The 144,179-nt window shown below is 37.7% G+C and overlaps 1 protein-coding gene across 1 annotated transcript; it reads right to left on the bottom strand.

Moving 5' to 3' along the window:
• Positions 1-43,388: 43,388 nt before the first annotated feature.
• Positions 43,389-133,275, bottom strand: gfra2a (GDNF family receptor alpha 2a). Its single transcript, XM_065247393.1, has 9 exons — positions 132,803-133,275; positions 130,451-130,756; positions 95,922-96,008; positions 81,496-81,907; positions 63,072-63,181; positions 62,523-62,663; positions 58,804-58,967; positions 47,227-47,277; positions 43,389-46,048 (listed from the first exon to the last, which is right to left on the bottom strand). Exons 1-9 carry the CDS (start codon positions 132,876-132,878, stop codon positions 45,923-45,925), a joined length of 1,473 nt encoding a protein of 490 aa, XP_065103465.1. The 5' UTR covers positions 132,879-133,275; the 3' UTR covers positions 43,389-45,922.
• Between the last annotated feature and the right edge of the window lie 10,904 nt (positions 133,276-144,179).

Raw genomic sequence — 144,179 nt, 5'->3', positions numbered from 1 at the left:
AATTCTATTTGTATCACTGGTAAAAAGTGGTCAGTTATGATGTATTGGTTAATGTCAAGTTGAAATCTCAAACAATGTCATCTTTGCATTAAAAATGACAATTGAACGAATGACAATTAATGACATTAATATGCATAAAATCTCCTTCATGTTTATAGAATGTGTCATATCATGATTATGAATGTGTCATGTCAGTCTTATGAACACCCCTTCAAGTGTTACCCAACATTCTGTGAAAATATAACCTTTATATAGGTTAAATTGCAAATAGGTTGTTTAATTTCCAAAGGGTTGCCTCAGGGGGGTTGGTTCTTTTAACTTCGGCCAGTCTGAAAATTTCTACAAACCACCTAGAAAGCCCAAGCAACAATATAATAAAACTCTGGCAAACACCAAAAACAGTCATATATCATATAGACAAGGGGTGTATTTTTGACCCAAAGGCCCCTGGGGTTCCCTGGGGTCCCCAGCCCTATTCTGGCATAAGATTATGATAGAGACGTGCAGGCCTTATTTGAGTCATAGCCCCATACAGAAGTAGATCGTTGTGAAAGAAAAATGGACAACCAAACAGTAAAAATGCACATGACATTCTATTGAACTGGATTTTAGTTTACGCTTAAATTCAGCTTTACACTCATACAGATTCACAGATACAGCACTAAACCGAACGCTGCTCCGTGCGAGCCCCTTTGTGAGAAGGGTTACAGCAAGCACATCAATCATCAGCTCAGTGCACAGCTACTGTTGTCTCAGCGGGGCCAGACATCTCCACACATCTTACACACCCAAACACATACTCAAACTCAAGCGGTTTGAGGTCAGAGGTAAGGAAGAAAGATGTTTTAATAAGTCAGCTTGTATCATACCTGATGGGGAAAATAACACAGTGAAACATACATAGTACATACTGTACTGTAGTCACCATTCAACAAACCTCGTTCTTTGCTATATCCCATTCAGTTTTTCAAAAACTCCATCATACTTCACCTAGTAAAATACACATGCACCTTATTAAAGATTAAAGTGACACATTTTTCTTTTCATGGCACCTGTCTGCACATTTTACCTGTTTTTTACATGTGTTTCTGTGCAAAGATGCTCTAAACAGACATTGATGTTTTTGAATGCATCCTGCTTGCTAGTGCGCTTATCTTGTTTATTCTTCTAAAATATTATTATTTTTTGTGCACTGTATGTAATTATGTGACTTTCCAAACATGAATACTTAATACTTGTGTTGTCTTATTAAATAAGCTGCATAATTGACTTTATCTTTAATGTTCAGCAATAAATATTACATACTCTGCACCTTCCCAAGGTCTTTGCGAGCAGGAAACCTTCACGGTCTATAAATGTGATAAACAAAGGCCACCAGCCAAGACAAAACTCGTCCTCAATCTGAGATCAAAATAATGCGCTTTTACTTAAGGCATTCTTTGTGGTTTGGTAACAACAACGCACTTACTGACGCACATTTTATTGATGGCCGTCTGGTGAGGTGGAATAGGTCAGAACAGCCATGCATTTAAACTGAAGTCATTAATCTAGTTCTTTGATGGAAAGGATTGCTGGACAGTTTGTCATCTGAAGCCTTCGATGAATGCTAAATAGATTCTATATGGTCTACCTAAGCAGTGGCATAACAATGAGTTTGGGGTTCAGGAAATGGTGGAAAGCAACAATTGTGACTGCATAAGTACAGTCACTCCTGCGGAACGGTTAAGGGTTGGCACACCAAAGCTTTTACGTCGGGGGCCGGCATATGTTCTCAATTGTTGCTGTCTAAAAAGCCAGCGACTGGTGTGTTTATTTTTGCCAGCGCTCGACGTTTTTCTGCGCTTAGCATCCGCCTGGCATTTTCAGGCGTGTTTTAAGGCTTTGGTGTGTACACCCGCTTACAACTGATCTGGATTCACTACATTATTTGTTTTTGCACAATGTAATTCTCTGTTTAAATATTATTGCCCGATTATCAGTGTTAGGAAGTAGCGTCGCTACAGTAAAGCTACTTGTTTAATTACATTTTCAGTAGCTTGGTGATAGCGTCGCTGCCCTGCATGGGCTTGTGCCCAATATGCCTGAGCGTTAATCTGTCCCTGGGTTATCTGTACCGCCAGAGAAATTTAGTATCGGTGCATCTCTACTATTTGAGATTACAAACCAGGCAGCACTAGAAAATTGAAGCACACTGGAATCAAGATTGGTTTTGATGAATTGAATAATACAGGTCAGTACCGGACACACTCTAGTCCATTGTGCATATACACCTTCAAATCTCTTTTGGATTTAGATGAAATATCCCAAACAGTTTTTCTGTCAATGGTCAGTGTTACTGTATATCTGCTGACACCATTGCTTGGCAAACCAAATGAGGTAGTCCACTTTTCACAAACAGATTTCACCGTTTCACATTTTATTTATTCATTTCAAACTTTAAAAGCATTTTGTCCAGTTCAGTTCTGAAAAGTATACGCTTTGCTTTTTCAACTTTTTCTGTGACAAATTATAGAAGCTGCCGGTTTTCAGAGCCATGTGCATTCACATGATAACAGACACTTTCAAAAATAGCCTTTTTTATCCCAAGACTTGAGTTTCGGCACATCTCCGACATCGTTTTCTCTTACTTTTTTAATTGAATTTCATCGCACGAACAAATCATTACCTTGTCAGCACTTCAAATGATGTGAATTTTTAAACAGGAGATTTCATGCGCCTGCAATTGTACATGCTATCATTCATTGTGTGCGGTTTATTCACTGTATACACACTATATTGCACATCTGTGATCATACTGTGTCTATTTCTGATCTGTTTTGGATCACATTCTTTATATTTATTATTAATAGTGGCTAGAAAAATGAGTCGGGTAAAATGCACGTCACAGCACGTTGAATAGCTGATGGACTCTCCAGCACTTCTTTGTAAAATTAAAGGTGTAATTTAAGTGTAAATTGAACCCCTGAAGGAACCGTGTTTCCAGGCTCCATTGTCACACTGTTCCCATGTCACCAGGAAACGCCGGAATGAAAAGCCCCCCCACTCCGTTTAATCCGTGTGATCCCATTTGGGAAACGGTCTAGGAACCTGGTGAGAGTCTTTGGATAGAACATTGTGTAACTAATTACATGCTTATAAGAGCAGGGGTTTAACATTTTATAATTGTGAAGTTCAACAAGAAATAACAGCCAATAAGAGACAGACCTGCCTTGGTGGTATGAGAGTATGCTAATTCTCTTATAATTGGGATCTGTCGCTTGTCTCGTGTATAATGCTGTTGACTGGAATAAATGCACGGTGAAAGGTTTATTATAAATAATGCACATTATGCAAAGCATTTTAATTACAATTTAGTTTTAGACCCTGGCTATTTTCATCATTACTGTTTTAATCTGCATCTTCACTTGTAATTTATCATATTCTCTCATTTAAATGCTTTTAAACAGCCACTCTCTGATGTTTGAAAGGATTCATGTTAGTGAGAATTTCATTAGCATGATCCTTTATCCTGTCAACTTTTTTCTGCTTATTTGATGTTGACCTTTCCCGGCACATTACATGAAACGATTTGCTAAATCATTAAAGGAAGTTCTTCAGGTAACATTTGTGGTGCTCTCTAGTTGAAAAATTAGTAAAAAAAAGATTTGATTAAAAGAAACAGATTTGTTCTTCTTTGTAACGGCTCATTTTCTTTGGCTGTTCTTTGAAAAAGTATAGCTGTCTGAAAAAATTCTCATCAGAGCGGTAAGTTGCCTTAGGGTGATGGACTTTACCTTTAATTCACTGGCATTTGAAGAGAACTTTGAGGTACATTTATTCAGATGAGATTTTTCTTTTTAACTAGAGGCAGTCTTCATTTTCCTTTTCTCTTTTTTATTTTCCTTTATACATTGCTGTTTAAAAAAATGCCCAGAGTGAAAACCTAAAGGTATGCAAACTAAAATGAAGTTAGCTACCGCTTGACTTTGACTGAATTTGCAGCAGTTCCTCATTCTGCCATGTAGCTCAGTTGGTAGACGTTGTGCTAATAAAACCAAGATTGCACACCCAGATAACATTAATTTGGTTAAAATGTTTAAGTTGTGTTTACCAAAAGCCTAAATTATTATAAATCAGAACAAACAGCTAAATATTAAAGTTTGATTTTCTAATATGATGGTAAAAACATTAGCATGTATTTAGCTAGCATGCTTTAGTATAATGCTAGGATGTTCGATGTTAGCATGTTTTCCATGATCAATGCTACCATTTTTAGCATCATTTAACATGATTTATTGTACCACTATCCACCATGATTAGCATGAACACTAGCATGTATATCTACCATGATGCTAGTTTGACATTTGTGAACCTGGACCACAAAACATCGGTCAAAATAATCGATTTTTCTTTTATGCAAAAAATCATAGTAAATTATGTAAAGATCATGTAAATTTCCTTCTGTAAATATATCAAAATGTTAATTTCAAGAGTGGATGCAGCAAAATCGCAAACGAAATTGGCCAAAAAACGCACCTACAAACTTTACTGTTGCCTGCTCTTTAGGGATTTCCCATTCACTTTCTCATTCAGTCCACAATGTTATTACAGTGGTAAGCCAGTAGAGACTGTAAAATAAAATTTTCATAAGTAATATGCAGTCCTAAGGACTTCATTTGGCCTTTGCACTTTGCACAGCAGTGGCGTCATGTGCCTGTTACAGATGCTTCATAAGGGTTTATGATAAAAGAGATGCTCGCACTTGCTAGACACTCGCTCTTGCTAGCTTAATCTCACTTGTAATTAGAGTTTAGTGTTGACTAAGTGTCTTTTATCATGAGCCATTTCGACACGTATGCAGCAGGCACGTATTTTGACATGACACGTGATGCACATGGTTCACATGATGCACCGAACACATATTTTGACCACATGAGCCACACCAAGGGGCAACCTTCCGATCTCTCTGATGAAGCCAATATGTAAGTGACTTAAACTGCAATTCATCGTCAATTCCAATAGACTCCCATGTTAAAAATGCCCAACTTTACAGTAGAAAATTATATGTTTACAGCCTGGTACAAAAAGTGTTTTTGGTCCATATAGCTAATTTTGCCCTTCTTGACAACTGTGAGGGGGTAAATTTTTTCTCATCCGTTTAAATTATATTAAGGCTTAAACTTCTGCATAATTAAGGGTGTGGGCGCTTGAGTGATGGTTAAACAGCCACTGCTGTCACTAGATTCGAGCAAGGTGGGCGTGGTTTCAGCAACCAGCCACCTCAGCTTCACCCATGTCCTGCCTCTTTACCCATTTTCGTTTTTCCTTGAGTAATTCGCGGTGACGCGCGGCCAAGATGGCGCCGGCAGCCAACGGGTACTTTAAGCTTCAAAAACGATCTTCACAAACCAATAGGTGACGCCACGGACACAACGTCCATATTTTTTTACAGTCTATGAGCCAGACACATAACACCCCAAACATATTTTTTTCTTGAGGAGGCACCGGTCGCCACTGCCTTAAATGCGATCTCCTCAATATTAAATTTTTTTGGACCCTCAGATGCCAGATTTTTTAAATGGTTGTATCTCGGGCAAATACTGTTCTATCCTAAAAAATGGAATGTTTTTGGTTGATGTATAAATCACAATTTCAAGAAATTTACCCTTACGACTCATTTTGTGGTCCAGGGTCACATTGAGCATGCTAGTTTTATCATATTTTAGTTACTGTTGGTGCTGTGTACCAGGGTAACTGAGCTTTATAATTATGCATGAGTTTTCTGATTGTGTCATTGTTAAGAAAGTTTAAAAGTCTTGTAATTGGTTTTGACATGAGTGTAATCAATAAGCGGTGCTGAGAGGGGATTAGCACTTGGACATGCATGAAGACCACAGCCATTTATCAGCTATTAATGACTGGGATGAAAGAGTCTTCTCACTGAACTAGAGCAGAAACATTCAGCCTGCAGCTATTCATTCTCATTAGTACAATCAGACACATCAGTAGAACTACCTTCACCTGTTTCATTTACATGCATTTTACCTTAGCATATCACAAGGGTATAATGAAGTCAAGTTTATCAGAGAAATCAAGTTCTGGGGGTGAGAGGTGCCTGGACAGTGACATATAATAAAAAAAGGTTTGTTTGAGGTGAATACTAGCCAGAGCATCTGCCCATAACCTGAACATTGGCCATTACCTGACATGTGGTGAACAGACTGTGTGGGTGAGAGTATCAGCTAAAAATGAGACCGTCTCCTACGAACTGATTCACAAGCTTATAGCTATACAATAATAACTGTGTAGCTTACTCTTATTTACTTACAGATTAACTGACTAGAAAGATCAATGATTCAACTTTTCAGTTTGAAAACAATGATAAAATAAATAAACAATTATTTACTGAAACAGTGTTGTAGGGTAATAGCAACATTAAAGGGCTCCTTTTATGCAAAATCCACTTTTTCAAGATGTTTGGATGTAATGTGTGTTGGCAGTGTGTGAACACAACCACCCTACAGTGAAAAAATCCACATACTCCTTGTTTTTTAATCCCCTATAAACCAAAGCAGTCTCATTAGACATGCCATTTTGATTATCTTATCAATTTGAGGTCACATTGATAAAGCCCCACCCACTTACAGTCCTGCATTAACATGGTTTCCACCCTCAGCAAGTTGTACTCTGTCCACTAGATACTATTGTCTCAGACTGTATTAATCAGATGTATTTTAACTGAAAGCACGCACTGTCTGTTTGTAAGGAAGTGAGGTCAGTAGCTAATTTGCATTTAAAGGTACACACATTAAACAGCACGTTTTAGCACCCACCCAAATAGGGGCATTTTAGACATGCTATAATAAATAATCTGTGGGGTATTTGAGCTTAAACTTCACAGACACATTCTGGATACAACTGAGACTTATATTACATCTTGTAAAAAGGCCATAATAGATGCTTCTTAAGTAAATGACACCTGCTGAATATTGGAGAGTAACACTGCAGATAAGGATTTTACTCGTTGTAAGTACAATATGTGGGAAATGACCTGCAGCCAGTTGCAAAAATAGGTTCTTGGAAATCACAAATACAAATATTCATCTTCACATATTTATGAAAATAAAATAAATTACTATATATTTATATGGAAATTAAGAATAATTTAAAGAGTTTGGTTCCAGAACACTATAAATCCATTTGGACTAATTTGGGTAAAAATGTGTTTTCTATACCAAGAAAGTGACAAGATAAAAACAACTATTTTCTGTTACAAACTTTCACATAGCATTTTTTTCAAAATGCTATACCGTAAATCTATTGAATCAATATAAAAGTTATGTTTAAGTAACAAAGTAAGTTGATCAACATATGACAGCCTCTGAACTTGGTCAATATTAACACTAAAGCACTGGAACAAAAATAAATTAACAACAAAAGAAAATGTCATCATGGACAAAAACATGAACAACAATATCACATTACATCACAGAATGTCCAAAATGTCATTTCCTTTATATTAAACTTCCAAATGTGCATTCATCTTTGCCATGTTCTATTTATTTAGTTTGCTACACTGATTAAAAATATAAACATCAATGGCATTAATCAAAACATGTACTTTGTCATATTAAGAACATTGTCATTGCTGTCATCCTTGGGACGTCATCGCTGAACGTTTTTGACAGCGATCAGCTGTAAAATGTTTTGGTCCGAAATTCATTGACTTCGAGTAAAATAATGGAAAGTTTTTCAAAAGATCCCTTGGGGTCAAAGTGTGTTAGCATGACAGAAGCTTGATGCTGTTGCGTGAGAACAAGCAACAGCCGGCATTTTTCCATCTCCGTCTAATTTTCCCAAGTGCCTCTCACGTAAATTATTTGATTTTGATGGCTTACGTTTTTTCCCCGTCACAGAAAACTACCACAGGTTTATCAATGCCATTAAAAGTATTATTTTGTTTTTATTTGTTTGTTGATCATGAAGTACAAAGTGAATGAGCAAACTAGGATTCTGTGTGTATTCAACGCGCCACCATTGTTGTTAACAATGCATGGAATGGTGCGCTGTGATTGGTTAAGCGTATTTATTGCATTCTGCAGAGAAGCATATCGGATTTTGCGTAAAATTAGGAATTTACTTGTTAATACACTGACCAGAAACAATACTGATTTTAGTAACTTTTTTTTTAAATCATTAAACGTTTATCACATTTTGGAACCATTCTTTTAATTTACTATATATCATTTGGGAATTAGTAGACAAAGATTTACTTTCACATTGTAGAGTTGTGTACTTCAGTTTAATTCTCAAATGCACAGACTATATTATTACCTGCTAAGATGACTGATCCACAGAGTTGGTGACCACTGCTTTAGACCATAGTCACGAGCATGATTTACTGCAGGGAGTAAAAGTGATGAACTGTAACCTGCTTTTAATAGAAATCTCTAGTAAATGCACAATTAGCGTGCTGATTTGTTCTGGACCAGCAATACATTCTTTAAAGCCACAATGAGAATCATTTGCATGTACTATTGTTGGTATAATTTGGGTTTGTGTTGTAATCACGATGAAGCAGCCCTCAAAAATGCATTATAGTCCATAATTTGAAAGTGAGACACTGGCACTCTCTATCTCAAAGAGAGAGACATTCAGAATTGAAATCAGTTCTTCTGCCCGGTCTACCACCTGTGCAGTACTGTTGCCAAGAGGCTATCTGTTTCCTGGGAAAGAGGCCAGAATAGTGAATCGCTGGGTAGCAGCCACCAGGTTAGACCAGGGAAGCATGTAGTTCCTGAAACTCATTCTTAAAGTGCCACTGACAGGTCAGGCAGAAGCAGAAGCTAAGACCTGGAGAAAAATTCAAAGCACGAGTTGCTGGTCCTGCCATCAAACAAGACCATCTCAGCACACACAGAATTGTATATTGCAAAATAAAAATGTGGTATCTGCTTTTTCTTCACAATACAAAGTGCAGTAGCTTTTGCAACAGTTTTATACTACAAACTTCAATTGGCTTTAATTGGTGTTCCTGTGGCTCAGTGGTACAGCATTACATTACTAACGCAAGCGGTTGTGGGTTTGATCCCTGTGAACTCAAATACAATATTGTATGTTTACATTGTACAGCTTTTGGTCAGAATTGTTTTTATACCTGTGGACAAGCTTTTTTACAACAGAACATAATTGCACAGTTATTCATGATATGTAAAAAAATACAGCTGGTTTTAAAATATATAACCTATGATTACCACAATATTTTTTGTTTAGACTGTAAGCAGATATCAGACCTAATATGAGCACTGGACATCAGTAATACTCCTTAATATATATGAGACTTACATATGCATGACTTTATGCTGCGGTATAATATTACACATTGATTGCACACGCATGTTTAGTGCAGTGCGTGTAATGCAAAGTCATTTAAGTGTACTCCAGTATAGCAGCAGGCAGCAAATAAACCAGAATCATGGCTAGCACCTCAACATTTATCATTAGGCCCCAGGAAGTAATTATAGCTGTGTAGATTGGCTTGACGGCAAGGCAGGATATTCAATAAAGCCAGTCTAGAGCCAGTAGAGATGATTGTGCTATGAAAGAGCTTGAAGAACATACATGCTCTTGTGCCACTGCACTGAGGAATTGAGGCATAGATTTAATTCATGGAGAGGCTCTTGATGAAGCATCATGGCAAGCTGCATTTAAACTACCACATTGCCTCCCCCATCTTCAGCGTCTCAGTTGAAGGTTGGAGCTGGAAAGCAGTTTGTTGAGGCAAAAGAGATTGAAACAGGACATAACAGAAAAATGTGAGGGAATTATGCTGCATAGGATGTCACTGAAGGTTGGAGAGAGGTTGTATACAAACACACACAGTTACCTATACTGTATACGTCAGGCTCTCATGTTTAGGTTCAGTAATTTCTCTTTTTAATGAAAATGAGAAGGTTATTAGTCGGAAACCAAAATGCCTACAAATATCACTTAAGTGCTTCATTGGTTTGTCACTGCAGAACCCTCTAAGTGCATGCAAGATTTTTGGCAAAATCCACTTCTTTGGAAAATACATAGTAAACAGTTGCAAAATCACTAAAGATGCTAAAGAAACATTGCATATAATAAAAGTCAGAATTTAAAATGAAGAAACTGAACCACAGATTAGGGGGCGCCGTGACTGCCAGATTCTGGTTGGTCTCACAAGGGACACAAGTTTGAATGCCATCCATGACCATTTTGCTTGCTGTCGTTCATCCAATTCATCTTCCATGCACTTAGAGGACTTTGCTAAAAATGGTGTCATTTATTGGATGATGTCAACAAACCTGTATTTCTGAATGACCTGAGGCTGAGATTAAGTGGATTATCATTATTAAATTCTTGACGGAGGTGGCGTTTATATGTGAAATACGCAAGGAATAATTGACAGCGGGCCATTGAATTATTCGAAAATAATGGACACCCAAGGTGTCGTTACACTGTGAGTGTGCATTATTTTCGAATAATTCAAAGGACCGTAGTCAATTATTCTGCATATATCACGGTTACCCCAAACATTGCTCGGGTGGTTATTTTAAGACATCTGACAGGTTAGGTGTGCATTTACAGAAAAATAATCAACAACACCTGTGGTATAATATTATATAATGATTATAATAATGTATAATCAGGGCTTGACACCCGTCAACCCGCCAAATCCAATGCCACTAGCCACTTTGGCAGGTTGAATATATTTTGTTATTTGTAGTTTTCTTAGTTATGCGAAATTATAAACAATGCGCAATGCGACACTGGGAAACTACAACTCCCATGAGCACTCCCTGCACCCAGCGCAATACTGAGATAGTTTGTCGAGACGCGCCCGCATTCAGCGGAGGCTCGCGTTGCGGACCAAAGCGCCACCTTTTTACCAGAGAGAGCGTGAGAGCTGATGGATTTGCGAATGCACGGGACGCAGTCTGAGCGCACACACGTACACTTCGGGAAAGATAAAACAATTGCATGGAAGTGATTGAAGAGATTTAAAGTGCATGCACACTCTCTGGGCAAGAGCGGAGATGAATTCATAGCGCATACCTGAATGCACACATCCCAGTTTTGTCCGAAATCAAAGGAAACCCACAAGTGGAGAGGTTTGCGCGTCATTTAAATTTACGCTACTTTGTGCAACAATAATTCCCTCTAGACATTTGCCATTAAAAGTCTTAATTAACTTTTAACAGAAACCACAATCAAGCATATCAATTTTACTGCTGTTGTTAATAAATATTTAAAGTGTTTGTCTAGGGTATCTTTTCAGTTAATCGTCTACACTTCTGCTCCACTTTTTATGGATTCCGTTCACACGCCAAAGCTTCTCTGTAAATACGGTCGTGAAACCCGAAAAGTTACGGGTGTGAGGTCGGTTATAGAATGCGGTTGTCAAACCCGTAAATAACCGAACTGCGTGTGAACGGAACCGTCTTAAGGACTCAAATACAGGTTTGACAACCGTATTATGGTACCGTGTGAACGCAGCCATATATTCCTCAGAAGTTAATCTATTGATGCCCTAGCATGTTTTCCATGCACTTAATGTAGTCTTAATTTGGGTGGTCAGTCTGCATTTCAAAGTCAATCTGCATCTAATCTAGCTAAATCGAGTAAAATTACTCAAATTAAAGTCATTTTAGGATGCCAAAGTTAGGTTTATTCATATAAAATGTATATTACTAGCAACAAAATTGTGGCCAGTGAAAATGCTGAGTGGCTAGTAACTTTGGAAAACAACTAGCCACTTTGGCCAGTGAGCAAAAAAGTAAATGTCAAGCTCTGTCTATAATGTATAATACATATATAATTTGACCTAATTTTTAAGATGTTTTTTTTTAAGCGAATGCATTTTTTTTCTAAAGTTTGCATCAGAAATTGCCTTGGTGAGTCAGAGCACACCATCTTGTTTTGTTTGTGTGTAATTGGGACATATGATTGACTGGAACACTTTGAGGTCGGAAATGGCGAGTTTCATTTGAAACGTTCCCACCAACTTCATCTTTAACACAGCAAAACGCAATAAGACAGACTGTTAACCTCACTCAGATGTGTGATCTGTTGTCTGTGTTGTGCTATTAGAGATAATTAGTGCTATGGGAGTGATTATTGTTTATTACGCTTATGTAAACCTTCCGCCATTTGCATGACGGCAAGATTTTCTAAGCCTCTCAGCAAAACATGCTGGAGTTTGTGATTTAGTGACAGCTTTATTCATTCATTTGTTTGTTTTTAAGAGAAAAACTCTGGATAAACTTGAACCAGCATTCTATTTATTCCTAGTGCAATTGGGATTTATTTCTAAGAAAAGGGGATAAAAAGCTCATTCCTTAAATGTTTGTATCAGCATACAAATGGCCTGATTCTTAAGTCATTTTCTGTTGTTATCTCTTCATTTGTTTCCCTTGGGTGTGATTGTGACATTTTGATTTGTTGGATGTGCGAGATTCTTGACACTCTCTTACATCAGTTGTCTCATTTATATTGCATGCCCTCAAACAGCAAGACTTCTCAAATACTTAAACATGAAAGTATTTTTAGAGTCTGGAGTCGGGCGAACTTAAATAAGGCACGTTTCATTAGTCTCTTAATGGGAATCTGGCATTTTTCCACAAAATCATTAACCGAATGCAGTAGAATCTGAATAAAACATTGACACCCTAATTGCTAGATATTGAACTTTGTCTTTGAAAATCACATCCTATTGTGTGAAGCATATTTCTGTTTAGGCCCTACACCATCATCTCTAGAGTACACTTCAATCAAAAATCGCATTTTCATATGAATCTGTTAATTTAATGTTTATGTCCAAAGATGTTGAAATGTATTAGAGCCCTCAAGGACGTTTTGCATTAGTCTGAAATATTTCTAGCTGTTTTGCACAAACATAGCACAGGTAATGTATTCCACCTACCTGTCTGTCATTTTTGTTTTGTACGTGTAAAAAAATACAGACCCTTTGTGGGTGGCAAACGTTGTACGGCATCTTGTACGAGTAGCTATTTCTCAGTATTGTGTTGTCACCTGTTGACATGAGTGTTTCTCTTTTCTTTCTCCTGTCATTTGTCAGAGCCATTGATGATTGTGTCTTTTTATATCCCATATCCCCCCTTTAAATTAGTTTAATTGCAGTATGCTCTTCTTTCTTAAGCGTTAATCAATGTTTCTTTCTTCTTTCTCATTTAATAACAGATCTAAGCAAAAGAAATGTAGAGGTATAATGATGCAATTATTATATCAGAAGATAATACTGTGGTACTGAATGTTCATACACTGTCTATAAATAGTCCCTAGCAGTCACAGGGACAGTACCCTTTTAAAAAGTACACTACTGAAACTCATTGATTTTGTACAAAGCTCATCGTTCTGAAAAGTGCTTGGCCAGTACGTTGGCCTGAATACCTCAGACATCAGCCGGAAATGTGACGCTCCTTATCGTATTTGGAAGATTAGCTCACAATGCAATACTGACAAAAGTTATTATTGTCTTTACTACCTTATCGATATGAGCCAAATCTGATCCAGAAAATTCAAATGACCGAGCTGATCGATCAACTTTACTGGCTTGAGCAGACTGTAACAGATTGGTAAGGTAAGGATGCTAAACATAAAACCATGTCCGCATTTGTGATCGTAGAAACGACAAAACTCTGCACTGCACAAAACTCATGTTTGAGTCATGGTTTAAATAGACAGTAGAAGGGGAAAGCAGGGGCGAAAGTACAATTTTTCAGAAAAACTTAATTTGTAAAGATATGTAATAGACAGATATATATTTCTGCTGTGGTCAATAATTCACAAGTGTGGTCTATCAATACCAGGTGGAATTTAAAAAAAAAAGTAAAACGACTTCAGTATAATTTAAATTTAAAAATAAGTAGTGAATTGTTACTTTCGACCCACCCTGCAGAGACGAAGGTAACACACAGGTGGGTGAAAAGTAACACAACAAAACAAGATAAATTTTTGTGTTACACGTGTTTTTATTAAATACTGTATATGTGACTATGACCTCATTAATATGTAATTGCAAACATATTTTGTAATTTATCTTTGTAAAAAAATATGGAATTACATTTTCATTAAAAATTTTAGTTTTATCAAATGTTTCAAAAGCAACCAACAGTATAAACTTAAATTGTTTAGAATAAAACATGTTTTCAATAATTTAAACTCTATGAAAATGAAATTAAATCAAATTAGAATAATATCAATTTTCAACATATACAACAATATTAGCAGCAGGACAAAAGTAACAAGTGTTACTTTTGTCCTGACAGGATCTCCTCACATTTAAACTCGATTTACTTTTATTTGGAAAAACCCAGAGAAGTGAAACTTCAGGATGTGTTAGGTCACTAAATAACATAGATTGATCAGTATTTTAACACATGAAACCAGAAACACAACGCGTTATAAGAAAAAAAATGACCGCTTTAGGAATTTTCTTGTCATGGTTCACTGTAAAAAATTGCTGTAATTATGCAGCTGGTTGCCAGTAACTTACTGTAGAAGATAAAGACTGAAAATGTTTCACATTTATTTAACTTTGAACAAACTGTTGCCAGTAAATAACATAAATGTAAAATCTACAGTAAGTTACTGGCAGCTAGTTGCCAGTAATACCCAGTAATACTGTAATTTCTACAGACATTTTTTACAGTGTTGAAAACACCTTTCTGAATCTTCACCAGGAAAACGGTGAGTAAATAACTCAATATTTGTCAGGTCTGTGAAATGTTGCGTGCTAAATATGCCGTCATAGTTTGGGATGCAAATACTTTGTTACTTTCGTCCTGCGTTACTTTTGCCTCGGTTCTCCCCTACATTCTTTAAATATGAAAACATAGACTACTTACATAGAAGTGAAATTATGATAATTGACCACGTCAACTGGCCCAGGAAGAAAACTGTTGCCTACAATCTGTGTGTTTGTTGTAGTCCAAGAAAAGAGATGATTCTGGAGACGATAACTCGCATCATTGTTTACTTTCAGGTTTGTATCCTCTGCATATCATTAACATGCCATTTGAATTTAGGAATTCAGGAAAACTCAAAACGAGAAAATAGAGACTGAAAGTTAACACTTTTCACTGCCTGGAGAAACAATAGGGCTCATTTACATCTCATTTAGCTAAGCCCCCCTGTAAAGCCCTTTTGAGATAAAGATGTTCTAGCATCATATGTAGTATTTTGTAAAAGAAGTCCTGATGACAACATGCAAAAATAAACAAGACTTTTTAGTTTTGTGTTGATCACAAGTCGAATCCAGTCTGTTTCAGATGTGTGAATCATCCAATGACCATTTTTGTCCACAAATGCGTATAATCCGTGAAATATAGATATATAGTCTATTGTTTACATCAGATTTTGCATGAACGTCTGGTAATAGAATATATAACACTGTATATGATATTACACTTTACTTTAGTCGAAATTAAACTACTCCGTAAGATTTCTTGAATAGCTCTTGCAGTACTTTGAGGTAATCCGACAGCGTCGCCGCATAAAGTCAAACAAGCCAGTGAAGTGGCTGACGTACGAGGCAGCTGACTGTTATCTGTTGCGCCCCAGCTTTTTTTGTGTGCCCGAGCTTTGTTTACAGTCTGAGGAGACACACGCTGTAAGTTTGAAAAAAAAACTTAGCAAACATGTCTGAGGAACAGGTCAGCCGCGTCACTACAGTCACGTGACTTCACGCGGTTCACAACAGAAAAACTCATGGACTAAATCTAACATTAAAACATCTTAAACTGTGTTCCGAAGATGAACGGAGGTCTTCTGAGTTTAGAACGACATAAGGGTGAGTCATTAATTACATTATTTTTATTTTTGGGCGAAATATCCCTATTAAGTAACCACGCTGTTCCCTTTGGGGGCGTGGGCAAAAACAAAAGCCGCTTATAAGTATGTAAATATACACAGACAATGACGCCCCCTGCTGCACGCTAGAATCTCCGGAAAAACAAGCCGATTTCAACCACAAAATGTACGCTTTTAAATATACATAAACTGCTATCTCAAACATGGAGAGGCTTCTTCGTGATCTCAACTAACAGATTTTGCAAAAAAACAAAAACCACAAATTTCTCATTATCTCGAAAGTTGTGCTGCCGACTTGTGTCACTGGTTTCCATGAAAGGTCACAAATGTAAAATCATGAATCGGAAAATATGTGCTCTTTAAAACTTTCATTGTTTTTGAGATATTTTAGATTGGTGTTCCCCTTTAAATTACCAAGCACTCCCTTACTGTAACTCCATCACTACTGCACTGTACATCAATCAGCTGATAACCAAAGCTCAGGTGCTGTATTTCACTGCAGAAGTCCTTTACCTTAAATGTACTCACATGGAAAAAGCTGACACATACTTTAGAGCAGAACTTTGTATGAAGGGAATTAAAGTTTTCTTTAGAAGTACTTTGCTTCCATCACAACTTTCTGAAAGAGAAGTGCAGAGTATTAAATGAAATAATTTCTTTTAAATCTTCTATTCATTTCATCATTCTTTCTTATGGTCTCTTTTATTCATTTATTTTTCTAGTAATTATATACACCCAGCTATTGGCATTGACCTGTTGGATGTTAATTGCACTGATAAAGGAAGTGTCTTTTGAAAGCGATCTACAGGGTGTACAGTAGGTATATTAAAGAAAGGATGAATAAACCATAGATCTTCAAGGACAACAGGAACCTTGAACATGCAAGGAAAAACAATTGTGAGACAATGTACTCCAGTTTTCAAACTGATCTGCAGTTGGTTAAACAACACACATAATCACACATAATAATGACATCCAATGAGATGATTTGCAGACTATTAACATATCAGGCCCTATCTTAAGATCTTCAACTCATATAAGATCATTACTGTATCTTATCACACTCTGCGACATGGATTGTTTAAACTTGGCAAGCATGTAGACTGTACAATGATGACACCTACACATTAGCGCAATATCACCAGCATGCACTACTGTTAAACAAGTAATGGTATGCAGGTCACACACTGTGTGTCGATCATGACGAATTTCTGACACTGTCAGAAAACTATCGTAGGCTATCTTTGGATGCGTCTTTGAACCTCTCTCACTGTAAGACATAGGACCATTGATGAAGAGCCACGATCACAGAAATCACCACAATTGTTTCATGATGTTAATCTGTCATGTGACAGCCAAAAATCATGCAGTTTATCCCGCGCTTTACACCCGGCGCAATGAGACGCTAGGCATGATGCAGGTGTTTCTTGATCATTTCAGCCTGATGCAGTTATCATTTTAACATCTAGTGCCATGTTGTTTAATAGCAAATGCTCTTGCGCCCATCTGTTCAACCATGGGTGTGCTGGTCTGAAACATATATTATTTATTTAAAGGGTGCGTTAGTAATATGCAGCAGCAACAAACATGCCAAATACTAAAAAGTAAAGGAATTATTATTGTGTACATAAAGATGCTTACATGTCATAATGGTTTCCTCTCCACAGAAGCATTCAGTATTTGTCCATGTAAATAACAAATCCGCCGAGGTGCAACTGGCTTATTGCTTGTTATGCTCAAAACACACCTATGACTCATTAAAAAAATAGGTACAACCCATTGGTCCCATCATTTGTCCGCCATTAAAATAGCAGTGAATATGTGCACTTGTGCCAAGCGATTAGCTTGTTAAAATAGGGCCCATAATATCCACAGTGTTTCAGCAGTACCCAATACTTAACACTTTTAGTTTGCATCATCAAGTGCTTCCTGTGAGCTTAGATTAAGAACAAAGGCATGAAGTAACATTAGTTTGAATTCGGCCTTTAGTGGTGCCGTACCCCAAAGCTATTCCCCGCATACTGAGCGTGCAGAGAAAGCCCTAAGGGTCTTGACTTAAAGTACGGGAGGTGGTTTCGGTCGTAGCAAACCTCTAACCCAGAGTTAATGAGCACCCTCCGGGCTTTTCCCTTCATTGGTGTGAGGTGAAGTTTCTTTGAAAAACACAGAGGAACGGCTCCGTCTCACCCACAGGGAGGAGAGTATTGAAGCGTAACGTAGGTTTTATGTTCTTGCATGGTTCATGAGGTCATTATTATGAGGAGCATGTTGATGTGGTTGGTGAGAATATAAACATATGCTTGTTAACATTCCAGGAATACAATAGTGGAAATAGTGGCAAACAAGTGAAGAACTAGATAAAGGGGATTAAAGCACCAAGAATTAAGTTTTTTTGTTTATTAAATATTGACTCTGCATGGCTTTTCAGTGTTTCATTTGCCTGAGATGTAGAAGCAGTGGATTAGTTCAAGCAATTACTCACGGTAGGCAGCGTCTGAGCTTTGCTCATTAATTTAGCCTAATTACCTAAACATATTTAATAGAGGGATGAGTAAGTGAAAGATGAACTTACTGACTTGAGATCAAATGGGTCTCATTAATTGGTCCTTCCTGTGCCTCCTGTTGCATTGAGGGGTCTGCTGAGTCAAACATAGGCATCTTTCTTAAAGACTTAATTACACCAAAAGGACAGTGTTTATTCCACTGCTATGCCTCTGTGAGATACATGAACGTGGGAAAATCATAGACAAATAAATAAACAGAACATAACATAATTAGATTTTTTTGCAGTTTTATTTCTACCCTTACAAAAATGTTTATTTTAGCACCAGCAGTGACTTGCCATACAGCACCAAACAAGCACCAATAAAAATAATATTTATTTCCCCTAAAAATATATTTATGGCAAGTGTTTTGCAGTTTCCTTAATTAAAAATTTTCAAAAATCATCCCATTGTAAAAAAATATTTGTTGGTTCAACTTAAAAAAGTTAGTTGTCTGGTTGACTTAATTTTTTTGTTATTTCAACTTATATAGTTATTAGTTACACAATACAAGTTAAAATTATTGTATCAACTTAAAAAAAAAAAAAAATACATCTTCACATTGGCACCAATTATGCAAAATCCACTTTTATAAGTTGTTTAGACATAGACATGTTTAGACATGTGTGTTGGAAGTGTGTGAACACAACCACCCTACGATGAATAAAATCCACCACCTACTTGTTTTTGAATCTCCAATAAACCAAAGCAGTTTCATTAGACATACCATTTTGATTCTCTTATCAATGTGAGGTCACACTGATAAAGCCCTGTCCACTTACAGTCTTACATTACCATAGTTTCCACCCTGATCGAGTTATTGTCAACTCATGTGATTCATTTTAGGTAGGCAATAAGTGTATTATCTACTGTATGATTATCTGTCTAATATCCAATACAAACAGATGAATCAATGGCATTTTGATTAATTTCATTTATAGCATATCAGTAGTAAAAGTAAGAAATTTCATTATCCATTTACACAGATACATTTTTGCAAAATAGTAAAGCAATCAAAGTGATTAAAATATGCTCCTTTTCTAATATTTTCACATAATATTAAAAGTAAAATATAATAAATGGTGCTGACCTATTAAGTATATTTTCTGTATTCAATTTGCATTGTAATATCCTTTGGAATGGTGTAATATAATGTACATCTATTTGTAAAATGTATATCTAACTATGTACCCTTTTTCTTTTTCCATCTTGTTGAGGCATGTGAATTGTTTCTGTTATATATGGCACTGTACATTGTTGTTAATAAAGCATCTAAAAAAAGATAAATTTTTGCATCAACGTGTTAGCTTGTTGTTTACTTCCTCCAGCAATCCAATCATACTGTCAATCAGTCTTAGGTAGACTTTACACAAGAAGGGTGTTGTTTATGCACTTTCTTTGCTATTTTTGTTTGTCTATACGTACACATGCAGATGGATGCCCTTGGCCGTGATGTGGCATCTCAATGTTGCTTCAACGTCTGTTGACATTGTCTGTACTAGCAGATGGGGCTTAGCTGACTCCAGACTATTGCTCCGAATTGAATCACTCTGATGGATCATTATTCTCGAATTTACATACAGGTCAGATGGCACAATTGTTTTTCTTAATGTTTTGGCCTTTATTATACGTCAGACAAAATAAAAAAAATGTGCAGAAGCTATCACTCGGGTAGTACAGTTTAAAAAAAAGTACACATTTCCCCTTAAAGAGTTAACCATAGTACTTCAGATGTACATATCAGTGCATGTGTGCATGTTAGTACATTAAATGTACATATTGGTACAGAATGTGTATATACTGTATATACACCAAATATTAATTTGACATGTTTAAAAAGTCTTGTGAAATGTCCCATTTAAAGGGTACTGCCCCAATGACAGCTATGGCCATTTTTGAAGCTTTTCAAAACAATGTCAGAGTCACACATAGCTATGTTTCCACCTAATATTTGAATTGTGTACAGTACATTTTATGAATAGCTGTTTTACCAAGCCATCATGTTACAGTTCTGTTTGACTTACTGTAGGCATCATCTTGATTCAATTTGTCATCATCAATTTAAGCCTCATCTTGATTCAGTTTTTTAAAGCAACAATGTCTTATGTAAATGTGTTACTTTCATAAGAGCAAGGCAGGCAGCAGTGTTGTGTGAGGAAGAGCAATATTGTGACTGTAATCATGAAAATGTGCTGACAGGTGTGATTAATGCTGTGGCATTCTGGGTAGTGAATGATGCGGAGTAGGCATGTTTTTTCCAGCGCATATCTGAAGTGAACACTAAGCACTTCATCTGCCCTATGAAAACACCATGAGTGACACACACACACAGACACGCGCGTATGCGTACAAACACACACACACACACACACACACACACACACACACACACACACACACACACACACACACACACACACACACACACACACACACACACACACACACAAACAAATCTTAATACAGCGTGTGCTTTCAAAACCGATAAAGCAGTTCAGGGCAGATCAGCCCCTCTGCTGCTCAGAACTTGGGTTTCTTGCATAAGAAAAAAAATGAAATAACGATCAAAATAATACTTTTTCGTAGGAATCAAGCGCTCATGGGTGAATTGAACCACACGCTTTTTGTTTTAAATGAGGCTGGCGACTATTCTCTAAACTGGTGGGCTGGCTTAGAGTAAGTTTATGTAATGGAGGCCAGCTAGTGTATAAAAGCTGTTTGGTAAAGTTGACTTTCGATCTCAAGAGGTCATTTGGCGACCGACACTAGAGGCACCTTACTTCCATACTGGACCATTCCAAGGTTTGCCACCCGTTCTGTGCAGGTGCAAGTATGTACAGTGGTGCCGTGACCCGGATAGAAAGTGAGGTGTGAGTGTAATGTAGGTCAGCTAGCGTGTGAAAGGTGTGCGGTAAGCCTCACTTCTCAATCTCAAGAGGTCCTCTAGGTACAGACCCTGGCAGGGCTGGACTGGGACAAAAATTCGGCCCTGGCATTTTGGCCCAAACCGGCCCACACTACATACACTGCAAAAAATGATTTTCAAGAAAAAAAAATCTTAGTATTTTTGTCTTGTTTTCAGTAAAAATATCTAAAAATTCAAAAATTAAAATGCTTTTTCTTGATGAACAAAAAGACCCAAGAAAATAAGTCTAGTTTTTAGACAAAAATATCAAATTTCAGTGATTTTGTGCATAAAACAAGCAAAAAATCTGCCATTGGGGTAAGCAAAAATTTCTTGAACATTTTTCTTAAACACTAAATTCAAGAAAAATTTGCTTACCCCATTGGCAGATTTTTTTGCTTGTTTTATGCACAAAATCACTTAAATGTAAAATGTTTGGTCTAAAAACTAGACTTATTTTCTTGGGTCATTTTGCTAATCAAGAAAACCATCTTATTTTAAGAATGTTTAGATATTTTTAGTGAAAACAAGACAAAAATACTAAGAATTTTTTTTCTTGAAAATAATTTTTGCAGTATAAACCACCAATCTTTGCACGCCTTTAAATATGTATAGCAATAGCAACTCCAATTCCACAAAAGCACTAAAACCAATTAATAGCAGGTAGAAAAGGGTTGACACAACAAACACTTTTAGAACGTGTTATTTATTAATGCAATAAAACTGTATAATCCACACTTATGAATCCTAAAACAAGCTTCATGCAATTGGCAAAATTTGCCATTCAATTGCTGACTTTGTACAAAATACAAGTGCTGCTTACATTAATATTGAAAACTGATTATTACTTCCAGTACTTACAGGAAAGTATTCACTACATTCACTGAACTAAACAGTAATAGAGATTTTTAACATTATCTGTCAAGTGTGTTGTTATACAATAAACATATATTTTTCTGTAAGCAGATCTCCTCGATTGTTTGATTTAGCTTGAAGAGAAATGATACGTTTTGAAACAGACAATCAACGAAAAATCTACGAATCAGATACACTCGTAGCGACAGAGCAAAGAGTGCAATTATTTTATTGCAGCTTTATCACCATAATTTTGTGTTTTTGACTCAATTGCTCAATTTTATTGCAGCTTTATCAAGAGGTATCCATCTAAACTTGTGTTTTGAAAGCAGTTCTGCTTACCGCAGGCACTACACTCACTTCTCCCTCGTCTCTCTCCCTCTCCTCACTGACCCTTTGCGTGCTGGTGCTGACAGTGCCACCACCGCCACCATCATCATCATCATCACCAGCGACGCGAGTTGAAGGTCCTGCTGCCGGAGAAAACATTTGTGTTTTTTAACATATTTTGCGGCGAAGAGCCTGCTTCTTTTTGTCGCGCAGTTTTTCTGCGCCTCCCTTGCGTTTTTTTTCTCTCTCTCTCTCTCTCTGTTTTGAAACGTGAACTGACCGACGATGCACGCTCGCTTGCACAGAGACCAAAGCGGTGATTGGGCCAGCTTAATGTCATTCAAAAAAAATAACCAATGGGCTGCTGCTTAAATGTGAGTGGGCCGGTCTATCTAGGAAAAGAAAGGATGATGACTGTGCTGGTCAGTCATTGGGCCAGCTTAATGTCGTTTAAAAAAAATAACCAATGGGCTGCTGCTTAAATGTCAGTGGGCCGGTCTATCTAGGAAAAGAAAGGATGATGACTGTGCTGGTCAGTCATTGGGCCAGCTTAATGTCGTTTAAAAAAAATAACCAATGGGCTGCTGCTTAAATGTCAGTGGGCCGGTCTGTCTAGAAAAAAAGACGCTAACTGGGCTGCTCAGACAAATATAGTATGAGATGTATCGGCCCAAAAAGTACGTCGGCCCACCGGGAAACTGCCCGGTTTGCCAGATGGCCAGTCCGCCCCTGGACCCTGGAGGCTGTGGCCTTTACCACCCTTGTTAGAGCAGCTGACTCTTTTGCCAAATAGATCACCGGTTCAAATCTCGCTTGGGGCAGGTGTGAGTAGGGCCGGTAACATTTACATGATAACGGATTACTAAAAACTTAAAATTTGTTGAAAAGTTTGACAAAGTCATAAAAACGATAGATCACCATTTCCATGTAACTGCAAAAATGACTAAATACACTGTATTATGCCTTATTATGCTGTATTATGACAGGTTAGTAGTTGAAAATGGAAAATGTTTGAACATGTAATACACATGACATTAAAGGCGGGGTGCATGATTAAAAAAAAAACACTGGAAAAGGAAGCCGGGCCGAATATCAAAACACACTTGGAGCCAATCAGCAGTAAGGGGCGTGCCTACTAACCTAGGTTGCGTATGTGTGGGGCGGGTCTATCAAAAGAAGGTCCAGATTCTATTGGGGTAGGGGTGTCTTTGTGTAGGTGATTTTTAAATGAGCATTTAAATTATATACGAGCACGGGCGGTGCGTTAAATTACACGCTAGTGTTTTCCTTTTATAAAACTATTATGAAGAAATGCTTAACGTAGCCTAATGTATACGTCAATGATATGAAAAGATCAGATTTAGTATATAACGTTACCTGAGAGAATAATTTATTAATATAAAATAATACTTTAAAAAGTACCCTAAATTACATTATGCTGGGAGGAAAACTCTTAATGTGTAACCACGTTGTGTTTATATTCTCATCCGCTTGGCTTTACCTATTACATTAGTTATGCGTTATTAATAAGGTGTATAACTAAATTTTATCTTTCAAATTCGTTAAACTACGTTAAGCATTTTAGAAAGTCCCATGTGAACATAATAAGAGTTTGCTTAACATTTAGTTTTACAAACGACTTCAATGTATGAGCGTATGTTATGTGTGTGTGGTGGCCAATCGGAAAAACATTATATTTTAAATGTGAATATGTTTAAACATAAAGGCTGAAACCTAATTTGCATAAAATAAAGTTTTAAAATATGTTTTTGTTTTGTATTAAATTGCTTTTGAGGACAAGGTAGCTGTACAGTAAATATTCAGCCAAATATTTTTTCCCTGCATTTATTCTGCTGTCTAAATTTCTTTGGGAGGATAAATTAAGGAGGATGTAACAAAATATACTGCAAGAACTGAAATGAGAGACAAGTGAGGATGAAGAGGACAACAGAATATCCATCCTTTCTTCACCACCTCACAGAGTTTGAGTGAAACAACTTGTATTAGGTGAGACACTTATCAATAAGATACAGTATGTGCTGCATATATGGGTTAGTTAGGTCTCCCTAATTAACTATCAGCTGTAACAAACAGTACTGTAATAAACTGTGGTTCAAAATAATTATGACCATCTTTCTTTTGCTTACAGGATTCACAGGATTATTTTATAACAAGACAGATTTTTTTATACCAGAAGTAGGGTATTTTTTTGAAGCTACTGTATTATTTCTTATGACAATTCATTTTGATGTGCATTCAGAACTGTAAGTTGGTAAGTCATTTACTGTATTTACTGTAAGTAAAGGCTAAGAGTATATCTTCTCTAGTTCTAAGTTCTAGTTCTTAGTTCTAACAACGTTCCCAAAGGTCCCAATAATGTTAAGCCAACATAAAAGTGTCCAGTTTTTAAATTGTTTAGTAGGGATGCACCGATACCACTTTTTTGGAATACGAGTACGAGTACTTGCATTTCAGTACTTGCCGATACCGAGTACTTAATAAAAAAACATGATTTAAATGTACAGGTAACAGCTTTAGTCATATAATTTAACAAAAAAACAAAGGATTAGTTTTCCAGTTTGTTGTAAACTCTGCGTCTTTGGACAACACAAGAGGCATTAACCCCTTACACGCCGCTCAAACATAGACATTTCTCAGACCTTGGTATCGATTCCAGGTATCGGGGGACTTTTAACGAGTACGAGTACTTTAGAAAATGTGGTATCGAGGCCGATACCAGTATCGGTATCGGTGCATCCCAATTGCTTAGGAATGTTTCTTGATTGTGCGAATGTTAGAGGAATGTTACATTTTATTTTCAGACATGTCATGTTTAAATGTACTCACAATGTTTAAAACACATGTTTAGTATATTTTATGAATGTTTATATGCAATATTTTAACAGAACATTAAGAAATAATGTTCCCTTTCAGTCGGTCACTACGACGTCACGTCGTGACCGACGAATTGGGAACCGCTTCGCGGGTGACCTATCTGCTTCGAGAAACCTTTAAAACGCCAATGAACTTGGCATGCAGATAATTGCATCTGCCGGCGCCGCCCCGCCGCACAGGTATTTAATGAGCGGCAGGTGCAGTTATCAAATCAGCTTTTTAGCTTCGAAAGCTGGCAGACAAACACTGCTCACGAGAAGCTGCTCTTACCTCTCTGGATAGATCTCTGCGTGCTTAGTTGATTGGGCGAAGGCACCACAGCGAGGTTCGCGGAGTGTTCCACCTTTTTCACTCTCTTTTATTTGAGTGTGTGCGTTCTCCTCCCTGTGTGCTTCATCAACTACACAGCTAAAAGAGTGATTTCCCCTAAAAGAGCTGCAGTTGAACTTGTGTCTTTTTAAAGACAGCCGTTCACTGCTCACGGGCGTTAAAGCGTCTTTTTAAAGATGTCTTTTCGTCCGTGTTCGACTTCTGGATGCGGCAAATACATGGGTCCTCGCGATGGACACGATCGCTGTCTCTCATGTCTGGGTCTCCAGCATGCTGAGGCTGCTTTCGTGGGAGGGACATGCTCCGCATGCGAGAGCCTGACTCTTGCGGATCTGCGGGGTCGTGTGGCGTTTCTCCGGGAACGCCGCCCTCCGTTGCTGATCACCGCTAAGAAGGCGGCTGTGAAGCTACGGAGAGACGACCTCCGCCTCACGGTGCTGAATCGGCAAGCTGGTTCGTCCAGCGGCTCTCAGCCACCGGATCCGCAACCATCTGAGGTTCCGATGGAGACGGAGAGCGCGCGTTCTGCGTCGCTTTCTGCCTCTGTCGGACCTCCCGAGGATTCGGTATCGGTCGTAACATCGGAGGGGGGGCCGTCATTTTCGGACGTGGATCCGGATCCTCTCCCTCCTTCGGGAAGGGCTGCGGTTCCCGATCTCGACCCGGAGATGACGGCCATGCTCGCTCGGGCTGCGGAGGCGGTCGGGTTGGAGTGGAGAGCTCCTCCCCCTCCCGTACCGTCCCGCCTAGACGATTGGTACTTTGGGGCTGCACGGGCTTCACAGTCTTCCCCACCAGTGCCTTTCTTTCCCGAGGTGCATGATGAGCTGACTCGGACGTGGAAAACCCCGTTTTCCTCCCGGAACCGTCCGCATCAGCCATCACCCCTCACCTCCCTCGATGGGGGGGCCGCTAAAGGGTATGCCGGCATCCCGACAGTGGAGCGTTCGGTAGCGATGCAGTTGTGTCCTGCCGGCGTCTCCTACTGGAAGGACCGTCCTACCCTTCCCTCACAGGCCTGCAGGCATTCGTCAGCTCTGACGGAGTCTGCATACCGGGCTTGTGGGGAGGCGGCCTCAGCCATACATGCCATGGCTTTGTTGCAGGTCCATCAGGCTAAGGCTCTGAAGGACCTGCACGAGGGAGGTCACGATTCGGCGGTCTTTAAAGACCTACGTGCGGCTACGGATCTGGCGCTACGTGCGACCAAGACCACCGCACAAGCCGTCGGTCGTGCTATGTCCACCTTGGTGGTCCAGGAGCGCCACCTCTGGCTGTGCCTTGCGGACATGCGGGATGCCAATAAAACCCGGCTTTTAAATGCCCCGGTGTCCCAGGCCGGCCTGTTCGGCGAGGCGGTGGAAGACTTCGCACAACAGGTCTCCGCCACCCAGAAACAGACTGAGGCCCTTGCCAACATCATGCCACGTCGAAAGAAACCAACACCTGCCCCGTCGACGTCGGCACCTCAGTCTGCCCCTCGCCGAGGGCGTCCTGCGGCGACGGCCGCCTCCGTTCCTCATCGGGGCCGTCCTAGGAAGCGAGGAACCGGCCGTCAGCAGCCCGCCCCGCCCGCTCAGCCCGCTAAGCCTGGTGGAAAGCATAAATCTAAGCGGCCCTGAGACGGGCGACCTGGAGGTGGAGGGGATCGCTCTTCGGGAGATGGTGAACGCACCACTCCCCCTCCCGGAGGAGGACCGGGTGGGGAATCCTTGGTTTTCTTTAATTTCCGTTCCGCCGGCTTTTCAGCCGGCACCCACAGAACCACAAAAAGAGCGAATTCCTTTTCCTCCTCCAGGTCTTCAGAGGCAGCCGGGTGTGACGGATGGGCTCATAACCCTACGTCCTCCCTCTCCTCTCTCGCCAGCGGATGTGTCGAGCGCACCGAGACATCTTCATCAGAGTCTTCCCCGCGCAGCCATCCGTCAGCGGACTCAGGTGAGTGCTCACTCACACAATACACATATCAACGCAGCCCAAGAGAGCGCGTCATCGAGCACCGCTGTTCCGCTCGCCGCGGGTACTACGATTGTGCCGTTAGTTCCCCTCGCTCGGTATCTGGAAGCTTGGCAGCAACTTCCCAGTCCGTCGCGTTGGCTTTTACGCACGATCCGTCTCGGCTATGCGATACAATTCGCCCGGCGACCTCCCAAATTTACGAGCATTCGTTTCACTGTAGTGAAACCCGCAGATGCGCACGTATTACGTGCAGAGATTGCTGTCTTATTGGCGAAAGACGCGATCGAGCCGGTTCCTCCAGCCGAGATGAGGGCAGGTTTTTACAGCCCTTACTTTATTGTACCCAAGAAAAGCGGCGGGTTGCGACCGATCCTGGATCTGCGCGTTCTGAATCGAGCACTTCACAAGATGCCGTTCAAAATGCTTACGCAGAAGAGTATATTTCAATGCATTCGCCCACAGGATTGGTTTGCAGCCATCGACCTGAAGGACGCGTACTTTCATGTCTCAATACTTCCCCGACACAGGCCGTTTCTCCGCTTTGCGTTCGAGGGTCGAGCATATCAGTACAAAGTCTTACCGTTCGGGCTCTCTCTCTCTCCCCGCGTCTTCACGAAAGTCGCAGAGGGGGCTTTGAAGCCCCTCAGAGAGAGCGGTGTTCGCATTTTGGCATATCTCGACGATTGGCTCATTATAGCACAGTCGCGTCAAATGCTTTGCACTCATCTAGATCGGGTGCTCAAACACCTCGTCCGTCTTGGTCTTCAGGTCAACCGAGAAAAGAGCAAACTGTGCCCTACACAGAAGATTTCTTTTCTCGGCATGGAATTGGATTCGGTCAATCTTACAGCACGTCTCACGGAGGCGCGCGTCCAGTCGATTCTGGCTTGCTTGAATACGTTCTCGGGCAAGACTGCGGTCCCTCTGAAACAATTTCAGAAATTACTGGGGCATATGGCAGCAGCCGCGGCTGTAACACCGCTCGGTTTGCTACATATGAGACCGCTTCAGCATTGGCTTCACGACCGAGTCCCGAGGAGAGCGTGGCTCACCGGCTTTCACCGTGTCACGATCACACCGAAATGCCGTCTCACTTTCTCCCCGTGGTCAGACCCAACTTTTCTCAGGGCGGGGGTGCCACTGAGACAGGTCTCCAGACATGCAATAGTATGCACAGATGCCTCCAACACGGGGTGGGGAGCCACGTACGGCGAGCTTGCAGCTTCAGGAGTGTGGACATCACCCCAGCTGCACTGGCACATAAATTGCCGAGAACTGTGGGCTGTATATCTTGCGCTCGTCCGCTTCAGCAGCGAGTTGAGAGGCAAAGATGTGTTAGTTCGCACAGACAACATTGCGACTGTTGCGTATATCAATCGCCAAGGCGGAGTGCGCTCTCGTCACATGTCGCATCTCGCCCGCCATCTCCTCTTTTGGAGTCAGAAGAATCTGAGGTCTCTTCGTGCCATTCACATCCCGGGGTCGCTCAACGCAGCGGCAGACGCGCTTTCTCGAGCAGCGCGCCCCGGCGAGTGGCGACTCCACCCTCAGTCGGTCCAGCTGATTTGGAGATGTTTCGGCAGAGCGCAGATAGATCTGTTTGCATCTCCAGAAACAACCCACTGTCGCCTATTCTATTCACTGAACGAGGGAACACTCGGCGTGGATGCATTGGCACACAGCTGGCCGAGAGGTCTTCGCAAATACGCATTTCCCCCAGTGAGCCTCATTGCGCAAACATTGTGCAAAGTCAGGGAGGACGAGGAGAAAATTATTTTAGTTGCTCCATATTGGGCCACCAGGAGTTGGTTTCCAGAGCTCACTCTCCTCGCGACAGCCCCTCCCTGGAGGATTCCCCTGAAGAGGGACCTTCTGTCTCAAGAAGGGGGCACATTATGGCACCCCCGTCCCGATCTGTGGAACCTCCATGTGTGGTCTCTGGACGGGGCGCGGAGGTCCTAGGTGATTTACCCCAGGCGGTATCTAACACCATAGCTGCAGCGCGAGCGCCGTCTACGAGACAGGCGTATATGCTGAAATGGAACCTGTTTGTTGTGTGGTGTACCTCTCAACGAGAGGACCCCCGAGAATGCTCGATCAGTATTGTGCTTTCATATCTCCAGCACCGCTTGGAGAAGAGGCTGTCACCATCTACTATTAAAGTAGATATCGCGGCAATATCCGCGCATCACGCACCCATAGACAGTAGATCTGTAGGTCAGCACGATCTGGTCATTAGGTTTTTAAGAGGTGCGCGGAGGCTGAATCCTTCGCGCCCTCCCTCTATTCCTCCGTGGGACTTGTCCATGGTGCTGAAAGCCCTTCAGCACTGCCCTTTCGAGCCTCTGCTGACGGTGAGCGTCAAGTTTCTCACTATGAAAACTTTGACGCTCCTCGCACTGGCTTCTATTAAAAGGGTAGGGGATCTTCATGCATTTTCGGTCAACGATTCGTGCCTTCAGTTCGGGCCGGCTGAATCCAGCGTTACACTGAGACCCCGGCCGGGCTACGTGCCTAAAATTCCCACCACTCCCTTTAGAGATCAGGTGGTGAATTTACAAGCGCTGCCTTCGCAGGCAGACCCAGCCATGGCTTTGTTATGTCCTGTTCGTGCACTACGTGTGTATGTGGATCGTACTCAAAGCTTTCGGACCTCAGAACAGCTCTTTGTCTGCTATGGTGGTCAGCAGAAAGGGGAAGCTGTCACTAAACAGAGGATGTCTCATTGGATTGTAGACACAATCGCCCTGGCGTATGAGAAACAGGGCATTTCTTGCCCTTTTAGTTTGAGAGCCCATTCAACCAGAAGCGTGGCTTCATCTTGGGCTTTGGCTCGTGGTTCCTCACTTTCAGATATTTGTAGAGCTGCTGGCTGGGCGACACCTAATACGTTCACTAGATTTTACAGTGTTCGTGTTGAGCCGGTATCCTCTCGAGTTCTCTCGTCAGATCAGTGAGAACATCGAGGAACGGCTCCTGTGTCGGCTTGGTGCCTTTCTTTTTGGTGCTGCGCAAAAACCGCACCATTATGGAAGGCCATCAAGGCAAAAACGTTACAAAAAATGTTTTTTGTCTTCTCCACCGCTTGGTGGCCGATGTTGCGGAGCATCGGCTGCCAGCCTCTCACTAGATGTATCCTTGACTATCTGGGTGAGGCTAGCGCCCACATTGCGCCCCCTAGTGGTTTCTTTGTGAAGTATTTCCGTGGAAAGTTTCTGATTTACCATGTTTCCCTTAGCGGAGTTCGTCCCGCGCCTCTCTAGTGTTGCTAAGAGAGTGTATTTTTTATAGACCTCGTGTCTTTTTGTCCATCACCTTAGTGGTAGACCCCTAGAGGGTTTTCTTTCCGCAGCGATCTTAGTCCCGCCTGACGAGTTCGCTTCCCAGTTCGCCTAGTCACTATCGTGGGTTAAGGAACAAGTAGTGACCGGCCTCTGCTTCAACCCCTTTTCCGTTCCCTTAAAGAGGAGAGTCGGAGGGTTTACGCAGGCACTGGAAGGGTCAGCTTCAGTGGCGCTTTGGTAGGGATTCCCAATTTGTCGGTCACGACGTGACGTCGTAGTGACCGACTGAAAGGGAACGTCTCGGTTACATATGTAACCCTCGTTCCCTGAAGGAAGGGAACGGAGACGTCACGTCCCGTCGCCACAGTTTGCTGTTCCACTGCTGATATCGGCCGGACATTTTTCCTTCTGGCCAGCTTTCTCAGCAAAAAATAGCTGATTTGATAACTGCACCTGCCGCTCATTAAATACCTGTGCGGCGGGGCGGCGCCGGCAGATGCAATTATATGCATGCCAAGTTCATTGGCGTTTTAAAGGTTTCTCGAAGCAGATAGGTCACCCGCGAAGCGGTTCCCAATTCGTCTGTCACGACGTGACGTCTCCGTTCCCTTCCTTCAGGGAACGAGGGTTACATATGTAACCGAGACGTTTTACAACAGTTTGTAAATAATAGAATGTAATGTTTTTTTATCATTAGAAGCAAAAACATTCATAACGTTATTGGGAACTTTGGGAACTTTCAAGGAACGTTCTTAGAACCTTTCTCTGTGGTTGAGCATTGTGTTAGCATCATAAAACGCCATGGGTTCGAACAAGGTAATGCACTTGCTGATAAAAAATGTATACTTTGCATTGCACTGTATGTTAATTGCCTTTTTCTGTAAATGTGAAGATAAATGTAAAGACAGACAGTCATTGTTTCATTTTAAACCAGTTCTATTTTAAGAGAACTTAACTAGACTAAATAAAAGGGTCACAAAAATTTTTAATTTTGCTATTATGATGCTGATTTTGTGGTGTTGTGGGTTTTCTGGTTACAGTGGTAGTGGATCATGATCACCTCTCCAGCTTCAAAAGTAGGATTCAAAATGTATAACACCAAATCATTATAGCATAACTCCATGTAACTTGACATAATTTAAAGTCGTCTAAAGGCAGACATGATTGCGTGTGAAGTCCTATGCCAAAGACTCTCCAAATACTGCATCTACACATTCTTCCTGATGTGTATATTTTGTTGGTATATCCTGGTTGTTGCAGACCTGACAGTAAACTTGACTGTGAGCATCCTATCCATCAGGTATAGCTGTTTACTTGCATTACTCATTTAGAGAAATGACGGGTCAAAATTGATTATATGGATTATATTTTAGTCTACTCCCATTGTAACTGGAAAACCAACGAAAATCATTGTTTAAATTATAAAATTATAATTTTTGGATTAACTAAACCTGTAATCAGTGTTATACGTATGTATGTTTATAATTTGTGTTATTTTAAATGTATTACTGCAAATGATTTGAAATGTGTATTTTTTAAATGTAATTTCACACAACTTTTTAAAGTATTTGTATTGTTTTAAATAAAGGCTTCAATATTTGAAATTGTCTCTTTGAATTAAATGTTAGCAGTATCTGTAGGTTAAAATGTAAAAATTAATTTTATCTAAAAATTATAGCTAATTTAAATATAATAAAAATGAATGTATAAAAAAATAAAAAGAATAGTAGTATAGTATACAGTAGTATACTGTAAACCTGGGTTTTTTACGGTAACACACTGTATCACATATTTACAGTAGAATTTAAATACTGTAAAATGGAAATACAGTTTAGAACTGTAAATCTTATTTACAGTAGCCTACTGGCAACAGTGTTGCCAGTAGGTTACTGTAAAAATCCTTGAAAATGTCTAACAGTGTATACTTACTTAACTCCTCATGTTACAGTCTTTAAATAGGGAAAACACGGAAGTGTTTGGTGGCTTCCCTGTTTGGTACCATAGGAATGAATGGGGCTAGGCTAAATACTAACACATTCACAATGCGCTGTACAGTGCACGCATTGAAAAAAGATAGATATGTATTAATTCGTCTAAGTTGAGGTAATAACATAGTTTAATATGGCAAAAGGGTAGACTATTCCTTTAATGTTTTGACAAATTTACATCGTTTTCAAAGAGACAATAATTGTTACATTATTAAAAACTTGCACTTTGAAGTAAAATTCAAAAGTTTAAAATTTTGGTTGCTATGTATGTTTATGCTGTCATGCATTTTTAGTTGGCCCCCCTTTTTGTGTTCACGGCCCCTTAGTTTACCGTGAAATAATTTTTACTTTTTTTGGCGATGAATATGCATTCTGATTACAATGTGTACCGACATTTCAACACTTTTAATGTCATAAACATCATGAAACCGATTGTTTTTTGTCCTCAAAGTACTTGATTATTGCATATTTATATCTAACCTCTGGCAAACTTTCTGAAGTGATTCCGTAGCTAAAACTACAATTAAATCTAATATAGAAAAATGTCCAATAGTTTCAAAATGCACAACTATAATAGCTTTGCTAGTCACATGAAATGTTAGAAGCTTTGTCTTTGAAGGTCTGACACGTAATTCATATAACAGAGGTGAATGGATCAATGCTGTGCTGTCACCTCTGTTCCACACTGACAGGAAGTGGGCGGCACCACTTAGGAATTTGACTTCACTGAAATGTCTTACCATCTAAGCCAAGCTTTTTCCTTCGCTGCTTTGTGCAGTCTAATAGACTTCAGAAGGCCTTTTTGTGCTTCGCCTCTATAATTTGCATGTCTTCTGCTTTCAGCTGTGTGCTGACACATACATCCAGCACAGCTTCCTGTGTTGTCAGGGCTAAGCACTCTGGCATGACGCCCCCACCCAAATGCCATTAATGCCGGTATCCAATTCACATAATGGATAACTGTAGACATGACGTGACTTCATAAGTGAGTTACAGCTAAACTAAGGGGGAAAGTCAACAGTGACTGTGTTTTCGGAAGCACTATAAGTAGACCGTTAGTAGCTTGTTTGTAAGTTGAACTTGAAGTTGAATTTCTTTCATTATTTTCCAACCCTGGTGTATATGATTTTTTTTTAAATAGAAATGTCTTTTATTTTTATAATGTATTGGTCCCAAAATGTTTTAGCTTCAAAAACGCATACATTATAAAATTACTCCATAGATTTATTAGAATTTCTGTCTTCTACAGTATAGCAAACCATTGGGTTTGTGTAAGGAAATTATTACTTTTTTAGTTTATTTAGCAAAACTAAAATCAAAACAATCCAATCTGGGCACTAACTTTAAGAAAAGGTGACATTTAAATTCAATTTAAACTCATTTCACTTCAAACTCATTGGTGTAGCTCATCTAGTTGCTGGTTGTCATACTTCATCACAAGGCATGCAAGAACCAATGAGATTTGAATTTATTGACATGTTGCCATATTTGAATTTAAAATTTTTTTAACTTAAATTTTCTCACTTTAAGTGAAAAAGGTGACAAAACCTTAGCGTTACCAAGTGCTACCAATTGAAATCATTTGTTTAAGTAGATCCAACGTTTACTTTTTAGAGTGTAATGGGTTGTTCACATTATAACGTTAACTTTAATGATAACTATATTAGCATCCACACCACCAGACACACAGTGCCATTGACTAATATTGCATATTTCCGTTAATAAAAATGTTTGTAATTGTCATTAAATGTATAAATATATGGCTCTTGTTGCATTTACAGTGTCTATAACCAGCAGATATCCTTAACACCTGCATTTCACGTTTCTCTAAACCAGGGGCGAGGCCAGATATTTTAAACTAAGTAAAATATACTTGACTAATTGATACTGATTCTAAAACACACCTTTTTCCCTCTCTCAACATGTATAGTCCAGGATTTATAAAAACTTGTAACTCTGTCTAAGCACCTATTGCATTATTGACTCCCTATGACAAATCACTTGATTGATCTTGATTGATAAAAGTCTGCAAAATGCATAAATGCAATTGTACTGTTAAGTGGACCTTGAAATAGGGTGGACCTACTCTTCACTTACATCATTTTACAATATGGTGATCAAATGGATTACATTTTTTTTTTTAAATCATGGATCGGAAAATTTTTGGAAAGCAAAAAAAAAATGATATAAGAATGGAATATATATGGAATATATGGAATGAATCAAAAAATTATTAGCATATGGAAATAAAAAAGAACAAAAGTTGAACAGTAGTATTTAGGAAACAAAATATAATCAAATAATATAATACACTGTCTTCTTCATTCTATAAATTAAATATAATTTATATTAAAAAAATGCAATAGTAATTTTCCTTCTGTCTTCTGTTGTTTAATTAACATAATGACACAAACATAAGCAGACTGCATAACCTTGAGGGTAATCTGCCACTTTAAGACCAGATGAGCATGGATCCATCTACTGTTTGCGTTCACTTTAAAGGTGCAGTGTGTAAATTTTAGCGACATCTAGTGGTGAGGTTGCGAATTGCAACCAATGGCTCAGTTCACTGCTCACCTCTTGCTTTTGAAACACATAGGGAAGCTACAGTATGGTAGCCACCAACGGACAAACATGTCATCGCCAGAGACAACTTAGTAAAAAAGTTTGTCCGTTAAGAGCTTCTGTAAAAACATGGTGGCACAAAATGGCAACTTCCGTTTAAGGGGACCCTCGGTGTATGTAGATAAAAATGTCTCATTCTAATGTAATAAACACATAACGGTTTATTATGAAAGGTCTTTATACACCCCTGATAATATAGTTTTGTATATTATTTTGCATTTCTGTCAAGAGATCCTTCTAAAATTACACAATGCACCTTTAACACATAACTGACTGTTTTCTTGATAAAACTTGCCAAGACAATTCGAGATAATTTGGGGTGTATGTGTCCTTTCAAGCGCAGAGATTCTGTTTGCATGATTTTTGAAACGCGCGTCTCCGTCTGTGTGCGTATGAGTGTGTGCGTCTTTGCGCACAGAAAATAGCTCACTTTAACATCTTGCGCTCTAAGGGGGCATGCACACCAAAGCTTCCACGCCCGCGGTCAGCGCATGTTTTCAATTGTTTCTAATGGAATCTCTGTGTTTTTTAAATAAGCCAGCAGCTAGTGGGGGGGGGTTTCGCGCTGAAAACCAGTGTTCTGCATTTTTCCACGCTCGACGCTCGAAGAGATTCAACTTTGGGTGAAAAGCACAAGTATCACAGCTACCAAAGCGCTCGCCTGAAGAAAGCTGACGATCAGCTGAAAAAACAGCTGGCAACCGGTGTCCTCCAGGCGTTTTCATCCGCGTTTAAAAGTTTTGGTGTGCACAACCCCTAACTGTTTAATATGGCTTGAATGTTAGCATTTGTAAGGTTTAGAAACACATGCAAATGATTGAGTGATTAATATTAAATTATTATTATTTATGCATGATATCTTCTGCTTTTATTTGTGTCTCTTCTAACTGGGTGGGCCAGCCGTCAATCTGAGTGGGCCAGTCGGACCCTGGCCCTTACGTAGCCTCGCCACTGCTCTAAACAGTGAATCTAGTTTGTGTAATCTAATATCTTATCTTTTAGTGTAATAGTCAGTGTAGTAGAATCATTTTGAAGTCATTTTCACTTCAACAGCGCTGGACACCTGAGGTAATTTTATGTAATGGACCTCAGCTTCTCCACACTCCACAGTGCAGTCATTTTGAAATGCACATTCCCTTTACATTCAAGTAGATTTGATTGGCTCGTGACTTTGATTTATTGTTCGGCAAATTGCCCATCAAGTGATCCCAAATGATATCATTTATTGTGTCTTTATTGTTATAGTTGTGGTTTGAACTTCACTATGTGAACGCCCCTTAAGTAATAGATATTTTTATTAAAAAATAAAACTTTTATAGGCAAGTCATCTACGCCCACATACATATTCAAGTATTTAACATTTTTCCTAGCATCTCCTTTTTGCATTCCAAGTGAAAAGCCTAACAAATTTCTGTTTTTGAGAGAACTGTCTCTTTAAGAAAAGACTTTGCAACATTATCATCAAACCAGCCAGCAGCAGCAGTTGCTGCAGTGTGATTTTTCTGACCTTATAGCACTATCGCAACTTAGGGACGCGTTTGATGTGCATAAACCTCAGCTTGCCTTTTGAAATGGATTAGATTTCATTCAAGGCGCCGACATCCACCACCCCCCAGTCACACCTCATTGTCGTAGGCAAGGGTGCATCACTGATGTGGTGTGCTGCAGATCCGCGCTATAGGGGTACAAATGGGAAGGAGATAAAGTAAATAAAAAGAAATGTGTTGAGTAAGCGAGACATGATAGGGCTTATCTTCTTGTTCCTGCACTAGTTGGGAGACTCCAGTTACACACTGACGCTTCATGCGTTCTTCTTACTGGCAGAGCTGAAGGCCTGTCGGCATTGCTAGAGGAACTCATGACACACACATACTCTCACGGGGAGTTAAACGCAAATCAATTATTAACAACCCAGACCGGAATGTCCACAGTAAGACGACTGTTGTTCTGCAGATGTCATCAGACATTTATGTTACAGGTAAAGATCCAAGAAGGACAGCTTTCACTTCCTTCCTCTGGGGGTTAGGGACAGAAATGGCTGAAATAGAGACGCACGTGACTCTTGTCAGTTGATGTCTACTAGCTGGGAGTTTTAAGGGAATAAAGCTGTTCAGGTCTTAAATGCATTGGGCCGCTCATAAAACATATATTAACAATAGCAGAGGTAAGGATTTTCATATTCAATGTTACAAAATGCACAATAAAAATGTATGTTATTATAACACATTGAGAATGTGAATTGCTTCTCAAGTGGTTAACCGTTAGTTGCCATTTCATACACAATGAAAAATTATATTAGATACTATATATGTTTATAAGCCATTATTTATAAAAATGATTCTTTGAGAACTTGCAGACCCATCAAAAATAGTATTTACCATAGTAAACTGTAGAGTGTTAGTTATTGCACTATTATTATTTTGGCCATGTTGCCTTTATTTGATAGACAGTTATTAAGAGATGACAGGAACTTACATGGTGGAGAGTGTGGTATGGGATCGACAACGGACCTTGAGCCGGGATTCGAACTCGGGTTGCCGGAGGTGCATCTGCACCATGTGCCGGAGCACTGTCCACTACACCACTGGCTCCAACGCACCTTATTATTTTTTGTATATTATACGATTCTGTAGAATTACCTACAATGAACTGATATACTGTAGTAAATACAGTGGTATACTTTAAAATGAATTGTGGCATTCAAAAGAGCCGAAAGGTTTACATGCATTCTGAGCTTCAAATCCGTGGCAGAAGAAAGTAGTTCCCAAATAAAGAGGCTTTTAAAATAACACTGTTGTTGTGTTCTAGTTTTCATTTTTCAACTGTGTGCCGTCGAACTGTTGTATAAAAGCAATATCATCTCCATATCATCACACTCCTACTTGAGTTATATTGCTTAAGTAGTATGTTTTACGTAAGGAGGTCATGTGGCTGTTTTTGCAGCTGTTTCTGTTGTAGGCCTACCACCTGTGTTATTATTATGATGGTAATAGTGTATTTTTAATTCAGGTATATTGGATACATATACTGTAGGTATAATAGATAAGACTACCCATTAAACATATATTTAGTGATGTTGTATAATTACATAGTTTATAAATATGGGACACACAGTATGTTGAATACTGCACTATTTTATGTAGATTATACTGAATATAATGTAATTAAAATTGTCTGTGTGTATTACCAAGTTATATCTTGACAGTAGATGTGTGTATCTGTCTGATTCAGCTCAATGGTTTCATAGGGCAGATGAAGTGCTTATTAGTTCAGATATGCACTAGATAAAACATGCCTAGTCCGCACCATTCACTACCCAGAATACCCCCGCATTAATCACGTGCGTCAGCATATATTCATAAACACTTATTAAAGCGACAACATTGCACTTCTTCACACAACACTATCGGCTGTCACTAGTGAAGTAGGTTTCTGATGAGAAAATGCAGCAGGCTCACACAGCATCAACAATGTTAACATTTGTGAAGATGCCCCAACAAACACAAACAATTCTGGAATCCAAGCCAGTTCACCCAACAATTTCAAGTATTTGAAGAATGTATAAACGGTTTCATCAGACACATATGCGTTGTCACGGTTACACGTCTGGGCGGAACTTAACTTCAGGTATCAGTTTGTTTAATGGTCTGACTAGTGGCTAAACTCTGGAACAAATACCTTGTCAAAATTAACAAATGTTTTGGTTTCCTAAAGACAAGGGGATAGGGTGACCAGATGAGATTGAGTGAAATTCGGGACGGGGGGTTGTTGGTTTGCGGATCACCCAATAATAGTTTTATTTATTTATTTTATTTCATATCAATAAACTACTCTAAAAGGACTCTGATTCTTTGTGGAGTTTACCGAAAGTTACGTTTGTTCCATGAAAGCCATTTCTTTAGGTTGTTACTGTTGAAACTGTCTATAATACGCGCTTGTTTGTAATCTCGTGTTTGACAGAAACTGCGTTTTAGTGGCTTTTGCATCTGAGCTCCCAAAATATATTTCAACAGATAAACAGTTCAAAATCCCAAATCAGTTAACTTTGTGATGCATATCTTCTGCATTTAAATGATAACTCCACTTTCTTAAAAAAAATTATAATAATAATAATTTACTCACTGAACTTCATTTGTTCAGTCAAGAATAGAATTTTTTTTTTTTTTTTTTTTTTTAGAAAAACATTCCAGGATTTTCTCAATTTATGAGACTTATTGGACCCCAACATTTTACAGTTTAAAAACAGTAAAAAAATGCAGTATCAACACAGCTTCAAAGGGATCACTTGGAGCCCTTTAAAACTGCAATTTTAAACTGCATTTAAACTGTAAACTGTTGAGTCCAATTAAGTACAGTATATTAAATAAAGAAAAATCCTGGAATGTTTAAAAAAAAACTACTTTCTTCTCGACTGAACAAAGGAAGACAAAGGATAAACATTTTGGATATTATGGGGGTGAGTAAATTATCAGGATTCTTTTAAGAAAGTGGAGTAATCCTCTAAGACAAAAGTATTTAAAAAATCATATTAGTTAACACACATACACTCTAAAAAACAAACGGTGCTATATAGCACCAAAACAGTTGCTTTGGATCGTAACGATAGAAGAACCATTTTTAGTGCCATATAGCACCGGTGAAGAACCAGTGAAGCACCAGTGAAGCACCAGTGAAGCACCTGTGTAGAACCATATAGTGCTATGTAGAACCATATGTGGTGCTATATGGCCCCTATATGGTTCTACACTGGTGCTTCACTGGTGCTTCACTGGTGCTTCACTGGTGCTTCACTGGTTCTTCACCGGTGCTATATGGCACTAAAATGGTTCTTCTATCGTTACGATCCAAAGCAATTGTTTTGGTGCTATATAGCACCGTTTGTTTTTTTAGAGTGTATAAATGGACTTTTAGGTCAAAAACATTGAGTTACACAAAGGTCACAGGTTTGATTCTTCCTATTTGCACTGTAAGTCATTCTGAATTAAAACATCTTCCAAAAGCATAAATATAATGTAAATCTCTTTCTCCACTGTTTGGTTCCGGTGTGGTGGAAGATGAGAACATCTGTAAGCTGAAACAGTGGAAGTACAAATTGGCACACAGCAGAAGCAAAGACATGCAAAGCTTGGCTTAGATGGTAAGTCAAATTTCTAAAGCCTGTCGCCCACTGTTTGTCTAAATCAGAGGTAGACAGCGCATAACAGTTACCCCACACCCCTCTGCAGAAGAATTACTCACTTGCACTGTTCAAATTCTTTTCCGGATGATCATTTTCAAAGAGATTTTAAACATTAAAGGTGTCCAGATGAATTTTTTTTGTGATTTATTAGCGACAAATTGGAAAACTATCAAAACCCAATTGAAAATGCAGAACCTACCGTAGTCTGAACATCCGTGGTAATGGGTGGGCCTGCATTTTGTTTAGTTTTTTCAGTTTGGTCATCATCATTAAACTCAATCACAATTCGTATTTTGATTGGTCGAAAGCTGTTCATCAGGTTTCTCTCTCAGAGACATTTTAGGACGAGATTGATCAAATTAATAACATTCTAGATAAATTAGCCATATCTCTAACAGCAAATTAGGCAATATTTGTCTGGAGTGAAGGATTGTTTTGTATTATCATCACGTACAGTAGCTAAACAGAATGTGTAAATACACTTTGCATGCGTCAGAAACCAATTAGCCTCTCATTTATGAAAAGGCCTTGAATTCTATGGAAAATAAAACAGGCAACTGTTGTAATTAATTCAGTAAGTCAGTCTCTCTTAGTGTTTTTTTTTCTAGAAAAATGCTTGCTAATGTATTTAATTTTTAGATTAAACTGTGAAATTAAATGACGGAAGATACATAAAGTTATGCTCAGTTTCAGTTTCTTATTGAAATCTGGCTTCAATAAGTACCTACTTAGACCAGATCTATAATGATGGAGTCCAAATGGATCAACAAAATCTTTGCACCTAAACAGTTTATCTCAAAGGTACATATTGGAACAAAATTTATACGATATCTGTACCCAACATTTTTGGACCTTATTAACTGGCACCGTCCCTTGAGCGGGACACATCAATATTTTGCATGTCATTTTTATCTATCACGACAAACTATGTATCATTGGATAGGTCTAATCCTCTAGAATATATATTTCAACAGTGTTTTATAAAGTAAATGATGTAGGGGGAGTAATTTCTTCATTTAGTTTTCATATTTCATTACCATTTTGGGAGAATTATGACGTAGTGAGAGTCAGTTTCTAAAAGGTCACGGGCCCACAGGTAGGCCAATTTTTTTTACATATTTATAACATTAAAACCGTACTCTAAACCTAAAAAAAATCATGATTAACTATACATCACCGGAAAGCTTGAAAAACATAGTTTTCATATTTCAAGGTCATTTGATGACAGAAATAATGCAGATGCAGATGATAAAAAAATAAGTTTTTTGTTACATGACCTATCATAGGAATGCATATTTATTATTATTTATTCATAAAACTATATCCTATTATAAATTTTCAAAAATGTTAACAAACTCTGTATCATTAGAAAGCTCTAAGACTGTAGCTTTCATATTTCAAAACCTTTTTGCATTAATAATAATGCAGTAACAGTAATTTATTAATTTGTGACAAGAGTATGCAGCAAACCGTCGACACCTAGTGGCCGTTGTTGGTAAAAACACTAAAAGTGTGACAAACCTCATTTTTTGTGATTTTAACTTGAAATTTGGAGCACAACTTGAGACTTATGGTTCTATGTTTACATTATTACTTTTGTGAAACATTTACATTTTTATAATTGTATTTATAAAATTATTATGTTATTGGATTATTTTATTTATTAAAATAAATTTAAACTGCTATAAACAAATTTAATTTAATTTTTTCACATCTAAAACCTCCAAGTCTCTTAAAAACAAGACAAAGATTAGGCTTCTAGACCCCAAAAAATGCCAAAGTGTTATATACATTTAAAGGTGTACATCACAGTTTCACCACTCAAAAGGGATTTGTGCCAGGGTACTGCTCCTGTGACAGCTGGAGTACAATTTTATTCTAAAAGTGTATGTTTAAGTATTAACAATTTACAATTTTTGCTCTGCTCTTTAGATCCACTTTGAACAAAATGCCCAATAGCATCTTAACACTGTGTGCTAAAATGTTTACTGGACTTAAAGGAAAGTGAGTCTTAATGAGCTACTGTACCTTCAGTTCAGTTTAACTTGCTGGAATTGTCTTATAGGCATATACCATTCCTCATTAATGGACACCTATTATGCAAAATCCACTTTTACAAGGTGTTTGGACACAAATGTGGCAGTTTGTGAACAAAACCACCCTACAATGAAAAAAATCCACAATCTCATTAGACATGCTGTTTTGATTCTTTTGTTAATGTGATGTCACACTGATAAAGTCCCGCCCATGGTCACTGACTGACTGGTTAATTTTACCCAAAAGCTTTTTCAAATGTGTCTGATAACACATTGTACCGCTTATGCGGCTAAATATAGTATTGTCTAAGATATTATTTTTAACCAAAAGAGCTCACTGTCTGTTGGTAAGGGAGTGAGGAGCTGTAGCGTATTTGCATTTAAAGTTACACAGCACTTTTGCTACCACCCAAATAGGGACATTTTTAACAAGCTACAACAAATGATCTTTTGAGCTGAAACGTCACAGACAAATTCTAGGCACACCTGAGACTTATATTACATGACCATAATAATGTTTTCTTCAGACAAAACGAAATAACTAAGACAGTTACAAACTGCAACACGTATATAACTGTAATGGATGTCCTTAAATACACACTGACATAACAAATGTGAAAAACGGTAAAAATTGAAGTGGTTTTATTGATCAGGAAACAAGCACAGCATTAGCATATCTGGACCTTACAGCAGTCTACAAAAGGGAGGTGAGCCTTACATCAAAGCAACAATGAGATGAAGCAGATCTCTGCTTATTCCAGAGGTGATCAAATCACAATGTTTTATCAAAGTCAGGTGAAACAGCATACGCTGTCAGTCAAGTGCTACTCTTTTTATAATATATTTGTTTTAGATGTGCACTTACAGTAAGTGCATATGAAGCTTGTTTGTCATTCAAACGCTCTTTATTTCATACCCCACACCCTCCCCTTACTTTCTTTGTGTTACCGTATAGCCAAAAATGTCAAACTTACTGTACATGTAGGCTACACACACACACACACACACACACACACACACACACACACACACACACACACACACACACACACACACACACACACACACACACACACACACACACACACACACACACACACACACACACACTCAACAATCAACAATCCCACAGCAGTTTTTTGATAATTTAGCACTGTGTATTTGTGAGGCACATTGTACCTCGGTACATTAAGATTCAAATTTTCTTTGTCTTTTTGCTAAGAGGCTGTAGGACTGAATATGAATTGACATCTCGCCAAGAATTGACACAAATGATTTTTCTTTTGAATTTCATCCACCAGTAGATTTGTGCCCTCCGAATATAATGGCACATTTCCAAAAATCATTTTAAAGCAATGATCGCAACAGTGATCGCAGTCAGTCTAGCGACAGGATCATTTTGTTCCCCATTTAAATTTGTTTTTGTTCTCATAGAACAATGACAAACGTGCCTTAACAACTCCCTTAAAATATATATTGTTTGTCAAAAATATACTGTATACATGTCTATATACTCCAGATGTCTCAACACGGCACAGATAAAGAAAAGCAGAGTTTAATCAGGGCAGTCACACATCAGGGATTCGCTTAAACGCTTCTGTCGAACTAAAGAAACAAGGACAGAAACATTCTGTTCGCCATCTGCTTAAATAAAAAGCTGATTTTAAACCATCGTATCCATTTAGAAACAATATTATATTACAGCCGCACAGCATTGATCTCATAAAGCCTTAAGTTCTGTAAAGGATTGAATCATTTCCATTTTAATGAAAAACAAGATATTGTTTGATTTTTAGTATTAATCTGTTTACACAGATGGACCCTCACAAATTCATCCCATTCAGTGTCATATTTACACGTAAAGTATGATCATATTTGTTTCACTGCAATGGTACGTATGTAACAAGCCTTAAACACAATATATAAATCTTTTTTAGTTTTGTACTTTACATTTATATTTATATATTTATATAGATGTCTGTTTGTTCATTATTTGGAATGTTGATAAAAGAATCAGTGCATTGTGAACTGGGTTGAATACACTTTTTCCATATCGAAACTTTGCATCATCTTTTACCATACAGGATGCTGCCATAGCGACCAAAAAGTAATGAGGAGGAAAAACAAAGAGTAAGGCCACATCATAAATTGCACACGAATCATCACATAACAATGAATGTGTCTGAACGCTCGCCACCTTTGTCAAGATTTTCCTTTTTGAAGCGGCATTAACTATTAACGTTTAGTGGTCGTCTTATTTCAGTCTTATCAACATCTGTCACTTAAAGACATTACATAATAATTAACAGCTGTATTTTTGGAAAAAGAAAAACATTCATATTCACAGACAAAATTATACACGTGGGTAGCCCATCGACACCTCAAACCCACAGGGACAATGGGTAATCCTCCCGTAACGATCTGCTGCTCTTGTTGATCCACTGTTACGTTTCATCAACTTTCATCTCAACGTTCTTTTTTCTCTGAATCTGTCAAAGTTAAGTAAGGAACGTCACGGATAGAGACATCCACCGCGTGCCGTCTCGACGTGCGTGCGGATTTAAACTTCAAACGCTTCAGCATTTTAAAAGGACCACGGGAAAGTAATTACTCCTGTTCGACGGGTGGACAAAGGAACGAAAAAGACGGATCCAGAAAGAATAATCACGATGAGAAAGCTGAAGCACCTGTCCAAGAGGAGCTTGAAAAACCCGATAAATGGGCAGTGGGACCAAGATGGAGAGTGTTTCTCAAAGACGGTGTAATCCATTGGGTAATTCAGGCCATTTTATAGGCTGTGTGGGTGGTAGGAGATTGTACGGTAGATTGGAAAGCTCTGTGCCTGGGTTGTTAGTTGCAGGTCCACCGATAAGCAATAAGAGAAAGACCTAGCTTCACACCCGACGGGTCCATTAAGCAACATCCATTTGTTTGTTATTTGATTATTAAGTCAGCATCTCTCTCATTCTGCCTTTGCAAGAAAGCAGCAGTCTTTCCGATATGTGTCTCTGTGTCGTCTCTCGGTTTGATTCGATTGTTTGATTTAGGGAAAAAGCTGCAGTAAAGAGGAGAGAGTTGTGAGTTTGTTTTCGAAGATGATCATGAAGAGTTTCCATCGGCCTTGTACTCGCTCTGCAGGCGTATGAAGCTCGGGTAGTTTTATATAATGAGCTTTCCGAGAGCAAAAAGCAGACAGAGCATAAAGACGTCAGTCAGGGCTTTTTTTGTGCCTGGACTTGAATTCCTGGGATCTTCTACCCTTGTGTTAGGTGGACTGCCAGGAACCTGTAAACAAGCAGCACAACAAAATATTGTATCAGACTTAGCACCAAATATTATAAATGACTCTTCATTTGTTGTATTGAGACATGGCCATCAAATATATAGCCTACAGCGTTACTGTTCTTGTCAATGGTTGTTTTACTTCCGAGTCATCTCTATTCGGATAGGCACTCAATGGCTTTTGTGCCAATACTACTCTATATTATTTTGCTCTGATTGTTACAGTTAAAAGTACAGAATTGCAATTATTTACATTTACAACACAACAAACACTAGCACTTAAAACATAAACACTTCTCTAATGAGAATTATGTGCGGAAATGTTTATAATTGACATACAATGGAAAAAATATATATACAATGGTCCTGAAACCAAACTGGACAGGTTCAGGAAGCTTCTGCAGAACTTGCTTTGGGAGAAATCGGCTGTACACTTAAAAAAAACTAAATAACTAAAAGTGGTTCACTGGCTCGTAATCATAGGGGAACCACTTGCCAGAGCTCGAAATTTTTGTGATAATGTATACAATTTCTGAATGCAGAACTTTTCAGTCAAAAAACACCTGCAAGGCCTGAAAGAGATCAAGCCTTAGCCAAGAACACTGAAAAAAAATGATTCATTGAATTTAATCAATTTTTTTTAAAATCAATTTTTTAAAATATAGAATTTTTGTTTAAATGTAGCTTTAATAAATTGATTGCAACCACTTACCTTAAAAAAATTATTAAATTCAGTGAATCATTTTTTTCAGTGAACAAGTAATGCAAAAGTAACTAAAAAGTAACATAAGCATTACTTTCCATGAAAAGTAACTAAATAACACAATTAGTTACTTTTTTGTGAGCAACTTAATATTGTAATGCGTTACTTTTAAAAGTAACTTTCCCCAACACTGACCTAAGGACCTACGCACATCTACAATGAGCCCTTTATAGTTATACTAAGGTGCTATATAGCACTAGAAATGGTTCCCCTATGAACGTTTAGTGCTATTTAGCACCAATTATTGAAAGAGAATGAATAGAAAAGCGGCAGTAACAACACACAAATCAAACTCCAGTTAGCATTTATACTAGCGTCACACTATAGACACACAATTGCCGTCTTCCTTCGCATGCACAAGCATAACTTAAATTACTTGAATCATTGGCTTGGAAAGTTTCATCTTTACAGTTCTCACCTCATTTTCGCAGTTGTAGTCTTTTGAAGGATAGCAATCCTCTCCAAGTTCCTGCAAATAAAAAAAGAGTACACTTTAGATAGTTTACTTCAAATATTTTCCTTTTTTAATGCAGTTTTAGAAAAAATAAGGGGGGGGGGGCTCTGTCATCTATAAAGGGTCAAAACCAAAATGCATTTGCTTGCATTATATTTTGTGATTTCACTGGAACAGACAGCAGGCTGCGGTGTGCACGATTGTGGATGGATTTGAGTGCTTACAGCTAATCACAGATTTTCAGGAGCGCTGAGATGAAAGACAAGGCCTGCAGCACTCTTAAGACTCATTATACATAGTTGGCATCCACAGTACCTTGTAAAATTAAGGACTCATAAACTAAAACAGTCAAACTAGTCTTTTAAAGTCACAATATCATATTTGTGCAGAACACTATACTAAAATATTTTATGATTACATTATCTTTAAATAAACTGCTGTTTAGAAAGTGTCAAGATAATCAAGTCAATCAGTTTGCATTTTGTTTTCTTAAAAAGCATCAGTGCTTGAAGTTAATGAATACTTTTCTCACAATTGTGATTTTTGCAGCTGTTAGCCTTTCTGCTAAATGCTTTAACTGTATCATCAAGACAACAATTATCTTTCGCTGATAAAATGAAATAACCATTTAAGTAACAGAGATTGTATTGTATTATAGTGAATATTCCACCGGTGGCCATGAGGCAAAGAATGGATAGTTATAATGGGATTTAAATTTATGCATTTTGCAGAAGCTTTATACAAAGTGCCAGTGTATTCAAGCTACACATTTTTGTCACATGGGAATCGAACTCACAACTTTTTAGCTGCAAAGCAATGCTCAATCAAACTACAGGAAGACTTCTGATATAGTTGTACTTAGTTAAAGGCGGGGTGCGTGATTTTTGAAAAACACTGGAAAAGGGAGTTGGGCCCAGTACCAAAACACACTTGTAGCCAATCAGCAGTAAGGGGCGTGTCTACTAACCAACATCATTGCCTGGGTTGCGTATGTGTGGGGCAGGTCTATCAAAAGAAGGTCCAGATTCTATTGGGGTGGGGGCGTGTTTGTTTAGGTGATTTCAAATATCAACATTGGCTTTCAAAGATCATGCACCCCGCCTTTAAGTGTTATACAATAATTCACACACATGCACACATGCAATAGCCCACCCATTTTCTAAAATCTGCCATTTGAGTGTCAGTGAAATCCAAAAATGTGTCACTGCAAGCCTGGCAAGAGGTCTTTTCAATAAACTGCCAACAGCATAATAAAGGCAGAAGTTTATTATTCCATATGCTGTGCAGTCTGTATTGGCACTGTCCCATTCTACCCATCTTGTTATATATTAAATCTGTTGCTTTTGGACTCTGAATTGGCTGATTTCTCATAAGACCTAATACTTCTGAAGGTCTTTACAAGGAGGTGCAAATCCTTACCATTCCATTCACACATCCACCCGTATGTTTATTACCGAGCCTCGACGTGTGGAATTCTGTTCCCCCAAACAAGGTCATCAAGGCTTGTTTGTCAAGACGTCACTTCATCACGTTCGGCATTGTTTATGACAAAGAAGGGTGGGATTGAACTAGTGCACTTGCACAGATGCAGACTCGACCTAATCCAATAAATCTGTTTTCAATTAAGTTAGAATAAAGACTGAGACCTTTCAGCTTGGGCTCGGGCGCATCCGCACGACCAGGTTGGCATTTGCAGTAAGACCACTGAGGCTTAGAGGAGATGTAATCTTCTCCCGACACCCCACATAGGAGAGAAGTGAGGTGTGTGGACAATGCTGATGTCTGATCTCGCTCTGTATTGCATTGTTGAATTGTTTCTAAAGAGATCGGGAATACCTTTTGGCATTTCCAGACACAGAGATGGCTTGTCGAGTTTATTTTTTCCTCTTACTATTTTTCGATCTTTATTTGTGCCCCTGTCTATGAACCTAAGGTAAAGTCTTATAATCTAATGATGCGATTATAAGCATCAAAGTTTGATTTCAATCACTGATTTTACAATCAGTCACTATAAAAAATATCAAGGTTGTATTTAAACAAGACTTTCTTTACATTATGTAGGATGATTTTATGTATACAACAATAAATTACAAAAATGGACTTTAGTTGCGTTTTCAGACAGAGTCACACTTCTGTTTTTAATGCCGAACTTTGTCACAGCCATAAACCAAACTTTGAATCTTGCTAGTCAGTTGCAGGTGGTATTAAGTGGGGGGGGGGGCATTATTATTGTACAGCCTTTGATTGGACAAAAATGTGTGCAGTGCAAGATGTGTCACAGCCCCAGTCAGTCTGTCTGCTTGTTTTCCTGTTTTCACATTTCTCTCTCTCTGGACTCCATTTCCCATGATCCTTCACGCTCCATCACCTGTGTCTCATTTTTAATCCTTCTTACCTGCCAGCCATCATCCTCATCTCCTCCTCCATAAATACTCTGCTTGTGTTCCCCTTGATTGTCCATTTTAGTATTGTGCGTGCGTGTTTTACATGTCTACCTGTTTTATAGTTAAAGTGTATTATTTTTGAAATTCCTTGTTTCTTTCCGACACGCACAGTGACAGAAGAACGGACCTAATAATAGGAACTCCAGAGGATAACCTCCTATTTCATCTTCAGCAGAATGGGCGGCCTCTGGAGGACTATATTGAGAAGTTCATGGACCTTGTCCATCTGGTGAGCTGGGGGCGATGCAATGCTGAATGCATGCTTTCGGTCGGACTTGGATGATCCTTTGTTTCTGATAGTTTCTCCCGATCTATGTAAATGACCTCTTATAGATTTTTTAAATGATATCCTCCAAATTGAATGGCTCTAATTTGGAGGTAGATATTGTTGCCGAGGATAAATTAAGTCATCATCCCCAAGTCTGATCGTCACGAGTGCCGCGAGTGCCACGCACGCTCTCCTGATCGGCGCGAGTGACACGCTTGCTCTCCTAGAAATGTTTAGTCTGTTTTCCCGAAAGAAAGTACATGTTAAATGTGTCTGCCTGCTAAAGAATTCACTCTCAGAAAAAAGGAACAAGATGGTACAAAAATTGTTACTAGGGCGGTACCTAAAAGGTGCAAATTGGTACCTTAAAAAACACATTTGTACCTCGGATACTGGTACCCAAAATGGTACATATTAGTACCGCCCCAGTGACAACTTTTGTACCTTTTATCTGAGCGTGTATGCAGTCTTTGCTGGAGCGAAGCAATGCTGAATACATGCTTTTGGATGGGACCGGATGATCCTTTGTTTCGGATCGTTTCTCCCAATCTATGTAAATTACCTCTTATAAATTTTTGAAATGATATCCTCCAAATTGAATGGCTCTAATTTCAAAGTTGACATTGTTGCTGAGGATAAATTAAAAGGATAGTTCGGCCAAAAATGATATTAAACCGATGATTTACTCACCCCCAAGCTGTCCGAGTTGCATATGTCCATCGTTTTTCACACAAACACATTTTCGGATATTTTAGAAAATGTTTTAGTTCTTTCAGTCCACAGGATGAGAGCTTACGCAGCCTACGGAGGTTTCTCTGCTGCTGCTCTGTGCCCCCGCCCTCCGAATTTGTCATTCGTCACAAAGAAAAGTGCGTACACTACGCTAATACTCTCTCCTGAATACAGATGAGTCTAAGATGGCGGCGCTACCGGAAGGTATTTTTTCGTTAATAAAGTTTTAAATATGGATATTTCTACAACAACACCACGCGGATTACCTTCAGAAGACCTTTGATTATCATCCTGGAGCCGTTTGGATTTAATTTGTGAAGGATGGACGCACTTTTTTTGGACTTGAAGGTCGTGAACTATGGGTGGACCACCTAACATTACATTTAATCAACTGAAAGATCTAAAACATTTTCTAAAATATCCGAAAATGTGTTTGTCTGAAAATGATGGACATATGCAACTCGGACAGCTTGGGGGTGAGGTAATCATGGGTTTAATATCATTTTTGGCCGAACTATCCCTTTAAGTCATCATCCAGTCCCACTCTCCTGATCGTCGTGAGTGCCGCGCTCGCTCTCCTCAAAAAGTTTTATCTGTTACCCCAAAAAAGTACATGTTATAAGATGTCTGCCTACTAAAGAATACATTTAGTACAAGATGGTACAAAAGTTGTCACTGAGACTGTAATGCAGTCTTTTTATAGGAGTACACTAGTAAATACCGTACAGTAGATGGTTTCAAAGCCAACTAACGTGAAAACCACAATACTTTGATTCTGATTTCATGGGGTCATTAATCAAGTGCTGTGTTCCTGAAAACCGAAAGGCCACATTAAACACACATTGGCCAGGAGGTAGAGCTGGCATCCCGCAGAGATTTGGTGCAGATTTCTTTTGTGCTCGCTGTGTGCTGGTCAGCCCTCTTTCCACACAATGCTATTTACTCCAGACTCAATCGATCTTAATCTCTCCTCTTCTGATTAAAAGGTAGGGAATGAAAGGCTATTAGAATGAGTAATTCCAAGATATTTCGAAAGTAAGTGCCTTATATGAGCTGCTAAAGTGTCCCGGTCTATTGGATCTTTAAAATCTAGGAAAATCCTTTGACATGTAAGTAGTGAATGTTGTCCACATCTGCAGCAATTTAGCACATAGTTTGTAATCGCACATAGGAAATTGGAATTGCTTTGTGCGAATAAGCACCGGTTTTCGGATGTGTTCAAGCCATTAACTGATTTGCACAGCACTCGCAAATAAACAACACTGTGAGTGTGCAAATTGTAAGTTATTCACATTTACCTTATATCTTCTGTTTCAGGCACGTGACTGACAATATTCAGTTACAAATGTGTTATCAGCGAAGGCCAGATTACTATTGCCGTTTCCAACGTCTAATTATTTCCATCTTTCTGTTCATTTACGTGTCAGTTCACCTGATTTGTGAAAGCAGTGATTGTGTTGAATTAACGTTAGCTCATGCAGTGAACTTTCAGCGTCTCCTGTGTAAACACGCGTAATTAGATGCAGGCTTAGGCAAAAGCCAGAACTACCAGAACTGCAGCTGGCAAGAAGAGAGAGAGAGAGAGAGAGAGACATAGAGACAGAAATTGTTTGTTGACAGGCGATGTTGTCGGTGGAGGGGGGGGGGGGGTGTTGAGAGAAACAGAGGACAGTGACTAAAAGCCAATTAATTAGCGAGCTCAGTGATGTGTGTCAGCTGCCTGTTGACATCAGCCCAGATCTCTGTTCACAGCTCTGCTAATGCCCCCTCCCCATATTTCCCCTCGCCCGTTCACATCTCATCTCTCTGCATTATAACTCCTCCACTCATCCTGATTGTTTACACAGAAACACAGGAAGACACTGATGTGTTGTCTTGTGCAGCTATGCATGCCCCTGCTATGCCAAACCTGACGCACGAACACAAACTCAATCATTTATTTACGCACAAGTACTGTATTTTTCCTCAAGAACACTTTTTAGTTACACTTTTATATCAACAAATTGTGTTGTTAAAACATCATAAAACCACACTCATAAACATATTCAACTTCTTTAAAGTCCTTGTAAAGTCGGATATTAAATTATTCTCAGCCAACCAGATCTCACACATTTCTGTGGTATAGTCATTGAAGTTTTTACTCATTTATCTGTGTCATTGTCACGGATCTCTGCACTTTCTTTTCCGTGTCAGTTTCACATATTGGTTACTAATTTTTTTTCCTATTTTTAAACCATTGTCGCTTGGGTTTGGGGTTAGATTTGGGGTTTGGGTTAGGATGTTACTTTAAAGCTGCCGTCGGCAACTCTGGAGGATTGAGCAGTTTCCAAATGTTTACAATTTCATGTCCCTCCCCCAATACCTTCCTCTGAGCTCGTTCTCGTCAGCGCGTGTGCACCAGTATTATTGTAAACGCATACTTATCAAGAATACTTACATAACACTCCGAAATACAAACAATGGTTGATAAAGCACAATTACCTGTTGAGAAGAAATGTGGCAAGCTCTGCATCCAGTGTAAACCGTTTAACATTTCGTAGATTCCTCCACTTTTCAAATGCTGGTCCGATATTGATCCTAGTTTTATTACGGTCACAGTCGCTTTCTATCTTTGTTTCCTTCTTTTCATTTGTTGTTTTCCTAGCTCTGGTTGTTAACCGAGGAATCGGAAGTTTGTTAGTGAATGTTCTCTCCGCCATCACGCTGCGTTCAAACCAAAACACCTATGAACTTCAGGCGGATGCACGTGATATTGTAACGCGCGCGAGGGGGGGGTCTGTGGCGCGTGCAGGTACTGTGATTGACAGGCAGATTTTACACAGCCTTGGGCTAATTGGACCAAATGAACCGGGAGCGGTGGATTTTTGCAAAACAAATAACAGGCTCTAGGTGGAGCTAGAAGCGCGGGGTTTTTTCTTAACTCTTTCACCGCCAGCGTTTTTAAAAAAAGTTGCCAGCCAGCGCCAGCGTTTTTCATGATTTTCACCAAAGTTTAATGCCTTCCAGAAAATGTTCTTCTTTAAATATATAAACATACAATATACCAAATGAAAGAACCCTCTGCTTTCAAACAAAAAAAACCGTTTCATCCTACCTTTAGTGGTTCTTTTGCAATCAGCTTTTGAATATGGGTAGGTTTTATGCAAAAACACCATATTTTGAGCAAAAAGCAGAAATAATTCCATTTTTATGACGGACTTTTCATAGAGATCCCATTCAGAGCGATCTTTAAAACAGACACGGACATGCAGCAGCTTGCCATAGGGCAATACTTCCGGGTTTAAAAAGTTGCAGAAGGGCGCCACCTGGTGGATAATAGCGGTATTGCGGAAAGACGGAAAATCTCGTCATTGGCAGGGAAGCGTTTTCTCTTAATTGACGAGATATCTCGTCAATGGCGGGGAAAGAGTTAAACAGTCTAATTTATGTTGTTCTATCGAAGCATAGTGTTGGTTTCAGTGAATATGATCAAAAAATATGATCAAATAAGTTGCCGTCCGCAGCTTTAACTATTGGTTTATACTTTTTTTCCGGATGTTTAAACAGTTGTTGCCTGAAGTTAGGGTTAGAGTTGGGTTTGGGTTAGGATGTCATTTTATGTAACAGGAAGTCTTTCTAACCCCAATTCCAAGCGACAATGGTAAAATTGACAAGGATACGGATAAATGAGCAAAATATTCCGAAAATGTAAATTTGTGAGATCAGGATGTCTCATCTTGTAACACCAGAGAAAAATGTGATATTAACCACCCAGCAAAATTTGTATAATTAAAAAATGCCCCCCAAAATAAAATAAGTTATCAAAATCTCGGTAATCCAGGCAGGATACTCTGCTCTCAAATGCTGGGGGCGTATCTCTCTATTTTGCTGGAAAATACCACTACAACCTGAATGGATGTTTGTGAATGTGTTAGGGGCGGGGCCATGCTCAGCGGCTCCAGTGCATCATCGAGCCACTGTTTTAACCCCGCCCAACTAATCCTGAACACAGAAATGTGGAATTACTGTTTAGCGATGTAACTCCACAATTTAGTACTACATAGTTCACAGTCTTTGCTATGAATTTCAGCAATACGTTTAGAAACAAGTCTCTGAAATGACTTTATTTGTATTTGTAGTCAAAATATTGAAATTAAGGGTGTCACAATTTCGATTTTAAATCAAAATCAATCGAAATTAAGTCACAACCTCGAACTTAGAATTAAAAAATAGAATCATCGATACTGCCACGCCCCCATGTCACGTCCGGTCGGCTTGCCAAACGGAAACAAAACAAGTGTTGAGTGCTGCGAGTCAACCTCCTCTAACTTAGCTAGCTACAGCCAGTTAAAAGATAGTATGGCAGATGCAGGAGACACTACGCAAGCTACTCTTTACATGGGAAACAGCAAGCGCCTCCTGCCTTCAGCTGAACTAAATCAGAACAGAGCATGCATGCATGCACAGCAGAACGGCGTCTGTGACAGGACCGGTCATTTCTCTGAACTGAGATCCTTTTAAGTTTCACATCTTATTTAATTTGCTTAAGAGTTATGAAAACAGCATTTAAACATGACTTATTGGGGTATAGTCTTACAATCTCCTCTGATGGTAATAAAAGCGCATTTTTAAGGTGCAAAGTACTGACAGGAATGTTCATCTGACAGGAAGTTTAGTTTTATCAGGTATGTGCGTGTACCATATTTTTCCACTGGCAGCACGACTAACATGGCAGGGCATCTCCGAGTTCAAGGTCAGATATTATATTTCATAAAAGTCTAGTCTAAAACAGCATAGCATTTTTTTGTGCTTTCAAAAAAAAAGTAAAAAACGAGAATCGAATCAAACCGTGGCCTTAGAATCGGAAAATTTTATCGAATCGAGGATTTGGAAAATCGTGACACCCCTAATTGAAATAATAACAACCTAGCTTTTTGGGTTGACACAACCCCGCATATGTTAAATTAGGTTCGTCCACTTTTGATCCACTGCTGGGTTTAAAATTACTCAGCATTTTATTCAAAGTGTAAACTACTTCATTTCATTCTAATTGATTTTACAGGAGAATTTTAACATTCCTATGGAAGTGTTATGGATATTCCGGACACATTAGGAATACCACAAAAAACACCAGTGCTGTATTTCATGTAAACGGAGCAATGGAGACGATTTATAGTGTTGGGTTCAATGGGCTCTTTCTCTTAGTTGTGGCCAAGAGCGAAACATGTCACTTCTAGATGTAGATTCTATATGGGAACATCTTTAATGCCCAAGGCGAGCTTTAAGTGCTATTGGACCTGCTAGACAGAGCAAAGCGTCCCGTTTGAATTTAACCTCTAAAAATCACAGTGATGTCAAACTCTGCCTGGAATTAAAACACGGTAAACAGAGCGCGACTTTCCCTATTTTCTCTCCACCTGTCAAAGTGAGAAAAATGGCCCATGGCAAACTATTCATCTTTCATTTGAGTTGGATCAGAAGAAAAAGATGAGTTTCTGCATTCGCGTGAATCTGTGAAGCACATCTGACATCCGTTTTCGAATAGTAAAGTTTGACGATGTTTCCCCACGGGCAACCTTTCATTATAAACGTCCTGCTTGGGTAATGCACTAGTTATAATTTTTACAATAAATTAAGCATTGCTCTGCTGGCCCATGCACGTACATGTACACAAACAGTCAGATGCATACACAAACACACAGTATAAACAGTGACATGCAGGTTTTTTCAGTTCCTCTGGGAAATTATGAGGACACATTTTCCTCTGTAGTTTGTTTGTTCTGTTTTTCAGGGGCACACTCAATCATTTTACTTAGTTTACTTTAATATGTTAATTATGAGCCCATCAACATCTCTGGAGAATATTTGGCTCTTATGCAAAAACTCAAAACACCAAAGGAAAATTGTGTGTGTGTTCGTGTGTTGCATGCACAAATGTTAACTACATTGTTTCTTGTCTGTTGCTTACAGCTGTTTATAACTTGAGTACTGTCAACATTGTCCAATCAGTGCTAATTAAATGGAAAGTGCTAGTTAGGAAAGCATATTTCTGTATGTAAATATGTTGCCTCCTTCACTATATAAGAGTAAAATAATTGAGTAATACAGTGCACTTTATAGTGTATACAGTCTAATTTGTATTCTGCAAATACAGCATTGTTTTCTGCAAGACCTAGGGGAAGTGAACCTATTTAGCCCACTGTACCACATAAGCCCACGTTATGCATTATTTTGAAAAATAAAATTAGAGAATGGAGTAGAACGGTGCAGATATCCAAAGGAAAATATATTTACATATTATTTGTTGTGGCCTAATCATATTAGTGACCATAAACTACCTGGGAGCCATTTTGAAAGATACTTGTAAAAACTTAAAAAGCTTAAAAAAACCTTGTTGATACTGCATGATTTCCTTGTATTTATTATGTTTGAAAGAATGGATTTCGTGAGTGTCATGATTCTGCCCTCCTGTCATTGTTCTAGTCTAGTCTTGAGGCAGGATCATGACAGACCCATGTTTTGTGTGGGATCACGTGGTCTCAGTATTGTTTTATTAGTTCACGTGTTTCCCGTGTCTTGTCACTTTGTGTACGCTCCCTTGTTATCCTTGTGTCTGATTGTTAACTGTGATCACCTGCCCCTCATTATGTCTCCATTATATAATGTCTTGTATCCCTTTGTTCTGTCTGTTATCGTTCTGTGTAATCCTGATCTGTTTGCTGTCTGTTTCAATACTGAGTAAGCCAAGTTTATTGTTTGTTGTTAGTGTTTAGTCAGTCAAGTCTAGTTTAATGTCATATAGTCCAGTTTAGTGTTCATCCAGTCCTGTGTATATTGTCTTGTTTTACCCCCTCGTGGGTTTTTGTTTTCTTGTTTTGTCCAATAAACTGTTCAGTGTTCTATACGTGTCTGCGCCTGGGTTCATCTGTCTAGCCATTCCTGACAGTGAGTATCTATTACAAAGATACTGCATAAATCTGCTGATAACTTCAGTAAATTAAATATTTAAGAAGCTTCTTCAACCCAGAGGTGAGGCTACATAAGGGCCAGGGTGGCACTGGCCCACTCAGACTGACAGCTGGCCCACCCAGTCAGAAGAGACACAAAATAAATGCAAAAAAATCACGCATACATTTCAATAATCTTTTTAATAACAATCACACAAAAACACACCATTCAGAAAAGAGTACATGGAGTACAAAAATTTCTACTTCTAAAAAAGTCTCCAGTCACCTACCCAGCAAAATAAACTGGGTCATGTCAATGTTGCTGATCAGTGGTGAATCAGTCTCCACTTCATGACTTATTTGACCATAATGTTCTGAGGAAGGCTCTGTCCATATTGGACTGTGTTGATCATTCCCTATATGGGGAATTTGTGCTTCTACCCTCGGGTAGTTCCCATTCATAGGACAAAACGTTTCTAACTCTCTTTTATATGTACTGCTATTAACATTTTGTAAGACTTTTGGACTGTCACTTCTTTTGGTCCCTCTATGCAGCGATCTCTTATTGTATTGTATTGTATTGTATTAATGTATTGGTCCTTGTCTTCTTTTTGTTGTGTAATATGATTTATCACTTATTAATTGTCGTCTTGTGTTACTGAATGTATGTTGTTTGTTTTTTGATACCTGGCTGTAATCTTATTTCCCTTTGTGGGATAATAAAATTGAACTGAACTGAACTGAACTTATTGTCCTTATAAGCTAAAAAATTCTATCAATATGATAATATATTCGGTAAATCGTCTTTTCCGGGTAAAAACCTGCACCTTGATGTACGTGCGCTGCTGTTAATCCTATTCTTCTTCTGTGCACTTAGATGACTTGGCGTTTACCAGATTCTGCCAACAAAGCTGTATTTCTAAATGGCCTAAGGCAAGGTTTAAGCGGATTTAAACGCCATGTGTTTGCATCTAAGCACTTCAAATATACTCCAGAAATATTACTTTCATTTGACTTTGGCTCATAAGGAACTCCAATTAAAGGTCTGATTGCTTATAGTTTACAAGCAAAATGCCAATATACCAAAACCAATTGTAAAGTTGATGTTTGACTTGTTGTGCTGGGGATGCCAGATGAAGATAATAATTTATTAGCATAAAATCTGACTCACATGTAAATTTGCACAAGATGAGATGATGCAGGGCTCCTCCCCCGGTTCCATGGTTGTTTTGGGAATAATGGCAGTGGACTCGACATCAGGTTTAATGGAGCCGCTAGTAGGCTGAGGATCAAGTTTGGGTAGCGACCCATAGCCAAAAGCTTGAATCGCATCTCCTGCAGGAAAATGAATAGATAAAAATAAAACGAAATATCAATTCAAAGCACATATTTATTATTAAAACAGTCCTGAATCTGTGTGAGCAAAAAGAGACTTTACAGGACCCAGGAGAAAAGCAATATGTGTTGCACCCGCCAAGTTTTTGGCAGCAAGCCACAGCTGGTTGTATCTGGGGGTCAGCAGCTCATTTATTACTAATTTGGAAAGCTTGCAGATTCAATCATTTAAAACAGAACACACTTTCACCACCACTCGCTCACATTTTCCAAAAATGTAAATAAAGTTGGATGGACATGCTGTCTACATACATAGGGCATTCTTAATAGACAAAAATTTATTCTTAGGCTTATGGCTAGTCCTAGACTAAAACACATGTTTGAGCGGTCTCAAGTGAAAATAACTTACACTGACCTTAAAATAAGATCTTAAAATATGCCAGTGCCACTGATTTGTTTTAAGATAGACATCAGTAATGTCTTTTTCTTAGGCATGTTTAAAAAAGATGCCTAAATATTTCACTAAGCTTTGTTAAACCAGGGCCACATTTATAGTTACTGATATGAAAATATAGGATAATAAGTTGATAAGCTTAAAGAATATGTAAAACACAAAATATTGGGGGTAAACAGTTTCTATTTGAAACTTTCTTATGGACAATATAAATTGCAATCACTATTTGTCATTTCTCACAATTCACGGTTGCACTTAAATGTTTAAGTTTTAAAAAATGTTAAGAAATCACAATTTATTTCAACTTTCTTGACTAGTGAGGAGTTGCTATAATAATTGCATAATTATTTATAGTAACTCCTCACTATAGTCAAGAAAGTTTAAGGGCAACAAGGAATTATTTTACATTGTATAATTAATATGATCATGGGGTTGTGTTTTATTAATTTGTTATTTTTCTTATTAATGCATTGCTGGTTTAAGAAGGGAGCCATGATCTCTATTGCGAATAGCACTGTAACACAGCTTGTTTTGACTTGAAAAATCTCTCTCAGTATCTCAGCATCTCACAGTTGGATATTGGATGAAATATCTCCGGAGCTAATGCCTGAAGCTGTGTGCCTTATTATCATGTTTTCTTTTCCCACTGTTATTTATTTCACTGTTGGGAAGATATTCCTGCCAAGCAATCAAACTTTAAGATTCTTTTCACAAAGTAGCCTAACATTCTCTCTTACATCCGCCCCAATTGTATCTCTAAGCATGTATTTTTAGATACACATTTAAAGTAATTTTTCCCCAAATAAAGTAAGCAAAGAGAACAAATCATCTCTTTTTTCAGCACAACTTCTTTCTTAAAGAGCTGGCAGTTGTTCTTTATTTGGCAACCAAGAATAATCTCACTGTCTGTCTTTCTCATTCCCTCTCTCTCTCTTCTCAAGTCTCAAATGACATATGTCCCCACAGAGCGGCAGAATGATATTAACACCGTTTCCCAAATGCTGGGCTTTTCTTGGCACTTTTAAAGGAAACCATTTGATCTATTGATATTTTCTATAGCATCACTCAGATAAATACACACGTAGGCTACTTGCCTGAGTGAAACAAGAGGTTTATCTTATATCTGTGGTGGGGTCTCAAATGGCGCTTTTCCATTGCATAGTACCCCACGATTTGGTTTTGGGTCAGGTCGGGTCAGCTCACCTCACTTTGGCATGGTTAGCTTTCCATCGAGTTTAGTAACACTTCGGAGTGGGAGGGATTATATTTGCGCTGCCTACTGCTGTGAGATCATACATGTGAGAGCGTTGTTGTCCATACATTTATTTATTTCTCAGTCCGCCACAAAATTCAAATTGACCACCACAAATAGATGTTTGCACATCGCGTTTATCACTACCTCTGTCTCACATGACAGTTTCAGTGCAAACACTTGTGGGGTCAGTCAACCCGCTCCCCTGAGCCTTATTTAAGTTGCATTTAAGCATATATGCAGACTTGCGTGTTGCAAATGTGCCGCTACAAACTGCAAGTCTGGAAAAGACAATGTTATGGTGTTCCTGATTCACAACCTGTGGATGTTTTTCATCTATTAAAGGGAATTGGGGAACTTATAGCAGAGCACAGATGACAACAGGTTTACTCGAGACAGCGCAAGCTAGCGTGAATGTAAAGCTAATCTTTTACATTATAACGATAACGCTGGTAGTGACAATTCTCTCAGACTAATCAGTGATCTACAGTTTTTTCGTGTCATGTTTTGGTATCATCTCGGGTCACTTGTAACCCTGACCGATGTGGTACTAAAAAATATTGGGTACTACGAACTGAACCCAGTGGAAAAGCCTCCAAAAGTAAGCTGACCCGACCCAAACTAAACTGTGGGGTACTATGCAATGGAAAAGCGCCAAAAGATCATTTACATGACACTGTTTACAACTAAAAATGGAAAAGTGTTGGTCGTTTATTTACATGACAAAGCGTTTTGTGGACCTGATGTAATAATCCCTCTGTAAATTACATAAAACACAAATTTGTAAAAACGATAATGTCATAAGCATGCATATTCTTTATTTCTTTTCAAAGTGACATACTGGCTGGGATTTTGACCACTTCAAAAAAAGTTTCAGTTTTTAGTACATCATTGTCTTGTAAACGTACCCTAAATGTCAGTAGTTAAAGTCATCCTACAGTAAATGTTTTCAACGGAGATCAGTTGTGGCTTTGTTCAGTCTAGGTAAGTGTCGCTGAAACACACTCTGTAAATCATTTCTTTATAGACCTCAGTTTGTGCGCAGCAACATTATCATGCAGGAACAGAAAAGGCCATCCCTGACTTGTTGGGAGTACATAAATTTGTAGTATGTCAGTATGATGCAGTCTTTAGATTCTTTATTCTCACCAAAATTAAGAGGCCTAGCCAAACCTCTTGGGGGTGACTATATACGGTGGGCTATACTTTAATGAATGAGATTATAAATAAAGAATAAATAAAGTGTTTCAGGTCTTAATCACATTAAATGCTTCATTAAACAATTTTACTTTTGATTTAGCTTGTCTGTAAAAAATATTAATATAGATTTCCAAACATTTTTGTCCATTCATTTTAATGATAATTATTGATGAACAAGAATCCTACAACTGATGTATGGCCTACACAGATATGTGATCACCATCATCAAGTGTTTCAAGCAATCCAACAATACATTTCATAAATTGTCATGAGAAAAAAGTTTCAAGATTGAGTTCTAAATGGCTGAACTGACACTTCGTCACTTTGATAAACCAAACAAGGCGTCCTTGAGGATAAGATGATAACAAACCAAAGTGGAAGCCTTATTAGCTTCAGCTCGTATATTTACTCTCTGCTAACAAGCATGACATTAGTTACCAAACAATGGGGGACATTAACATTCTGCTGGTGGATAGAGCTTCCACACAGGAATAACCTATGGGAAGACCCACTACATAACCATAACCATATATCTGTGTACAGTATCCTGAGTTAGTCATCAAATTCTGACGTAAATGCAGAAAGTGAAGCTGGAAAGAAACAGACTTTGCAGTCGGATTGTTGTAATAACAAAAGAAAAAAGACTTACGGAGGCAGGTGTTTTCTCTGAAGTCCTGTAGAAATTTCTCACACTCCTCCTCCTGGTTTCCACTGCCTCGGCAGGTACACCACGGGGAGATGGTGAAGTTTGAGTGACCTGAGTCTATGTAGTTAGGAGTCATATCTGTACCTGCAGGAAGAAGAGAGAGGTTACTAAATTATGTAGTGCATTGAATTAGCGAAATGTACCTTGTCTAACTCTATGGTTCGAAAAAATACGGAATGGTGGTGCACAAGAAGGTGCCAGGGGTCCCAGTTTTATGACCTTTAATTTATCATACATTCTGTGTAATTAAACCTCTGAAAAATAATGCTACTAACCAACAGCACTACATTTTAGCATTTAATGTTTTGTTTAATTCAAATTTCCAAGTTTGAGACTGTTTTGTCATGATTTTTTTTTTGGGGGGGGTGGACAAAGGCTGAAACCACTGGGTTAGGGTTACCCTAAGTGGTCATATTGACCAGTGAAATACACTGTACTCGGTGTATCTGTGATATGAAATAATTTAATGTCAGAAATATTTCTTCTGCTCACCAATGAGTCTGATGTAGGACGCCAGGCAGGCCTGATAGTCATCGTTCAGACACCTGGAGGTGGAGTGAGGGGTCATCTGACAGTTTGCATGGAAATCAGCCAGCCTTGACCTTGTCACAAAAACACAACAGCAACACGTCAACATCAAAATACTTTACAAAGTGCAGTCAGTGTATAGTTTGCCTAGGGGTGACAAAATGGGGAAAGTTTGTTTGTTTGTGTGTGTATGAGTCTATGCAAGGTCCAGCTTCATACATCATTGGTTTTCTTCGAAAGTCTTCTTTCTATCTTTCTATCCCTTACTTGTTTTTTCTCTCCATTAGTCATTGTTGCTGACTGTGACCACAACATGCTTGTGGTTGGGAGGCATCCTGGGGGTCAGATAGAAGACAGGACTTCCTCTGCAGCCTCCAAAAGCGCTTGATCTGTCTTCTTATAATCGTCTATCTCTTTATGTATCTCTCTTCCTCTGTCTATCTTTCGCTCTGTTTGTCTAAGGCAATAAATAAGTACTGTAACTTGATAGAATTTTAAACAATGTGACATACATATTTAGACAGTATTTGTCTCCTGTCGACAGAAAATCTGTGAGAGCAAATTTTTAACTGAGCAACAAGTGAAAAGACAAGTGAACGTTTCTCCACAGACATCACCAGTGCACCGCACAAAAACATGGGGCGAATTTACTAAATGGAACAAGTAAATAAAAGTACAGTTTACTCAGGCATTAAATGTTTTCAAATGACTTTGTCTTCTTGTGAATATGTGAATCGCAGTAGGTTTATTATAAATAGCTCCTTGTACACAAAACTCGGTGCTATTTGCTTGCCGCAATTACCGGTGCATTCTTGCCACCCGCGGAAAGCAGGTTGTAAACTGAATTGTATTTAAAAAAAGACATTTGTGTGCTCGAGCCAATTCAGTTGTCTGATCACAGTGGTGCTGCAATTCTGTATTCCTTGTAAATTATGCAAGATCACGGTAGACAGCTGCAACGTCCATAAGTTAGTATTCAGAACTTACCTACAGGATGAAGAATTGTGCTACACAGTGTTTGTATTAAATTTTTTTTTTTTTTTACTTTTTTTGCTCTAAAAAAGCTTGCATGTACTTAAGGCATTTCAATTACTAACTAATAACCTTATTATTGCCATTAAATTGAATTACTGAACCTAAACATAAAATGCTCATTTACAAGAAAACATGCACTTTATCATCTCTTTGAATTTGCTATTAAAACTTTCCCTCAATGAAAACAGCAATCTAGAGAGGCATGATATTATTTTCACTGCATTTAATGTACAGTAGAGGACTGCATTGGGTATGGGCTCCCACAGGACACAACGCAAATCATGTGGATTAACCTTCGCTGCGGGCAGGATTTTGTGGGGCCCACGACTTGCCGACAAACTAGATCCAGAAAAGGTGATTTTTTAGGTTCAATGTGTTTATTTATGTAACAAGTTAAATGCATTGCATATTGTGTTTTTGGCTTATTTACTTAAACTGTTTGTTAACAGTTAAGCTGTCTGTTTAGTTAACCCTTTGGTGCGTGTGTATTATGCATTACGTTTAAATACTGAGGTACCGCTAGTTGTAAATGGTTAATGTTTTTTAAAAGCAGAAAAAAATAGCTACTGTACCCAATGTTTTTGTCAGGTGTTGTGTTTTGGTTTAGCATTACTTTATTTACGCAATCCTTAGTTCATAAACACAATCATGTTTAATGTTATTCTGTATGTTAACCTAAATGAATATGTAGTCTGAGCATTTGTGCGCAAGCTCTCAGGGAAAATCCACATGAGTGGACACAAACATTGCAGGTACGGGCAGAAGTGAAACATGCAGGTTGCGTGCGGATTTAAGAAAACTAGGGATGTTCTGATCAGCCATCGGCCGATCAGCCATGATGCTTGCTATGCTTCTCAATGAATTACGGTGAAATGCCACTACATCCAAAAGCCAGAGGGCGCTCTTGTGCAGAAACTCAATATACGCTGCAGATGAAGAACCATAAACACGCAACTATGACACGCAGCTCCAGAAAATGGCTTAAGGATATATTTATATTGCTGTTTGTGTTGCTTTTTCAAATGCAAGTTATAAACGTCTCAAACTAACAGTGATTTCAGATCGATAAGGACTTAATTATCAAAAGCCGTAGTACATGAAATAACTGTGAAAAATATCAACTGTGCGATTCAGAATAGTTATCGGCGTATTATTAGTGTATATAGGCATTTATCGGAGCACCCCTAAAGAAAACAATCCCACGCAGGGCTATAGTGTACCTAGGTGTGAGAAATAAAATAGAAATATAAGCCATCTTTAATTTTTAATACACATGCTATGTTCAATGTGATTTTTGATTCCAGACATGAATTGTTGCTGTATTGCTTGTTGTCTGGTCTGTGTTCATCTGTGACCTTTAGTTGCAATGTAGAAATATGAACTTCAACAAATCAATATACTATTTTGCTTTCAGCCTTGTTAGTAAATCATTTATAAATTCACATTGTACAATGGCTTACGTTGGTTTAAGTTAATAACCATACTATCAAGCATTTGATTGCAAAAAGTTGATAAGAATTTCGTATCATTACTGATTTTTGCAGATTTCGTTTCATAACCAAAGCTGTTTTAGAAACTTTTCCTGGGTAAATTAGTTATGTTATTTAGCTGTTATTTACAGCGCACTAAAGTTTGAGACGTGACAGATAGTACAGACTCAGTGTAATATACTAGTGTACTAAACATGGAAGCGTTCCCAGTGGAGCGCAGTGTGCATTTAATTCATTCTCTCCCTTCTTTGTAAATGCACCTTTTAATTAGCATACCGCTTAAAACCCTGCTGCGATTTACATGTCTAATTACATCTGTTCACGCTGCAGGTATCAAATGGAGAGGTGCGAAAAATATCGATATACCAGTTGGCTTCCCTACATGATATAAATACCTGAATGCTTATGGGCTGGAAAAATTAATAAGCTCTTTGTTCGGTTTTTAACTGCGTATACTTATTGTGTATATGCACATTTCATATAAGGAATAGAGAAGACAAGAAAGGGATAAAGCTGGACTCTTGACCCTAGCTAGTTACTGTACGAATAGGGTCAAGAGTCCAGCTTTGTCCCTTTCTTGTCTTCCCTCTCCATTAGTCATTGTGCTGACCATGACCACAACATGCCTGTGGCTGATAGGCATCCTGGGGGTCAGGACTTTCTGCAGTCTCCAAAAGCGCTTGATCTGTCCTCTTGAGGAAAGCTCTGTGTTCGGTCTCTATCTGTGTACTAACATAAAAACAAATTCATCACATACTTATTGTGTATATGCGCATTGCTCAGGGTAGTTTTAGGGATATGTGAGTGTTTAGAGTTAGGAGTAGGGTCAAAAGTCCTGATTCATCCCTTTCTTGTCTTCTCTCTCCATTAGCCATCATTGCTGACCATGACCACAACATGCTTGAGGTTGGAAGGCTTCCTGGAGGTCAGATAGAAGACAGGACTTCCTCTCTGCGGCCTCCAAAAGTGCTTGATCTGTCCTCTTATGATTGTCTGTCTCTCTCTTCCTCTGTCTATCTTTCGCTCTGTTTGTCTATCTTAGGCAATGAATAAGTACTTTAACTGGATATTTGTTGTTGTGGATAATTTTAAACAATGTGACATACATATTTAGACGTGCAGTATTTGTCTCCCTTCAACAGAAAGCTTGGAGAGCAAATTTCCCAGCGGAGCAACAAGTGAAAAGACAAGTGAACGTTTCCTAATGCAATCCAAGTTCAACCGCACTGGGGCGAATTTATTTAATGGAATAAATAAAGTACGGTTTACTAAGGCATGAAATGTGTTAGGAATAGGGTCAAGAGTGTAATTGCATGCAGACACTTTTAATATAAGTGTGATGTAATAACACGTGTACAATAGATACGTTGCAAAAGTATTGCAAGCGTATTAGAGGATATAAAACATCTGACCTATTTTTGAAAACGAGAAAACACAGGCTCCCACTTTGAATCAAAGAGAAACGCACACAATACAGTATTGTGTAGATACGTGTTATTATAAGTATTTGAATGTAGTAACACAATTGACCCTAACAATAAACCCACTCCAATCCTAAAACTACCTTAAAGGTGAAGTGTGTAACTTTTAGAAGGATCTTTTAACATACATGTAATTTTATAACTTTATTATGAGTGGTGTATAAAGACCTTACATAATGAATTGTATTTTTTGTCACTACTGCATTTTGTCACTACTGTATTTTGATTTAGATGACAACATGTTTGTCCTGTGGTGGCTATCGTAGCTTCCCTATGCATTTCGGTGAACGATGGACTGGTTGCAATTCACAATCTCACTGCTAGATGCCGCTAAAATCTACACACTGCACCTTTAAGCAACATGCATATACACAATAAGTATAATCAGGGTGCAATTTGCCGGGGGGATGCGTGGGATTTCCCCCTTTCTGGTCAATGTATCCCTGCCTCTGCTTAATTATTTTTATCCCCGGTGGGGATAAATTTATCCCCCCCTCAAAGTGATCAGTGCTACTACACTAGTGGCGAGGCGGATCACAAAACTTATCACGGATCCGTGGTTTGATTTAAGTCAATTTTATTTTAAACTGCGCTACTTAGTCTGGCTCTGATACAACTGCCTCGCAGCCTCTCTGTATTCACCGCTCTGCAGACTTGCTCAATGTCCCGCCCACGGCGCTATCTGATTGGTTACACATCCGGTTACACCTCACAAGTAATAACCTATCAACACTTGCAAGATGGTTGTGGAGCTGTGTGTCGAAATGAAGGAAGGCAGCATATTCAGCAGCATATTATTTAGCATATTAACAAAGCGAGAATAAACATCACAATCTGATTATCTTTTTATGATGACAAGGAGAGTTAGTGTCCCAGTCACACCACTGAGAATGGCCGAAGTAACACATATGATAAACGCCGATGAGGCGTTTGGCGAGGCGCGGGTGCGTCCAGTTTGCGCAAATGAGGCTAATTGACTAACACATAATGCAACTGTTTTTTCTATCATTTCACTGTAGCTCAGCATCGCGGTGTAAAATTAACGTTATTACTTTAAAAGCAGCAGTTAAACTGTTTCTACTGTAATGGTTTAACTTGGCAATCAATACATTGTTCATATTTATGTTTAAGTTCATATAGTTTTGCCATTCAAGATTTAATTCTTGCGTGTTTTTTCGTTGTGCATGATCACAGTTCATATGTGTGGGGAAAGATAAGCTATTAGAGTAAAAATATTGTTTTAGGCTGCTTCATGAGTTAATAAGAATTTTTTTTACAATTCCTGCAAATGCAGTGATGAGTTCATGTTCTCATGATTTTATTTTTATGAATTAAAATGTTTTGAAATGTGCTGTGGACAGAGACACATTATGTCAAGAATTATAAAAAATCTTCAATAAGCTCATAATTTGTGCTAAAATAGTCTAAATGTTTAGTTAACATTCCCGCCTCTGTTTTTATGACAAATCGCACCCTGAGTATAATGTATTAAATATTAAACTTGATATCTTAGGTACAGTAAATACACTGCTCAAATTAGTGACTCAGGGGTACATACAGTACTGGTACCAAAGAATGCAAATTAGTATTTCATATTGATAATAAATGTATAAATTTCTGTATCTAAATGGTACATATTAAAGGATAAATGTTAAAGGTTAAAGTGACAGCTTTGGACCATTTTTTTCTGTCCGTGTACACATATAAAGTGGGACCCTGTATTCTTTCTCGTTCTTTTATATTGCAATACTTTACAATACCACCGATGTCTAATGATACTTGACAACATTTACTCTGAATGTAAATAATGTAAATCATATCCTGCATAAATTACTACTTAAGGCGCTTTTGATCACGGTGTGATCCTTGTCCCAGAAATCAGCAAATTAAATAAAAACTGGGCAGCCATTTGTAGCAGATGATCTGGAAGTTCAAACAAATTGTTTTAGCATTGCAAACCAGCTTTCCTTAATTCTAAAGGTCCTCGTGGTTATTGTTTCCCCCCACGTGACCAGAATTTAAATGATCACTTGTCTTACAATCAATCAATCAATAATATCTTCTGTTTCCTTACCCAAAGCTATGACTTTATCTGAAGACAGACCTTGTTTCTACCGTATTAAACAGGTAATGAAGCAAATGATGCCTGTCTTACTTGTTCAATGTCTTATTTGTTCAATGTCTTATTTGTACTACGGATTCTCCACGGTATTAGTTTTAATCTCTGTGCAAATTTCACTCTTCCCTTTTCTAAAAACCCGGTTTGCTGTTTTCCTCCAATTTCAGCCAGACTTTTATATATCTTCTTTATTGGTCAAATGAAGTATTCAGGCCTGCTAATGTGTTTTAACTGATAGGAGAAGGTTGTTTTGTGTTTTATATGTCTTGAGGGAGCTCTTCCAGTAACTGTAATGTATCTTATTAGCAGGAGAAATGTAAGAACGTACCAAACAGTTGTTTTTCATGGCAAATAGAAGAGAGAGGTACTGAGATGGACCGAGACACCAGCAGGTTTTTCATTTCAGGTGAGGACAATATAACGGCTATAATTTACTGTTCACTTGAAGTTTACAAAAGGCTGTCTAGGATTGTTTGGGCAGAAAATGCTTTGGCATCAAGATAAAGCACATTTCAGATCTCACCAGGACTCCTCTATTATACCTGAACGGACCACTCACTGCTCAAATTATAGCCTGTCTGCCTGCAAAGGTTTCTAAAGGTCCTTATAGATTCACTATTCACGGAGAGAACCCTAAAATGAGCAGTGCTAAGATTTATTTCCTTTACAAACAAAATCTGACGCTTAAAACACGGTCATTTGGTCTGGTTTGTGTTGGGGATAAATGTTAAATTAATGCATTTTAAGGAATGATTACGATTACTATGGAGGGCACTGAAATGAATGCGTTACGCAAAATGGTCCAAATACATTTTTACGTTGTTTTTTTTTTTTCCGAAATGTTTTCCATGTTGAGTATGCTTCAGTGTTTTCACATCTGAATCACCAAAGAACTAAGTAGTGGCATCCACAAACTAAAAATAAAAATAAAGATATCATTTACTTGTTTCTTCATGTTGTTCCAAACCGTTATGATGTTCTTCCATGGAACACAAATTTTAATAACTGGCCGTTTTCTTTTATGCTTTCATAATGAAGGGAACTTCAAAAAGGACGCAAATGCACCATAAAAGTGTCTTAAAAATGCCCCATACTGTAAAACTCATGCATTAAATTCCAAGTTTCCTGAAGCCTGTGCGAAACAGATCTTGTCATCCATCCCATCTCTCTTTTATGACAGAGGAAGCAAAGTCCGATTCTTGAACAAATCATTATTTTGATTGATCTTCAGACTGGTCTGAGCTTTTATAAATTGAGACAGAATAGTCACAGAAGTTTCATTTTTTAGTGAACTGTCTTTTTTTTAATTTATCCGTATGTCAAGTGCGCCACTTTCTTTTTCTAGGTAAATATTTCACGTTTGCCATATACCACGAGACGAAATGTTTCTGCGGTGAATCAATAAATCTCAATGCCCCCCCCTCGCTCTTGGAAGATGAATATAACGCAATAAAGCCCAGTAATGGCCCTCAACATCGATAAGTCTGAAATTCAATAGAGATTGGGGCGATTTCGATTGCTTTCTTGGCGAAAGGTGCATAGCCCTTTTTGTTTGCCGGCGTCAACCATTAGAGTCAAAGTGGCTTTGCTTTTTGTCCTTCAACCGGGCATCAGAAGAGCTCTTTCATTCTCAAGTACGGGTGACTCTATCATTTGGCAATTGAGAGCTATTGCCCCCAGGCAGTCAATATGCAATGAAAGCAGATCTTAATCTTTATACGACAACTTCAAAAAGTTTGATAGAATGTGTGCCAGGATTTTAATAGAAAGCATTTGGACTCTATGCCATCAGATACTGGAAAAGGATGATAAAAAAGATCTGTTGTAATGGATCTTGTACCTCTGTTTACAAGTTAATTACTTGTAAATGTATTACACCTCAAAAATATGTACTGTACAGTGCTAGAATCAAAAATATTTATTACAATTATATAATATTTTTCAGAGAGCATTATGGAAATAAAATGCAGGTTTCTTCTAATGCCTAAAAATCCTTTTCTCTACAACACTTTCAACACTTAAAATTTTCTCCTTTGTCAGGCCCATGTAAGTGCAGAAATGTGGGTCAGGTTATTTGTGTAAACTGTTTTTGGCTTTCTCTGTAAGAGCAAATCCCAATCTCTCAAACAAATAATAAAAAAATAGAGCAAAGTTTTAATTGCATGTACTTTCTTCAGTTTTAAATACGCTTACATTGATTGGCTTTGAGGTTTACTGTCATTGGCCCATCTAACCAGCATGCTAAAGCAGTGGTCACCAACCTTTTTCCCCCCAAGATCCCCAACTCTGCCTTGATGAAAGAAAAGATCTACCTATCAAAGGGCCCAAACTGAACCTCCAACTTGATGTGTTTAATTTAGGCTATGTATAGTTGAATTAAATAAAATGCATGGATAAAATTTTCGAATGCTAAGAAAAATCCACTTTCCATGTGGCAAATGTGAGGAAAACATTTTTTGAAGTCCTTAAAGGCACACAAGGCAAGTCTGAGTATTATTTCTCTACTAGCTCCCCCTAGTGTCTGGGAGTAAATACGTTCTATATCTAAGACTATACGAGACTGAAGGACACCGGGTCGGATACAGCGAACTTGCAAGTGGGGTATTCTTCCTACAGACGGTAGGGGCGGGCGAGAGAGTCTTCATTCGTCATGTAATGAGTCATTTAACCATATACCAACTTACGAAGATGATTTATTAACATAAAAATGCTGCCTTGTGTCCCTTTAAAGGAACAGTATGTAGGATTGAGGCCAAAACTGGTACTACAATCACAAAACTTGTGGCTAAAACTGGTACTGCAATCACACAACTGGTGGCCAATACACAAAATGACAACATAAACACAGTTGAGGGCTGCAACTCCACTTTTTAAATGACAATATCCGGGCCGGACCACTGTTGTCAGTGATATAAGTATTTGAAATGAAAATGATTTCTTAATGTCTAGTGACATATCAGGGCCATTTTATGATTAATTGATATAAAATTCTTACATACTGTTCCTTTAACATTCTTAATAAACAGTCAGGATGTCATTGCAATGTGAAACTTTCTCATAATAATGTTTTGGTATTTCATATCTATTAGATACTTTCTCATAATAATGAGAAACTAAGTCAAAATTTCGACTTAGTAATAATGAAAAGCTTTTTAATTTTAATTACAGAAACTTTCCCATAATCCATCATCAATCACTGACAGAACCGCTTATCATTCGGCTAGTACTGTATATGTGAAGAACATGATCTGTATCATGCTTTAATCTTATTGAAGAAACATTCACACGCAGTCCACAAACAAAGGTTCTTATGTGTTTTTATATTATGTGTAAATAAAACACAGGAAAAGCACATCATAGTATCGTGCAGAAAATTGAAATCTGTCAAATTCTGTTAATTCTGTCAAATTATGACTCATCCATTTACCAATCCACACTATACGCGTTGCAGGGGTGTGGTTCGTGCGCATAAAAGCAATAAAGCAGCTGACTGGCAGCAGGGCAAATTAGTCGGCAGGCTGCCCGGAATTGTCGCGGTGATCCCAATGTTCCGGGCCTGGACCAACTTATTTTTTCTCCTTCGGGATCTACAAGGGAAGCGTCAAAGATTGAGCAGTCGATTGCAATCCATGTGTTGGGGACCACTGCATTAAAGTTTAATCTAATAATGTCGAAAAATATGTAAAAAACATGAAATCACAAAATCCACCTTATTGTAGCAATCTCAGAGACGTTTTAAGCATGCATCTTTGTTTATTCCAACTTAAATGACACCTCAATACTTCCCTCACGACCAGTCATGACAATAACACAGTATTAATGTATGGTGTGGGGAATCACATTTCGGTGATGTGTCATGTTAGTCAAACCAGACAACACCTGACCAGCGAAACTACATTAAATGCATCAGAATGCCTTGAGGTCTGATATTTATAGATTATCCTGCTATTTTCATGTTAAGTTTCTATTCTTGCTGCCAGAATCAAATTCAGGACAGTGTTTCTTGTCAATGCATTCAGTGGTTTGGCACCATGCTACTTACAGCCCATTATCTAAGCATACATCACACTCAGATCAGACCAGGTCCAGAAATATCTCCATGCTTGTCTTAGTGTGTCACCAATTACTTTACCTTTTAAATAACACTTTTACAGGATTTACGCACGTCTTGAGAACAAAACTTGCCCTGCAGCTGTTTCTGTGATGCCGGTTTAGGGTTTGTGCAGTTTCATTACATTTGCCTCTGGGTTTCCCAAATGTTCATGACTATAGTACTGTATAGTACATGTCTGATGTAGTGTGTCTGTGTATAACTGCTTTTTTACAAATAATATTGTGCACTCAAAGTATGCACTTATTTTAGATGTAAAGTCAAGGTTTTAAAGTCATTTTTTAATACTGTATCCCTATTCACTTATAATTGGTTTCTTGCATTGCATTGCCGTGCAAAGACAAATAAGTGGTAGGTCTGTTCGTTTGGCAGGGATCCCAAATTTGGTAAACAGAACACGAATGCTTGTCAGATCCATAGTTCAGAACCCTGACCCCAGACATCGATAACTAAGTCTGTCAGGCTGTGTTTTATTAGCTCGGGTTGCGTGTTCAGAACCGGTCCTGACTGCCCGCGTGGTTAAAACCATCTCCTGCTAGTTTCCATCAAAACAGATAAACAACATTTCCCTGCCATAAATCAGCGCTAGACATGTTTGCTTGCATTTGGGAAAATTGGTTCCAGTGAAAAAAGCTCAGGACATTTTACCTCCCGAAGTGCATAGAGAAATATGCTTAAACTTTAAAATACAGTCTACATTCTGAAGACCCGAGATTAAAGAAACGTACAAATGGTGCCTTAGGATTATATCACGCTTCAGAAATGACAGGCTTCAAAGGCTTCCAATCACTATAGCTGGAAGTACGAGGTATAAAATGTGTCACCTTACTCTGGTCCGAATCCATCAGAACTGGATATATTGAGGCATCAGATCTGACAAAAGGACTTTTTTTAGTCAAGACATGAAGTCTCAGAGTCTATATTGAAATGTATGACCGTTCCACAGACCATTTAGTCTACAGCCATTTGGCTACTTGAAAAGAAATTAAAATACCATCTATTTATTACGTATGTGCATAATTGTAATATTAATCACAAAAATGACAGTATAAGAAAATGCTAAAAATAAAAGTACTTTTTTATACCTTCACACATTTTATTGCAACCATGTGGCCTCATATTAAAGTCTCAGTCCAAATCAGAATCAACAATAAACAATAAATCTATGAAAGAATTACAATATGTTTATTATGATGTGACTCGGAGGCAGATGCAGTTAAGTGTCATTGAGTCGGCATGCAAAAATCAGAGCTTAATAAATCTTATAAGCATAGTCATGTCCCATTCAATTTTCAAAAAATGAAATATGTCAACAACTTTTACTTTCTTGATCTTCTGGAAATGTAGCTCCGAAACAGGATGAGTTTGTATAAAGGCACAGTTGTTTCGTTGCTAAAGTTCAGACTATTACGTAAACAAATAACAGCAGATTTGTGCTGAGATGCATTCATTTGTTATGTCATACTGACATGAACAGGCATGGTTGCGGGCAGTCAGCTCAAGCCTGGCACGCTTACAAACACAAGATACCCAAAGGAAGACGGAAGACATATAATGCCATTAAAACATACAAAAATCTCTACACTGCAACACAGTAGTGTTGAATATGATGGGAGGGATCTATTATTTTGCATTGAGTTTCCTAATAAATGATTTTTTTTGCCAATTAAAAAAGAAGAAAATATAATTACAATTGACTTTTTATTAAACAGATCTATGGTACTTACATGAGTTATTATTCTTCTAAGAGGCGTATGAGAAGATCCCATAAAATCTAAGAACTACGATATCTATCTTTAATCCAGCACTTTTTTAATAATATTAAAGGAAGATGAGACGTGACAGAATTGCAAAATGTTACAAGCCGCATAAAAAAATGCTGTGCAATTCTTAATGTGCATACAATTCTGATGCTCCTGCTGAGGCCTGAAGCCATTGACCTTCAGCGACATATGAACTAGAGCACATAATGACAGTCAATAAGGCTTTTGAGATTGACCCGAAGAGCGTAAAATCAGAGAGACCGTGGGGTCGCTGACTGCGGCTTTAAATAGATCAGCACTGTATGAGCCCGCAGTGTCATTCATTACTCGCTTCATCATGTATTCCTCCACAGACAATGCCATCCCTCACAGCAGCAGGCAATGAGAGATGATGTGAGGCCAATATGCACGGCGATGGATTCATCCATGAGGCGATTGTGAATGGGTTAGTGGGGATGAATGGGTAAGCCGGTTTATTGTTGAAGCGCTGGATTAAGCTTCTTGTGATGTGTGAGTGACATTTATGTTTAAAAATGCCCATTCAAATGGCGATCTGTCATTCGGGATGGGAAACTGATAAATATGAAATGTTTAATGTAGAGGAAATCAAATGTCCTCATCATTTGCATAAATGTCAGGAGGATTTTAAACATGATGTTAGTATCCTTTTTACAGTAGAAAATATAATTGCTGTATTTAAGTCCTCCTGGTTTGTTGGTAGTTATGAGCTGGTCAGTTGTATTGATGACATCGGGTGTGTTCAAGTCTTATCATGTAACAGTTAATAGACATGCCCCTTACTGCTGATTGGCTACAAGTGTGTTTTGGTACTCGGCCCGTTTTTCAAAAATCATACAACCCGTCTTTAAGGCTTAAAGGATTAGTCAATTTTCCTAAAAAGAAAACCAGATAATTTATTCACCACCATGTCATCCAAAATGTTGATGTCTTTCTTTGTTCAGTCGAGAAGAAATTGTGTTTTTTGAAGAAAAGATTACAGGATTTTTCTCATTTTAATGGACTTTAATAGAACCCAACACTTAACAGTTAACTCAACACTTAACAGTTTTTTTCAACGGAGTTTTAAAGGACTCTAAATGATCCCAAACAAGGCATAAGGGTCTTATCTAGCGAAACGATTATCATTTTTAACAAGAAAAATAAAAAATATGCACTTTTAAACCACAACATCTCATCTATCTCCTGTGACGCGCCAGTGCGACCTCGCGCAATACGTCATCACGTCAGCAGGTCACGGATGACGTATCGAAACTACGCCCCAGTGTTTACAAGTGTGTTGAAAGAGGACCGTTCCGACGTTGTTGTATGTGGAATGATACTAATTAATGTCTTTGTGTCAGTTTATTGTTTAAAATGATCTGCAAATGTGCGTTTCATATATGTAACACGTGACCTCTCTACGTCACTACGTATTAATGTGAGGTCGCGCTGGCGCGTCACAGGACTGGAGATAGACGAGAAGTTGTGGTTTTAAAGTGCATATTTTTTTTTTCAAAAATGACAATCGCTTCGCTAGATAAGACCCTTATGCACGTTTGGGATCGTTTAGAGTCCTTTGAAACTCCGTTGAAAGAAACTGTTAAGTGTTGAGTTAAGTGTTGGGTTCTATTAAAGTCCATTAAAATGAGAAAAATCCTGGAATGTTTTCCTCAAAAAACATAATTTCTTCTCGACTGAACAAAGAAAGACATCAACATTTTGGATGACATGGTGGTGAGTAAATTATCTGGATTGTTTTCTAGAAAATTGACTAATCCTTTAATATAATTTAAACAAATGAGTTACAAAAAAATCACCCCTCACAGTCATGTAAAGTTGAGCATTTTAACAAGAGGGGGTCTATGGGATGGACTACTTTTTGGTGCCAGTTTCTACCAACCAGCTGATGAATTAAAGTTAAAGTCACTTCACAAGAGAGACTAGAAGGTTGCTCCTTGCTATAGACATTGTATCCATTGATTTTGCCATGTTTTTCAATGGCACCGCTTAAAGTTGTAAACTCGAGGCGCACTCGTACATAAGACTTTGTGGTGGCACTCATGAGCGTTAATCCCTTAAATACGACATATAAGACATGATTTGAATGCACCAAATTTGAATTTCAATTCAATTATAGCTGTACTAGTGTTACTGTACTGCAGGACCAAGACATTACTGTAATATACTGTAGCAGTATTTGAGCACTATAACAATAGATACAATAAAAATAATGTTGGGATCATTGACAGCCAATCAAATCTATTCGAATTTAAAGTGCTTGCGTATTTGACATAGCACCTGACACTGCGGAGAAGCTCATCTTATTGTAAATACATTATATAGTTCAATATTTTACAGTGATATTCATATGTATACTGTACAGTATCTGGCATGTGACAGAGTAAATCCTGTCATGATTAACTGTCTTAACATGAAGCTGAGGGAAACAATGGCTTTCTGCTTACCTTATCTCTTTCTTTTTTACATAAACACACATCCACATTACACCCACATGAACACCTCCACAGTCATACCTTCCTACAAAAGTGGAATTTGCAATAACATAAACATTTGCTACAAGGACACTTGTACAGCTAAAAGTAAGCAAAATGAACACTGTGTGCTGTCTCTGTGTATATGTTTGTCTTTGCATACTAATTCTTTTTCAATAATTTATAGCATTTCTCTCACACTAATGCTCCAGTGGTTATTTGGTTATGCATATGTGCTCAATGAACCTGTGTCTCTAACAGCATCATTGCTAAATGCACATCACTACCAAGGGCCATAACAGCCCGTTAGCATAACTGGCTTAGATGGGAAGAGACATTAACGTGTATGTATCAAATCTAGTGAATTGTTTTTGAAATGCACTATTGCGACATTCTATCAGCTGTTCGCACTATTTAGCTTTTTCTGCTACACTGCTGAGAAATAAAGATAACAGCTCATCTACCCACTTCTTCCAGCACGGCCACAGATTAAATGTCTGGATGCTTCGCAGCTTCCATTGTAAAGGAAAATCCATGTCTGATACTAGAATACTTTTGGTAATTTGCATGGAATACACATGGAAGGTTTGTGAATGATTTGCTTGTTTTTGAATCGGCACCGTGTGCCAAAGTTTTTCTGAAATTTCACAGCAATCTTATGACCAGTGTTTTTGTACAAAAAAGGCTGCATTCTAACTGTACGTTCACACCGAAACACCACAAACCACTTGGTGAGTAGAACAGTTTTGAAAATGAACGTTAAATGTTGTTTTAATGACATGTTTGTGCATGGCCCTTAACTTCCATTCTGAAGCAGTCAAGAGATGCTTCTAAACGAGTCAAAAAGTCAAGACACGACCCATTGTCAAAATTTCAGTGTCCATTACTGTAGTTCATCCAAAACAAACCAGAAATGAGACTCAAAGTGTTAAATACCGGAATTATCCTTTAACTCTTTCCCCGCCATTGACGAGATATCTCGTCAATCAAGAGAAAACCCTTCCCCGCCAATGACGAGTTTTTCCGTCTTTACCGCTATTATCCACTAGGTGGCGCAACTTTTTAAACCCGGAAGTATTGCTCTATGGCAAGCGGCTGCATGTCCGTGTCTGTTTTAAAGATCGTTCTGAATGGGATCTCTATGAAAAGTCCGTCACAAAAATGGAATTATCTCTGCTTTTTGCTCAAAATGTGGTGTTTTTGCAGAAACCTACCCATATTCAAAAGCTGATTACAAAAGAACTACTGAAGGTAGGATGAAACGGGTTTTTTTGTTTGAAAGCAGAGGGTCTGTTCTTTCATTTGTTATATTGTATGTTTATATATTCGAAGAAGAACATTTTCTGGAAGACATTAAACTTTGGTGAAAATCATGAAAGACGCTGGCGCTGGCTGGGAACTTTTTTTTAAAACGCTGGCGGTGAAAGAGTTAAGTTGTGGTGACGGAAGTTTACACTTGTGTGGTATATTTGTGTACCTCTTACCCTCGATGAAGATCAGAGCAAGCGTCCTCTTTTTTAACAGCAAAAGAGCGCTCACGCTTTAATATTTGATTGACAGGACAGCTGCCTCTGTGATTGCCTAGCAATATAAAAAGCCGCGCCGCACTGCTCTTTTTTAAAGTGACCAAAACAGGCAGTGTGGCACACCTTGCGTTTCCAAGTCTTTAAAACGCGTTTGGTGTGATTGGCCCCTTAGACCGATTGCGCCACAGCCACCCGACTAAAAGTCAGTAAGGCAGTCCCAATTCAAAGGCTCCTTAAAATGGGACTTCAGAATGCGTCCTTCTTTCTACGGGCTGCGAAAGATTAAACATAGGAATCCTTCACAGTCCATCCCGAGATCCATTTCGTCACCTGTAACGGCTGAACATAATGGATGGATCTTTTAAAATAAACATTTAAACCTTTGTTAAATAAATTTGCGTACTCAGCAAAAAAAGTTTCTTGTGACTGTTTTAGTATAAGTTATGTTTTGTATTATTATTATTTTGTGTATGTTGCGTATATTACTCAGATTGATTAATTTGATATACTGTTAGTTTAATTGACATAAAAATGTTTTATTTTTTAAATAAAATTAATATTTGTCTGGTTTAATATTTTTTTTAATAAGTCAGAAACATCTCCGCTGTGTCCCGCTGATAGGCGCAGTGTCACAAATTATGGATCCTACGAAGGCTAGACTGTCTTATTCAAGTTCTCTTTGTTTTTTCAATGTCAAGGATACCAGTCTAGTCCTTCCAAGTCACTTCCTTTAGAGGCTAGGCAAGGCTCCTCTTTAGCATTCGGAGAACACGTTAATGGAACAGCCTAGCAAGTGCACGTCATTGCGTCATTACTAGGGCTGGGTATTGGCAAGAACCTCACGATACGATACATATCAAGCTAAATGGGTTATGATATACGGTGCAGTACGTTGAATGTTGCGATACATTGCAATACTTTTTCTTTTTACATATCAAAAATCCAAAAAATAGAGCTAACTTTTTTTTAAACTTTTTTTAAAGCCAAAGTGCTTCTGACGTCGACTTTGAAAGCTGCAGGTTTTTTTACATTTTCTGCCATTTTCTCACTCCCGCTTACTTCTGAGAGATTGGACGAATGGCCGTATGACAGACAACTGGACAGCAACAACTACATCAGTTGTGGAGGTCGTTTGATGCACGCAGAGGGATTTGATGGGTTAAAAAAAATACCGATAGTAGAGATTGAAATATCGATACACTATTGTAGAAAAAATTATCACAATAGTTAACTGTATTGATATTTTTGCACAGCCCTAGTCATTGCGTCTGTGAAAAGGTGTGCTTTCGGTGCTGCGCGCATAGGATTGTGGGTGATTTGAGAGTGCGAAGGCCTTCTGAGCTCACGTTCTTAAAAGGTTGCTGCTTTAGAATTGGGACAAAGCTTTAGTATTTACAAAACATGCACAATTTGTAGCCACCTTGTAAAATACCGTAATAAATATACCTACATAAATAAATGAAAATTATTTATTCATGTAGGAATATTTATTATGATACTTCTTACAACAATGTGAATCATATAAAAACTTACAATTATTAAGAAAACTCGATAATAATCATCAGTCATACAAAAACGTACAAGTGAGATCGTACAAATTAGCCACCTCGTACTATATACGAATCATCATGAGATTGTGTTGGTGGTTCTGCGTGTAAACATAAGTAGTTTTTGAGGTCATTTCCTCTCTTGGTCTGGTTGTATTTGGAGCTGTCAATCTTTAATCTTATGGTTTGCCGTATATTGTGTCAAGTAAAAACTTCCAAACTGTGTAAGTACAACCTCTCCTATTCTGCAGAGGCCTGATTTCTTGACAGGCATTGACAGAGTAATCCAGAAATGGTCCACTGGTAAGTGGAAGTGGATAAGCATGTGTTAATAAAATGTCTGGCTGTTAAATCACAGGGAAACACAGTAAAAGTGATGTACTAATGTACAGTTCAGCCTAATTGAACACTGTCTTGTCAATTAAGCAGAAAGACTCTTCTGTTTCTAATAGAAGGTTCTTAAAATGTCTGCAATTACTTTCCTGGCAAAGGCTCAAGACAGTATAAAATGTGGTAGAGGGAAAAGTAGACTTTCCTTTCACAGCAGCATTAAATGCATCCGGCTTTTGAGTTTAACATTATAATAAGAGAAAGGTATAAACAAGCATCGAAAACATTAACTTCTCCATCTTTTGGGCTTACTGTATATGAACCAGCACCACTGCACAAGCCCTGTTCACATGCCAGTGAATAAGCTTAATAGGCTTACCTAAAAAAAAGGTATTTCTGGATAACCCAGCTTTAAATCAATAAACAAATGAGTAATTGCTTTTATTTCAGAACTATTTCATGAACTAAACACAAACAATCATTCATCCACCCACCTGCAGTGTACGTCCATGCGGCATGTGTTGCGCAGCTGCAGACAGTTTGGTTTGTTCTTGTCCTGGTACGAGCAGTGGGGCACGATGGTCTGTCGTCTTCTCTCGGCACAGGCCTGGTCCTTGCAGGAGCAGAAGAGCAGCCCGTAACTGTACTGCGAGTCGACGCGCTCGAAGAACTGACGTAGGGCCTTGTGGCAGCGCTTCCTGTTGCAGCTTTCATCCGACTTGGACTGCGTCTGCGAAGGCTGCTGACCCTGCGCCTGTGCTCGATTGCAGGTGGAAATGTAGTTGGATCGTTGGCGCTTGCAGCTTTCGTTCAGGTTGCAGGCTTTGGTGGCATCTAGGCAGGGATTGCACGGGCGGCTGGGATCCGAGCAATGCGGCTGACCTTTACCGGTGCCAGAATGTATGCCTATGAGAGAAAGACAGGAAAGATGAGAAAATGCAAATGTGGGAACAATGCGAGTATCATGGGTTTGATTTCAAAGCACCTCAGCATCCTGTAGCTCAACTGATAGAGCATTGCATTAGCAGCACAAAGGTTGTGGCTTCGATCCATAGGGAACGCACATACTAATAACAAAGTAAAGAATTTAAATCCACTGAATCTGATCAATGCAAAAAATGTAAATAAGTCAGGGAAAGTAGCGAGCTGACAGCCAGTGATCACTGTTTTATTGTACGGCATAGATCAGATTTGACATTTTGATCAAAACCCCCATTGTTTTCACAGGAATAAAGGCAATATGTGTTTTAAACAACAAAATGAGGGTGGGAAGATCTAAGTAAATTTTCTTTTCAAAACCTCAATTGGCCTTACCGAATTTCCACAAGTTTTATGAAGATACACCTAAGGTTTGAATAGAGATGATCTGTCTACAAGCAATTTTGTTAAAGCTTCTTTCCAGTCTGTAGCTGAGATGCTTCACAGCCTTTTAACTATTTTTTTTATTTTGTAATAAAGTAAATTATGAAAATGTAAGTAAGGATTGACTACCGTATAACATGGCTGTGGATAATCCCATGTAATCCTGACCTTTCTTGAGGTCCTGACAAAAGAATAGCTATAAAACATTAACTTCACCCTTTCTGAAACTAAAATATATTTAAATATATTATCTAAAACCCTGAAACCTTAACTCCAGGGCTTAATTTGTGCCAGAACAAGAGTTTGGATTAGTTGCATATTTTATTGAAACTACCATCATCAAATGCTGCTGGAAAAAAATAAGAGCTGTTTCATGAACAATCGTGTGTACTCAGAATAATGTTGTCAAGGCTGTCACACATGCATGCACAAACATAAGCTGTTTGTTGAGTTCCTGTTTTGTCTCGACAGTTTAATTAATGAAGGATTGAATTTAGTCACATTATTTACACATATTTATTTCCCCTCAATGCACACAACTAGATCAAAATGCACTGGTTATGCAGTTCATGTATCAGCCAATCAAATCAAGATGGCACACTGAAGTGTGCCCATCTAATTTGCATATCCACAAGGTGATAATTCTAACTTGATCACATGAAAAACGTAACTATTTTATGAGGTGGTGATTTTGAATGATTTATATGATGTGAACTGAACAAAAATGTGTGATTATTAGAAAAAAGAAAGAATGAAGCCCCACCACCACCACTAAACTCAATGATTTGATGTAATTTTTTACAGTGTATCTGCCAATATCGATAAATTATTTTACAACCCCAAATCAGAAAAAGTTATGACACTGTATAAATTGTGAGAAAAAAAGTAATGGAATAATTTACAAATCTCATAAACTTATATTTTATTCACAATCGAATATAGATAACATATCAAATGTAGAAAGTGAGATATTTTGAAATGTCATGCCAAATACTGTCTCATTTTGGATTTCATGAGAGCTACACATTCCAAAAAAGCTGGGACAGGTAGCAGTAAGAGGCCAGAAAATTTAAATGTACATATAAGGAACAGTTGAAGGACCAATTTGCAACTTATTAGGTCAATTGGTAACATGATTGGGTATAAAAAGAGCCTCTCAGAGTGGCAGTGTCTCTCAGAAGTCAAGATGGGCAGAGAATCACCAATTCCCCCAATCCTGCAGCGAAAAATAGTTTTCTGAGTTTCTCAGAGAAAAATTGCAAAGAGATTGAAGTTATCATCATCTACAGTGCAAAATATTAGTCAAAGGTTTAGAGAATCTGGAACAATCTCTGTGCGTAAGGGTCAAGACTGGAAAACCATACTGGATGCCCGTCATCTTTGGGCCTTAGACGACACTGCATCACATACAGGAATGCTACTGGAATGGAAATCACAACATAAGGAACATCTTGTAAGGTAGGCACCACCCACTGGTCCAATAGCGGTCTCCAGAGGCGTGGCGGAGGATTCTCGCGCGTTTCAGTCTTTCCTTTCACATTGGATAATAAGATATGGATTTATACATTTCTTCATTTAGATTATTAAGCTCTTATCTGACTCCAATTAAATACGACATAATTAATATTTATGTAGATTGTTATTTATTAATAGTATAATTTGAATGGATGTTTGTTTATTTATTCTGATAAAGCTCTGGTATTACACTCGTTCATTCGGTTCTCACAGTCGCACATGATCCTAGTATGGGCCTCATAATTAATATACTGGTCAACGATCATAAGCGAATCAGTGTTGGTCGCTGCCAGAGGTTGGACTATACGCTTAAGCGGCCGCTTTCTGCGTGCTCAACTTTAAACATACTTTATTTAGTCCCCTTAGAGGTGTTGACATCTCAACTCCAAGCGAGAATAGTGTTAAAAGCGGAAGAAAAATAAGAAAACAATACATAAAATGACACAAAAAAGAAAGTCGTGCCACGGACACAAAAAACTATTTATAGAAATTCAAGCGATTGACATGAAAAAGACATTCGTGCTCAAGGCACAAAAAAGCTGAATTTCGTGCCATAGACACAAATAAATTAATCAAATTTTCCATGACATAACACGACTTTTCGTGAGATCATGTTGATTACAAGCATTTTGTGGAATCTTCGAAATTAAAATTTGACAAAAATGCACATCCTTATTAGCAATGAAAACAGAATTAAAGTTTGTAACATTCTGTACTTATAGGATTTCACAACATAAATAATAATTTGAAACAAAGTAAAAACAAAACAATAAATATAATATCTATTATATCTGGATATGTCATTTTAAGTAACCTAATGTTGTATTGGCACATACATTTTTATGAGTGCCTCCCCGAAGTAGAAAAAAACAATAATAGAGCCACACCCTTAAACCCAGTGCATGTCGAGAAAAAGCAGATTGTCCTAATCTATATATTGTATAGCCACCTTGTAAAAATAGCTACAAATTGCCATGAGATGTATTGGATGAATAATTCAGTCATTCATAGTGGGAAAATGGTTTGATGCTTAAATGTGATTGAATGACTATTTATAGAAAACACCCTAAATGACCTCTAAGGAGTGAATTCACTCTTTCACCTTGTTCCAGACAATCATTCATAATCTAAAAGAAACCACTTTTGTAACCGCCAATATAACAATCAATAATTACATTTAAGAACAAAAGTGAAAACTAAGGTTATATATCAAGCTGTGTGACATCTAAAGATGTCTTGCACAAGGCAGATGAACAGGGCATTCAGCGCATTAGAGAGGTATCAACTTGAGACCGAGGGGAAGCTCTGGACCTCTAGAAGTCTTTGAAGGTCGGCATTGATATGTTGCCCTAATGGTGTCTCTAGCCTTGACGGTTTTGGTGATTGTAGAGGGAGGGCGAGCAAGGAAGAGAGAGGGAAAACTAATAAAACCCAGTGGGTGTTGGTATAACTTTGAGAACAGATGGTTTATCAGACCCCTTGTGGAGATCCAAAGATGAATTTCATTCCGAACGAGTTTTCATTACTTATGAATTAAGTGCTAATGATCTAAATATCTGGACTGTTTACTCTAAATGAGCAGGGAATATAATATTTATGTAAATAAAAAAGGCATACAAATTACCTTGTGTTATGGCAGCGAGGGACTTTACATTAGGGGTTTTCATGAACAACTTTGAAGATCAAAGGCATGTGATTAATAAGATTGTTTTTACATCCGACAAATATTTTCTTATTAAAGAGAAAACAGATCTTTACTGCCAAATTTGTACATTTTATGGCAGTTAGGTCCTGTTTGCACCTTCAGCATCACTGATAAAAAGTAATAAGCAGGATTTCTGAGACATTCAATCATTTAATAAACACAGATTGCTTTGGAGCTCAAGTTTCACCACAGTTAAATACAGGAGGGACCCCTGCGTACGATCGATAAGATTTAGCTCAAGTGCAATCAATGAAGCCTTCCTTCCTGGTAACTTCAGTCCATGAGCTTTTTAGGTTATAAAAAAAGTTACGACAACTGCCTAACTGGGTTACTCCGCGAACGCTAATGCTTTTGAATCTATGGAGGTTTAAAAGCATCATGTAATTGGTGCAATCTTGTTTTTCCATAATAATAATAATAGCCCTGTTATAGTTCTTGTTTTAAATACAACAAAAGCCATTTGCAACGATCTGAATATGGCTGGCAAAGGTTACCCAGATCTAAAAATACTGTGTGGTTTCAGAGTGCTTCTAAATTTGATTCAGTGGACCTGACTCACTTATTGTGTATGTGTGTGTGTTTGTGAGAGAGCAATTTTAGGCATGTCTCACAGAGGAGGAAGAAGTCGTAAATGAGGTATGAAATTGGTTGGTGAGAATGTACATATAAAAGCGTGCTAAGTCTAGAGGTCAACGAATGGTGCAGTGCAGACTGCGTTCTGCATCCACAAACATATGACTGGTTAAAGATGGAGCAAACATAAACCAGAAAGAAATGGGGGGATTATCTTTCTTATCTTTCAAAGACACTAAACCAGGCAAATTTAGCTCTTCCTTTGTATCAGCCTGGTAACTTGCAAATATCTTTTTGTTTCCAATATGACTGGACACTCAGACAAGATTCTAGCCAATCGGTTTGGTTTGAATTTATTTTAAAGATTTGCAAAGAGTGTTTAATTTAGGTTAGTTTGTAGGGCAGTTATGGCCTAATACCTGCAGGCTTGTAACCCGAAGGTTGCGAGCCTCACGACCGGCAGGTTGCGATTGAGATTGTTTCCACAATTGCTTATTTTTCTTGCAACAAAATTTATATTGAATAACATGCAGTTAAAGCTGCCCACTTGCAGTGAGTGTGTTCACTTCTCACTTGGATAAGTTGAATGTAAAGGGTAAATTTCCACCTGTCAAGTATGGTAGCCCACTGACGAATCGAAATGTAAGCTCTGCAGTCCCGTCACTTTCATTTCATTTGATTGTTTATAATTGCCATTTCAAGCCTGCAGCCATAGCCATATATTTACTCTTCTCTAATGCATACAGGTGCAAAAGGTCAAAGGTTTGAGAGAACACAAATACTGATAAAACCTATCATCTAAATGCATGGGAAGTCGCTTTGAGTAAAAGTACCTTCCAAATGCATAAATGTGCTTTTTAAATTGAATTCACTTGCAACAAATGCTACATTGAATACAGTAATATGGCATCCAATTACAACCTACAGACAATTACTTTCACAGTTAGTATCATTAATGTGCATGTATTTTGCAATAATGAAGTGAAGTGAAGTGAAGTGAGTATTTTGCCAATGTATGGTAACCCATACTTGGAATGTGACCTCTGCATTTAACCCATCCAGTGAATAGTGAACACACGCACTGCAAGTCGTGAACACACAAACACCCGGAGCAGTGGGCAGCTATCCCTGCAGCGCCCGGGGAGCAATTTGGGTTAAGGTGCCTTGCTCAAGGGCACCACAGTCGCAACCCGCCGGTCGTGAGCCTCGAACCGGCAACGCTCGGGTTACAAGCCCGACACTCTAACCACTAGGCTACAACTGCCCAAATAATACCATGGTTTAATACCATGCAATGTATATTTTATAAGCTTTTGTTTGTCCTTGTCTCTATTGCCTCTACTGAATGGGGCTTTGCAACTTATGAAAACACTTTGCAAATTAAATGCCACTGAAATCAGAGAAAAACATAAAATCCTAAATGACATTTTGTCGTGCAGTGGCTTATTTAATAATTTATTTGCAAATAATAATTTAAGTTTACTTTTCAGTCAGCCCAAAAGTTATAGGATGCGACGTAATTGGCAGTAAGATAGAAATTGCGTTCAAAAATACCCAATACACAAGCTCACAATTTCTGTCTGATAATCTCTGTGAATTATGTAAGTTATAATGTGAGTTTGTTATGGATAAAGGATGTTTTAATGTGCAAATATACCTACTATTCTGGCCATTTGCAGGTCCATATGTGAATAATGAGTAGATGTGTGTTGTTTACAGCTAAAGGGACAGCAGGTTCAGACGAGGTTATTAACACAGCTCTTGGCCCTGGCTGTTGATTACAATTAGGAGGAGTGTCACAGTTTAGATGTAATCTCATCTGTGGTGCATCTTTAGCTTCTACTGTCGCTGTTAGGAGAATGGAAAGCTTTCTTCTTATTTCTCATTATTTATTTCTATTATAATACTTATGTGAAGAGAGAGAGAGAGAGAGAGAGAGAGAGAGAGAGAGAGAGAGAGATAGAGATACCTCGCTGTACCAATGTTGCCTTCATGCTCTGTCCATACCTGTCAACCCTCCCGTTTCTCCAGAGATTTTCCCATATTTTATCATTCTATCCCGCTATCATCCCGTTTAAATATTTTCCTGTATTTCGCCCGTATTTTTATCTTCCTATAAACAATCCCACTGGCCGTATTTGATATGTTTGCTACATTCACCACCGGAATGGCAGGTGGCAGTATTAGCTGTAACATCTCACTCACACGAAACTGATGTAAGGTGAGTGATCTGCACGAACACAAATTATCTCGCTGAAATCTTGACAGATTTACAAATGGTTTGGTTTATTTATTAAAAACATTATTAACGTGGCCATAATTCTGAATGCTTGAACATGTTTCATGAACATTATTCATAAGTGTGCAGTGTCATAAGTACATCACTGATGTTCATAACAAACCAAACAGTTTGAAAATCTGTGACAAGATGGACGCCAGGTGCAGACGTCGACCGCCACTGGCCAACAGCATGAACAAGACATCTAGCCTTTATTTTATGTATGTCTATGAATAAAACAAGAAAAAGAATAGCAGTCGAAGAAGAACAGCATCCAGGATGCCGAGCCGCGCACAAAGTTACACAAAATGCAGTGTGCCCCACCAAGCGCACTCAGCAGGCACGTTTGCCCACTCCTGTGTATAAAAACTCGCACATTTGGATGTGCACGCTGGGTGCACATGGCAATGTGCAGGGTATTCTTTGTAACTTTGCGTGTTGGTAAACACTGCTGTTTGTGGTTTACTGTCATGTAAAATCAATCAAACTGGTTAAGCTTACAAATACACTCATCAGAGGGTGTTAAGGAATGCAATGTCTGCGAACTGTGTGACTTAATAAGTTAAGACTAAAACAACCCAGTTTGTGTATTCATTCAGTTCATCGTTTAATTTACAAACAGCACAATGCCAGAAAAAAACAAGTCCCTTGCAGATTCAAGAAAGCCACACAACAAATGATAAAATGTATCCTCCATCCACTCTCTTGCCTAGGAGTTTTCAAACTGTTGGTCAGGACCCACAAGTGGGTTGTCCTATTAATTGTTTAGTTAAAATAAAATACTGAATTTCATCCGTTTTCTAAAACTCAATAATAATAATAACAAAAACGAAATTCTGTTTAGTTCTAAACATGGTAAAATCTGAAAGTTCCTCTAGAATTATTGATGATTCTATTGTAAAACAATCTTCCCAGGTTAAAAGCCTTGGTGTTGTTACTTTTAAGTTACTTTTGTGTTACTGTAGTTTTTCTTCATTGGCTAAGGCTTGATCTTGTTCAGGCCTTGCAGGTGTTTCTTTTTTAAAAAAGTAACTCAAATATTAATGTGTAAATTTATAAAGTAATGCGTTACTTTACTCATTACTTCAGAAAAGTAATATTATTACGTAATGCACGTTACTTGTAATCAGTTACCCCCAACACTGTATAGAACATCAATCATCTTCGTCCTTCATTGACAAGGAATAGTGCCGCAACTCTTGTCCATGCCTTGGTCATGTCACGGCTAGAATATTGTAATTTTATTTGTTTCGGACTCCCTTACAAAATCATCCATAAATTGCAGCTGGTCCACAATTCAGCTGCACAATAATTTCCAGAACTCCTTCTATGGAGCACATTACGCCTGTTCTCTGACATCCATTGGCTTCCTGTTAAATACCAAATCGATTTCAAAAATTTCTCAATAATTTGTCCTCATCTTACCTGTCTGAGCTTCTACAAGATTACATTCCTTCAGGATCCCTTAGATCTTCTTTTTCTTCTTTGTTAGTTTAACCTTGTGTGCATTTGAGCAGTATGGCCTCAAGAGCTTTTAGCTATGCTGCTTCTTTCCTGTGGAATGATGTCCCCCAAGACATCCGAAATAGTGACAGTGTTCATATTTTTCAATATCAACTCAAAACGTACTTATTTAGAAAGGCTTTTTTTATGATAACACATGTGTTGAGTAGATGTTTTATTGTTTTATTAAGTCTCAGTATACACTTTAGTTGTTCACTGTATTCATGATGTTTTAAGATTAAGGTGACCTTAAAGGAATATTCAATTTTCTTAAAAGAAAAATCGAGATAATTTACTCACCACCATGTCATCCAAAATGTTGATGTCTTTCTTTGATCAGTCGAGAAGAAATTATGTTTTTTGAAGAAAACATTGCAGGATTTTTCTCATTTTAATGGACTTTAATGGACCATTAATTAAGATAATCGGAATAAAATAGGAATGCTTCGAGATTGAAAAATTGTGAGGAGGGAATGAAGAATTTGTCTTAGTAAATGAGGGTTAGGTTTTATGCTATAGCTTGTAAAAAAATATATGCATGTTTTAACATGCCATTGCGTATATGTGCATGCTAGAGCTAAATTAATGTTTTAAAGTTTTTGAGCACATTTAGCAGACACTTTTATCCAAAGCAATTTACAGTGCATGCAAGGGTTTTCTCATTTGTGCATAGCACGACCTTGGAATTTCTTGCGCTCCAATGCTCCAAGTAAGCCATGGGAACATTTATTTGAAGAACATATTAAGTGTTTCTTGCTAATTTTAGAAATCAATTGCAACCTCGCAATGCAGGTGTGAAGAACTCAATGCTATCATTGGCCCTGCATGCTGTCTAATAGCAACCCCGCATGCTATCTCTTCACCCCCAAGCGCTTAGCCAGCAAATACACCCAATCATTTTCAAAGCAGATTTATAATACAGAACAAGCTTGCGGAGATATGGCCACAATGAATCACGAACATTAAAGTATTTAACGTTTGAACTTCATAATTATTTATTATGACTTTAATGACAGACGGCCCAATTTCAATTCCTTGTTTATATCGCCCATTGTGCATGAGCTACAGGACATTATGATAAAATCAAAACACAGAGAGTCATTCTCTCACCCATTTATTGCTCTTCTTACTTGTGTGCACGTTGTGCAAATACGGGTGTGTATTTCGGGTGGCTTTGTTTATGGGTGCAGGTAGCCGCTGCGTGTTCTGAATATGAAAGGAAAACTCATAAACTCTTGCTTTTATTACTTTCACCGTTATTAGCTTCTTTCTTTCTTCGGACTGTTGTGACAGTAATGGCTGGCCATGACTATAAGAGTGAACCCTTTATTGCAGCACAGAGGAGAAAATCAACATACTTTGCAGGGATGCTAAAAGTGAGGAATGAGCCGGCTATTGTTCAAACTGTCAGTCCAAATGTTGTTTATTGGCACGAATGATTTGATCAGGAGGTATAGTGTACATCCAAATGTCACTATTAGTAGATGCAATACAAATGGATATTAAGAGTGTGTGGCTTTGAGTAAAAACAAAATAAGTAAAATTACATTTAGCTTATATAAATATTGAGTTTGATTATGCAAACTAAGACTCATAGGTCATTTTGAAGTGGTTTTTCCTAGTGACCACTGAGGATTAAGTGGCTCTAAGCAGTCTCTTTTTGCTTAATGTAAATTGCAGTCAGTATGCATTTATTCTGTGCATTGATTAGCATAAAAACTTTATTATCTCCAGTAGCAGGACACTATTTTTTTAAATAAATGTGCACGGCATACAGAATTATCAGAATCGGGTAATGGACATTGCCATGTTGTATATGAAGATCCATACCTTACAAATATACTCAATTTATTGATTTGTGATTTATTAGTTCATGCTTGTATATAGACTTTAGTAACACTGTATAGACCCTTTTACAGCCCATGTGATCAAATAGCCTTCGCGCGCATTTTGACCACAGGAGTGGTGTTATTCCCCATTGGTTTAGACGTGTTAGCAACTCAGAAAGTTTATTAAAACGGTTCCCCAGCATCAAAACATCTGGTTGTTGCATTTGGTTGCACTAATATAATATACTAATTTACATATCATCGCTGTCCGATCAAAACCACGTATGTCCATTTTGCCAATTTTGAGATTTTTCGACGGATTGAATGTCCAGGTTCATTTCCGTATACAGTATGCTTCACATATCTAAATTCCCAATGAAAAGTTGTTAAATCATGTCGTCTGATTTTCACGTATATCCATTTGGTGTCAAAGCTGTCAATCACGCCACATATCTCCCGCCCCGTGGAAGCATCTCGCCTGTCTTGCGAAGTTTCATCGAAGCTCAGCACTGGATAGCCGAATAAACACTGGTGAGACAATAGCCTCTTTCACACAGTAATTCTGGTAAATTACCATGAATTTACCAGAATGAATTTACCAGTAAATACAAAAATGTGCCGTTCACACATGCAGTGACGTTCCGTCTTTTTACCAGTAAGACATCATTCACACATCAGTATCAAAATACCGGTAAACTCGGAGAGAAAGCGGAAGTTACCTGTGGCGCGCGGCCGGCGAGCTCCGTCCGTGTCGTATTTGTAAACGGCGGGTTATGACTTAATATCCACGGTCCGTATTTTGTTGTTTTCACATCTGTGGCAAGCGGTCGCGAAGTTGCTCGTGACCAAACAACATTGCGTTAGGCGGTGTCAAACTGAACCTGCGCGTTTGCACATTAGGCTTCACAGATGGTGTGCTAAGGACGTCGGCAATTTGGCAATTAGATGGTAAGCTGTTTTAAACAACTTTGGTGAAGAAATGTGGATGTTAACTTCAGGTGTGCTCGACTTTTAAGCAACATGTGTGTGGAAACGTCCGTAAACAGTCTGGGGGAAACCGCGTCACCTGTATAAAAAACTTTCTGATTGGCCCGCCCGATCTGTCAGCGCGGTCTGACGTCATCTAAATGCCGGTAATCCTATATTTTTCGTTCACACACAGCGCTTACCGGCAAATTACCGTTAATCTTACAACCTGTCTTACTGGTAAATTGGGAGCACTGATTTACCGGAAAGGTTCTGTTCACACATGACATGTTAACTGCAATTTACCAGTAAATTACCAGTAAAGACTGTATGTGTGAAAGGGACTAATGACTTTCCTTCATCGAGGTAAACTTTTCTCCCCTGACGCCAGACGTACGTCTAGGAGTGACAAAATTACGGTAGGACTGTGCAAACAAAGTATCTGTCTAGCATTACCGTGTCAGTGTATTGATTCAATGTCCCTTCATAGTTTGCAAGAGACATTTAATAAATTTATAAATAATATTAAATAAACTAAGCTTATTTAATAAAATTAAGACATAGGTTATTTAATAAACTGTGTGTATTCATCTGTCAATATGAAACGCGACTTGGCCATTATAATTTATGATCGGAAGAATGCGTATCGACCACCGTTAATATGCACATATGTCCATTTCAACTCAATTTTGGTTAAATGTGGATTATATCATTACACTGGCAAGAATATGGTTACATTTAAAGATGCCGTACCAAGTATGACAACGCTACATTCAACTGCTTTTAAAATACAGTGTTTTTTCACTTCCTGAAAAGTAACCGCTTTGGACATACATGAGTTTCATCGTGCAGCAACGATATATATATATGTATCTGGCCACTATATTTGGCCATCTGCTAACTTCTTCTATCCACTCCGCTATAGTACACGGATCTGGTAAGTGTGTTGAAAAAGTTGATAAGTCAACTTTTTAAAATAACTTTGTCTGTGTTGCCCCACTGCTGATTCTTGCCATACTTCTGTTGCCATTATGTGCACGCATACTTTGCCACCTCATCATTGTGTACAAACAGTAGAAGGGTCTATACCGCCGTAAATAACTTTTTCCTTTACATAAATGATCTAGATTCTCATAAAGTGGCAAGATTTAAACTCACAATATGAGATAAGAACAGATGGTTATCAAAGACCAAAAGTGTCCAAAAGGTTTAATCTCATTTATATTCCTCAACTCGCTACGGTTTTTAAATGACAAAAAAGAACGATGGCTTATTCTTTTGGAAAGCACTTCTTTTGCCGGGCTTGAGGGATTTGTCAAAAGAAATGAAAAAGAAAGTGAACGAGGACAAGAGCAGATTCCTCTCTTAATAGAGTCTTCAGAAGCACCTGAAATGACCCGTGAAAGAGTCCGATGTCAAATCGTAAAAAGTTGTGTCATATTCCAGGCAGACACATATTTTTCACCCTGGCCTGATATCTATCAAACTAAACACAGAGTGAGAAGTGTGAAGCTGGTGCACTAATAATAAGTACACTGCATTTCCTCGGCAAGGGATTTTTTACGGTTGTATTCAACATAACAACCATGCGTAATTCATGGCATTATGGGAGCTATATATGAAAATGACTCTCTTCATCTGAATCATTTAGCAGTAATCTTACACTCAGGGTTTGCTTGGCTTAAGCATCTGGTTACTGGGCCATTAACACGATTAGTTAATGGACGAGTTTTCCGCACTGGATGGCAAATCCCAGAAATCTTAAAATTAATATCTCCCTTATGATTCATCAAAAAAGAAAAAACTTTCGCTTCTTACGGGTTTATGAAACACACATTTTGCGATCCACTTATATGTTATTCATATACTGTACAGTACATAAATATACAGTATATGAGTATACACCTCTTGATAGTCTCAATCTTGTCCCAGTTGCAGTTTTTTACGATGAAGTACAGCACTCGACTAATATTACTATCCAATTACTGACCGCAAAGAAATGCTAGCCACACACACTGTTGACTCCAGTGATGGATGAACCCTGGGATGTGTATCAAGGCAACCAGAGTGCTAAAGGATCACAATTAATGTTCCCACGTCCTAAATACAGCACACAGGGCCGTTCCACTTCCAGATCGGAAGAGATTCTCGTCAGGGAGCAGATCTGGGCCGTGAGGGTTTGCCGGTTTATCCTCAATATGTCAGTGTTAGTGCTGCGGTCCGCTTGTTTTTCACACCCTTTTAGTAAATGACCAAACACAGGCGGTCTAGAATAATGACTTGGGCTGTCACATCAAATCAAGAAGTGTCAATGCAATCTTTGAAGGGTGCAAGTGAGATGCATTGAGTGGCAACACGGGTCCAATTTTTTCAAAGATATTTGGATGATTGCAGGAATGAGTATCACAGGGTATCATTTAATGCTTCCCATTCTGTGTTGTCATATCAAATAAACTGAAGATGTGACAACCATAACAGCACATATAAATACCAGTCTGTGTAATTGTACGAATACCGCGGTGGCATTAAGCTGCGTTTAAGCTATCATCTAATGGACGCTGTTTGTGTTTGCACATTCCCCAGCTGTACTGTTTATTTTATGCAAAGAAAGAAGGAAAATATGCAAACTCCAAACATCAGCTCACAGCAGGCTTTTGAAGACACAAAAATGGTATTATACAACAAATTGGCAAGAAGATGGATCTGGCAACCCTGTTGAATACACTATTTTCTGTAGTGTGCCTGAGATTTGTCATTCCCTTGCTATTTCTTTTTAGATCAGAATAAAAATGAGTTATTTGGGTTGTTCCAGGCTCTGCGAGGGTCTGATAATGGATTGGAGGCAATATTTCTGTCCTCTTCCGTCTACAATGACTGCTGTCGGTGAATTAAACATTAAACTTAACTCGTGCCAAAGTGACAAATGCCTAGAAGTGGTTTTATTTCACCGAAATGATCACTTTTCTTTTTGTCTAGAACAGAAAAGGACTCGTTTATTTTCATTTTTCATTGTATGGCTGTTGATAGAAAAAGTAGAAGGAAGTAACCGTTCTTATAAATTTTATATAAAATGAACCCGTATATACAGCCTCAACAACCATGTACAGCAATGTGTACATAATGCAATGTATAGTGTACAGCACATGATACATAACGCACAAAAAATATAATGAAAACATTGATGTTTACCTGAGATGATTGATGCCAGGCGAAATGCATCTGAGTGGCGATGAGGAGTCATGGGTTCATAAGGAGACGGCTCATAAAAGTCCTCACCTAAAAAGAAAAACAATCATTAAAATGTATGGTATTGCTTAGTAATGTACAGTTTTACAGCGTTACTCTCAACTTTTAACATATCGATACCAGCAGGTCTTGGTATTGTTAATACACCCTGGAAGTTTCATAGACACCCTTAAAACACCCTCCTGATCAATAACGAAAACAATTATGTAACCATCACACGACATAAAAGCAAATGAAAAATGACTGGATTTATGACGTCACTACTTATTATTTTCTACCCATTCATTTTCATTTGACCTGCCCCACAGAAAGACACAGAACATCCTCATATTATTGGCTCCGCCCACTGGTGTTCAGTCAGTGGAGCGACTCAAATGGATCTGAAAGAGTAGTTGTTTACAATCTTGATAAGATTGTAATAACAGTATTCCAATATCAGACCAAATACTGTGCTGTTGCTGGGTATGAAAACGTCTTGGTTATGTATAATATAACCATTGTGCCTTGAAGGAAGAAAACTGAGATGTCATGTGGTGACCGACATATTGGGAACGCGCTTCGCGGGACTAATCAACTTCGAGAAACTTGTAAAACTCCGAAGTACACCTAAAGTACACCCGATTTCTCAACATATACAGACCATAGACAGACGACTTGCTGATTTCTCCTGTGTTTATATGAAAATCTGATTTATTCACTTGTGTTTTATCTGAACTAAATGAACATTTATTTCATGACCCCAATGTGCCATGATATGATATTTATTTGATTTATGCAAACAAAAGTGCACTTACATGTAAATCAATTTTTAATTGTTAGCTATTGACTTGAGTTACTGGGATCTGTTGGGAGTGGATGGGAAACCAGTATAAAGTCTGTGGTAGTGTTATAGTGATGTAAAATTTTCATAGTATTTCATCTCTAGTTTGTACTTTGTTTACATTTGACTCATTCTGTGTGATCGTGTCACTACTATTGCACTTTAATGCTGCTTCTGATACCTTATGACAGTGGATTTAAACTTCAAATTAGGTAGTCTGTCATTAATGACAGTTCGTTGGATGGAAAATGCCCTTCCTTTTCCAAAATTTGTTTTACTGCCATAAACATCATTACTGCAAATATTCGTGAAATATAATGATATAATTTTGAGGCTTAATCGCCCACCCCTAATGGCTTGTTTGTTTTTAAACAAATTTACTGTCATGTCAGATCTGACCTTCTTTATATGCCTATTGTTTTGGACTAAACAAAGATTCAGAAAACTTTAAGTAACCGATTTCATTTAAATGACTTCTGTAAGTATTAATTATATTGCACAAGAAAAATGAAGTAGAAGATCTGATAACTATTTATACATGCATTTTGGAACACATTTTTTTGTAATATTTTAAGTACACCTCAGGGATACTTGAATACTGTAAAAAAAAAACTTTAATATGCCTGACTTGTGTACAACCCACGTGTGCATTTTATATATAAAAATACTATACAATAGCATTAAGCATTCACCAACATGTATTCGGTTTTCTGTGCAATGCACTCTGTATACTGCATACTATTTTTGTATTTAGCAATGATACACATTTCAGACAGGATTACAGTATACTACACTGCTGTCACATGACCTTATGTTGAACGTATATCTAGTTGAGTGAGTGGCATCCAGTTATAATCTTCTTATAAATTCCCAGTGAAATGTGTAAAAGGTTTAAAAAATGTCCCGTAATCTGCTAAAGAATGTTAAAAAACAGGTCTGAATGATAGACGAAACATCAGTCCAGGATTTAAATGAAATGCAGCAGTAAGATAAACATCCAGAAGCAGGGTTGCCAACCTCTTGTCACGCTCCCAGTTTGTCTCCCTGTCTGTTTCCCTTGTTGTCACCATTTGTCACCCTCAGGACTACATTTCCCATGATCCTCCATGCTTCCTCACTTGTTTCACATCTACAATCATACTCATAAATGTATTCCGCAGTACGTTTAAGCTCACTCTGTTTTCCCCATTGTTGTCTTGTCTAGTCTATACCAGTGGTTCTCAAACTGGGGTCCGGGGCCCTCAGGGGGGCCACGAGATGGTGCCAGGGGGGCCCCAGTTTTATGACATTTTATAAAATACATTCATTTATCATGAATTCTGTGTAATTAAACCTAAAAAAAAATAAGGCTACTAACCAACAGCACTACATTGTAAAACTTAATATGTTTTGTTTAATTAAAATGTTAAATTTTAGAACAGTATTTTGTCATAAATTTTCTTTGGGGGGGCCGCGAAGGAAGGCACCGTACACAAGGGGGGCCGTACGCAGAAAATGTTTGAGAACCACTGGTCTATACTACACTTTAAGGGTGCAAAAGAGGATGTTTGTTTTATACATTTTTGCAATATTACTTGAAACTGTCTTTACTAAATGATAAAAGACTATTTATTAGCTGCACTGAAAGTAATAATATTAATATATGTCATCTGTGCATAAGATAGGGCCTTAAAAACATCAGCCAATTGCTCATGCGGTCATCGCATAAGCGATTGGCCCCCTGGCTTGTCAATCACTGCCATTACGATCCTTGTGAGAGACGTGCGTGCTCCAGTAACTAAACACAGGTGACGCATGCGCATGAAACTCCGTCTTAAGTTTAGTTTTGTTTTCATTGTCGATCCTGCTTTCCTCCTCGAATTTGCACCACAGTAGAGAAGAAACTCGAAGGAGGACGCAAAAGAAAGACTTTTTTAAGCTGCTGGGAATAGGAGAAAATTGTCAGAAGAACGTAATGTAAATGGAGTCGTTATTGGAGAAACATTTCAACGCTGGAGAGCAATGAAGGAACAGAGAGGTGTCAAGACAGACGCGCAGTTCGCAAAATTCTTCCCGACAGGTAACAGTGATTATTCTTTCTTTGGGGAATAATTATTGTTGTACTGTTATTCAGGTATATTGATGTTGTTCTTGTACTGTAGTTGTAAGGCAGTGACCAGTCTGCTACATGCTAGTTGAAATGGGAGTAGCGTCGACTGATCTAACGTTTTAACGTCTTATTAGTTTATTATCATAATTTCACATAATGAATCCACTGACGCGACACAGCATATGCCGGTGGTAAACAAACACTTGTGTTCAAATATTCGTGCACGAGTTTTGGAAGGCGTTCCCTAGAAATGAGCTGTGAAGGAGGGAGGCTGTTCTTACGCATGCGCTCATTTAAAAAACTCAGTAACCGTTTTTGGATTCTCAGTCAGCAAAAAACATCCTCTTTTGCACCTTTAAGGGGCGGTTCACATTTCACGTCTAAAACCACACAGAAAAATGGGGCCGCAGCCTTTTCTCCCTTTTTTTCTACACGCTACATGTGCAATCTGAAAATTTTTTTCAAGTGGCTGCAGCAACATTCATAATAACATATTTGCATGTGCAGAAGACGCAAAATCTGAATCGCCTCTAAGAATGGCTGTGTTAAAAACAACACAAATCAGTGTCAGTTTGGGACAACACTACTAAATGCGTTGTGCCAAAATAGACACATTTCTGTGTTATTATAAGAACAACTAATTTTGTGTTACTTTTACACAACTTGTGTGGTCACTTTGTTATTTTAACACAAAATCAACACAAAATGACACATAATGTGTTAAAATGATACGTAATGGGCCCTATTATACACCTGACACAATGCAGATCAATGTGTTTTTTGCTAGTTTTAGCCTGACGCAGTTAACAATTTCAGGTCAAGTTGTTTAAATAGCAAATGCATTTGCGCCCATTTGTGTGCCCATGGCCATGCTGGCTTGAAAACAATGGGTGTTTAAGTGCATTGTTGGGGTGTTGAGGCAACTAAAAATAGACTACACTATTGACAAACTAAAACCTGTGGCCGGTTGCATAAACATAGCCGTGACAATAAGACTGCGTCTTAAGAATGATTCTGACCAACTAGCAATTAGTTAGGGCTAATCAGTATTATTATTTGGATTTAAATTAGACTAATCTACCTTTCTATGTAACATACTTAAAACACTTATGATCAGTCTTGAAGAAAAAAATTCATGACTAACTTTTAAGACTAGTCTTAAAGTTTTATGCAACCGGCCACTGGTCTAGAAATGTCAATGGCGCAATATTGTTTTTGTTATTTAAAGAGTGCGCTATAAACAGGATGACAACCCGCGTTTGCTTATTACACACATGAATGAGCAGCACCACAAGGATTAAAAAGTAACAATTTATTATTGAGTCTCTTGGATATAAATGATGACAGTTTACAGGACCTTAGAAGGTGTGAAGCTGAGATTAGCTGGCAGAAGAGCTGCTTTTTTGCTTTTAAAAAGTGCTAATATTGCATTTATATGTATTTTTTATGCTACAACACATATTTAAAGTATATGATGACTTTGTATCTTTGGATATGGTGAGATGAGAACCATTTTTAAGTAATATTTTTTTATCATGTATCATAATTTATCAGCTAATTTTACTTATTACTCCATTACTGAAATAATGACATTTAAAGAGAAAGCAATTGGCTTTTAAAGGGGATGGGAGATAAGACTCTCATTGGTTTATTGTACGTTATACCCAAAAAACACCCATTACTCATTACAAGAATAGGAACAATCCTTTTAGACTGTGAGTCAAGCGCACAGACTATTTTTACTATTGTTAAACTAGCAAAAGTGGATTCGGACACACCTTAAGTGCACTTGCGCTGTACGCTTTAGACCATGCGATTAGATCTTTTTAATAGGCCCAATATGTTAAATAGCATAACACAAAAAATGTATAAAAAAATGTACACATCCTTTCTTAGAGTGTATGCTGTGTTTGATTGTTACTCCTATGTTAGAATTTACCCTGTGGAAATTAAAGCCTGTTTTACGCCTTCATCTTCGTGCATGTTTTGTGACAACACAGTCACTCCCGTGACACCTCTGTAATAGATCATAAGCTATTTGTTTATGTATTTACACTGGACTGCAAACAGCATCTGCTACGGTTTACACTTGTGTAATTAACATTTATCTTTCTTTACATGTGTAAAAAATCCTCTGCCTTTTCATCTATTATTTATTCATATTTACCGGTGAGGCCAATGAAAATCTACAGCCTACACTGAAAGAGCGTGCCGCTAGGATTGTTGGCTAGAAAATGCATAAAATGTGTAACCTGAATGCGCTGTAAGACGCTTCGGATAAAAGCATCTGCCAAATAATGCAATAAACGTAATGTACTGTAAATCTAGAGCAAGGATTGTGTGAGAAATAAAATACGACTGTGGCTTCACTGCTTCCTTCTCGTTTTCCTGGTGGTCCTACAGCATCATTTTAAATACACAATCATTCCTTGTGATTTACACACCTGGGTACTAGCACTCAGCTTCGTCTTTCCGTTAGCGATCGCAGATCATTTGCGTTTTTTAAGGCATGTCGGTCTCATTTTATCATACAGTGAGCTTCACTGTCACTTTGGATCAGGGATGTGTGAGCTCCATTGATGTATCTGAGCTGGATAGGATACAGCCGGGCTGGGTAAATGCGTAGAGATCTGATGAAGGATGGCGTGTGTCAGATGGTTCCTAACTCACATTAGAGTAACATGGAAGAGTGAATATTAAGCATCACTCATCCTGCTGACCAAGAGTTAGAGAGTGACTCTGCTGTTAGACAGATGTGATTGCAATTCGTGAATTATTCTAACAAAATTTTATGTTGAGGAAAATAAATTATTGGTCCAAAATTGCATGCTTTATTTCTTCTATAAAGTACTATAAACTAATGTTCCTATATTTCTATTTAGTTACAATGAAAAGGGTCTAAGGGTTTTCAAGCTCTGTAAAGGATACAAAAGTGCCACAAATACAGTAACAGAAGTGATAGGGCTTCAAGTCTTCTACAGTCATACCAATATACAGTAAGTTTGTGTGAGATTGAAATTTAAGTCACAATCACAGCCGATTTGAATACTCTGCCTTGTCTTCTTCCTGTCATGATAATGAGAGTTTCTGAGAAAATTAGCCTTGTCGGTCTACAGCAGAATGAGTCAGATATGCTTAATTAATGGGTCGAAGTAGGTAAATGATTTAGGCTAATCTGGTTCTGGAGTGACTCTGGTTGACTCACTGACTTCAGTTGCAGAGGTTAACCGCTCACTGGAGATTATCAGTGACTAATGACTCTCCCTGTACACAGATATAGTGTGCAAGCTGTACAGTATGTACCGGTTTAATGGAGCTTTTGCTTGCTATTTAATGCTTGAAACTTCAGTGTCCATCCGCTGTAATTGCATGGTAAAAAGCTACAAGTAATGTTTTTTTCCACTTTTGTGTAATAAATAAATTCATTTAGATTTGAAACAACATGAAAGTAAAAATTATGACTAGAACTATGATAAGAACTTTCTTCTGTAAGGGCACACATTATGCCCATTTTTACAAGATGTAATATAGTCTCAGGTGTGCCTAGAATGTGTCTGCAAAGTTTCTGCACAAAATACTCCCCAGATTATTTGTTACAGCACGTCCAAAATGTTCCTATTTGTGTACCATTTTCACGTTACCTTACCAGCAGACAGAGAGTGCTTTCGGTTAAAAGTAGATCTGATTCCTGTGAATATAGGTCTGAGATATTAGTAGCCTTAGTCGAATTAGTGCTACAACATGCTAGCAAACACATTTAAAAAAGTTTTTGTTTTGTTGTCGTGGGCGGGGCTTCGTTTGTGTGACGTCACATTAACAAAGAATTAAACCAACATGTCTAATGAGACTGCTTTGATTTAACCCTGGGTTCTCCATGGGGTCAAATTTGTTCAATAGAAGAAATGGGTTTTTGGATTCTCCGGGGTTCTCCAAGGTTAATTGGGATTAAAGAGCACCTACTCAGGACTCAACATAAAGGACTGCCCGATGGCCCGGGCCAATAAACAGTATTGTCATTTGCCCGTGCTTCATCCTCAGTAAGTATATTTTTTGCCTGTGGCTGTTTGTCTGTATGTATACTTATGCAATGTTACCATCGAGACACAATTTAAGTGTTGCGAACATTAACTTCTCAGCAATGGCATAAGGTTTACATTTGCCAATTGCCCTATCAAATAGTGAATAAAATGTATAGGTATACAATTATATTTGACTTATATGTGACACTGAAATCTTTTTTAGGTGGGGCCAATGAAAATTTTGGCAGGGCAAGTGAAAACCTTAACCACTGGCCCAACCGGGCCAGTATAAAAAATTATTTGCGTTGAGTCCTGCCTACTTTATTTCTAATAAAAACAACATTATTTTGTGTATTTGGTATAATACAATGTGTTCACATGGTTTATGTTAAAAATCTTTTTTTTTTTAAGTTCACTCTCTTCCTGAAACGCACGGATTTGAGAAGCTCTGTGTTCCTGATTGGCCAGCTAATCTGTTTGTTGTGATTTGTCTGAATATTTCTGACCTCAGCTGTAAATGTGACGCTCCTTGGTTCATAATGCAGTGCTAACCGTAGTTAACTTACAGGCTGTGAGTCCAAAGTGGGAGAAATTATGATAATGTCTGTCTTTTCTACATGACCAATCCCATTAAGTAAACTGTTGCCTACAATCTGTGTGTTTGTTGTAGTCCAAGAAAAGAGATTTACATTAGAGGCGATAACTCGCATTATCGTTTACTTTGGGGTATGTACTTTTGCATATCATTAACATGTAATACACACTTACACACCAAAGGAAATGTAAAATCATGAATTAGACCATTGGTGGTCTTTAAAAAGAAGAAGAGGGTGGATTTCTTTCATTGAACAGTGGTTGTGTTCACACACAGCCAGGGACGTGCACAGGAATTTTTAGGGGCAGTTGCTCTGACCTAAATAAAGGGAACCCCCCCTCAAAAAAAAATTTTTTTTAACTCACGGCCTATATGAAGGACTGAGAATAACAGGGTCTTTATTAAAATCAGCAAACATGTTTGCCTAATGCCTACCAAAAAAACTTGTAGCCTAGGCTGCTTGTCTGCAAGCTGTAGCTAGCTATTACCTGTCTGATTATTTAGGCTTAAACGAGGCAAACTCAGCCTAGATTCATGAAGATTTTAACAGAGGTGGAAAGAGTAGCCAAAAAAACTTTACTCAAGTAAAAGTACAAGTAACTAAATAAATAATTACTCAAGTAGAAGTAAAAAGTATGCAATGAAAATAATACTCAAGTAGCGAGTTACTAGTTACTCATGAAAAAATTAATCTAGATATACACGCGCAAACACACACACAAACACACACACACACACTCATGGTTTCCATGTTTTGTGGGGACATTCCATAGACATAATGCATTTTATACCGTACAAACTGTATATTCTATTCCCCTAACCTGCCCCATTCCCTAACCCCAACCATCACAGAAACCATTCAGCTACTTCACATTTTCAATAAAAATCATTCTGTTTGATTTATAAGCTTGTTTCCTCATGGGGACATCAAAATGTCCCCACGAGGTCACAAAAACACTGGTATTCCTATCTTTAATCTTTATGGGGACAATTGGTCCCCACAACGTGATAATTACCAGGTACACACACACACACACACACACACACACACACACACACACGCACACACACACACACACACACACACACACACACACACACACACACACACAATACAGTGCCCTCCATAAGTATCAGAACTGTAAAGACAAGATTTTTCTGTTTGCTGTGGAGACCAGAAATTGGTAAGATAAATATCAGTATGTCAGAAGTTTAGAATGTCACATTTTATTAACCTTTGTTTATGTTTCAACACATGCTTTACCAAAAAGGAACAACAGCATTAAATGCTGACTTGTGTGTGTTGTACACAAATGCTCATAAGTGAATCAAACTGATCCTACACATTTTATGCTTTTCATGTGTAAACAATCAGGACACAGCTCAGTGACCATTAAAAAAAAATAATGTGACAGATTCTGTACTTTTGTCTCATGTTCATCTTTTAATGTTTAGACATTTCTTGACTCCACAACAAACAGAAGAAAACTTATGAAGGGCACTTCTACAGTATGTGTAAAACTGCAACATACACAAACAGTACAGAAAAAGAATACAAACACAGAATAGACAAGCATTTCAAATTAACAAATTAACTCTAGTGTCAATGTTGATGTAGCTTATAGCTGAAATATCAGACAAGTAAACTGACAACAGTTTTGCATATGTATAAAGTTAGAATCTTCTAAGATGGTCTGAGGACATTGACAGTTTACACTTACATAAAAATGATTTTAGACAAAACTCATGTTTTCTTACGTTGTCATGTCACGTGTGTTTTGTGAGAATCACTTACATCATAAAGTACAGACAATCATCAGACGTCAATCATCGATGTATTTTCTTCAATCTGTGCTACAATCCTTCTGGAGGTTGCACGCGTTTAACTGTGTCTGACGACGAACAGGTCGCGTGTATGTAATGGCGGGTACATGTGTGAAGTTTTGCTTTTTGTTAAAAGATTGGTAAATTCATTTCCACGTCACCCAACACTGGTTATATTCTGCGTGTTTCTACATAGGTTACGAGTAAAACAGCTTCGGACGATTCCGTTTTTGCAGCGATCTGAACAATTCATTCAAACTGATTCACGAACCAATTTAAAACGTTTGGCCCATTCGCTTTGTGAAGAATCGACTCAAAAGACTCATTTATTTGCAACACTTTGTAAGGAATCGACTCAAACGAGTCATTAATTCGCGAATGCTCCAGAAACACAAGATAGCAATTTAAAAATAAAATACAAATTTCGTAATTAATTAAAATACAGTAACGAAGTAACGCTGCATAGTGTAAACGAAGTAAAAGTACAATTTATTTTTTTCCACCTCGGAAGGGCAACTTGAGTCGAGAAGGGCATGTGGGCAGTTGCCCGGGCAACCTGAGCAACCCCCCTGTGCACGTCCCTGCACACAGCCAACACACATTTATGTCCACTCCAAATACCTTGTAGAAGTGAATTTTGCACAATATGTGCCCTTTAAGTCAAAAATGGAAAAAAAGGGAATTGGTCATTAATTAGATAATAAAAATAAAAAAATTAAATAACACACAGATACACAACTGATAGTATTATTTTATAAAAATATATTATATTTTTAAACCAAAGATGAATAAAATCAGCATTTCCAGTGTGCATATAATTTAGAGGCTATTACATTACTAAAAAAATGGAATCTGCAATTGCACCTTTCCTTGAAATTCACTCCGTGGACTTAGTCCCCCTACAGTATGTCAGTGTTTTCCAACTCCAGTCCTTGACAGTTTTAGATGTCTCTCTTTAAAACACTTGAACTCACCAGCCTTCTTTCACAATGTCGGAAATTACTCCATAGTAAACATACTAACAAGCTGATGAGTTGACTCGGATGATTTATATAGGGAGACTTCGGAAACAGTCTGGGTGGGTGGCCCGGAGGACTGGAGTTGGGAAACACTGCCCTAAGTCACCCCTTATTTTCAACTCTGAAAAACATTTTGTATGCTATTCATTAAAAAAAGTTTGTTGAATTCCCGCACACAGCGCTGGGTCAAAAAGGGACTAACCTAGCCATTTGGGGTTGAAGCAACCCAGCATAGGTTAAAGTTAAAGGTACAGTTTTTTTCATAGTGCAAGTAAAGTCTAGTTAAATAAAGTCCAGTTGCTTGAGCCCAACTATAATAGACATTCTACATTGACTTGACGCATGTCAGGTACCTCAATCACAAATGTAACGTTTTGCAGTAAGCGACATTGTCTTTTATTTGCTCTGTGTTTTGATTGAACGGTTATGTTTGAACTTCATAATGCCGAGCACAGTGTGAACCTGCTTTAAGTAGCACTTACTAAATGTACGAAACATTTAAATTAGCATATGTCCTTTCTTTGTGACATTTCAATCTGAATAAGAGCTCCATCATTCACTCTCTCTTCCTTCACCTGCAATCATCGCAATGTGAAGTGAACTCTGATGGTCATTTGAAGAGACAGCTTATTACTCGAGTCCACGGGGAGTCTGTCTCTCTCCTTTCCCTTGTGTCTTTCTCCCTCTCACGCTTTCTTGAGTTCTGTCTCTTTGTCTATGCTGCGTGTCTGTCTCTCTTTGTCAGTAAGTCCAGCTCAGGAGCTGTGAGGTGACAGCTGAACGGACACAGTTGTCTGATGGCAAGCTATTGAGAACACTCAATGCTTTTCTGTAGTGTGAGGTGGTGACCTGCTTAACAGCCCTTCAGCTTCACACCGGGGACACAAGACGACATCAACAGGTTTCTATAATATAGTATTAAAATTCCAATTAGAAAAAAACTGTCAAAATATGTACCCCAGCTATCACTGGGTACCCTTTAAAGGTCCTAATATGTACTATTAGGTACAGATATGTTTACATTTGGTACAAAGACGATCTGGAGGTATAAATAAATAAGCTCTCTTTGGTACCAATATGTACCTCTGGGGTACTAATATGACCTCTTTAAAGTCCCACCAGAAAAACACGATTATGCGATCGCATGATTCAAGGAATAATCAGCCAAAGTCTGCTGGGAGCGCATTTTTTCAAATACTCCGCACTTTTGCAGCATAAATTTCATCAGATTTCCTTGTGTAAAATATGTAGGCTTGCATGATGTCATAATCCCCGCATTTTCGTAGCAAATACCATATATCTTAGCAGAAAGTTGAAAAATTTTGCATTTACCTCACACAAGCACAGCCATGTCCCCTGTTGCCATGGGAACGTTATGAAGTGACGTGATAATGTGACGTGAACATCACTGAAAAGCTGCAAACAGTTTTTGCAAGTTCCCGCAGTTTTTGCAAGTTCCCACAATTTTTGCAAGTTCCCGCAATTTTTAAAAGTTCCCGCAATTTTTGCAAGTTCCCGCAATTTTTGCAAGTTCCCGCAATTTTTAAAAGTCCCCGCAATTTTTGCAAGTTCCCGCAATTTTTGCCCGCAAAAATCACAAAAAACTACAGTCCCAGTGACAGCTGGGGTACATATTTTGACCATTGTTATTTCTGACAGTGTATAATGTCTATAATTTTGTCATAGTCTGCAATCATTTAATATCATAAATATTGGTCATAAGAAGTCCAAGGCCAGGCTCACATACATGAAATCGGCTTATGAAATATGGTTGCAGCACACACACAAGAGAATCTTGACAAATGTTTTTACATAAAATCTTAAACATGCTCACACTAAAAGATTGGAAAAGTATGACAATTATCACAAACACACATACAAGATATTATTTTAAGATATTAAGATCAGTAGGAGCACTTCACGTGACCTCACAGGTAAGTGGGTGCAAACGAATAAGATACATGTGACACATTTATTTTTATTTTTAATGTTTACATTTGCTAGCCTGTATGCTAGCAACTTTCTTCCTTCACCAGATACATTTAAAACTGAGGTGATTTCTTCAGGCAACGGTTGTGATATGTTTTTTATGAGCGTGCTATTCAGACAGTCATGTTGTTCCACACTTTCACAAGCCGTCCATGAAAGTGCAAATAACCCAAGGGGGAAGATATTTATAATTGAAAAATTCATTTCTGTGATGTCTGATAGTGACATAAATACTGTACACCCATATTTCATAACCAAACTGTTGAGGTTTATATCATTTGTTTCTATGTTTTGCCATTTCCTGCCCTTACAACAGGATACGTAAACCATTTTAAAAAAGTCTGGAGGTGATGAAAAGATGAATATATAAAATCTCTCAGCACAGGGAGAAAGCAATTCAATGGATGTCTTGTGGAAGACCATAACCGTAAAGAATCATTCCTCCACATATACTTTCCATCGCTGTCTGTTTGCTGTGAAAAATAAACACGTAATCGATGAGCACACGGTAAAACAGAGAAGTAAGCTGAAGGACTGGTCGTTCTTATCACAAATGTGAAATGAATTCAATTCTGCCGTGTATTAGGTGTAAAAATGGTGAACTAAATGGTGAAGACAGCAGAGTTCTCAGTCTACTGTTAAATCATGCTGTGCACTTCACAGATGCTTGCTGGGTAATTGCTTTTGTGTAATTGTTTGTGAAGGGCCTGAGACCAGACAATCAAACTATATGTGACCTCTGCAAAACCTCAAAATAGATTTTGTAAATAACGTTTTATCATTTGACTCTCTACACCTATTGTAATTAATGCATACCGGTAATAAAATCACTTTTAATTGATGCATTATTAGCTGTAATATATCATTTTATGCAACAGTTCTTTCTGGTTCTCGAATCTGATTGGCTAAGAGCTATGCGATATTCTACTGATAACGGCACAGTAACGCTTCACCTTTCGTATCATTCCGCCACCTAGTAATGGAGGTCCTTTAAACAGGCTCATCTCTAAATGGAAAATCTGCACGCACACGGACACACACAGACGCGCTGTTTTTAAAAACACTCTCGGTTTGTCTCATTAGTTCACTAGCTCGTAAATCAGTCTCTGAATCCCAATCGGAAGTGATTATTCCGTCAAAGATCAGGGCTCTTGGATGTATCTTTAAACTTAATGGGAGTAATGTCTTCTTGTCACATCGTGTGGACGATTAACACTTGGAAAGAGGAATGTAAACAATACTTTTTTCTGGAGCAATCTCTCTTCTCAGAACGCGAAAACACCGTCGAACTGCAGGTAAGCACAGCTTTTAAATGTGCACTTAAATCATTTATTTTATTGTGACGTGACTATTAAAACATGTTATGAGATATCGCCACTGATATATTTATAAGCAGCATGCAAAAGCATCTCCCTGACACTTATAAAAAACAGTTTTATATAGTATTGACAAGAACAAAGTCTAATCAAGTGCTCGTATCGCGTTAAGATTAAATGGGAAAGCAATAGTAACATTATATAAGTATAGTTTTATCAACTTTTACCTCGCGCCATAACAATAACAACACAAAAGAGACTAAATATGAATAAGAAACCAAGTAATAGTTTCATCATGACACCAAATACTGCTGATTTGATCTCATTTTTGACCATCAAACACAGACAGGGCCAACATCAGAGCCAGGGAATCCCTGTCAGAGATGTAGCCCAGAGAGGGTGGTGGTCAGCAGGGCGAGTGAACACTGACGTCCGCTCATGCTCTGGTTCTCATACACACCGAATCTTACTAAGCAAATGTTCAAACAGGCGCTATCTTTACTTATCGACTGTAGATTTAAATATAATACATATACATTCTCGACTGAACTAATCTTAAAACTACACTTTGTGACCAAGAAACGTTAATATAAAGAAACGGCTAATCCGTCCATTGAGTTATTATGAGATTAAAAGCAGCCGAAAGTGTAACCTGTCATTCTGGCCGCCCTCAAATCCGTGGCAGAAGAAAGTAGTTCCCAAACAAAGAGGCTTTTAAAATAACTCCGTTGTTGTTTTCTAGTTTTCTTTTTTCAAACGTGTGCCGTCAAACTGTTGAATAAAAGCAATATCACTCTTGGAGTCGTGTGATATAGCTCTATATCATCACGGCTGTGATTGCCTACGGCCTCGTGCCTCTGGCCTAATCACAGCTGTGATGATATAGAGCTATATCACACTCCTACTCGAGCGATATTGCTTAAATATCCTCCCCTTTATTTTACCAGCTCACCAAAAGTAGGGCATAACAACTTTCCTCGCGTAAAGACCTATCTCTTTTATGCTGTCACCATTGACTTTGTTTATATCATTGATGTTTGGTTCTAATAAACCCCAGTTATCCTGTTAATGCTCCATTAGGTCAGCAGGAAGCAAGTAATTCAAGCAAAGCAAGCACTGATGTCTAAGTATCAGCCAAGTCATTCAATATCAACCTCACTGAATGAGGTCTTTGATCCTGTTCCAAAAAGACATTGGATACAGAAACAGACTGTGATTTCATCCACAATGTCCAATAGTTTATTTTAGAAACATCCTGTTAGGATTCTTACAACGATCCTTGATTTGAAATGAGATGTGTATGTGTGTGTGTGTGTGTGTGTGGGGGGGGGGGGGTTGCTTAGTGCAAATTTGCCCACAGATTTTTTTTTTTTCTTTTGGAAATCTGGGATAATCTATTTGTTTAAATTGTAAAAGTGCAAAAAGTTTTAATTTAATATAATATATATGTTTAATATGACATATTTTATAATGTCTTATGTTTAGTGTTGGGTTAAATCGGTGATCATTATATGTTACAGCATATAAACAGTGGCTATGTGCTTTTAAAAACAAGAAAGCTGTTTGTCCGGTCATGCCCACCAGTATTTTGGTGCAAATTTTGCTCTTGCTCAGTAGAAGAGAGAAAGAAGTGAGTGAGAGAGAGAGAGAGAGGGAGAGAGAGAGAATTTCCTCTAAATTGCTTTATATAAAACTTGGAAGCCTACATGAATACAGTCATCAAAACTGTCCAGTGGGACATCCAAATAAATCACTATCACAGCAGCTTTAATGCCTATTGTGTCACAAAAATCTGTACATTAATTAAAGAAGCAAACTTGTGTTTATCAAGAGCACTTAGCCACCTCAGCTTAAAGACCTCTTGGGAAATCAAGATGGTAATCAGGAGTAAAGATCAGTTCTTTAAAAAACAACAAAGCCTCAACACATCTGCTTCTACAAACAAAGTAAATATACTTGGAAGTTTTTTTTGATAGCCATTGTGATAGTGTAACACTCATTAGGTCTTAACCAAAAACATGTGCAGCCTCAAGAGACCTTTAAAAATAAAACATCCAAACGACTTGGTTACATAGGGTACATCCTGTAATCTACAGTCTGTACATGAAATCCTGTGTAAACTTTTTTTTTACATTTGCCTCATTTATTTTCACATTTGCCTAAAAAGTTTTCTGTCACTAGGGTGGTTCCCATTTAAAGGCTTATTTTGTACCTTTATGGGCATACAACACATTTCAATTTTGTACCTTTTGGGGTACAATATTCTACCCTAAGAACCTAATGTCTTCCTTAAGAAACAATTTTGTACCAGTTAAATTTTAGGCTTTCAAAACATTTAACTGTACCTTTAAAGGTACACTAGATCCTTAAGGTACAGTCATTGTATAACTGTATGTTTAGGGTAGCACTTTATTTTACAGTACGTGTGTATATATGGTAAATGTGTTGTACTTACAGACAAATTTGTAGTACCTACTTTTGAGTATCAACATTGTAATTAAAGGGTATCATTACTGTATACCAGTGGTACATATTTATTATGTAACTCTAGATAAGTACTGGGTAATACCAGATACATATTTATAGTGTAGGTACTTATACTGTACTGTTACTAACAAAAAACACTACTGTACTTACAAATTAATGTACAATTTAACATTCCATTGCATAGTGGCCCATGGTTTGGTTTGGGTCAGGTCAGCTTACTTTTGGGGGCTTTTCCACTGGGTGCAGTACGTAATACCCAAAACTTTTTTTTAGTACCACTTCGGTTGGGGTTCCAAGCAACCCAAGTTGATACCATAACGTGATGCCAAAACACTGTAGATCACTGATTGGTCTGAGAGAATCGTCACTACCAGCATCATTGCTATAATGTAAAAGATTAACTTTACCTTCATGCTAGCTTGCGCTGTGTCGAGCAAACATGTGGTCATCTGTGCTCTGCTATAAGTTCCCAAACTCCCTTTTAGTGATGAAAAACATCCACAGGTTGAGAACCAGGAACACTATGCCAATTTTTTCCAGACTTGCAGTTTGTGGCGGCACATTCGCGACGCGCACCTCCGCATATATGTTTAAATGCAACTTAAATGAGGCTCAGCGGAGCGCGTCGACTGATGCCACGGGTGTCATGTGAGACAGAGGTAGTGATAAACGCAATGTCCAAACATCTATTTGTGTTGCTCAATTTTAATATTTTGGTGGAGTGAGAAATAAATAAATGTATGGGAATGTACAACGACGCTCTCACTTGTATGATGTCACAGCAGTAGGCAGCGCAAATATAACGACACGCCTATAATCCCTCCCACTCCGAAGTGTTACTAAACTCGACTGAAAAGCTAACCAAGCAAAAGTGAAGTGAGCTGACCCGACCTGACCCAAACCAAACCGTGGGGTACTATGCAATGGAAAAGCGCCATTAAAGGCAAGTGTAGGTTAATGACAGGTACTTACTGTGTACATATATCATAAATAATAACAAACACTGTACTTACAAATTGTATGTACATGGAAAGTGTATAGTACATACAGGCCAGTATACGCTAATGACCAGCACACATAGTGTATGAATACTGTAACTAATGAGAAACACCACTGTACTTAAACATTTTACTTTTACATTTTCCAGAGTGAAATATAAAATATTGAAAACCATTTGTCATTTTTTCTACTGGCAGTAAATTGAGGGAAATAGGAGATTTGTGAGAGAGGTCAGTAAAGTAATCCGTCTCTTTGTGCCTGACATGTTTGAATTAATTTTACTGCACTGAGAAGCTCCTCTTGCCTACTTCCATAGTCATTTTTCTTAACCCCAATTATTTCTGTGGTATTAATCAGGCTGAACTCTGGGTTTACCTGCAGAACATCTAATCTCAAATGCATTTAACAATACTGTACACTTGCTTATAAAAATACAACAAACATACAAATTCAACTCAAGCTATTTGATTATGGAATTAAGACAGTAAAACAGCATTTGATTTATTAGTCATAATTAAAAAATTAATTTGTATATGAAACAGAGGACTGCTGTTTATAACTGAGGTTGAACCATCACTACCTGCATTTACATTTATACTTTTGGCAGAGACATCCAAAATGACTTTCACTGCATTCAATCTACTGTACAGTATGCATTTCTTTATCAGTATGTGTGTTCCCTGGGATCAGACTCATGACCTTTGTGATGCTTACGCATACTCATTGAAACACAATGGGTCTTACTCCAATTATGCTTAATAAACTGATAATGCTTAAGGTCACGTAAACGTGTAAAATAGTTGTACATCATGTCACTTAGCTTCATTAATGTATCTGTAAATAACCGAGATAACAAATGTTATTTGTTATTTGTAATAGCAATGTTGTGCTGAATGATTTATGTAAATACTGTAACACCAAACTAACGGAGAGGTAACTTACTCTTGGTAAAGATGGTAAAACGGCTTGTCCTGGAAACGAATGCTGAAGCTTTTCATCGACCTTCTCAAAAATAAAATTATTAATATAACCCTCCAATGCATATTTAAAAGCACACCATGGAACTTTTTGGCCACTAGGGGGTGCTAGACATGTATTTTTCACACCTAGCGCCCCTAGAGGCCACAAGCGCCGCAGCACTGTCGCAAAGGAAAGGAACTGGCCAACCTTAAAACTAAACTAAAAACTAAACATTTAAAACGCTAAACGATCAACATTTTGAGACAACAGGGAGAAACGCAGTCATGTTACAACTTTCTGATGAGGAACTCGTGGCAGAAGCCATTTCTCAATCTGAAGGTTGCAGACTCCGGATGTCGTATTTCTAAGCTGCATACGTCATCAAGACTGTCTTATTTCACAATATTAACAATTATAAAGTTGACTATTATACTTAGTTAATCGTAAATTGTTGCAGTATGCTTATGACTTGCGAATGTAATGTTCAGTTTACCTTAATAAACCAGGCTTGATGACGTATGCAGCCTGCATATTTGACCTCCGGAGGCTGCAGCCTTCCAATTGAGAAACGATCCGAAGTATTTCCTTGCCTTTCTCGAAACAAATATTGTTGCATCGTCTCTCTCTCCCTCGCCACCAGGATTTTCCGCAATGGCGCTCGTTTTTCCTCTCTTTTGTGTGAAAATTGTCGCTCCAAATCCAAGTAAACCGATGTGATCCAAGCAGACCTAAAGTCTGCCGCTTTGTAATACGTCACGCGAGTGACAGCGGAACGCAGCAAATGAGGAAGAGAGAAGAGAGAAACGCTCGGATCTGATTGGTGAATGAGTAGGGTTTGGTTTTACACTGTGAGCAAGTTTGACTGCTATAGCATCCTGGATTGTAATGTAAATACCATAGACACAGTAAAAGAAAGGTAAATACGTGAACACAGCATCTGAATACAGGGAACTATATGCAAGATAATCGCCGTCATTTATAAAGAAGATCGCATTTATGTATGAATCAAGAGTTTATATAAAAAATTGCCTTAAAAGGGAATCGAACCCGGGTCGCCCGTGTCATATAGGGCCACAAGACTAACACGGTGCCACGGAGTCACATAATAGAAGTTGCTCTCTACACTCCTTAAGTAGCCTCCAGCAAAATTCACGTTAAAAACAAATTGTGTGGAGGAAGTGACGTATGCCGTAAAGCAGTCGAATTTTGTAGTTTTTTTTGTGCTCTGGTTACTACCAGATCCCCTAAGTTTTAAAATACGAGTAAAAGTGATACAGACCCCGTCAGGCTATGGTAGACATGTCATTCAACCTATTTAAAGTCAATGTACTATCACAAGGGTCTTGAAAATTTATTATGAAGGTTGAAAAATTACATGGTGTCACTTTAAGGCCCAATGTTTTTCCATCGGACATGGCTTCTTTAGTCATTTTATCTTTAGGCTATTATAGATAAAACTGAAGTGACTGCTCTCCGCCTCTTTCATTTTTGTTTAATTTTGTGAACGTTTGAAAGTTACACAAGCTTATTTAATCAGTTACAGTATAAAAAACTCTGTGCAGCATGTTTACTAAGCAGCGGACATAATATTATTTTATTTCAATTTAAACCTGTAATTTATCCAACTTGTGAAAGCAAAGGGACTTGCCCACAGACCACCCCCTCAAAGTATTCATCACAGAAGCTGTCAAAAGTGGACAAAACAGATGGATTAAAATACCAGGTGTAAACGTGAATGTGTCTCTCACGTTCACTAGTGATCCGATCAACCAAAACGCAACCTAGTACCACATATACAACAGTGGGTTTCTCATAGTTGTTCATGTGCGCATCCCATACGGCAAAAATATATATTTTTAAATATATTTCTAAATATAGATGGTTTCATCATACGCGTCTGGCCGGAACTTTACTTCCAGTTTCTGTTTGTTTAATGGTCTGAGTAGTTGCTGAAACTGAACTCTTAAATACCTCGTCGAAAATGACAAATGTTTGGTTTCCTAGACAATCTACGTGTTGTTTATTTTGCTTGTTACATAAATAAATTACTTTAAAAGGACTTTGTTGTTATTTATTCTTAGCGGAGTTTGTTACTGCCGAAACCGTCTATACCAAAAATGGCCAAAAAAATACTTTTGGAATATGTTTACAAAAAGATATTTTTCACCCATATATTTTTGTCCATTTTTGTATATTTTGAAATATATTTTAAAATTAAATACATTTTAAAGCATTAAAAAATATATTTCAATACAACAAAATATATTCCTGTTGCACTGAAAAAAAAATGTTTTTGTTACAAAATACTAAACATAACAAGGATTAAATATAGTTTCAACTTCTATATAAAATATATACTTTATAAAATTAACTTGTATTAAGCATATTCTATATACTATACATATATAACTAAATATATTTCCAGATTAAAAAAAATATTCAATTGAGCATTACTTTCTACAAAATATATATATAATTATATATATTTACAATATATGTTTGGCCATAGAAATTATTATTATTATTATTTTATTTTTTTACATTTGGGATGTAACAGATAAACATCACAAATGAAAGTAAGTGGGTAAAAGTCAGCACTTGACTTGACAATTGATGGAGAAAATTTAAAACTTGTTACATTTACAGGTTCTACAGACATACTGTAAGAGGAGATACAACAGTATAGCTTTTGACAAATGGCTGACCTAAGGCAATAACATCACTGCCTGCAAGACACTACGTTTGTATAATACGCAGATTTTTTATAGATATTCGCTTATTTGGTGCATATAAAGTCATATTTAGACCTTTGCATGTTGTCAGTGTGCAGACAATAACCATAAATGTTTTTGTTGTTTTTTTATTTACATCGTATCAGACTGAAACTTTGAATAATCTACTTCATAAAACTTCAAAGTTTTATTGTAAATATGTTGTATGTACTGTTAACTTCAGTTATTATTAATGTTGGCCTTCAAAGTGCTTTGCAGAGAGACTTAAGCTAGTGCTTGAGAGAGTGCCAAGATAAAATCCAAAAAATGAAACACATTGCATTATTAATTGTGTAGCACCTCATGGAGAGACTACAGAATGGATGCAGTTCATAAAACTGAAGACAGTTGCGCTGTTAGACCAATAATTCAGTTTGATTTAATGATTGACAGCAAGCCTTAAGAATTATAATACATCCCAAAATATAACAATTTTATAATTTCACACTTGAGAGTTGTTTTGGCTTCCTAACAATAAAGATAAAAAATCAGCTATTCAAAAATATGATTAACCCCCTACTAACATCAATACCTGGCCAGCAGGTATAATTCAGTTGTGTTTCTTTGGAATCAGCATGTTAATACCCTGATTTTCCATTTGTTTACTAAACATTTTTTTAGATGAAAAATTACTTGCTCAAATGAGGGCTCCACAGCGAGGTGAAGAATCGTCCTCAGCATATTGCAAAATAATTGCTTTTTTTCTTTCATTACACTCTTTAAGAGCACATCCATTTCCAGTTTAATGGAGCTAAAACAATCCTCTACCTGAGTCTGTATCCCCCTGGCATGATTGCTTGTCCCTTTTGCCTGTAAACCATGTTCAGTAGTGTTGTGGCAGCATTTGTTCCCCAAACTACATCTTTCCAGATGAGTGGGGCTATTCAACAGCAGGAGGCAGATCATCAGAAATAGAAAGTGCCAAAGGCATAACTGAAATACAAACTCTTAACAGAGAAACAAGTAAGAATCTCATCACATATCTGCTTTCAGGGCATGAGGATTCACTATTAGATGAGCCAGTTGCTTTTAAACCCCAAACAGCATAATAGTTTATAAGTGTTTCTGACATGTTTTAAATGGTGCTGTGCCTCCAGACTGCTAAAATAACCTAACCAATAAGACATCAACATAAGATTCATAAGGTTTTGCTGCTAAATAGCATGGGCCTACTGTAGTACCTGCAACAATCCAGTACGACCAGCATAAATATAGTAAAATACAAGTGTAAAGTCATGTTGCTGTGATTGTCTAATTTCTATAGTATGTGAATGGATTAATGACACCTACAGTACACTCCTAAAAATAAAGTGTCAAGAAAATCAAGGAGACATAACCCATGCGCAGACTGATTGAACACACCACTTTAATATTAGGACTAAACAAACAAAACAAAACCCATAAGGAGGCACAAACAACAGGGAACAAATAAACTCAACAATAGACAGACTGGATACGATAAACTTGACGAAGACTATGACTATAGGGCTCAACATAAAGGACTGCCCGGTGGCCCGGGCAAGCTTGAGAGACGTCCGGGCCAGTAAAAAGTATTGTCACTTGCCCGCTCGGGCCCGTGCTTTACCCTTAGTCCCTAAAAATATATTTTCATCAATGTATAATATTTAACATCTTGGAAGCAGACTTATCTTGGGTAAAACATGACGAAAGAAACAATGCAATATTTTGCACAATTTGCTGTCAGTTTACAGGTAAAGCAGAAAAGTTGGGAGCCTTTTTTATTTTGAACATGTCTGTTGTATATGTATACACTCAGTTTTGGGGGTAACGCATTACAAGTAATGTGCATTTCGTAATAATTAGGGATGCTCCGATCGATCGGCCCGCCGATCGGTATCGGCCGATAATGGCATTAAATTACTTGATCGGTGCTCGCTAAATCTGCAGATCTCATAAACCGATCTTTCTGTTTACTTTTGTCATCAAAAGGATCCTGAATGCGGCTGCAATTAAAGACATTTTTACGTAGCGCGAGCATTTTTACAACCCGTTGCTCATGTGCGGCGTGCAGATTTGTATGTCTCTCTTTGCCTTTACAGAGATATGCGTTTTTTCTATGCGGACGCGCTCCGGTCAACAGCGCGAGGCATCTTCACATCAGTGTTCGAATTATGTCAAAGCTTATGGGGGGTCCCCTACCTAAGCCCCACCCCCTGGCCAAGCCCCACCCCCCTCATTATAGGGTCGCTGTGATTTGACAAAGTAAGATGTGATCCTGGATCAACAATCATCTGATCCTGGTTTTAATCAAATAAACCCCAAATTACCCTTAACTCAAACCATAAAAGTTTTTTACCCCTCAAATTAGTGTGAAACACTGCAAGGCCAGAAATGTTAAACAGAATAGGGGTGAAATAGGGTGGACCTCAATGCCTACTCTCAAATTACATATTTTTACTAGTAGTGGTTAAATGGATTACATTGCGTTTTTTAAATCATAGATCGAATAATTTTTGGATCAGAAAAACTGGGGCTAGGAAAATAAAATAAGAACAAATTAAGAAATGATGAGCAGATAAGAATAGAAAAGAACAAAGTTACAAATAAAGTAAGATCTAACAGTAGTATTTAGGTATAAATATAATCAAATAAACATTAACACTGTCTTCTTTATTATATAAAATAATATAATGAATCTTTTTAAAGATACAGAAGTGATTTTCCTTTGTTTTCTGTTGTTTAATTAATATAAATGACAGAAAAAAGAACTGCTACTTTCAGACCAACACAAAGATTTGACTTCTTTCTGAAATGTTTGCACTCACTTTAAGACATAACTGAATGTTTTTATGAGAATAGGTGCCAAGACTGTGGTATTTCAAAATAATTTTGTGTTTGCATGCTTTAGAATCGCGCGTCTCTGTGCGTCCGCTTATGAGTTTGCGTCCATTTGAGTGTGTGTGCGTTATTGTCTGTGCACACACAACAGCTCACTTTAACATCTTGCACTCAACTTGTTTAAAATCGCTTGCATGTTAACATTTGCAAGGTTTAAAACCACACATGCAAAAGATAAGCTTTCTATAGTTATTTATTTCTGAATGATGCGTATTTGAGCGATTCGTTTTAAAAAGACTATAGGCTAATTTATTATCATTTATGCGTGATTTCTTCTGCTTTACTAATCAAATATTTTGTGTTTCTTGACTTGGTGGACAAGCTGTCAGTTTGAGTGTGTAGCCTCGCCACTGTTATGAAATAATAGTTTGAGAAGAATAAAAAAAAACTAACCCTAAAGATTACTAAACATTCTTACCGTCACTGAGGTGAATATAATCCACACGAAATCCAGACAGCGACATTAACTCGTCTGTCAATTCCTTTAGAAAACAGCGGGAGGCGCACTTGCGAGTTTATATTTATTTCAGACAGAACTCATTTGAATTAGTTTATTGCGAATTTGTGACAAATAACGGACAGTAGCCTATCGCTTTGTGACAGCGCAACATGAGAATTTTAAATTCATGTTGTATTTTAATTTTAATAAAAACCAGGGGACCCCCCTAATTTATGTTTTTGTGGTTTATGGGCTGTGAAGGGGGTCTGGGGGGACCCGGACCTGCTATAAGCCTTGAGGGACCCCCCCCAGACCCCCTTCAATTCGAACACTGCTTCACATCACCATCAAACAGCGTATACAACACATATCTATCACGGACAATTGCATCCTCATGCCAAAAGTTTATTATTTGCATGTGTTTTAAAGTTTTGAGCGTTTAAACTTTTATTTTCCTCACAGCTGCTTGTCTGCGTTCAGCCGCCACCCACACACAGCAGCCTGTCATCAGTGCACGTGAACAGAGCGATCTCTCTCTCACGTCTTAAAGCTGCAGTAACCTAATTCATCTCTCAATAAAATCACTCTCTGCTCTTGACTAAAGAACTTTTATACTTCATACGAATGCGTGTATATTTAATTAATGCAGTAAAGACTGTGAAGTGTTTTATTTTCAGTCATTTTAGGAGACATAAGCCTTTTTAAAGCCATATTAAATTTCTCTTTGCAGAATAAATATTTGTTGTGCTTATTTATTTGAGTCTCTATTAAAACAATAATATACCTAATTACTGCAAGTAATATAACAATGGCAACATCCGTGGTATTATTTTATCTAGAAAAAAATGTAACAGTTACAGTCATCAAAGAGCTTGCATATCAGCTTTTAAAAAATCTGTATCGGAATTGGTATCGGCCGATCACGAAGATTACAAATCGGTGATCGGTATCGGCTGCAAAAATCTTGATCGGAGCATCCCTAGTAATAATATTGCTTTTCGAGTAACTAGTAAAGTAACGCATTACTTTTTAAATGTACACATTAATATAAGTTACTTCTTTAAAAAAGTAATGCAAGTTACTTTTTTAGTTTAATTAATTTGATTTTAAAAAATTATGTACTGAATTAAACTAAACATAATCATATTATTTACTCTATCCGTACACGCCTGTGTGGGAACAGTTTGAGTCAGAAACTGAGATGGCAGGCCAGAGCTCGACAGTTTTGTGATGAAATACGCCATTTCTGAATGCAAAACTTTTCAGTCATAAAAAACACCTGCAAGGCCTGAAAGAAAGTAGCCAATGCAAGAGAAAGTAATGCAAAAGTAACGTAAGCATTACTTTCCATGAAAAGTAACTAAGTAAAATATTTAGTTACTTTTTTGGCAGTAACTTAATATTGCAATGCATTACTTTTAAAAGTAACTTTCTCCAACACATTATATTTGACTTTGAATTATTATTTTTAAATATGTGACACCAACATTTTTTATTGGGGCCAGTGAAAACTTAGGCAGGGCAAGTGAAAACCTGAACCACTGGCCCGACCGGGCCAGTATAAAAAAATATTTACGTTAAGCCCTGGACTATGACTTTGACCTTGGTTTAGAACAAACTTAACTTTGCACAGGATTCAAAAACGACCCAGCAAAAGACAGCACACACAAGGGCATTAAATAAGGGAGCAAATCAAGAGGGCAACAGGTGACAATCATAAAACAATAATAATGTGGTTAACAAGGAGACAAGGGGGTGGGAGACGAGACAGGGAAAGCACATGGCCTGATTAAAAACAAACCAAGGCCACATGCTTTCACACGAAACACATGGGCCTGTCATGATAATGACATAAAGTTTCTACACAATGAAAGAAAACAACTTTTAAAAATAACCAAATGTTTTAATACAAAAAGAAACAATTTCAATACAAATAAAAACAGTGCAATTTTTTTACATCAATCTTAAACTGGTAGTCTTTATCCTCCGCTTAGTTTTTCAGTTTACAAATTCCATCTAAATAGGAAATCGTCATGGCGCGAGCGCAACTGCCTTTTAAAGGGGATAAGAGATGAGACTCTTGTTGGTTTATTGCACATTACGCCCAAAACACGCCCATTACTCATTACGAGAATAGGAACAACCCTTTTAGACTGTGTGCTAGGCGCACAAACCTTTTTTCCAATGTTAAATTAGCAAAAGTGGATTAGGACACACCCTTTTAGGCTGTGCACTTAAGACCAAGATCGTTAAAATAGGGACCAAAAAGTTTTTTTGGGGGAACTAAAAATAATTATTGTAGGGCATCCCTGTGAAGAACATTTAAAGCACCTTTATTTGTGCATCATGTTTTGAACTGTTTTACAGATTCGTCTAAATAGATCAAACTGGTGGAAACGACTTGCCTCCTTGGAAATTACTACTTTCAGTAATGCTTAAATCAAAATGAGCTTAATGTGATTTAAAATGTAAAATGATTTGTGAGTAAACCAGTTATAATGACCTGCCAGTGCTAAATTCTCCAGGTTTTTTTTTTTTTGACTAATGCATGTAAAGTGACTATTAATATTACATTATATGAAATATTTACCGTAGTAATTGTGATTTTCTTCACTTAAAAATGAATTTACAATGGACTAAAAACCCAAATGCACTCTCTAAAAAAATGCTGCCTGGTTTCAACCTATGGTTGGGTAAAATATGGACAAAATCAAAAGTTGGTTTAAATGAACCTAGAAATGTCCACTTCTTACCCAAACATGAAACAGCATAGCATTTTGAGTAGAAAAAATCTAGCACATGCAAATTTCAACCCAACATCTGGGGTTTTCCATATTATATTCATCCATAGGTTTAAGCAACCCAGCATTTTTTGAGCAGACATGAACGTTCATCTTCAGATTTCAAAAGTCTGACCACATGACACTTAGTGGTGTATATTTATTATATATAAGCAGTGTTGTAATACCTGTGTGGTTCCAAGATACATAGTTCTGCAGAGGTATTTCCCCAGTCTGCACCTAGACATTTTCACTCTGCCTACTCTGCAAAGGTAGGCCAGTCCCAGCAGAGGGACTGGGCTGGTTTAATGCCGCACCTTGTGCCTCATCCATCTTACACCATTGTCTCTCCGCATCTCCACTTACAGTAATGGAAATCATTAAAAAGGGATTCACAAGGAGATACAACTGCTGGGCCTGTCGTCGTATTTCTTCTCGGATGTACACACAAACACCGCACCAAAATGTTTCCAGGGAAATGTGGAAGTGTGTGCATGTGTCCGTCCGCCTGGCTAGCAGTTTTCAAAACTCTTGTGTGACCCAGGGTAGAGCTATTGAGCTGCCCCTGGGCCAGTGCTGATGATTTAGTAGGCTGTTGAGAAAGGCGGTAGGCGAGAGGGCTCGGAGGGGTTAGAGCGAGAGAGCAGAGGACAAATAGAGCAGGTGGGGGTGAGGCAGCCTATCGCCTCCCTGTGGCCAACCTGTCCTTATGAAAGTAGATGACTGAGGTAATAGACTTTGACTGCTGCTATCGGTCATAGAGTTAATAGCTAGATGCTGGGGAAAGATACGTTGTGCTTGCTATTGGTATCATAGCTTGAGAGAGCGAGAGGAGAGAAAATGACACACAGCAACATATACACTATATATTTTCTATACGGTATAGTACTGTTGGGAAACCGGACACCCTCCAGGGTTTGTCTCCAGCCGTAACATTTCGATTTTAGACGTAACCATGACCTTGAAGATGCTCTTATAATGCTAACCTCACCTCGATTTTGATTATCTTGTTCTTCTCCTGAACTGTATACCATGTTCATAATACAATGACCTTATACACGTCATTTGATTTTCACTTTCAGATTGAAATTTCAAACGAACTAGATTATAAGTCTCATAAACATCCTTAAGGATGAGAAGAGATGTCCCCTGTGGCGACGGATCTGTTGTAGAAGACCTGTAGAGAATTACTGGCATTTCATTTACAGGATGAGTAATGGTTTCCGCAGGTATTTATTGCCTATGTAGAGATTCTGGAGTATCCATGGGAACCGGAAAAGGATGAGGGTCGGACATTTTAATGAAAACGGATCAAATTGACTTTCATAAATTGAAAATAAGAAGCTCAATGAAGCATGCTTATGGAATTCTTCTAGAAGTGCATAAGTCATTCGAAAGCAACATATTTTGTTCATACTTTTGGGGTACTTTTCAGGTTATGCAAAAATATCTTTTTATCAATTTATCCATCCACTGAGACGACTATAAGAAAGCCATTTTAAGCCTGATTTCTCCTAAGCACAAAACATTTGTCTTTGACAGTTTGTTTGAGAATCCAATCCAGCTGAACCAGTGTAGTGTGTTGGGGCGGGACTATCTGTTTGGCCAACCAATGAAAGATGGGGGGCATGTTCAGGTAAACAATCATAATGTTTGCATTTCTTTGTCTGTCTTTATTCACATATTAAAGCAATATGCAAATTTTTCAAACACTATAAATAAATTCTTTCTATCCAAAGCTCCAGAGAAGGTTTATCTGTGTTTCTCAAGATCTCAGCTGCTTTGCTAAGAACAGCACTGTGATCTCACTGTCTCTTCATCCTCTTTTCAATTGCATCTTAAAACTAAATCTCCCACTTTCAGGTATAAACTCAGATCCCCCAGCTTCAAGTTCCTACTGCTCAGTGGCTTTCAGTTTTCCCCTTTGGTAAAATTACTTGCAAAGTGTTTGTCTTTGGTAAGTACTGCGAGAGCTTGTGTCAAAATCAATTAGCCATCTCTTAAGTTAAACCTGGTTCACTGCACTAAGGATCAAAATGAATTAAGACTACATTTGAGTGATTTAAACTGCCAGTGTCCACAAGTGCACATCCAAACTGCATGGTGCATTTGATAATTCATCCAATGATGTTGTGTTAGGACAGTATTGTGGGTCATGGAGTAGTCAATCAAATTGATTCCTAATTAAAAGACCACATTTTTTGATCGTGTACTTAAAGACGCTTCACGACAAGGGGTCAGAGTTTGGCCAACATTCTGGGGGCAAAAGGGATCTTTCATTGGTGACAGCAATTCAGAAGTAGCTGTGTATTTGTAACAAATGGGTTGCTGGAGGCTAGGTAGAGATGAGGTCCCAGGTGCAGTTTATTGTCAAAGAAAAGTCGCAAAATAACAGAAGACCAAAACCATAACATAAACTAGACTGGATGTGAATGTCGCTTGAAATTCTGTTTCACAAGACCTTTATGAATTATTTTCTTTGAATCTGTGCTTCTGAACGAGTACGAAACTGGCCAAGTCATGTGATTTTAGCAAAAAGCTAAACACATGTACACATTTCAAAAAGCTTTTGGGTAAAATTAACCAGTCAGTCAGTAGCTGTCGGCAGGGCTTTGTCAGTGTGACATCACATTAACAAAAGAATCAAATGTGTGTCGAATGAGATTAATGAGATGTCTGGATTAAAGAGGATTTAAAAAGGAGGAGTATGTGGATTTTTATCATTGTAGGTTGATTGTGTTCACACATTTCCTAATACACTTATCTCCAACCACATTGTAAAAGGGGATTTTGTAGGCAACAGTTTTCTTCCTGTAGACAAGACCGACATTATCATAATTAACTCCTGTTAGCATTGCATTGTGTGCAAATCTTTCAAACATGGTAAGAAGCGTCACATTTCTGACTGACGTCATGATGTATTCGGGCCAATCACAACATACAGATTAGCTGGCCAATCAGGGACACAGCTATTTTTAAATATGTGCATTTCAGGAAGAGAGTGAAATCTGGAGCTACAAAAATGTACAGGATGTGGAAAATAATGTGTTTTTTTTACCATAAATCACACAAACACATTGTATTATACCAAATACACAAAAGAACGTTGTTTTTTATCAATGAAATAGGTGCACTTTAATTCAAATCCATAATCACTCTTGACTTTGTTTCCATAATGGAATATCATGCATCTCGCAAGGTATTTTGGCAAAAACAACATGTAACCAAATTCAAGTTTATTTTAACTAGAAGTGGGTTATTCATAGCTAAACTATATTGGGTATATAGTTAACATAGACAGTGAAATGATGACTTTTGATTGCTGGTTATCATCATGAACATAACATGACTTATGCATTAGCATATGCACACAAATGGGTAAAAAGACATTCAACATGACCTGATGTCAAGACAAGAGTAATTTAAAGGAGCCAATAACAAAACGCATAACTGGGGAGGGTAGGCAGAGACGAGTACAAGATAAGGGCACAGAAAGGTAAACTTCAATGTTAATGATATTAAAAAAACTAAATTAAGTAATATTGTAACAACTTTTAATTACTGATTGACATCAACTTATTAAGAAGCAACATATAAATCACATTTTCAGTGGGCATTAAATTGCATTTTGAATATTTTTTTGTAACGTTCTAAAACGTACAATTTTAATTAAACAAAACATAAAATTATACCACGTAGTTCTGTTGGTTAGTGACCTTATTATTTTTAAGTTTAATTAAACAGAATTCATGATAAATTAATATATTTTAAACAATGTCATAAAACTGGGGCACCCTGGCACTATCTCGCGTCCCCCCCGGCCCCCAGTTTGAGAACCACTGCATTAGCATTAGCATTTTGTCATGATATCATTTTCTTCGGTTGCAGAGTGATTAGTCACATGACACATATATGTCAACATTATCTTAAAGATAAGAAAAGATGACAGAATTCAAATCACATACTACTGCACCCACTGAGATGAATGCCAATGGTGACAAATAGATTTTCTGTGTATTATAGGAAAGAACATCTTGGCAGCAAGCAAATATTATTTTCCCTGTGTTAAAATTCAAGGTGTTCTTGATAAACCGCAGAGAGACTGGAGAATAGTGCTCGCAGGACTATCTGACATGACAACAGGGATCCATTTACCAGCGCTATTGAGGTACACACATACGCAGGGATGCTACAGTGGATGCATAGCCTTGAAACACCGGAACCTTTGAATGAAATCTAATACTAGTTTGCTATCAAGTCATGCCTCTGCACTGCGTTTCCACCTCACTGCTATACACATGACACACAAAGCATTACTCTTTCTCAACTATGCTATGATATTGGTGGAGAATTGAAGAAACTGTAAAGTTCTTATCAGCTGAATGGATGGATGGTTATATGGATGAACGCATGGCAAGAGAAAGCGACAGTTAGACATGAGAAATGTGAAATATTATTTATAATAGAGGGATCTGCTGGTGCACGTCTTTGTTTCTGCGCAATGTTTAGTATATACTGTAGTCATGCCGGTATGGTAAAATGTATTTTCAGCATGCTTTACATGCTGTGTCCTGCTGGGAAATGTGCCTGTGAAGTCATGGCAAAAAAATAAGATCCATTTACAGACAAAGTCAGCAAAAAAGCAGCACTTTGTAACAACAGTCTGCTCTAAAGTTCCAAAGCGGGACAATAAAACTGTTTATTTAAAGAATTATTACATAACATTGAAAAGCCGCTGATACAATGTAAAAAAAAAGAAATGCAGCATTTTTGTCAAATCAAATCATATAATTTATTGTTACTTAATAAATTAAATGAAACAATTTCCTTTAATGTCAACTTATCACAAGTCAAAACTTAAAATAGTATGTAAAATTGACTTGCAAAACCAAATAGTTTTAACTTAATGCATGCCTCACTGCATTACAGTATAAGCACATCAAGCCTATGCTAAGATCAGATTTATGCAAACTATAATATAATTTATTCAGACAGTACAGAAATATTTACATTAACAGTGCCTAACAAGGCAATAAGGAGTGCACTTCTATCTCATAAACAATCTAAAACAACATCTTGTTAACAGTGTTGAGGGAGCAGAGCCAATAAGCTTTAAGTGCTCGATTCACATGGGGGTTGGCAAGCAATATGCCCGAAAACAGGTCAATCAATCAGTTTAACTCCACATAGTTCAGTTTATATCTACTTGATCAGGACCTGTCTGATCCCACGGGAATTCATAATTTGTTTTTCACAAGGTGGCTAATTGTTAGAATTGAATTGTTGTTCCCCCACACATTTAAATATTTGATATCTTAACCCTGTAAATTCTTTATTGCTATCCTTGTATGACTAATGCAATAATAACTTTCATTTGTCTTGTATTTACTAAGTTGAGACTTTTCCCTTAACTCAAGGTCATGAAGTTCAACCAGACTTCCCTGTTCCAATCGCCCCTTCCTCATTTGCACCATACAACTGTCTAAGAATGATTACTTATGCATCCGTATCCAGACTTGCGCAGGTTTCGATCATGTGATTGTTCTCCAGACATGTTTGCTCACGCGATTTTTCTAATCATTATCTAATGTCTATCAGGTGACTAGAGCTTCCTTTCTGTACCCTATATAATGTGAAGTTTGTCTAATAAATTTGGTCTTTGTTTGAACGGCATTTGGTGTCAGTGTCCTTCGTAGCCCCTGATATCAGAACTCTCTGCTGCTCAGCCCAGACCTCCAGACTACGAAACATATTCCTAGACCTGGTTAGAAGTAACATTTTGACACTAATTCATATTAATTAGAAATTATGATAAATTATCCACTTTGTAAAATAGTTGCACACTGCCATAATATTGTGTTGGGACAAACAGCACTCCATAACTACAGGGCTCATACTGTAAGCCATGATACCTACCCTAAATGGCTGTTCAATAAAACAGGCTGATTATTCATAAAGAGAAAAAAAGAAAGAAAAATATAAAAGGTTCCTGCAGTGCAGTGTAGGTTAGACATCATCAAATGCAATAAATCAATTGGTAGCATCACATTGCGCATTTAAGACCAGAGGGTGACGCATTGTGCGTTCATAACAGTGAATGTGTACTCAGTTAGCTGTGAGTTGACGTCATACTGACACATCCTAAAATTGAATGGCCCCTCTTTTTAGACCGGAAATTAGTATTATGAAAGTGTTTTATAATGCACTTATTTTTAACCCAATGCTAGGTAAATACTGAACACATGTTGGTTATAAATAAACATCATTTCATTGAAACAACATTAGGGTTAATATTGGGTGTTCGGTCCAATATCTACCCAGCTTTGGGTTAAACATAACCTTTAGAGCAGGTTTTAGAGTGTGTCCACACGGCCACACCAGGCACTCTTCTAAAGTGAATGCATACTTTTGACCAAAGCTGATCAGGTCATATAAATTCAGCTCATGCCAACATGATACCACAATGCCATGTCCTCAACCTCCTCCTGTGCATCACTCCCATCTGTTACTCCAGTAAAAAAATTATGACAACAAGCAAGGAAAGTTTCCCTTATTCATGACCAGTGTTGGGGAAAGTTACTTTTAAAAGTAATGCATTACAATATTAAGTTACTCCCCAAAAAAGTAACTAATTGCATTACTTAGTTACTTTTCATGGAAAGTAATGCTTACGTTACTTTTGCGTTACTTTTTCTTATTTGGCTGAGGCTTGATCTCTTTCAGCCCTTGCAGGTGCCTTTTACGACTAAGAAGTTCTGCATTCAGAAATTGCATATTTCCATCACAAAAATGTCAAGCTCTGGCCTGCCATCTTCGTTTCTGACTGAAACTGTTCCCTCTCAGGCGCTCATGTATAGAGTACGTAAATCTACGTTAATACGTTCCGTTTAATGCAGCACATTGTTTTTTTTTACATAAAATTAATTAAACTGAAAAGTAACTCGCATTACTTTTTAAAAAAGTAACTCAAATATTAATGTGTACATTTATAAAGTAATGCGTTACTTTACTCGTTACTTCAGAAAAGTAATATTATTACGTAATGCACGTTACTTGTAATGCGTTACCCCCAACACTGTTCATGACAGCATTACCAGCTAATGCACAAGGACTGGACTCTATACTAATCTCCTGCAGTTCCATATTTGCTATTTAATGTTATGTATAGTGGTGTGCATTCTTGTTTATATCTTGTTAATTACATTCAGGTGAATGTACATTTATAAACAATATACAGTATATGTGTTTTTGTATGCCACCTCTCGCATTTTTGTTTCATTTTTGCATCATTTTTATTGCAATAATGGCAAAACTTTAGAAATGGCTAGACTTTTAGAAATAAACCTGGTGTGAAAAATATTTACTGAAGTAAAAAGTGTGTCAACTCTTAGCCCCCCTCCAACCACCTTCCCGCCGCTCTTCCACACCTAAATTTCCTTTCTGTGGTCAATGAAGTGCATCTGTCCGGCTAAATAGCCAACTTTCATAATCCCAAAGAGCTCCTACCTTCGTTCAGGCCTATGTTGATGCTCCAGTAACTCTGCAAGCATTGCATTTCCTTCTTCATCCCCCTCTTGCAGCGGCAGTCGAACAGAGCCATCTCCTGCAACACTTCCATGGCTACCTGGCAATCCTTATTGCCGAGCATGGTGTTTCTGTCCTTGCCTGCTAGACATTGCCTCATGATCCTGAAGCGCTGGCTGCATTTTTGGTCCTGATTACATTTCTCGGTGGCCCTTAAACAGTCCATTGGTTCATGGTGCACAGATTCGGAGAGAGTAGATGAGCTTGACATGGTGAGCACTAGCTCATCTGTGAAGGTGAAGTTGAGCAAGTTTAAGTACTAATATACAAATGAGAAATGTTCAAATTACATTTAAACAAGTAAGGGATAATGTCCAGCTAGCCATTTATAATCGCAGATTTAACACAAACCTGATCAGGACCATAATGCAAAGCAATAAATAAACATTTTTCTATCCGCTTTAAGCCAAGACCAGTTCAATCAAAGCAAAGATGCATTTGGTTTATTTTTACCAATTGTACCCGGATGAACATGTGTTATCAGTTTCAGGGGGTTGTTATTTTTCAACACTGATCAGAATTAAGCATAGTGCTGTATAATATTCTTTTTTTAATAGGATAATTAACATTCCGTAACTTGTGTATTGGTCCACACCTATAATCTATTTTATGGCAAGTGATTTTATGAAAGTACTAATTACTGCAGCCTACTTTTTAATACACTGTAGTTTTATGAGGAGTCGTATTTGAAATCATACACAGCATTTACACCTATGCAGGGCGATTTAAAGACCAGTGACAAAACCCAGATGATTGTGCAATCATTTTATGACTCACAAAGACAGCTTGACGGCTCAGGGTGCTGCCTATATACAACATTTATGCCTCAAGGTCTGTAATATGATCTACATAAGACAAAAGACTTTGAATTACTGCAAAATATCATGAGTCACTAATAACATCATTTGAAAGGTTCATTTTAGTGGATGAAACTGTTGTTTCTCTTAATAACAAATGTTCTTTATGCATCAGTCTACAACTCAATATTTCACTTCAGTGCTGTGCATTTTACGTTTTATATAGTGTCTATTGAATTAATATTTTTTTCTTCTGTTAGCTTTTTAAACTCTTTTGATAAAAAACCAAAATATTTTTTTGTGCGTGCATGCAGATTTTTTAAATCATTATGACTCACTAGTGACACCTACAGGTACAGCAAAATACTGACCAAAATATGATCACATTTATCATCACTTCATAATCAATTTATTTATTTTAATTTTTTTAATTAAGAAGAAAACAAGGAATTTATTTTATTTGGTGGTCAGAGGCTTAATAAAGAAAGATAAAAATCACTCAATGTTTTACAAACATAGCCTACAGAAGACCAGATGCTGAATATCAATCGATTTTTAAGACCTTTATGTGCTTTAAGTGTGTGTAATAGAGAAAGATCAGAATAGAGGACATTACAGATTGTTGCATATTAAATACTAATAATATAATAATAAGAATGTACTTTAAATGAATTACCCCTGCATGTGTCTAATTACAAGTAATGACATTAATAATTAATCATTCGGGAAACTATGTTTATTTGTATCACTTATTGTGTACTTGCTACACTGTAACATGAATGATTAATATATTCCGCAGACTATTTGAATATTCAGTCTTAGTTTCACCATGGGCTGTAGTGCGCAGAAAGGATCTTATTAGTGTGCAACGGGCATTGATAAATTTACACTGACCTTTATATTTCTCACCTTTCTTACTGAAACACTACCTATGACTTATGATATTTCTAATCAAGGACTCTTAAAGCGCGTAGTTACAACTACTAGATGCGAATTAGATTCAAATTAGGCGTCACATAAAAGTTTACATAAGCAAGATTATTATTGTGAGAAGACCTATTATGCAAAAATAATACAATTATTGCTAGTTTTAATAGGACAAGGAAGCACAATTTGTTTTCTGCTGTAATAAAACACCGCATCGTGTACTGTATAGGATGCGTAATGAGCATACATGTACATTTAAATATGAGCATAATAAATTAATAGAAGTTATTTTATGCTTTGACATGCATTTCAAATGTTATCCTGCATAATAAATACAGAAATGGGATGAATATGCGCAGATCTGCTAACTTGACCCGACTATTACAGTTATTTATTATATTGAAATATTAAAGCTCCACTGCAATCCTGACTATTAGGAGAACTAATTTAATGTATGAAAAATGAAACAAATTAAACGATTTAGGCAGGTTTTGCTTTCGTTTCAACTTTAGAAAAAAAAACAGCAAATCTTGAAAGGGTGTAAACTTACCTAAAAAGAGCAAAAAGCCGTAAATACAGAGATACATCTTGCTGTTTCTGACAGGGAATCCGCGTGCTGCTGTCATATGTTCCCCTCCAAACGACTGTATTTGCTTCGCGCTGTTAAAATACCGATGCTGATTTACAAGACCTTAACAATCCCAAACTGTATCCTGTGTTTGTCGGACCATGATCCTCTTTTCGTCTAAATAATCCAAAGCATCATACACACAGTACAAACTTCTCTGTTCCGCTCAGGAAGGAAACTCAAGCCCAGATTCCGTATGAACCGTTACTCGTGCATATTTCCCAAAGATGATGCTCGGTTATTGCACAAATGACACAAAAATAAAACGCCTGGCTCACTAGTTATGTTCCTTAATATGATATAAATTCCCACTCCCGTTTACCTCCGAAATAAAACTCCCAAGCAAAGACAGTGAGAAACTTCAGATGGCAGAGCTATGCGGACAGACTTCTCTCTCCTCAATGCGCGCTCTGGCGGAGGTGGCGCGCTCCTGTTGAGCGACTGTAAAATCGAGCGCACGTGCCCTGTTACGCACAGCCCACATGTTAAATGAACCGGCAATGTATGTGTTAATCTGACTCATAATACTGTGTCAACGCAGGCTAACTGAAAGTTTACGATCCAAGGATGAACTGCATTTTTTGGATAAGAGGACGGTAAGTGTTATAGATTTCCAGTCTCCATAGGCTACTCTAGATACAAATGGACAGATGACTGCGTTTCAGATAGTGTGCCAGTATTTAGTGCACATGCAGGCTTATGTATTGTAATAAAGGTGTGATTTAATTTTTAATTCTTAAGCTATAAGCAGTTTTGACAAGTGTGTTACCTCTGGAGAGACATCAGTTGACCAAGCCTATACACTGTGCACTTACACTTACATGACTTAAGTTTCATACTACACTAGATGGTAGCATAAAGGTGTTCGACGTATATGCTACCATAAAGCACATTTTAGTTTTGGCTCAATCATTCAAACAATAATTGATTTAGATTAAAGGGGACATGGCATTAAAATCTGACTGTTTAAAGGAATAGTCAATTTTCTTTAAAAAAATCCAGATAATTTACTCACCACCATGTAATCCAAAATGTTGATGTCTTTCTTTGTTCAGTAGAGAAGAAATTATGTTTTTTGAGGAAAACATTGCAGGATTTTTCTCATTTTTAATGGACTTTAATAGAGACCAACATTTTATACTTAACTCAACAGTTAACCATTTTTTTTCAACGGAGTTTCAAAGGACTCTAAACGATCCCAAACGAGGCATAAGGGTCTTATCTAGCAAAACGATTGTCATTTTTGACAAGAAAAATAAAAAATATGCACTTTTAAACCACAACTTCTTGTCTATCTCCAGTCCTGCGTGACCTAACGTAAATGCGTAGTGACGTAGAGAGGTCACGTGTTACATATATGAAACGCACATTTGCGGACCATTGTAAACAATAAACTGACACAAAGATATTAATTAGTATCATTCCACATACAACAACGTCGGAACGGTCCTCTTTTTCAACACTTGTAAACACTGGGGCGTAGTTTCGCGTTCATCCTCTGTGACCTCTTGACGTCATGACGTAAGGTCACGCTGGCGCATCACGACCGGACCTAGACGAGAAGTTGTGAGTACCATGGTGTAAATTATCTGGATTTTTCTTTTAAGAAAATTGACTATTCCTTTAAGTGCTATGATTGGGTCCCCAGTGCTTTGATCAACCTAGAAAATTTGAAAAATATCAACCCAGTAACTTGGTTTTGGTTAACCATTCTCTGTAAGCATGTAAAAAATAGGTCATTCAAATTTGGCTCTCCTTATGATGTCATAAGGAGCTCTTATTATAATATTACCACCCCTTAATCTGCACTATCCAACCACACCACTGCCATTTAGTGCAGAGAGAGAGAGAGAGAGAGAGAGAGAGAGAGAGAGAGAGAGAGAGAGAGAGAGAGAGAGAGAAAATAATTCACAGCACAATTGAGTTTCAATTGTAACAAACCACCATCATTGTGATCAGTGTTTGCACTTTATCAGCTCATTTGCATTTTAAACGACACACCCAAAACAGCACATTTTTGCACACACCTACAAAGTGGCAATTTTAACATGTTATAATAAATTATCTACAGTATATGGTATTTTTAGCTAAGACCTCACATGTGCTTTGGGGAAACCAACCCAATTCCCTATTTAGATGGCGGAATTTGTAAACTGCAACTAACCCAAAGTGTTTCAGCATTCGGACAGCGCCGTGAGGGTTTTGAAAAACATTACTTAGAGAGCACCTATATTGCTAAAAAACAATGCTTTTGTGTATGTGGTATAATACAATGTGTTTGCATGGTTTAGGTTAAAAACAGTATTTTCCACATACAATACATCTTTGTAGCTCCAGATTTCATTCTCTTCCTGAAACGCACGGATTTGAAAAGCTCTTTGTCCCTGATTGGCCAGCTAATCTGTACATTGTGATTGGTCTGAATACCGAATCAGCCGGAAACGTGATGCTCCTTACCATGATTGAAAGATTCACTCACAATGCAATGCTAACAGGAGTTAACTTACGTAAGTCCAAAGCGAGAGGAGTTATCCTAATATCGGTCTTGTCTACATCACCAGTCCCAGGAAGTAAACTGTTGCCTACAATCCGTGTGTTTGTTGTAGTCTAATAAAAGAGATTTACTCACGTCATCGTTTACTTTGGGGTATGAACCTTTTGCAAATCGTTAACATGTACTAATACACACTTACACAACAAGGTGAATATTACTAACATGCTCTTTAATTAACAAAACAACCATGTGCCATTGATTTTAGAGTAGTCTATTTTAGTTGCCTCAAAATAGCAACACGCCAAGAATGCGCCTGAACACACCTACAGTAGTTTTCAGACCAGAATGCCCATAGGTGCAAAAATGGGCGAAAATGGAATGCATTTGCTATTTAAACAACGTAATGCTGAACGTAGAAATGATAACCTAGCTCTGAATTGCGGACCACAAGGGGTCTCGGATCCTACTTTGACAACCCTTGATCTTGGGTACATGAAAGTAGTAAACTTCCATAATGTACTTAAAGCAGTGGTTCTCAAACCGGTGGCCGCGAGAATGTGGAAGGGGGGGCCCAGTTTTATGACATTTTATAAAATAAATTAATTTATCATGAATTCTGTTCAATTAAACCTAAAAAAAATAAGACTACTAACCAACAGCACTACTTCATATCATTTAATATGTTTTGTTTAATCAAAAGTTGAGTTTTAAAACCGTTTCTTGTCATAAATTTTCTTTGGTTTGAGAACCACTGACTTAAAGTGCTCTATTTTCAGGCACTAATTTTTTACACTTTACAATTTCTGTAGAAATGACAGAATTACTGGCAGCTGTTTGCCAGTAGCTTTCTGTAGAATCAAATTTATGTCATTTACTGGCAACAGTTGTTCAAAGTTAAATGAACATTAAACATTAACAAGACTTAATCTTTACAGGAAAAAATTATAATAACAGCCTCATGCAAAGCATTCTGGAAACCAAAATCAAAAGGAAAAAAACAGAAAAAGGTTGATGAGGATTTCTGGTGCCCAGAATGCTTTGGATGAGGCTGTTTTTTAGAATTTTTTTCTAAAGACAAAGACTTGTTAATGTTCAATGTCATTTTAATTGTAATGTTATATTAATTAGATACATTTAAATGTAAAGTAAGTTACTGGCAAACTGTTGCATAACTACAGCAAATGTGTAATCAATATACTAAAAAATCATCTTCTTTAGTACTTCTTAAATATGTTCTTAAGTAAACTTATCTGTGCTATTTTGAGACACCATGAATATGAACTAAAATCTGCTTTTAACATACTATCTCTGTATTGAAAAAAATGTATTTAGTTAACATTGTATTAAACTTGAACCCATCTTTGTATGAAAGTTGCATGGTACAACAAGTTGTACCTAAATATATTTTTAAATACATTTTAGCAAATTTTAGTTCATATTCATGGTGTCTCAAAATAGCACAGAGAATGTCACTTAGATATTCTTAAAGGAGTAGTCCACTTTATAGATGGGGCCCATTGACTTACCATAGTATTTTTTTTCCTACTATAAAAAGTCAATGGACCCCATCTTTAAAGTGGACTACTCCTTTAAGTACAAAATTAGTGTTTGAAAATAGAGCACTTTAAGTACACTATGGAAGTGTACTACTTTTTCACCTAGGTATGAATTTTATAAGGGTAGTTTTTTGTTTGAGCATTTAGCAGACAGTTTTATTCAAGCAAATTTTAAAAGTGAGGAAAAACAACAGAGCGAGTGCAAGTCCCAATAAAGTGTCTCAAATTGGACACTAAGTGGATTCCCAGGCGAGGGCACATGACGTCAATCGCATAACATAATAAAAATCAATTTGTACATTGTGCTCGATGTCAGTGGTACCCATTTTCCCCAACATGACCTCAGTCACCGTCAGACAGAAGTATGATTGTCTCTATTGGTGAACTTTGCTTGCACATCGTCTGATGATCCCTCCTCTCTTCTGATATGCAAGCAAAACTGTGACTATTGAGTGAATGAAGTGCCCAGCATTCCACATTTAATTATTATTTTTGGTTGAATGTGTCCGTCATCCATGTATTGAAGTGCACTTCTTGTTGGAATTGTTAGTGTGAACACACCCCTCACACAATTGTATACTACAAAATGTCAAAGACTTGTGCATAAGTATGCAATTTTGGATACTCCACATCTATCTTCTCAAATGGAACACTAAAGGTGTGTCTTTAATCTGTGCCATTTTAACACGCACTATTGTCAGTAGATTGTTCATATGAAAAAAAAATTGAAGAAGTGCACTTCAAATCTGTTACCTTCATGCAAATTCATAAGGATAAGATTTGGGGCACACCTATTATTAGCATCTAAATAAGTCTGAAGTACACTGTTCATGTGCACAGCCTTGAAATGTTTGTCATCTGATAAATTAAGCTACCTTCACACTGTGTGAAGCAAAAATATGCTATTTGCATGACCGATTTAAAAAATAAGGGTAAAAACAAACCTGAAAACATGAAAGCATAATAAATGCCAGCAGCTATGGGAACACGTGACTAAAATAATGTTGCGTAACGGATGTGGTCATGAGTATCAATAAAAATAATTTTACAAGCCAAAACCTATCCAAAGGCGTGGATGCTGTTTTTTATTGAGTGTTGTTGGTTAAACCCACAATTCACAAAAAAAGCTTTCATTCGGTGACATTTAAGGTTAAAGAGTAACTAAACCCTAAACCAACTTTTTTTAGTTAATGATCTGTAAGAATGATGCTTTATTAGTGCTGTTCATTGATTTTAGTAAGTTTTTTGACATTTGGATATAAAGTGTTTCAATACTACAATATATGGTGTAAAAACGTCTGAGTGCTGCCCTCTTCAGGTTGAACGGTGGCTACTGCAGTTGAATTTTCCTATTGGATGTTGGGTCCAAGAAATAACTCGTGACGTAAGCAGGTTCAAGCTCACCACGCCCTTGTTACGATCTCACCACACACTTAGTTCGTCCCCTCTATCTCCGTTGGGATCTGCCCACTTTTCTTGCATTTTTCAAATATTGCAGTGGGTGGAGTCAGGCTCTGACCAGGGGTTTAGTTACGCTTTAATAAACAAAGATGAAAGAGGTGAGAGTGGAGAGAGGAAGGTGTAGTCAAGGTTTAGTCTAAAAGCACAAATAAGTGACATCATTATATAATTTTGCTGGATGAAACTGGCGAGCAGTAAAGTGCAAATGTTTACAAACATATATATATATTTTGCACCAATAGCCCTTGACAAAGAGAAACATATTTCAAGACCTTGGTCACATTTTTATCACACACCTTTCTAAACAGTTGTAATTTGTGGTTCTGTTGTTGTGACTCCACATGTGATTTCTCTGACTTGAAAGGTTACAGTGTCATGGCAAAAAAAAGAAAACTACTGTTCACTGCTGGCATTCATAATTCATGTGTGCAACAACACAGATAACAGTCTTAAAATAACTTCTTTATAATATAACATATACTTTACAGTATCGTAGTTTAAACACACAGATACAAATGCTAACTGATAAGCTTTTGTCATGTTTTACAGTAAATGTCTTTTTTTAAGACAAACTATTTTCCAGCAGGAGCATACGTGAAAACATGCACTTGTGCTTGCATTAATGGGAACAATGTGAACAAGGTCATCTATCAATATTTATACAGGTATTGTTTCATCTTTAGTATTTATGTATTATTTTGTTCTAATAAATTATCAGAAATGAAGCAAAAACAAAACTAATCAAATAGCCAGTCAGTGTTTATTTAACTTTTTTTACATAATTGTTTTCATTCTTTTCAAGTTATTTCTTTTTTAAAGTGCTTTATTTGATGAAATTAAACAAATCTATTATTTCACTTAAAGCGATTCTCCAGCCAAATATCTAAATTACCCCATAATGTACTCACCATCAATCAATCCGAGATGCATACACTCATTTAAAGGATTATTAGGAACACCTGTTAAAATTCTCATTAATGCAATTATCTAATCAACCAGTCACATGGCAGTTGCTTCCATTCATTTAGGGGTGTGGTCCTGGTCAAGACAATCTCTTGAACTCCAAACTGAATGCCAGAATGGTAAAGAAAGGTGATTTAAGCAGTTTTGAGCGTGGCATGGTTGTTGGTGCCAGACAGGCCGGTCTGAATATTTCACAATCTGCTCACAATCTGCTAGGGTTACAAAGAATGGTGTGAAAAGGGAAAACATCCTGTATGCGGCAGTCCTGTGGGCAAAAATGCATTGTTGATGCTAGAGGTCAGAGGAGAATGGGCCGACTGATTCAAGCTGAGAGAAGAGCAACTTTGATTGAAATAACCACTCGTTACAATTGAGGTATGCAGCAAAGCATTTGTGAAGCCACAGATCGCACAACCTTGAGGCGGATGGGCTACAACAGCAGAAGACCCCACCGGGTACCACTCATCTCCACTACAAATAGAAAAAAGAGGCTACAATTGGCACAAACTCACCAAAATTAGACAGTTGAAGACTAAAGCATTGTTTCTGACCATGTCCATCCCTTTATGACCACCATGTACCAATCCTCTGATGGCTACTTCCAGTAGGATAATGCACCATGTCACAAAGCTCGAATCATTTGAAATTGGTTTCTTGAACATGACAATGAGTTCACTGTACTAAAATGGCCCCCACAGTCAACAGATCTCAACCCAATAGAGCGTCTTTGGGATGTGGTGGAACAGGAGCTGTGTGCACTGGATGTGCATCCCATAAATCTCCATCAACTGCAAGATGCTATCAATATGGGCCAACATTTTTAAAGAATTCTTTCAGTACCTTGTTGAATCAATGCCACGAAGAATTAAGGCAGTTCTGAAGGCAAAAGGGGGTCAAACACAGTATTAGTATTGTGTTCCTAATAATCTTTTAGGTGAGTGTATGTCCATGATCTTTCAGACGAACACATTTTGAGTTATTTTAGCAAATATCCTTGCTCTTCCAAGTTTTATAATGGTAGAAAACAAGAATCAAGGAACAACAACTGACTTTAACCCCCAAGAAGTGCATTCATTCTTCACAGAAGTAATCCACATGGCTCCAAGGGGTTACTAATCAATAACCAATGTGGGTAATCAGTGTGATTTTATAAAAAAAATCCATATTTCAAACTTTATAAACTATAATAACTAGCTTCTGGTAACTATGGCATCTTGCTCTCACGCGATTCACAAGAAGGTTTTAGCGTATTGAGTGTTTGTTGCCATGTTGCAGTGACTCTCGTGAACCATGTGAGATGTTAATCTTCAGGCAATTTTGATAATTGGTTGGAGGATCCCTTTAAACGTGACATGGAAGTGTAATGTGGTTAACAGACCTGGAACTACTTCATAGGTGCACAACCTTTTAATTGTTTGTGAATGAAGCATTCAACAGTCCTTTGGTATAATCCCTGTATACCCTTAAATCATGGGATAAAAGATTATAAAAGCACAGGCAAAAGATAGAAATACCAAAATTCCTTTCAAATGACAAAGTTTCCCTTTAAAACGCAGAATTTTTAAGGATTTTTGGTGAAACTTTATTTTACAGTACGTGTACTTACCTTGTACATATATAATAAATAAGTTGTACTTACCGACAAATGTGTGGTACTTACTTTTAGGTATCTACATGGTAATTAACTGGTATCATTACTGTACTTACCAGTTGTACATACTTGGTAGTTATTATGTAACTCTAGATAAGTACTGGATAATAACAGATACATACTTATAGTGTAGGTATACTGTACCTAACGAGAAACATTACTGTACTAACAAATAAATGTACAATTTAAGTATTTAGTATTTACAGGCAAGTTAACGTTAATGACAGGTATTTATAGTGTACATATATGATAACTAATTTCAAACACTTCTGTACTGTGTGTACTAGTGAATGTACCCAGTAGTTAATGCGTATGACAGTCAATGGTTGGGTTTGCCTCACAGTGACATGTATATGCTACATCTTAGGTGGTAGGTCCTATGTAATAAATGTGTAAAAAGCAACACTTTATTTTACAGTCATGTTTCCATGCAGTTACCATGGACGTACTAGTGAATGTACCGAGTAGTTAATGCGAATGATAGTCAGTGTTTGGGTCTGCCGGACAGTGACATGTATATGATGCTATATCTTAGGTGGTAGGTCCTATGTAATAACTGTGTAAAAAGCAACACTTTATTTTACAGTCCTGTTTCCATGCAGTTACCATGGACATACTAGTGAATGTACCCAGTAGTTAATGCATACGGTTATTTAATGCTTGGTTTAAAGGACAAAGATACTGAGTCTGAGTACCTAAATGGCACATCAGTAATGTTTGTTCTTAGTTATCATATACGTATGGTATAAGTATAACTTACACTTGCCTGGAGGTACCACACACTTATCGTGTATATACAATTTGTAAGTACAGTAGTATTTGATATTAGTTATCATATATGTACACTATAAATACCTGTCATTTACCCTAACTTGCCTGTAAATACTAAATACTTATATTGTACATTTATTTATAAGTACAGTAATGTTTCTCATTAGTTACAGTATACCTACACTATAAGTAAGTATATGTTATTACCCAGTACTTACCTAGAGTTACATAATAACTACCAAATATGTACTACTGGTAAGTACAATAATGATACCAATTAATTACCATGTAGATACCTAAAAGTAAGTACCACACATTTGTCGGTAAGTACAACTTATTTACCATATATGTACAAGGTAAGTACACGTACTGTAAAATAAAGTGCAACCGATTTACATGCTGCTATCAAGCCCCTTTTTCTAATACGTGATCGGTCTTCTGACTTCAGTCACAAAGTTACAATGGCTTCAGACAGACTGATGAGCCACCTGTCATCCTTGCAATGTGATGATAAGCTAGCTTGGTCAGCTCTAGATCTGGTCCCACATCATCCATCTTAGTTTTTCTTTCAAGTTAATTAATGTCTCTCTCCCATCCTTCTGGTCTTTGATCTGTTGGACTAACAGTGTCCTTGGGTTCACCGATGTCCTTCGCTTCAGCACGGTAAAAATCTAGCCGATTTGGTGTCATTAAGCCTCTGTCGGGTCCTAGTGAGCAACCGAGCCAAATTTAGACCATGCCAGCAGACTCACACAGGGATTACATACCACCGAGAGGGAAATAGATGTTCTTTGATGTTTTAAGAAACACCTTCTGGCTGTATTGCAATATTTGAATTTGTGTTTTCCTTGTTTTGAAAGCTTAATAGTATCATTTTTATTTTTTTACCAAACTTCAATGCACTACAAATAATAATGTTTCTACATGCAGTAAATGTAGGGACAGGTGCTAACTGGCCAGGACTTATGCTAGTGGCACTTCTGTCAGTGGGTTATTTTTATCATTATGCTGTATAAGTGGGAATGTTTTCGGTTTAGATACCAAATCTGTGACCCAAGCTCCACAAGCTTTTGAGAGCAGATAAAAATAGCGGGTATGTAAACAGACACCATTAATCCTATGTGTATTATGTTTCTCAGGTCTTAACAATAGACTCGTCGTCAGACCAAAGTCATTCAAAGATGTCTTGTCTACTTTCCACATAATCTGATCTTATTGTGTTTCACAAACTGACTGGTATTTTTGTCTCCGTGATGGAGGTCTTCTTAAGCAGTCCTGCACCAGAGCAATATAATCACATCGTGATTCCATCATGGCAAAACACAATCAGGTTCTTTTTAAGAAGAGGAATTCGATTTGGCAAGTGAACACGGTTCAAACCATGTTTGTTAGTATAAATGATCTAACATGATCATCAAGCAGCAGTATTACAAGGAGAAAGAACATATGCCCTCAAGCTTAGCTAAGATATAGAGAGGTTAAAATGCGATTAGGGTTTTATTATCATGGTTATACTGAAGCAAAAATAAGAAGTAGTCAATGTCATTATGAGAAATAAAGAAATCTTACATAGTGTAAAGAATGTTAATAACTTTGCATGCTTCTGCCTAGATGTGCTACTGAAGATCATTCCTGTTATGACGTTTTTTTAATCTCTCTGTATTGTAAAATAATACATATTTCTATAAAATGTGTCAAATATATGTAATGAATTTAGGGGTTTTGGACCAGAGTTGTTCAAAACAACAAATCATCATTTTGATAATGATGAGTTATTCATTAATAATTACATTATTTTGTTATCTCTATTTTATCTAAACTAACATGATTTCTATCTTTCAAAATGCTGCTTGTAATTTTTTTATGCATGCAGTATATAACAAGGACATTAAAGGGATGCCCTGCTTTTTAATGCATTTCAAATGTAACTTTCCTTGTCATGTAAACAAACACCCCCGATCACTTCTATCAGACAGTCCTCCTCTATGGCTAAAGCCCATACAGGCAAGGTCATGTCAGGTGCGCTTGCTGCTGCATGTGCTCCGACATGAGGACCTCCGTAATCCTGCCTATCTTTTTCCATGTGTGGTGGACTCTGATGAATTCCAAAATACTTTGACCTTCTTGTTATCTCAGAGAGTAAAACAAATGCATAGTTCATCTGACAGCCGGAGGGAAAATGGAGAGCCACAAACATTGTTGTTTGATCTTATATTTTCTGGAGTCAAATAGTTTCTTTTGGCGAAAAAAAAACAGGGTCAGGTAATGTTTGTGCAGATACAGTAGTATGGTACATTTATTTCTTAGGTTGCATTTGACATGCAGAGGTATTTTTATATAAGAATAATTCAGTAGGAATGCAGCTAGAAGTGAAATTCTAGGAATACTGTATAACTGGAACTG

Source organism: Paramisgurnus dabryanus, chromosome 11, assembly GCF_030506205.2.
Source record: "Paramisgurnus dabryanus chromosome 11, PD_genome_1.1, whole genome shotgun sequence".
NCBI classification, from domain to species: domain Eukaryota; kingdom Metazoa; phylum Chordata; class Actinopteri; order Cypriniformes; family Cobitidae; genus Paramisgurnus; species Paramisgurnus dabryanus.
This window is presented reverse-complemented; position numbering and strand designations above follow the sequence as displayed.

Coding starts and splice junctions, on each gene's coding strand:
- gfra2a (XM_065247393.1), bottom strand. CDS start 132,878: ATGACAGCAGCACGCGGATTCCCTGTCAGAAACAGCAAGATGTATCTC. Junction 63,182..81,495: donor CGCATGGACGTACACTGCAG/GTGGGTGGATGA, acceptor TTTTGTGACAAG/GTCAAGGCTGGCTGATTTCC. Junction 58,968..62,522: donor CAGAGAAAACACCTGCCTCC/GTAAGTCTTTTT, acceptor ATTTTCCTGCAG/GAGATGCGATTCAAGCTTTT.